The 106,998-nt window shown below is 33.6% G+C and overlaps 3 protein-coding genes across 4 annotated transcripts; 1 reads left to right on the top strand and 2 right to left on the bottom strand.

Annotated features, from left to right (window-relative positions):
• The first annotated feature begins 11,184 nt into the window (after positions 1 to 11,184).
• LOC148273872 (neurotrimin-like) lies at positions 11,185 to 58,267 on the top strand. The gene is made up of 12 exons (XM_088238027.1): positions 11,185 to 11,338; positions 20,448 to 20,636; positions 23,653 to 23,810; positions 35,073 to 35,130; positions 39,089 to 39,210; positions 43,727 to 43,868; positions 45,906 to 46,175; positions 47,285 to 47,389; positions 49,271 to 49,390; positions 50,234 to 50,315; positions 53,181 to 53,233; positions 58,010 to 58,267. The coding sequence occupies exons 2-12, from the start codon at positions 20,462 to 20,464 to the stop codon at positions 58,234 to 58,236; spliced, it is 1,512 nt and encodes a 503-aa protein (XP_088094153.1). The 5' UTR covers positions 11,185 to 11,338; positions 20,448 to 20,461; the 3' UTR covers positions 58,237 to 58,267.
• Positions 58,268 to 68,314: 10,047 nt separating this feature from the next.
• LOC148273870 (neural cell adhesion molecule 2-like) lies at positions 68,315 to 106,401 on the bottom strand. Of its 2 annotated transcripts, XM_088238029.1 has the most exons (16): positions 106,216 to 106,401; positions 104,038 to 104,179; positions 103,837 to 103,945; positions 102,706 to 102,863; positions 100,055 to 100,113; positions 98,803 to 98,970; positions 98,526 to 98,655; positions 97,526 to 97,610; positions 94,369 to 94,610; positions 92,423 to 92,505; positions 90,232 to 90,418; positions 88,086 to 88,223; positions 78,451 to 78,551; positions 75,699 to 77,570; positions 74,890 to 75,548; positions 68,315 to 69,537 (listed from the first exon to the last, which is right to left on the bottom strand). In XM_088238029.1, the coding sequence occupies exons 1-15, from the start codon at positions 106,225 to 106,227 to the stop codon at positions 74,892 to 74,894; spliced, it is 4,143 nt and encodes a 1,380-aa protein (XP_088094155.1). In that variant the 5' UTR covers positions 106,228 to 106,401; the 3' UTR covers positions 68,315 to 69,537; positions 74,890 to 74,891. The 2 variants fall into 2 exon arrangements, with proteins under 2 accessions (XP_088094155.1, XP_088094156.1); XM_088238030.1 differs by lacking the exons at positions 74,890 to 75,548; positions 75,699 to 77,570.
• On the bottom strand, positions 78,719 to 85,943 carry LOC148273871 (uncharacterized). The gene is made up of 4 exons (XM_088238023.1): positions 85,925 to 85,943; positions 80,861 to 81,909; positions 79,847 to 80,002; positions 78,719 to 78,744 (listed from the first exon to the last, which is right to left on the bottom strand). Exons 2-4 carry the CDS (start codon positions 81,822 to 81,824, stop codon positions 78,719 to 78,721), a joined length of 1,146 nt encoding a protein of 381 aa, XP_088094149.1. The 5' UTR covers positions 81,825 to 81,909; positions 85,925 to 85,943.
• Positions 106,402 to 106,998: the final 597 nt, after the last annotated feature.

Genomic DNA, 106,998 nt, shown 5'->3' with positions numbered 1-106,998 from the left:
AACCTCGTACCAGCATTCTGCTGGGATCTACTCTTGCAACCGCATGACCAAAAATGTGTCAGTGATACAGATCTCGCTTCCTCTACATTCATACACCTTCTCATGCAAGCGCGCCGATTATTCCGACTTTTGACATGTCCATCTTCAAGCATTTGTTGAATTTGACGGGCCAAGAGGATGAACTTTACACGATTGGTTATTTTTCAAATAAAAAAGGGGGCTATATTTAAAAGATTTTTGATTATTTATCAGGGGAACATTTCAAATAAATAATTTGAAATACCTCCACGTTGTTTTATTTAGATTCTTTTTTACCAGCATTCTGCTGGGATCTACTCTTGCAACCGCATGACCAAAACTGTGTCAGTGATACAGATCTCGCTTCCTCTACATTCATACACCTTCTCATGCAAGCGCGCCGATTATTCCGACTTTTGACATGTCCATCTTCAAGCATTTGTTGAATTTGACGGGCCAAGAGGATGAACTTTACACGATTGGTTATTTTTCAAATAAAAAAGGGGGCTATATTTAAAAGATTTTTGATTATTTATCAGGGGAACATTTCAAATAAATAATTTGAAATACCTCCACGTTGTTTTATTTAGATTCTTTTTTATTATTTGAATGTAAAATGTTAACTTCTGTATTAAAATCGTGATTTAAATTTATGAAATGATTGGCAATCTCCGAAAAACGATTATTATTTAAACATCTTACGTGTTCTTTAATGAACCTTATCGTACGGGTAAGTCTCGAAACCGGTAGACATAAAAAGTCGGCAAGTGGTTAAATATTAAATAATAATATTCACTCACATGAACTCAAGGATCGCACTTGGGACCTATTTTATTTTTAATCCATATAAATTATATTGTTGAAATTTTTAGCGATGTAAAATATTTACATTTTGCTGATGACCCAGAAGAATATGAAGCAAGTGAGGCTGAGCCTCACTTAGAAATCATTGCTATTCACCAGTACCTAATATGTATTTAATTCGCATTATATCAACTCATTATGGAGGTAAAAAACTAGCAACCAATATAAAAACGCCCAAAGATTTAAATTTCAACAGAGGAGAAAAGATTGTTGAAAAGGGAATATGGAAGTCTAGGCATTTACAGGGCTTATGACCTGTCATAGGCTGGTTTAAGTGGCCACTTTACAAACTGTGTAACATTCACCATTCTGCCCATGTTTAAACATCCACATTTCCTCAACTCTTCCATCTGTTGACTTTTGTGAAGTAAATCTCAATTATATGTCTTCCTGCAAAAAACACCACTTGCTTACTTTAGAAGATCGCCGTCTACTGTTGGACATGGGGGTGCTTCATGACATACTCAGTGGACGCCTTGATAGTCCGGCTCTTTTGTCGGAGTTATCATTAAATGTCCCCAGCTACCGCACCCGTCACACGTCGAGCTCTCTATTTCATCTGCTAGCAGTTCGTACGAACTATGCCCAGAACTCTTCACTTATACGTTTTGTTAGTGAATATAATTTGAACTTTCCCCTTATTGATCCATTTGATTGTAAAAAAATAACATTTAAAATGCGCGTCTTAAAACATACTTTTTTGTCTTATACTTAGTTTCAATAATAAAGTCTTATTTTATTTTATTTTATTATATTTTATCTCTAATTCTTAATATTTTAAATATATTTATATTTTCGACACTTGACACTTGTGCAATATTTACACACATGTCCACCCTCATTCCAATATAACACCCACCCTCTCACTTACTTACACTCACACAAACACACTAGTATGTATTGTACGTGTATTTAATGTATTTCTGTGGATATCTGTCATTGGTTTTATTCTCTGTATATTTTATTTGTTGTATTTTTGTTAAATGTATTACTGTTGATATCCCCAATAAATAAAAAATAAATAAAAAAAAGGAGCTGAAACCTTTATTATGTGGGTGAGATTCATCCGGCTGAACCAAATCACCTACTAGACTTCTAAAATTAAATATGAATAACTCCCTAGGGAGTCTAGCCAGTCTAGCCAGTCTGCAAGCATTTGGACATACTCAAACATTGTGCTCAAAGATGCCTACAGACATGGTCTTTACTGTGTTATTTCCTATGGGTACCTACTTAACATTTACGCATATTATAATTATCCCTAAAATCTGAGCTTCAATAGAAATTTGGTATCAAAGACGCCAAACCTCAAACCTGTGATGACCTCAAACTGTATAGAGTTGTAAATAATACTGATGATTGATATAGCCTGCAGATGAATCTCAACAGAATTTACGAGTGGTGCAATAACAATAATCTGTTTCTCAATATGGATAAATGCCAGGTTATTTTTCCTTTTCTTAAAGTAAGAAACCTTTAATTTTTAACTATTTGTTGAACCAATTGAAAGAGTTGATTTCATTAGGGATCTTGGCGTAATTTTTTATGATAAACTTACATTTATCGAACATATTGACAAGATTTCAAATGAGGCGCTAAGTATGTTGGGATTTATTTGTTAATTTGTTTACTAAAAAATTAAAAAATATCACACCAATCAAGTCACTTTATTGCTCCATGGTTAGAAGTCGTTTATAATATATTTCTCCAGTCTGGTCGCCCCATTGGGTATAGTGTACATTCTGATTCACTCGAGCGCGCCCAGAAGAAATTTCTAAAATATATAAATTTTAAATTACATCTGCTTTATTTAATTATAATCAGTTGTTATCTTCAGCAAATCTTTTAAAACTTTCCGATAGAAGAATCCTAACTGACCTAATATTGCTTTAACAAGTGATGAATTCATTCATTGACTGTCCAGATTTGCTGGAGTTGGTGTGTTTTCGTGTACCTGGTCGACGTGCCACATATTTCCTTTTTGTGCTGCAAGTTCTAGGAACAACTATCACATGCATTCGCCTATCCCTAGACTTACAGATATGGTAATCAGTATGAGGACAAGGCTGATACTGTTCTGGACTTGATAGTTATAAAACGAGTCTGATTTCTTTTTTCTCTCGCAATATAATTCTTAAACTTTTCTTTATATCTAAAAATGTTTTCCTTTTTTATAATTATGTATTTATTTCGTTAATATTTTTGGTTGTTTATGTGTATTTACTTACTTGTTACTATTGTTATAGTTATGCACTTTTACCATTTTTGTTATGAATTTATATATGTTTTTTTTTCTTCATATTTGTAACGCTCTTGTAATGCTCTCTCAGCAGAGGTGCGAAACTGTGAGAGTGAAGTGATGTTTTGGAAAAAACTTAAAACCCACTTGTTCTCTCTCTATATCATTTGAATAAATCTTAGCATGTGGTCACAAAGTACATTGTTTTTCATAAACTACAAATTAAAAAAGGTAAAATTATTTTTTTATTAAAATTTCTTACTACCATCACGCGATTTCCCCGTAGGGGTAGGCAGAGAGAATGGACCGCCACACACGTCTATCCTAGCATATATTCCTAGTTTCTTCCACATTTATACATCTTGTCATACATGCCCTTCGGTTCTGTCTACTTTTGACATGACCAGACTTTAGATTTTGGTTTATCTGATCATGCCACGTATTCCTCGGTCGTCCTCGTCTCACGTTACCGTTCATTTTCGCCATGTATACTTGTTTTACCATTCTTTCGTCGTCCATTCCTCGAGATCCTTTTTTAACCTTATCAATTTTACTTGACTCAGATTTACACTCTCGCCTGATTTCATCATTCGGAACCCTGTCATACATTGATTTCCCCCACATTCGTCTAAGAGATCGCATTTCAACCGCGTTCACTCGGCTTTTATCCTATTTTTTATTCATATTTGTGTTCAATAAAAAGGCAATTTATGCCGTTTATGTAAAAATAAATAAACAATAATACTTACGTTTCATTCAAAAACCGAATATTTTTTTTTTTTTTAATAAATTAATTTGGTCGTCCGTTGTCTGTAAGTACTTTATATTTTTTGTACATTTTGTTACAAGTTACAAGCTCTAACTACGTAACTGCTTGTACATATATACAATTATCTCATTATAAACCCATTATATGGCTGGCGTCTACAGCCAAATATTTCATAATATCAAATACAATCCCACAGCCAGTTAATTATTAGGGGGTCCTAATCGTTAACAAGTGTTTTTTAATTGATAAAACAAACATCAACTTTATGGTCAAATCGTGAGCCAGTTATTAAGCGGTAATCATAATAAATAAATATATGAGGGTGTAAGAAGAAAACTTAGAAATCTCCACCAAAAACGGAAAATTAGTTTAAAGTTTATATTTGAAGCACTAACTGTGTGGTTATTCATTATAATAAAATAAATAAATCAACTTTGTTTTTGACCACTAATTTTTATTTTCCACCGACCGGTTTCAAAGCAAACAAGCTTCTTCGTCAAGGTTTACGTAACTAATGAATTGATTCCTTTTTTTATTTTTATCATGTTCACTAAATACTACACGAAGACCCAATAAATCAAGTCGTTTTTTCCTTACACGGGTGATAATTTGATATCATTATTTTCGAAGTTAGACACGAGAGTACTAAAAGAAATATTGTTTATTTGATTATTAATTATTGTTTTCCTATTATAAATCGCTTTTTTAATTTCTAAGTTGTCTAATTTTAATATTTTATTTTCAACATGAAGTACTTTTAATCCAGTGTCTTTATTGAAGTTATGATTATTTTCTATCAGATGATTTGCGAATTCAGAAAAATGATTATTATTTAAGCATCTTAAGTGTTATTTTACTCTTATATTAAAGATTCTTTTAGTTTTTCCAATGTTGATTGAATGGCAATCATTATAATTTAATTGGTATATCCCAGATTTATTATATTTTTCATGGACTTTGTCTTTGTGAGTTTTTAACAATGTTCCTATATTATTAGTTGTGTAGAATTCCGGTTTAATGTTTGATGGTAGGGACTTTGATAATAGTTTTGAAAAAATGTCATTAATAAAAAGAATCCGCCTCCATTGTTTAGGTGGGTTTACTTTATTTACTGTGGGAGTCGAATATAAATATTTATTTATAAGTTTGCGTTTTTGTTTTAATATTTTATCAATTAAGTTCTCTTATATCCATTATTATTAGCAATCTGTTTTATTGTACTAAGTTATTTTTAAAAAAATAGAAAAATTAAAAATTAGAAAATCAGCGGAATGTTTATGGGCAATTGGATGATTTGAAGAATTATTTTATTTATTTTATTTTATTTTATTTTATTTGGGATTTTTACAGCTATTACATAAACAAAATAATTAGAAAAATCTTAACAATACTTACAAAAGCCAATTAAAAAAATCCACTGTAAATATAATGACACATACTATATAAGAAAAGAAGTTTAGTAATTGTATTTGTGTGACGTTTGTATTCATGTGTATTTGAATGTGTGTATGCGTGAATGAATGAGAGAGAGGATACATGTGCGTGTGGGAATGAATGAGGGAGAGGGTGCGTGTGTATGGGTGCGTAAATATGAAAATAATATATTTGCTTAAAACTTGTAAATTGTATTAAAAATGGTACAATAAAGAGCTAAGTAAAAAGTTAGAAACCTTTTTGTTAAAATTCAAATGACGAAATGATATAAATTGTTTTTATTTTTTTTTTTTAAGTATGTTAAATTTCAAAACCGTATTCTGAAAAAAAAAAGCATTTTATTTTTTAAATTTAACTGATACACATCGAATGAATAATGTGCGACGAGTCCTATACAATACAGTAGGTAACCACAAAATGCAGTAAATATGAAATAATGACAACAATAAAATAAGGTTTGACAATACGCGAACGTTGATTCAAAACGAACACACAAATGCATATTATATGCACCTACATAATATATAAATAAGATTAACATATAAGTTTAATAGAAATGATTCGGATTATAAAAATCAGGTGTCACAAACAGTTGGCCCGCAGTACGGGGATACATAATTATATTAAAAGATCTTCTCACTATAAAACTTATATATGTTCAGGGATAGAGAGCAACGGAGAGGAGGATGCGGACAAAGACAATTTATTACCTATGGCAGTTTTGATAAATTTAATATTTTTGGTAAATATATCTATTTCGTTAAATTTCCTGTTATACGTATCCATAATACGGTTAATCGTAGCGTTTTTTGACGAATTTGTTCTGCATTTAGGTATGTGGAAAAGTTGTGTATAACGCGTTTGTTTCTGTGGTAAATTATGAATAATTGTGTCTGTATATGTTGGTTTACGGTATTTATCGGAATCAATTTTTTTATTTTTTATTGTTAAAGACAAGTAAAGTTTAATTTATTATCTTTTTCTATTTCTAACGTAAATTTTATTTTTTTACGTATTGAATTTAGGAAATTAAGAAATGTCTGAAGTTCTCGATTCGACCCTGTAAATAAACAATAAACATCATCCACAAATTAGTTATTGGTGCCAAAATAAGCTTTGCATAAACACCTACCCACCTAAATAATAGCGTAATTTAAATCGTCTCTAAATCTTGCAAAAACAGATTTCAATTATACTTGACACCGCAGTTTTTTCCAAATATCTCAGTAACTCCTTCAATGTTCATATTCAAAATTGCCTAAGTAAAAAAGATCACGAAAGCTCAATCATCTGAGTCTGTTTTTTTCTTTCGGTAGTACCGATTGATTTTATTCTACTCTAAATGCTTGTTTAACTCTTGCGTGGCTGTGATGTCACACTTGTCGACATAGGACACAAGATTTGATATATCTCTCTTATTTTTTTAAATGATGAATTCGTATTTTTCGTAATCTTCAAATGGACGTTTTCACACCCGATTTGGAAAGTAAAATTTGTATCACTATGCTATATGTAAATAAAAAAAATATTTAACCTTGCTACGCGAAGCATGAATGTCCGCTAATTCAGCAACACATATATACAGATACCTTATACAAGACAGAGCACGAAGATAGAAGTCATAACTAGGAAGACTGAGACGCTGTTCTGCGGTGGGTGTCATCTAAAACAGATTTAGTCTTCAGTCGGTTAATGACAATGATGGGGGACGCACGCGCGTAACATGAGCGGCGTATTTGTGATTTTCAATTTATTTTGCTATAACAGGATTAAATTATATGTTTATTCCCATAAATTACCGAAAAGGAGTTATTTAACAGTAGTCTCCATGTTTTCGATTTTTTCAAATGTCTGAACTTTCGAATATTCCGTCTTTTACTAGTGGTAACACGATGTTACATCACCGCGCGCAAAGGGATTATTTACCACAGTCTTTTAAGAGTTAAGATAATACCTAAGTTTTTCACGGAAATCATGAAAGAAATTTCTGCGCCATTTATTTTTAAAAGGGGGAGTGTAGGAACATCCATTTTAGAGTACATGTTCTAACCGGACACGAAATATAATTAAATAACATAATGATGTTGCAATTTCTAGAGGAAGATTTCACTTTAGATAAATTAATTGAGAAGTTAATTTTACACTTGTGACAATTAAGAAAAGGGTGAAGGCATTTTTAAGTTCAAGTTTTAAGAATCGTATAATTATATGTCATTTTAGTGCGTGGATATGTGTACCGTAATGTACGCTTCCCCTTGTTTCATATACCTACACAAAACTTAAAGGTAGGGTGTCGGTAGTGTATCTTTGTATTCGCTCGAGAGAATTTATCTTCAGCTATAATGACGTCCTTATATTTCCATTATAATAGAGGCCCTGTAGCTCAATCATAAATAACTATCGACTTGCTAATAAGCGACGTGATAACCATTTTTCACCAATGGAACATCCGTGAACACCTAATATTAAATGTCAACATATTTGCGTTTTGCGACTATAATCCTGCTGCGCAATCACATATTTGAATTTTACCGGTGTAAATATGGAAAATATTCAAAAACTGCCATTTTTTTTATTTATCTATTATTTATCACGCTATTCATTGCATTCAGTCGGCGGTTGGCAAGCCAAATGTCAAGAAAAGCAGTCGCCATTATAATTGTAATTTAGTTTTCACTTTTTTGTATAAGATTCTCTTTGCTATTTTGCAAATGCATTATATTGTATTATTTTTTATAGTAAACGCCGATTTTTCGCCAATGAACTGTATTCATTTACGAGGAAAACAAACCGACACGAGCGTTGACTTAGAGATTACACACGCGTTGACTTATGGCTGAGATAGCTTAGGCATGTTCATTGTGATCGCTCAAATGCTTAACATGTTTTTAAGCACGTCGTTAGTTATTTGTGATTGAGCTACTGGCTTCCTTGACCGCTCGAATGCCATGCTAGAGCATGGTGCAAAATGTACGCCAACTGCCGAGCGTTTTGCCAGCGCGCACTGAATTTTTCGCATTTTTGTCGGTCGTAATTTTTACGCGAAAACGGAACCTAATCACTAATGAATCGCAGTAGAGAAATACCACGTACTACAAATTAAAATAAAAATATATGATCCACTGATTTAAAAAAATATATATTTTTTAACAATATTCAAATTTATTTTCATAGAATTAAGAATTGTCCAAAAACCGCATACGAGCATCAAACAGAAGGCGACAAAAGTACTCATTAGTTTTACGTTTTGACCCATTAGTTTCTTTGTAGACGTCGCTCAGTACGCAACTCCTGATTCGAATTTAACCATGCCGTGTTGTGTCCTTTTAAAGTGTAGAAACACTGCTAGGATCTTAAAGAAACGGGATGGGATAAGCAAATGAATGTGTAAGTAGCAAATACATTACTTAAACATTGAATAATTTTTCCATCTGTCAGATTGTCGAAGAAATCAAAATGGACATTTCTTTAGTATTGCCAGGGCAGTATTTTTTTTTACCCTACTTTGCTCATCTAATGAGAGAACTAATGAAAATTGGACCTTGGATTAAACAACGCCGTGCTAGACATTTGACCGACAGTATCTTTAAAACATTAAATATTATATAACATGATATAAAAATATCCGTTTTACGTTAAATAAAATTTGTTTTATATTTCAAGTTCAAAGTTCATTAATTAAATTACTCTTATTAAATGACGCTTTACGTATCTACTCTGCTGTGTCAATCAATGTTTCCGCGTGCACAATAAAATTTTAGAGAAATTAACAAATTGCTTTTTTTTACTTTACATCTTTTGTGTTGTGATTATATTTTTTCCCATTTGGCAACATTACGCGGCGACTTCACGAATACGCGCGGCAAAAGTGGGGACATTTTTGGACACAGTCCAATGTATTCAAATATGATTCTACGCTCCTTCTGGACTATTCTTAATTCTATGCCTATTACATCAAAATTATCTGGCCCTGCGTGTATTTTGAAAGCTAAATTATATTTTTTGTAATGGTCGATCTTAAAAGAGGCCACAAGACGCCTACAGTCTGTATTGAATGCCGCAGCGAGGCTTATTTTTGGAATCTCTAAGTTCAGTCATATCACTCCACTACTTCGGGAATTACACTGGTTACGTTTTCCGCAGAGAGTGGAATACAAACTCTGTTGGCTTATGTATAAGTCACTGCACAACTCTGCTCCAGAATATCTAAGGGAACTCTGCATTCCAGATGAACTAGCTGACATACGTCTTACGCTTAGATCAGCTACATCTACGTCAAGAGGAAAAGTTATTAAACCTCTATGCAAACAGCGCACTAAATTCGGCGAACGCGCATTTGCGGTCGCAGGCCCTACGGCATGGAATGCTCTCTCAGCAGAGGTGCGAAACTGTGAGAGTGAAGTGATGTTTTGGAAAAAAACTTAAAACCCACTTGTTCTCTCTCTATATCATTTGAATAAATCTTAGCATGTGGTCACAAAGTACATTGTTTTTCATAAACTACAAATTAAAAAAGGTAATTTTTTTTTTTATTAAAATTTCTTACTACCATCACGCAATTTCTCCGTAGGGGTAGGCAGAGAGAATGGACCGCCACACACGTCTATCCTCACTATCCTGGCATATATTCCTAGTTTCTTCCACATTCATACATCTTGTCATACATGCCCTTCGGTTATGTCTACTTTTGACATGACCAGACTTCAGATTTTGGTTTATCTGATCATGCCAAGTCTTCTTTGGTCGTCCTCGTCTCACGTTGCCGTTCATTTTCGCCATATATACTTGTTTTACCATTCTTTCGTCGTCCATTCCTCGACATCCTTTTTTAACCTTATCAATTTTACTTGACTCAGATTTACACTCTCGCCTGATTTCATCATTCGGAACCCTGTCATACATTGATTTCCCCCACATTCGTCTGAGAGATCGCATTTCAACCGCGTTCACTCGGCTTTCATCCTTCCTCTGCCAGTTTCATGTTTTACTTCCATACATAAGTGTTGGGACTAAAACTCCGCTATGCACTGCCAGTTTAGCTTTGATTGACATATTTTATTAGCAATTACTGTGCTTAGTGCTCCGTTCATTTTCCGTTCTTTATATAATTACTTTGTAAAGCGCCCTTGAGGTATTATTTTACGAAAATGGCGCTATATAAGTTATTCCTAAGAATAAGAACGGGTCTGAGTACTTTCAATTTCCATGCAAAGCGACTTAAGCATAACAGGTAAAACAGTGCCCTATGGACTACAGAGTGTAAGGGTTTAAAAATTAATACCGGCATAAATATATAAATGCGGTATAAAATTTATGTATAAAATATTAAACTATAAAGTAGATTCTAACCTCCTAAATAAAATGCAAATAAATGTGGGATTGAGAACACTCAGACATTGGAAAATATTTAAACTGCCTTTGTTTTCAAATAATGCTACACACCACACACCTATGGCCCGCATGTGTTGGGAATATAATGTATACTGCTGAAACAATAAAATTGTCATTTTTCACGATATTCTCTCAGCTTTTGCGAATAATCTCTTAGGAATAAATCTTATTTAATAAGTACACACGTACAACTTATGTTTTATTGCATTGTATCCTGTATAAAAAAAATATTCAAAAATATGTATTACATCTTAATAAATAAATCTATTTTGTGTAATTCTATTATCATGCAAAATTGAATCGACAAATGCTTTCAAATTGTATGTTTTCCAGTATGTATCTTTGTTGAATTACCTAATAAAAAAAATAAAAAAAACCTTCCCGCTTGTCTATAAACGCTTGCAAACTTTTTGAATCTGTTCTATTCCAAGTTCAAACGATAATTTAAAATTTCATTGGCTGCTTAATTCAGTCGCTCGCGATCGTCATTGGTGGACGCACGGTCATATTTCGAACGATACGTCAAAGTTACATTTTGTTCCATTGTTCAAAGTTCCCGCGATTTTCATTTAAGTGGTTTTATCTTACGAAGATATGACCGAAAGTGATTTTATATTTTAAAGGTACATTTTTTACATTTCATAAATTCAAAATGTTATTTCTAAACAATATTTTGAGTTTGTCCAAATTTTTGTAGAAAACGACTGGATGCAACTCCCTGGGGAGCTGTTTATGTGAACATATTACAACAGAGATAAATAACATTTAAGAGAAGATAATAAATAAGTCTAGGAATCTACAGGGCTTATGACCTGTCATTGGCTGGTTTAAGTGGCCACTTTACAAACTGTGTAACATTCACCATTCTGCCTATATTTGAACATCTATATTCCTTCAATTCTTTCATCTATTGATGTTTTAAGTATTACCTTCTCTTAAATGTTCTTCATCTCTGTTGTAATATGTTCATATAAACAGCTCCCCGGGGAGTTGAATCCAGTTCTTGTCTACAAAAATTTGGACAAACTCAAAATATTGTTGATAAATTACCTGGTCCACGAAGAAGTGTAGAAATTGAAAAAATTACATTTTCAGGCGTTGCCTAGTATGTAGGTGAAATAATTCAATTAGATGAATCTCACCCGCATAAATAAAAGTTTCAGTTCTTTAACTTCATAAACAGATAAAGGATTGAAGGAATATAGATGCTAAAATATGGGCAGAATGGTGAATGTTACACCGTGTGTAAAGTGGCCACTTAGACCAGCCAATTTCTAATATTTGTGCAGATTATCATCATCATCACTCTCAAGTGGTGCCTTGGGAGCTGCATCTAACACAAGAAATGTTCTTTTATGCATGTAGGTTCAAAACACGGTTATTGTTAATAAAAAAATAAATAAAATATGAAGCAGAATTTTGTAACTTCGACTTTGAATAATTTATGTAAATAGCATAATTTAGATACAGTGCGTCTATTTTCAAGGGTAAAAAATCAATTTTGTTCAGCAGATTGGCTGCAAGGCGTTTTATTGTTTTTATAATCTAGGTATTTATAAAAAATTTCGTTGAACATTTTCAACCCTTTCTATGTTCGTTATGTATTGTGGGCTCCACACGGCGGATGCAAACTCCAAATTACTGCGTACAAAAGTGTTGTATAAAGTTTTTAATGTAATTAATTATATAAATAAAACACGAGTGATACTTTAATCCACGAATTTGGAATATCCAGTGACCGGTTTCATCGCTTTCGCGACATCTTCGAGACTGGTACCTTTCCTCTATCGTTCTTGCTCTAACTATCATGTTTTTTTTCATCTATTGATATATTTTACATACCCCTTAATTTATTTAAAAATAAATTAAGACTTATTATTTCTGGCTGCGATACGATCCCACTTACTATTTAATGATGCACACTCCTGAACACTTACTCGCACACTTATACACATAAACACACATCTACACTTACTCTCATACAAATACACAAACACATCCTTTTGTTGTAACACAATTTAATAATATGTATAATTTTTATTTAGAAACTTTGCTGGTCTGTCCTTAAACTGTATTTTTTTAAAATGTTATTATATCATTGTGGACTGTTTGTTTCTTTAAAATAAATAAATAAATAAGTTTATTTATAATTTTATTATAATCATTAACTATGGAGTTTTATCAAGAAATATCAACAAAAAACTTCAATATTTCCAAATGTTTCATATGCCCTTCTCTAAAATGATCTCCATCTCTGTTAAAATACGTTAATTTTGTGATGTGCCTTTCAGATTTTATTTATTTATTAATGGTCTATTATTTTTTATTAATCTCTCATAACTTCCGGTTTGAGTTTAAATTATAAGTATCGACATACGAGTATGCATTAACAACTTTTATCCAACAATAATCCCTATAATGAATTCAAGATCACATCTCTTATAGAAATTAAACTATCCAATTCAATTTGTATTGAGAAGGTCAACTCAAGATTTTTTTTCCAACAATGGTTTGAGTATGCACAAATGTTTGTAGAAAAGGCTGGATTTCTCTCCCTAGGAATTTATTAATAGCGTATGCGGTCCAATATCGGTTTGATAAATAGGGGAAGAGGAGGCATATTAGGAACATGGAGCATAACGCGAAATCCATAAATACATAAAGCAATAGACGTTAGCTGCATGTTGGATAGCCAGTCCTTTTTTTAATATCAATAAAACATATCGTCGGGTTTCTGGAAAATTGAGGTATACAACTAGAGTAAACATAAGCCTTTAAAATATGTTGAGAGATTATAATGAGAGAACTAATGAAAATTGGACCTCGGATTAAACAACGCCGTGGTGGACATTTGACCTTTATTATCTTTAAAACATCAAATATTATTTAACATGATATAAAAATATCTGTTTTATGTAAAATAAAATTTATTTTATATTTCAAGTTCAAAGTTCATTTATTCAATTGCTCTAATTAAATGACCCTTTACTTATCTACTCCGTTGTGTCAATCAATAAAGTTTTAGAAAAATCAACAGTTTGCTTTTTTTACCTTATATTTGTGTTATGATTATATTTTTTCCCATCACAAATCACAAAATCTACGCCAAGAAATAAATTTCGGAAAATTTAAGAATAAATTAAAGAAAAGCTTTCTGACATGATTAATATTAACCGATATAATATTAACCGTATTTTGAAAATAAAATGTATGTATAATATGTGCCTGTGTGTGTCAATTTATAAATTTTGCGGTGTTTTTTTTTTTTTGTTATTAGTATTAAGTTTTCTCAATTTATACAATAGTTTAATTTTTTTTTATTTTTGTTTTGCATTTTTTTGTTTATTTTTATAATATTTTGTAAACTTGCCAAACACAAGAGCCAGACTTAATTGTTCCATTTTTTTACTGCGTGTTTTGTTTTTTTACGCTAATAAAGGTTTATATTAAAAAAAAAAAAAAAAGTAACATTACGCAGCGACTTCATTAATGCGCGCGGCGAAAGTGGGGGGATTTTTGGACGCAGTTCGATTAATTCAAATATGACTCTACGCTAATAATAATAATAATATTTGGCTGATTTATAAAGCGCCATTTTTGTGAAAAATCACCTCAAGGGCGCATTACAATTGTATACCCAAACATACATTCAAACTTGATCACGCCAGCTGGTGTAGGGTTCTCGCTTCGACGGTCTCGCCAATCTCGGGTGACATGCGAACGAGGAAAAAGACACACAGTTTCTTCAAAATATTATTTATTATCTAATTCCGCAATGTCACATAAATCTAAATTGAAAATAGTCTGAAAAAGTTGAGCGGGCACATAGTCATTAAACACACAAATCAGCTCAAATAAAACCACAGGGCAATCACACCCTCACATTCGTAAATCGTAACACTCGAGGATGCGTACAAGCCTCGCCTGTCACTTAGGACCTTCCGTCATCGTCTCTAGAGGCTCACTATTGAATGTCACAGAAATAATCATTATTGTAACTGTTCTAAAAGATAACCGCAGTTTCTTTAAATGATTACATAGGTACACATTTACCTAATACACGTAACACTCGAGGATGCGTACACTCCTCGCCTGCTACGGTCTGACTTTCCGTCAGCAATTCTACAAGCGCACTTGCAGACTTCAAAAAGAAGACTAAAGCTTGTTCCTCTCTCACAAGCTTTCCAAAACCTATTTCGATTACATTCTACAAAAAATACTGATATTTTAGTGCCAAACAAAATATATCTAAGACCTTTTCAAACAATTACGAGATTTCTCTTCCTCAATAAATTAAATTATATGTGACATCCTGGACACAAAACAATAAACTAAACTAGGATCTTAACACTTAAGTATAGGACAAATGCCCGGTTCTTTAAAATATTACATAAAAAATACAAGGGTCCAAAGTATCCACAGTCAAATAAATATCTCAACTACAGTAGACAACATTTAAAAGGGCATAACACAATAATTCACGATATACGACACTTTTGAAATAAACATGTTGCAAAGCAAAACAATAACATCCGAAATTGCTAGTCGGTATACAAAATTGACCAATAAAGCGTTCTTTGTAAAGTATTATTTTAACCCGCCAAATCTTCGGAACGTAGTTAGCAATTTAAATGCGTTCGGTAAAGAATTATTTAATTAACGAAATATTGCTCAATTTAGTTTTGGCCCCAACAAAACTTAACCAAAGTGATATATTATATTTCCAGATTTAAAATTGAGGGTATGATAGTCTAAAGAAGTGGGATTTTAGTTGGGATCTGAACTGACTGGTACTGTCGATGATTCGTAAGTTTGAAGGCAATCGGTTCCAGGCAGAGGGACCGACGGCGGCAAAAGCACGATCTCCAAATCTAGTGTTTGGGGAGCGCCGGATTTCGACAAGTTTTCCTCTTCCTGAATCAAATGCTGACCTAAGAGTAGATTTTCTTTGACATGTATTTTCCCTAATACAAAGGTCCGATAGGTATTTTGGAGCCATTTCATGAAGGGATTTGAATACTATCCAGCAAAGCTTGTATTTTATTATCTCTGGGCTTTTTAACCAGTGCAAATCTCGAAGGTGTTGTGAGATGTGAGAATATTTTTTTACTTCCGTAATAAGCCTCGCCGCTGCATTGAAAACAGATTTAAGTTTATTAGTTTGATATTTTGGGAGATTTGTGTATATTCCATTACAGTAATCTAGACGCTCCTTCTAGACTCTTCTTAATTCTACGTATGTATATTTGTATGATAAATTTAAAAATAAATAAAATAATAAAAACATCATACATCATTTCCTTGAGGATTATCTTTCAAAAGTTTTAAACCGTGCGACATTTGTAAACATTTTTCAATTAAATAAACGACATGGTATCTATAATGTAATGTAAGGCATCATTGGTTCACAAAGAGCTAACACGGCATGGGGTGAGAGGTCTTTTGTGTGACAATCAACACAAAGATGGGGGACTCCACAATATACATTGACTTATCAACGGCCAACATTTTAAACCCAATTAGGGATGCCGGTTCATGAAATTGAGAAGAGATTTATTACAAGCTATTTATTTATTATTTATTTATTTTAAAGAAACAAACAGTCGACGATGATATAAAAACATTTTTTTTTAATACTGTTTAAAGACAGACTAGCGAAGTTTCTAAATAAAAATCATACATTAACATATTACAACAGAGATGAAGAACATTTAAGAGAAGGTAATATGGAAGTCTAGGCATCTACAGGGCTTATGACCTGGCTGGTTTAAGTGGCTATTTAACACACTGTGTAACATTGACCATTCTGCCTATATTTGAACATCTATATTCCTTCAATTCTTTCATCTGTTGATGTTTGTGAAGTTAGAGAGCTGAAACCTTTATTTATGCGGGTGAGATTCATCTAATTGAATTATTTTACCTACATACTAGGCAACGCCTGAAAATATTATTTTTTCAATTTCTATACTTCTTCATGGACCAGGTAATTTATCAACAATATTTTGAGTTTGTACAAATTTTTGTAGACAAGGACTGGATTCAACTCCCTGGGGAGCTGTTTATATTAACATATTACAACATAGATAAGTGGCATTGACAGGTCATAAGCCCTGTAGATGCCTAGACTTCTATATTACCTTCTCTTAAATGATCTTCATCTCTGTTGTAATATGTTAATATAAACAGCTCCCCAGGGAGTTGAATCCAGTCCTTGTCTACAAAAATTTGGACAAACTCAAAATATTGTTGAAAAATCATACATATTATTAAATTGTGTTTTATATTTTTGCACCACAACTGGCCAGGAGGCCCAATTACAGTGGTAAATTACATCACAGAAAACCCAGGCTTGAGAAAAATCACATTTTCATTTTTGTGTTCTCACCGGGAATCGAACCCGGAACCTTCCGTGCGCGAGTCAAGCGTCTTGACCACTACACCACGGAGGCCGCTGTTACAACAAAAGGATGTGTTTATGTGTATTTTTACGAGAGTAAGTGTAGATGTGTGTTTATGTGTATTAGTGTGGGAGTAAGTGTTCATCATTAAATAGTAAGTGGGATCGTATCGCAGCCAGAAATATTAAAAAAATAAACAATATTCCAACAAAGAGGGAAAACATTTTTGAGAAGGGAATATGGAAGTCTAGGCATCTACAGGGCTTATGACTTGTCATTGGTTGGTTTATTCACAATTCGGGCCATATTTGAACATCTTTATTCTTTCATCTATTTTGTAATATGTTAATACAAACTGCTCCTCAAGGAATTGAATCCAGTCCTTGTCTACAAAAATTTGGATATACTCATAATATTGTGATAAATTCACCTGGTCTATGAAGAAGTATCATCATCATCATGGTTCCCTTTCCGCACCTAATAGTGCTTAGGGCACTGCATTGGTACAACCAATCGCAGCGTATCTTGATCATTTTTTTGTTACATGAAGGTAAGATGATCAGTTTTACGGTTTAGGTACCAGTCCACGGACTATGAAATATTTCAGTGTGAAAACACCCTTTTAAATAAATATTTCACATCAACCATGTCGGGAATCGAACCCGAGACCTCTTGCATGGCAGGCTAACGCGCTGACCATTACACCACGAGGAAGTAATATAGAAATTATAGAAAACAAAGAAAAAGTATAGAAATTGAAAAAATAAGATTTTCAGGCGTTGCCTGTTGATGTAGGTAAAATAATTCAATAAGATGAATCTCACCCGCATAAATAAAGATTTCAGCTCTTTTACTTCACAAACATCAACAGATGAAAGAATTGAAGGAATATAGATGTTCAAATATGGGCAGAATGGTAAATGTTTCATTTAGTGTTAAGTGACAAGTCATAAGCCCTGTAGATGCCTAGGCTTCTATATTACCTTCTTTTAAATGTTCTTTATCTCTGTTGTAATATTTTAATGTTAACAGCTCCCCAGGGAGTTGAATCCAGTCCTTGTATTAAAAAAAATAGACAAACTCCAAATATTATTACTTATTTATTTATTTATTATTACAAAAATGGCACAAAAAACACTCTGGCAAATTTTGCTTGTACTGGGAGTAGGCTCAGTATATGAAGGGTCGGCAAGCCAGAAATATTAGTACGCCTAATGTTGCAACGTGGAATCCAAGCTTATTGGCTAATCCAACTAACGTTAAAGCATTTTTTCATTTTGTGAGCGAATGGGTAGAAAAATGGGAGGAACTGGGTAAAGGCCTACCATGAGTACTAAATCAGTTTAAGATAAAAGGATGCATACTTGGGTACTAGCATTGGTTGTCTGAACTGAACTCTTGTCCGTCTGTGTTGTTCTTGTCCCATAGAAGGGAAATGGTAAATTACAAATCTAAATAGTAGACTAGCTCGAGAGAACCACGCGCCGACCATGCTCTAGGACCCGTTTCGTCTGCTTTAAGGTCTGAGAGATTGTTAGGACGATTAAGGTCTTTGCATAGGATTGTTTCTACTGTTGGTATTAGGAAAATGGTTTTTGCGAGGAATTCAGTACTATGACGAAAAGTAATTTCGCCTGAGTTCGATAGGGATCATGTTAGGATCTGTGTTAGGATTTTGCCGGTAGTGTCTTGATAATTTGATGTTCCACTGTGATTTGTTATAGATACGTATTGTTTTTTTTCTGTTGATTGAGTGCATGTTGTATAGGGCAAATTATTCTAATGTTTCCCATATGTATTTGGGTTTCGTGTCGTTTGATTGATTTTTTTTTCGGAACTGTTTTTTTTGTTGCTTTGATTCAGAGGGGTTTTTTAAAAAACATAGCGCATTTGACTTAAATCGAATATGAAAGTTTAATAAATCAATATTCTGGGCATTAAAAATGTGTTTGTGGGAGTTTTGCGAACGCGCCAGAACTGTACATGATTAAATTAAATTAAAAAAGTTTATATATAAACCAGTGTTTTTAATCTATAGCCAAACATTGAATATGTATTATCTACCATTAAATTTTTATTTTATTAAGCTAATTATATTTTTACTATTAAGAATCGCAGCAGAATTCCGACGAACGCAGAAACATCCTGTGTATATTGTATTACCATATAATTAGCAATTTACAAAGCAATAGTTGTCTATGTCACGCTCATAAGCGCGTCTGAGCGCGAGAGAGACAGGGATTATTTTCATAATGCGTATGCCGTGCGATGTCATATTATTCACAGATAACCGCACAGTGCGTTTGTGTAAGTTTTGCGAACGCACCAGCTTTAAATAATCCAGTGGTTTTGTATTCAGTTTTTTGTACATATGTTTCTTCATATTACTGTTCATATTATTTTTTCATACAATATGGAGAAAATTTTCCTCCATTTTTTGGGTGAAAATAACTTTATTAGCACCATAAAATTAAGAATAGTCCAGAAACCGCATACGCACATCAAACAGAAGGCGACTAAACTACTCATAAGTGAGTAGGTTTACGTTTTGACCCATTAGTTTCATTCTAGACGTCGCTCAGTACGCAACTTCTGATTTGAATTCAATTATGCCGTGTTGTGTCCTTTTTAAGTGTAGAAATACTGCTAGGATCTTAAAGAAACAAGATGGAATCACATTTCATGTGTAATTAGCAAATGAATGTGTAAGTAGCTAATGCATTACTTAAAAATTGAATTATTTTTCCATCTGTCAGATGGTCAAAAAAAAAATGGACATTTCATTAGTGTTGCCAGGGTAGTAAGTTTTTTTACCCTACTTTGCTAATCTAATGAGAGAACTAATGAAAATTGGACCTCGGATTAAACGACTCTGCAGTGGACATTTGACCGACAGTATCTTTGAAACATTAAATATTATTTAACACGATATAAAAATATCTGTTTTATGTAAAATAAAATTGGTTTTATATTTTAAGTTTAAAGTTCATGAATTCAATTACTCTTTTTAAATGACCCTTTACTTATCTACTCTGTTGTGTCAATCAATATTTCCGCGTGCATAATAACATTTTAGAGAAATTAACAGATTGCTTTTTTTACCTTTCATTTGTGTTATGGATATATTTTTTACCATCGTGCAACAATACGCGGCGACATCACGAATGCGCGCGGCAAAAGTGGGACATAGTTAGTGGATTTTTGGACACAGTCCGATGTATTTAAATATGATTCTACGCTCCTTCTGGACTATTCTTAATTCTATGATTTGTACTAAACAAACTTCCTTTACCAAGAATTTTCACTAACAAACTTGAATTTTCTGTTCTAGTTAAGTTGTTAACAATGAATAGTTACTGTGTATTAGTATTGAGTTATGCCATCATATGTATGGCGGGTGCAGTGAATTCCGAAGAAGACGCATCTAACGAAAATAGTTCCAAGTTCAAGAGCATACCGACCACAGTAAAAACATTTGAAAATGATACAGTGTTACTTCCCTGCTACTTAGATAATGCTGGTGAGTATTTAATTTGTTTTATTTTAAAGGTTTTAATCAAACTCTCAGAGTAATAATTCTCCATTATTCTCTATCTACACTCTAAACTCTACCTATTCTCATCGCATCAAAGGTAGGTCCATTTCCGTGCTCCAATCCTTTACTCCAATTTTCGAACCATACTCAAAATTAAATGATATTCATTTTTAAATTATGCAGTTCGCTTTTCGTTAACGATAGTTTTGTTTACATTGATAGCTAAACCCTTCAGCTCGAAAAAATCTTTCTGAATTTTCGGTATAGTTTTTAGTATGACAACAAACGTGTAACGGAATGTTTCGGTTTGCGCTTGCGCAATTCTAGACTCGAGTATCTACGACTCCGTTGTATTGCTGTAATCCGTAGCATACTTCGTTGTTAATAATCATAGAATTATTTTTCTCCGAGTGGGTGACTCTATTAGCCTCTATTAACTCAGGCTCGAGAAAATTCACATTTAATTTTTGTGTTCTTATTGGGAATTAAGCGCGGAACCTACCGTGTGTGAGACAAGCGTCTTAACCACACTACGTATACGTACATTATCAAACATAAAATGTATATTTTTTTCAATAATGTTTTATCAATATTTTTCTTAACTTTCGTGATACTTTTTTAAAATTAAACTAAATATAATTTTTTATCGAAATTTTTGTTAGGCTTTATAAGCTTTTTATCGAACTTTTCTCACACATTTTATAATTTCTTTTTATCTTTTTCTGTCTTCTGTCTTTTTTTCTAGCTTTTCCGAAACGTTAAAAAACTTTTTTTAAGTTTATACGTAGCCTTATATTTTCCTATGATTTGTAAAACTTTATCAAACTTTTCATAACTTTTTATAAAACTTTTCCCAAGCTTTGAACAAACTTCTTTCAATTTTTTTATTAAAATTTTGTCAAACTTTCATCAAAACTTTTTACAAATTTTCCGAAACATATCTTAAACACTTCACCCTATATATTTTTATGACACTTTAAATAAATTTCATAACTTTTAATTTTATATTTTGAATCTTTAAATAAGGTAAACCAACATAATTATTTTTATTTATATCCCCACAGAGATGAGGTAGAATTTTTTTTTTTTTTTTTCAAATTCAGGATTATGGATATTCGAGCGTTTACAGGGCTTATGACCTGTCATTGGCTGGGTTAAGTGGCCACTTTAAGTAGGTACTACAACATTCCCCATTCCGCTTATTAGCGAATATCCACACCAGGTAACATTTTTGATTTTTGTATTTATGTTACGAATCGAGAAACCATCCACAAGCGAGTTGGAGCGCCATCTATGTATTGATATTGAAGTTAAGTATTTTAATTAGCAGATTACTTTATTTTTGGGATATAAATAAAAATATATACCTACTCCCCCTTGGGAGAAAATCCAGATTTGTGTATATACAAGTACACGTACCAAAAATAATGTTGTGAAACATAATTATTATTACTGCTGTGATTATTTCTGTAAATTATTATTTTTTGTAAAAGGTTCTTTAAAACCGTTGATGTATATATAAATAAATATTTGTTCTGAAAATTTAAAATAATTAATTCAACTTTTTCTTAACTTTTAAAGAAAATTATTCCACCGTCTTGATAAATCACAGTATTTTGAGTTCGTCCAAATGTTTGAAGGCAAAATACTGGATTTCACCCTCCTGTAAATGCCTAAACTTCCATATATAATTTTCAGAAATGTTCTTCATCTCTCTTGTAATTTGTAAATCTTAGTGGCTCATCTTAATTTAAACCCTTATTGATGTGGGTGAAATTTATCAGGCTGAATTATTTTGATTGTATCTAAATGTTTGTAAACATGTACTTGATTTTACATTCTGTGGTGTTTACTATTTTAATGCCTTCTGCATATTTTTTTACATCACTGTCTATTACGTATTTTTTATTTACTGTTTTGACTGTCTTGTATACGTTTTTTACTTTATTATAAAGTACACAACTTTCACTCGACTGTCTTTTTAAAAAATTTACTTTACTTTTTTTACCTAATGTTTACTTTACTGTATAACTATACTATCATGTTCCTAATCAATGTTTTACTTTATTGTATTGTTCACGCTTTTAACTTGACTGTCTTGTACACAATTTTAACTTTATTGCCTTTTATAAAACTGTTACTTGGGTATCTTGTACCTACACAATGTTTGCTTTGACTTTACCATATTGTGCACAAATTTTACTTTATTGTCTGATAATTTTTTAACTAGGCTATCTTGTACCCACACTGTCTTGTTCACGCTATGCTGCCTTGTACACAAGTTTTACTTTATTGTATTATATAAACTTTTTACTTAACTGTCTTGTACACAATATTTATTTTATTGTATTTTACAAAATGTTAACTATGCTAACCTGTTACAACGCAATGTTTTACTTTATTGTCATGAACAAACTTTTTACTTTACTGTCTTGTACACAATCTTGACTTTATTGTCTTGTACAAATTTTTACTTTACTGTCTTGGACACAATCTTTACTTTATTGTCTTGTACAACTTTTCACTTAAATGTCTTGTACACAATCTTTACTTTATTGTCTTGTACAACTTTTTACTTTACTGTCTTGGACACAATCTTTACTTTATTGTCTTGTACAATTTTTCACTTTTCTGTTTTGTACACAATCTTTACTTTATTGTCTTGTACAACTTTTCACTTTACTGTCTTGTACACAATCTTTACTTTATTGTCTAATACAACTTTTTTTACTTTACTGCCTTGTACATTTTTTTAACTTTATTGTCTTTTACAAAATGTTAAGTATGCGATAAATACAGGATATTGTAACTACGCAATGTTTTACTTTATGTTTGTACTTACACACTTTTTACTTTATTTTCTTGTACAATAGATTTACTATACTGTATTGTGCACATTTTTCTTATCTGTATCCTACACACGTTTTTACTTTACTGTCATTTACATTTTTCATACTGTATTTTACATTAATTTCATTTTAAATGGCTTCATATGTTTTAGGATCTACTTACCACGTAAGATGGATAAAAGACAAAAAAATTATTGCTGACAGCTCCAACGAAGAACTGATACCTCCAGATAGAGTCAGGTTATATTCCAACCACAGTATCCAAGTTACAAGACTGACACCAAATGACACAGGCGAATACGTCTGCGAGGTAAGCCATAAGCTCCATATATTCCTTATCAAAATAACATTATTTTACATCAGTATCGATTATTGTTATGGTTTACTTATATAACACCGTTTCGTAATATAAAAAACAAAAAACACGGTTTACAAAGGATTCCACGCAATATTGACGTAATTTTAATTAAAATTTGGATAAAACTTTTGAGTAAAACAATTTGTTTTGTCATGTTTATTTCTAAGTAGTATCCCAAGATCCGAATTGTCTCGACGTTCATTTATACTACAAAAGTGTATAGAAATGTGCCTACTGCCGACTGCGACACGGTACAAATTACTAGTACTTAAACACACACTTTTTCTCTACAAAAACACTCAGTTTACCCTGAAGATGGCTCCTGCAATGGTAGCCGAAACGTCGGAACAAATCCAAAAAAGAATCATATCGATAACAGTGACCGTGAAAACCTTCGCACCCATTTTACAAAATATTTGTGTCGATAAGTATTTAATGTATCTAAATATTTTGTGCGGTTATGGTAGCGAGACAGATTCTTCTTTACTAATATTTTTCTATCTTTTCGAATAATAAAAAGTACATTTCTAGTGTTCGTGATTTTTTCATTTTTTTTATTTTATTGGGTATTTTTTTTAAATGAATTAATGCCACGGCCCTACGTCACTGAATTGATAAAGAACCCTATTGTAAAATATAACATGGCGTTCAATATTATTCTATTGTATTCTTTTGAAAAAACTTCTAAGTACTGAGCTCAAAATAGAGAGAATTTGTCAACTCCTTCCCAATTAAGATAATTGCCGGTTTCAATTATTTAATTGCATCTAATTCGCTCGTAAGATATAAAACCATCGCTCAGACAGATAATATACGTTGAGCAAGGATACACCATTCCATTGCTAATTACTTGTAATACTTTAATTAAGGAGTATAAGTATTTGGGTATTTTTTATTGATCATAATTTTAAATGGGATCGTCATATATTTAAACTTTGTGATCGATTGCGGACTCTTGTGAGTACTTTTTATAAGTTATCTTTTATTTTGCCTAAAATCACTTTTAAAATTATTTATTTTTCTTTAGTAGAATCAATAATAAGAAATGGTATAAAGTCGTGGGGACATTCGACTAAAACTAATATTAAACTGATCCAGGGTCTACAGTACTCTATAGTTAAGCGAATTGTACCTGCAGAGATTTACGAACAAAGAAGTAATAATGATCTCCTGTACAAAACAATCAAAACTCTGCCTGTTCGAGGACTACTCTGGCTTTGCATCATTTTGGAACAATTTCATAGTAATACATTCAAGTTTCCTCTCAAACATAACCATAATACACGCTTCACGTCTAATGATGGCTTGGTAGTACCAAAAGTATGTAATAAATATGGAAATAGAACTCTCAAATATTTAGTACCTAGAATTTTTAATTTACTACCAAAAGAACTTGAATTTAACTCACATTGTAACAAGAGCAAGATAAGAGAGTGGCTACTCGAACAAGAGTTTATATATGAATAGTAGCTTAGGTGTAAATATTTTATTTTTTCATATATTTTCTTGTATTTAAAAAATAAATTTATATATTATTATTTGTATAAACATGTTTATTCTGATCTTTCCGGCTGTTAATTTTGATATGTTATTCATTGTTTTGATAAATGTAAATAATATTATTAAGTCAGTATAAATATAATCTTCACCAACAAGCTACAAAAAGTGGCTTGGTGGGATTTTAGTTTTAGTAAAAATATAACAAGTGAAATTTTTTTAAATTGTAAAAATGTATAATTATGCTACTAAATCAAATAAAAAAATAAAAAATAAATAAAAAGAAAAAAATTTTAAAAAATGTCAGATATTAGAAACATCTCTTTACGTCATTACAACAGAAGCAATATTACTGATGATTGAACTGTTCATTCTGTACCAGTGATTCCCAAAGTGGTCTATATCGACCCCCAGGGGTCTATGACAACCTGCAAGGGGTCTACGTCAAAGAAAAAAAAAATTGGGGGTCCAAGAAATGAAAATGGGGGTCCACGATAGTGGATCTCAACATACATTGATATCCTATAATATAAAGACATGTACATTATTCATAAAAGTACCTATGAAGTAAAAAAATATTATAAACGTTTATAAAATTGTTTAAGTTGAGGATGTAGGCAATATAGCAAGGAAATTTTTAATTTCCTTTCCATCATCATAGCTAGTGCAAAGGGGGTTCAGCGCTGTTACCAATCTCCTAACGAACAAAGAAACAGACTGGACATCATTGGCCGAGGAGATTTAAGATTAAACCAGACAAAATTGACGCCAAATGTTGATAATTTATTATTAAAGCATCAGGTTCATTCTTCCCACTGAAAACATTTACTTATTGCTTAGTTTATTTTATGTTACGTTTATTTTATATAACACACACAAAATTTTATTTTGAGTAGTTTAAATTTAAATTCAATTAATAAATGTATAAAACTTAACATTTGTTTTAACTTTAAGTTTTTAACACCAAACTTCGCTACAGTCAGAAATTTATGAAAAATCAACATCAGGTGAGTAGGGGTCTACCAAAAACCGAAAGACATGGCAAGGGGTCTACGACACAAAAAAGTTTGGGAACCTCTGTTCTATACGGATAGTCAGGAAAATTTCGAAATTTATATATTGTATTTATTATAAATTATTACTTAAATAAATATAATAATATAATTACTTCCAAAAAAATATATAAACATCTATAAACACGCCCAGCGTCTAGCCTGCCTTTTACAAAAAAGGAGATAAAAACCTATTTGACTAACGAAGCGATACGCACCAGATGCGCATAAAGAAAGTGGCTGGGTAGGTTAGGAGTAGGGGTTTGTGAGAAGGATGCTAGTCCATCCTCCATTTTGAGATTATAAAATATTAAAAAATAAAGATAAAAACGGTTTTTCGAAAAAAACGCAAAGACCATTGACCAGCTGTCCTTTCATTCATAGCATAGCAAATATCGCCTTGACAGCTTTACAGTTTAGTTTTATTTTATTTAATAGTATAATTATACATTTTTACAATTAAAAAAAAAACGCTTGTTATATTTTTACTAAAACTAAAATCCCACCAAGCCACTTTTTGTAGCTTGTTGGTGAAGATTATATTTATACTTAGAAGATTAACTTAATAATATTATTACATTTATTAAAACAATGAATAACAGATAAAAATTAACAACCGGAAAGATCGGAATAAACATGTTTATACAAATAATAATATATAAATTTATTTTTTAAATACAAGAAAATATATGAAAAAAAAAAAATATTTACACCTAAGCTACTATTCATATATAAAATTTTGATCGAGTAGCCACTCTCTTATTTTGTTCTTGTTACAATGTGAGTTAAATTTAAGTTCTTTTGGTAATAAATTAAAAATTCTAGGTACTCAATATTTGAGAGTTCTATTTCCATACTTATTACATACTTTTGGTACTACCAAGCCATCATTGGACGTGAAGCGTGTATTATGGTTATATTTGAGAGGAAACTTGAATGTATTACTATGAAATTGTTCCAAAATGATGCAAAGCCACAGTAGTCCTCGAACAGGCAGAGTTTTGATTGTTTTGTACAGGAGATCATTATTACTTCTTTGTTCTTAAATCTCTGCAGGTACAACTCGCTTAATTATAGAGTACTGTAGACCCTGGATGATTTTAATATTAGTTTTAGTCGAATGTCCCCACGACTTTATACCATATCTTATTATTGATTCTACTAAAGAAAAATAAATAATTTTAAGAGTGATTTTAGGCAAAATAAAAGATGACTTAATAAAAAGTACTCACAAGAGTCCGCAATCGATCACAAAGTTTAAATATATGACGATCCCATTTAAAATTATGATCAATAAAAATACCCAAATACTTATACTCCTCCACAAATTCTATGAGTTCACAATTACATGTGTTAGAAATACCATCATGCAAGCAATTTGTGCAATGAGCAGTAATATTGGGCAAAACATATTTTTTGGCATGAGGAGATTTTATGTATAATTGTTTAGCCAATAAATTATATCTCTACACGGTTTTTCAAGGCGAGACCTCAAAACTTCAGAGGAACAATCCTCATGGTAAGCTTTAAAAAAAATCCCAATATTATGTTTAAAAAAAGTCATTTTAAAAATTAAAAAAAAAATTGTGACCTCAAAATGTAATTAATCCTTAATTTTTCGGACAAGCAATCGCAGAGGGATGCTTGTCCGAGAAATCAAAGATTTACTCCACTTTGAGATCATAATTATTTCATTTTTTTAATGACTTTTTGGAAAGATTACGCTTACCATGAGGAATGATCCTCGGAAGTTTCGCCATCTGACCCTGAAAAATTGTGTATAATACAATTCAACAATTAGTAAATTAAACCAAACAAACTAATAAATTTAAATCAACAAAGTAAAATCAATAAACACGAGTCTAATGCCAAGCTGTCTTGTCCTGCGAATATTTTTCGACTCTATAGCAGCCTGCGCTTGGCAAAATCTTTTTAAAAAATTGTCGGCAAAGTTTGAATTTCAAGAGGTACCTTATTGTAGAATCGTATGCAGTTTGAGGCAAAAGAATTATTATTTTTTTGCAGTCTTGTGGTGGGTACAACTAGCATATTTATTTATATATACGCCCGATGGGCATTTTTATGGACACATTTATACATAGAAAATTATTTTTAAAAAGTAGAAAGACTCAATATCCATATCAATAATACTCTAGTGTTGAACCTATGGAAATCTCTGTTTCTCCTAAAATCAACAATATTTTTTTGTACGTAGATCAAGTTTTCATTAATATATTTACATGTGACTGTCAATATATTGATTTCATTCAAATTATCAATTATATAAGTGATTCCTTGGGATTTAAATGAAAAAAAAATGAACTGATATATTAAACTGAATATTTTCTAGTATGTTGAGAAGGTACTTGACCTCTGAGATTATGAGACCCCACGCATCCAATTAAATCATAAAAATTAGGTGTAAGTTCACACTGTATAAAGTCCGTTTTGTACGGGCCAGAAAACCGATGAAATTTCCGAGCCCCTCAAAATTTCATTGGGAGTACCACAAGGATCGGTTCTCGGACCGGTTTTGTTTATGATATACATAAATGTATTGTCGAAACATTAAAATATTCAAAAATAAGACTCTTTGCAGACGATGCCTTAATATATATATCGGAAGAAAATTATAAAACAATTATGGACAGACTAAATCATGATCTTAATAGTGTATCACTGTGTCTAAAAATTAAAAATTAAAATCAAATGTTAGAAAACTAAATATATGAATATAGGAAACAAAAGAATAGAAATTACACCATCAATTGTAATAGAAAATGAAAAACTCAATGAAGTCACTGAAATTAAATATTTAAGTGTAATGTTGGATTCAAAACTTACATTTCACCAAAACGCTAAGATAGTAATAAATAAGATTGCAAAAAAAATATCAATTTTGGGAAGGATCAGAAGATTTATTGATAAGGACTCCTGCAAAACTATTTACAAAGCAATTATTGAACCACACGTTAACTACTGTAGTAGCATTTTATTTTTATCAAACAAAGAAAACATAGATAAACTAACTGTATTACAAAATAAAGCCTTTAGAATCATTTTGAAAAAAAACAGATATACGAGGGTAAAGTCGATGGTAAATGAAATGAAATTATTAACATATAAACAAAGAATATTTTACAATACAATGATATTTGTTCATAAAATTATAAACTCTAATAAAAAAAAAAAACAGAATTTTGGAAAAAAATTGATCGGAACCAGCATGAACACGATCACAATACTAGAGAAAAGAACAAAATTAGACTTCCATTTAGGAAAAAGGCAAAGTCACGAAATTCAATTTTATTTAAAGCAATTAAAAAGTATTACGAAATGGAAAAAAATATTTATGAAGAAAAAAACATATCAAAATTTAAAATAATGGTCAAGACATATGTGATAAACAATTTATAAATTAAATATATTTGCAATGTTATTATTAGAACACACATAACAATATGTATGATATGTGTGCCCTACTTTAAGATTTAAATAAAAAAAAATAAAAAAAAACCGAACACATGAACAATTTCTCTCTTTTTTTTAGATAATATTTTTCTACTCGTATTAATCGCATAATTCAACCTTACGACTACCATCGCGTCATATAGTCTACCACACACGTCTATACTGACATACATTCCTAGATTCTTCCACATCCATTTTTCTTTAATTTAACCTACTCTCCAAAATAAATCTTAATGTCCCGTTTCGCGTGACAAGAAATAAGTATTTATTCCATCTGCCAATCTGTAGCACTAACTATGCACAAAACTCTTTCCTCTATCGTTCTTGCTCAAACTATAATTAGTTTTTTTCATCTATTGATATATTCAACATGCCCCTTAATTTATTTAAAAATAAATTAAGGCTCATTCTTTCTGGCTGCGATGCGCTCCCACTTGCTATTTAATGATGCTCACTCTTACACACGCCTGAACACTTACTCCCACACAAACACACATCTACACTTACTCTCATACAAATACACACAAACACACCCTTTTTTTGTACCACAATTTAATATGTATGATTTTTATTTAGAAACTTGGCTGATCTGTCTTTAAACCGTATACTTCTGATGTTATTATATATTATCAAATAATTATTTATTATCATATATATTATCATAGTCAATTGTTTGTTTAAAAATAAAATAAATTTATTCATACTGGTCGATTTACTAGAGATGGCGCGTTCGCAAAACGTACACAAACGCATTTAAAATCTACAGGATGTTGATTTTTAAATAATTAAGTATGTTAAATTTTAACCAAACGTGCTACGTCGTTTTCCCGTAAGGGTAGGCAGAGAGATTTTCTTATGCACGCGCGCCGGTTATTCTGACTTTTGACATGTCCATCTTCAATCAATTGGATTTGGCCATGCCATCTCTTTCTCGGTCTTCCTTTATTTCTGAGTCCATTAACATTCGCATTGTAAATATTATTAACTGTTTTTTCGCTGTCCATTTGCTCTGCATGTCAAAACCGGCGCAGAGCTCCTTACTTGATTTTTTCGATAATGCTTATCTCAGCCTTTCATAATGTACGGATCTCAACATTTGTGCATCTATCGTACATAGTGTTACCACACATTCGCCTGAGAGATCGCATTTCGACAGCATTCCGCCTACTTTCATTCCTGTTTTTCCAAGTCCATACTTCGCTCCCATACATCAGCGACGGGACCAGGACTCCATTGTGAACTGCTTATTTTCCTCATTCCTTTCTTTAGGCTAATTTTCCTTTACTTTGTCATACTATTCTGTATTGTATTTAAATAATTTTATCATTTACGTTATTAATTTATACCCCGATATTACCTGGATTAATTTTAATTTTAATTATCAATTTTTTATTATTTTTTATTTAATTATAAATCATATAACACAAAGTATTTTACAAGTATATTACGTTGAATTACATACCCAGGAGTTACAACAACTCAATTCGGGACATAAATAATATTAAAATTTAAAAAATAACACATATTGAGAACAACAAAGAAACAAAGCAAGTTTAGCACCTTTAAAACTAAATATAGCACAACAATATGTACGCCAAAAAACCTTTTCTTACACAAGCAGAATAAATATATAAAAAACGCTTTTAAGAATAAAAAAAAATAGTGAATCTACTAAGGGAGATAAGGTCATTAACATCACATGCCATTCTGATAATGCAGCTATAGTGATAATGAGAACATATCCATCTCAGTTAAGTGACATCAGGATGCCTAATAAATGTCTGCAGGGGAGAAGCTAGGGGGGCGTGCATGTGGTTGACGGTGTATCAGACTCGCCCCTCCCCTCTTCTCGCTTCACCCTTAAAGAAGTAAGCAACCATTTGTTTTTTCAAATATTTTATTTTTGTAAATTTTATTCGTGCTAAACATTTATTTTAATGTGCCAATATGTCTTCTTGGTCTTACTGATCATCGTGGTTTCGGATGTGACAGGGTTTAAAGAACACCCTGTATACATATATGTATGTATGTATGTGTATATATACATATATGTATGTATATATGCATGTATATGTGTGTATGTACACACATATTTTTTTTTAAACTCACATACACGTGTATAAATTTATTTTTTTAAAGGATAATAAATATTTACGTTCTTGTGATATACCCAAATATTTAATTTTGAGGGCCATTTTTAACGAGTTGTAAATAACTCAGTATTAGAAAATGGGTATCAAGTTGGGGTAGAGTGGGATTCGAACCACAGACCTTTGGTCTGGTGGTCTTTGGTGTATGTATATGGAGATATAAAAATAAATATATATGTTAGTCTGCCTTAGCACTGGTCTTCTCCTAATAGGCATTGTTTTATAATATGTATATTTAAAAAAATGTACATGTTTATATATTTAATAGTTATAATAATAAATAAATAACTATATCGTCATCGTGCGAGTATGGCTTGCGTACATTCCGATTGTAATCGCCTCCAGGGATCTATTTTAACCGAGCATGGTATTGAATTTGTAGTTAGCGGTGTCAATCTGGGGTCAATTAATGCAGTATACAAATACCTCTGTCTTACAAGTGAGTTTATATTGTTTATTATTTCTAATCTCACAATTTGTCAATTGTCAATCTGGGATCAAATTACTTTAAATTCTTACAAACCTACATTGATAGGGCCTCGATTATGATGGTAAGATGAAACGTCATACCTTCACCTTGACGGTATAATTGAAGATAAATTCTCTTTAGCGATTACGAAGATACACTACCAACCCCCCTTCATGTTTTGGGTAGGTACGTCGATATGAAACAAGGAGAAGCGTACGTCACGGTACACAGATCTACGCACTAAAATGACATAGCTTCAGTATGAGGTCATAGTTAAAGATTAAATTCTCCCGACCGACTACAAAGATATACTACTGATCCCCCCATCATCAAGTTTTGATGTAAGTACATTGGTTTACACCAATGGGTCTAGAACCCGTCGATACGTTTATCTATGCATAAAAAGTGAAAAAAAATTGCTACACCGAGCAACTTTTCCTTTAATTACGATTTATCTAAATGTTTTATCGTTTCGAGGTTGGCACTTTTTTCTTAAAAGCTTTTTAAAAATATAAGAGAGAAATAGGTAAATTTTGAAGTCTAATTAAATTCCGACATAACTGTCAGTTTGGTAAAACGAACGCCTAGATACAAAAAATAATGTCGCTAGGTTCTGTCTTATTAACATATAAGAGTTAGGCGTTAGAAAGTTGTCACTGTAAAAAATAAATTTAGTTATTATATTTTTTCCATCTTTTTTACAATCTTTCTGAGTGTAGGTATCGAGAGGTTAATAGAGCTGGCTTTTTAATCAATCGGTAGAGAAATACAAACAGGAAGAAGATTCTGGGTTCGATTTCCGGTGAGAGCATAAAAATTAAATGTGATTTTTCTCAACCCTGGGTGTTCTGTGATGTAATTCACCACCGTGATTGGGCCTCCTGGCCTGCTGCGGTACAAAAATAAAATAAAATAAAAGTCGCACGTGTTTTTGGTGTCAAATAATTAAAATTACAAGAAAACCTCGTATGAGCATTCCTCTGGGATCTCCTCTACATATTGAGATGCGCTGAATTTGGTGCCTTATGCACCACTGGGTACGAAGATGATGATGGTGATGATTTTCGTAAGTCATCTTGTGAAGTCGATTCGGAATCATCTCTCGGATAAACACCCAATGTTAGAAATATTTTAGTATAAATGCTTAATATCTCTGTCAATTTTTCATTAACTCTCTTTTTCCTGCTCTATGTCAATCTTAATTGATAGTTCAATAAACAATTTGTAAATTTAAAGCGTTAACATAATTATTTACTTTATAAATTAAAATATATTTTTGAAAAACTAACTTTGTGGTTATCTTTGTATATATAATTCCTCTGTACGTGTGGTGTCACAGAACTCCTCCTAAACGGCTTAACCGATTTACGTGCGGTTTTCAACGAAATGTAGATATTTGCCCTGCGCGTGTTCGTAGAAATAAAAAATCTTCAATCCAATATGTAAAAAAAGTAAGGAGCGTTAATGTTTTATTCGTCAATTTACCAGGGTTGCATTAGAGGAGAATTCATTTACAAAAAATGGAAAGATGTTGTTTTTTTTTTTTGTATAAAAAAAGTTTGTTTTTCAATGTTTACAAACAGCATTTTTTTGTGAATCTCAATCAGATTCTTTCCTTAAATTCCTTATATCTACCCATTTTTTTTACTGGATTTTTGGTAATACTAAAATAATAATTAATTCAATATATTTTTAAAAATCGTATTACTACATAAGTACACCCCTCTGTTGATGAGAAACCGGAGTTTGACGTTTGCAAAAAGAATGCCATATTTGAAAAAATATTTATTTTATGTTTTGGAATTCAACCATAAACAAGTACCTAGGTACCTGCTTAAATTTAATATTTGAATATTAGCCGTTTTTAGTTTTGGAATTTAATCACAAGCAAGTACCTAGGTACCTACTTATCAATGAAAAGTCTTTTACCAGACTAATAGCAGGCAAGCCAACATTCAGGCAGGACGGTTGCTGTAATACAGCTTTGAGACTGGCCGGTTAATAAATAATATATTAAGTGGATGGTTAAGACAAAGTATTTTTATTTTAACCTCAAGATCAATAACTTTAGAAAAAAATAAGTAGAAAGTCAAGGAATAAATAATAGTAGCAGCAGCCTCCTATAACGAGCGTCTTGAGGATGCGGCGGTGGGCCTGGCTTGGACACGTTCTGCGTATGCCTCAGGAGAACCTAAACCCAAGTTGCCTCTTCTTTAAACCCGCGGGCTCACGCCATCCTGGAAGGTCGTCAATGACGATCTTTAGACTTCATTCGGGGGAATTAAGGGGCGCTGGATTGACATGGGAAGAAGCGAGAGTGCTGGCTGGCGATAGGATCTCCTAGAGGCAACTGGTGATGTCCACATGCTCCACTTAGGAGCGGATGAGGAAAAGAAGAGAAGAAGGAGAAATAAAATCAAGAAATGAAAAGAGAAAAAAAACATTAATAAAGAAATTTAAACAATTTTGAAGAATTAATGCTATTGATTTATTAGTGCCTCCCCATCCTATTATGCCATAAGTTATAATTGAGCTACATTGTTATTTGTATTTGTATTTTTATTTTTATTTTTAGGTAGTGAGACCTGAGCCGTGGTCTGTCATACGCCAAGTTCACGCCATTGAAGTTTTATGTGAGTATTTAATTATTATTTTTTATTTTTTTATTTCACAGTTTTAAAATGTACAGAGTTTATTTGTTTCAGGTCCCGACTAGCTAGGAAATTCCTGTGTTTAGGAAGGACCCTATTTTTTTCATGTGTTTTTTTAATATTTTTAATATCATTAAATTCAATCAATAAATTCAAAGAATAATAATAACATTAGAAAAAATCAATATAAATATAAATTAGAAAACATGCAAGTAATAATAATAAAAATTGAATCATAAAAATAAATTAGAAAATATGCCATTAATAGTAAATAAATGAGACACAATTATTATAAATTATAAAACATACCGATAATAATAAAAATTGAACCACAAATACACATTATAAAATATAAAATTAGTAATAAAGAAATTGAACAAAAATATAAATTGGAAAACATACCGGTAATAATAAAAATTGAAGCTTAAATACAAATTTGAAAATATATCGTTAGTAATTGAAAATTAAAGAACAAAAATAAATTACAGAATATAGCATTTATAATTTTAAAAAATTAAGATACGTGTAAAATACTAGTTTTCAAAATAAAAATAAAACATATGTAAATGAATAAACATAGAAAGTAAAAATGAAATATACATAAAAACAATAAGAGATTTTTTTTCAATTAAAAGCAACACAATTGATCCCTTATAGACAGAATTAAATATATATCGTACTAGTGGCTCAGACAAACATTGTTCAGCCCGAATGTTCGCTTGTCTGATATTAACTGGTTCACCAAAAGTTTTTTTGATATTCGACAACAACAACAACAACAACAACAACAACAACAACAAACCATCACGCCGTTTCCCCGTAGGGGTAGGCAGAGAGGATAGAACGCCATAACACTCTATCTTGGCATACAGACCTCACTTCCTCTACATTCATACATCTTCTTATGCACGCACGCCGATTATTCCTACTTTTGACATGTCCATCTTCAAGTATTTGACGGACTTGATCGTGCCATGTCTTTCTCGGTCTTCCTCGTTTTCTGCATCCATCAACATTTGCATCGTATATCCTTTTAGTCGTTCTTTCGCTGTCCATTCGCTCTACATGTCCAAACCAACGCAGCACCCCTTTCTTGATTCTGTCAATAATGCATGTCTCAGCCTTACACACTTCACGGATCTCGACATTTGTGCACCTATCATACATCGTTTTACCACACATTCGCCTGAGGGATCGCATTTCGACAGCATTCACCCTACTTTCATCATTATTTTTCCAATTCCATACTTCGCTCCCATACATTAGAGTTGGAACTAGAACTCCGTTGTGAACTGCTAGTTTAGCCTCCTGCGATAAACATTTGTTTGCCAAAGTAGATTTAGTGCACCGTTCACCCTGTTCCCGGCACTCACCCTCCTTTCAATATCTTTATCGGCCTTTCCGTCCCTAGTAAACATACTTCCCAGGTACACAAATTCTTCTACCTGATTCAGAATATCTCCGTTCACGCTGATCTCACATTTAGTTATATTTTCATCCCTTTCAAAAACCATCACTTTCGATTTATGAACATTCATAAGCAAATCGCTTTTCTTGCATACCTCGTAGACTTTTGTTACCAAGAATTGAAGGTCTTCTTTGCTGCTAGCAAGAAGCACGGCATCATCCGCATACAGAAGACAGTTAACAGTTATACCATTCATTTTTGCTCCCATTCTTAAATCTTTCAGTTCTTTCATACAGTTATCGATGTATATGTTGAACAACCATGGTGACATTACACATCCCTGTTTGACTCCTTTCGGAATATTAAACCACGATGTGAATGACCCATTCACCTTCACACATGCTGTGCTGTCCTTATACAGTGACGCAATAGCCCTTGTCAGGTTACCATTTACTCCATACTCCGAATAAACCTTTCACAATTTCTCTCTGTCAACTCTATCAAATGCCTTTTGCAGATCGACAAATGCGCAGAAAAGTTTCTGATGTTTAGCCAGGAACTTTTCTGTCATATTTCGCAGAGCAAATATTTGATCCATACATCCTCTTCCATTCATAAATCCACTTTGTATATCCCAAACTCTATCTTTAGTCACTTTTCTTACTCTCTCAATCAGTATTCTGCCATAAATCTTTCCAACAGCGCTCAAAAGGCTGATAGCTCTATAGTTTCCGCAGTCCACCCTAGAGCCTTTCCTTTTTTGATATTCGAATTTTGGATAAACTATATACTGAGAGACATTTGACATTGATTTCGACATTTCAATCTTTTCGTTGCGTCATTGCGTGATTTGCTGTTACCCAGAGAAAAAAAGTGCAACATCACCAGCCTACATAATTCTTCTGTAATATTCAAATATTGAATTTAAATTGGTACCTAGATTCTTTTTATGGTTGAATTCCAAAACATTGAATAAATATTTTTTAAATACAGAACTGTTTTTGCAAATGACAAACTAAGATCTTCTAACAACAGGGGTGCACTTGATTTAGGATTGCGATTTTCAAAAACGTATTGAATGTCAGTTAATATTATTTTAGTGCTGCCAAAAATCTAGTGAAAAGAAATAAATGGGTAGAAATTATAAGGAATATAAGGAAAGAATCTGATTGAGATCCACAAAAAAAGAAAGCTGTTTGTAAACTTTCAAATACAATTTTTCTTTTGCAAAAAAATAACATCTTCCCAATTTTTTAATACATGCGTTCTCGTCGAATGCAACCGTGGTAGGTCGATAAATAAAACATTGATGCTTCTAACTTTTTTAACGGATTAGATTGAAGATTTTAAGATCTACAAACATGCGCAGCGCAAAACTTTTACACGTTTAATGTGGGATAAACAATTAAATAAATATGGATTAAACGTGTAGTTTTCGCGTATTTTTATCAATCTTTTTGTTTAAAATCATCTAATCAGATAGAATTTAAACAAATCAGATCAAATCAGATTAAATCAGATCAAGTCAGACTACAAAACGTTACATATATATATATCTACTCAAATAACATCTACCCTGATTATGTTCGCTGTAATGCGATCCGAAATGCCAGAAAATAATACAAACAAAACACGGCATAATAACTCAGAAAAACTAATTGTGCATCAGAACGGCCGTGAAAATCTAAGAAAATTATATGATAAACATATTACAACAGAAATGAAGAACATTTAAGAGAAGGTAATATAGAAGTCTAGGCATCTACAGGGCTTATGACCTGTCAATGGCTGGTTTAAGTGGCCACTTTACACACTGGGTAACATTCACCATTCTGCCTATAGTTGAACATCTATATTCCTTCAATTCTTTCATCTGTTGATGTTTGTGAAGTTAAAGAGCTGAAACTTTTATTTATGCGGGTGAGATTCATCTAATTGAATTATTTCACCTAAATACTTGGCAACGCCTGAAAATACTATTTTTTCAATTTCTTTACTTCTTCATGGACCAGGTAATTTATCAACAATATTTTGAGTTTGTCCAAATATAGGCAGAATGGTGAATGTTACACAGTGTGTAAAGTGGCCACTTAAACCAGCCATTGACAGGTCATAAGCCCTGTAGATGCCTAGACTTCTATATTACCTTCTCTTAAATGTTCTTCATCTCTGTTGTAATATGTTAATATAAACAGCTCCCCAGGGAGTTGAATCCAGTCCTTGTCTACAAAAATTGGGACAAACTCAAAATATTGTTGATAAATTATATCAGTTCTAATTAAATCAGATCAAATCAAAACAAATCAAACCAAAATATTTTAAATCAAATCGAGTAGTCATAACAAATAAAATCAAAATAGATTTAATCAAATCCGAGTCCAATCTAATTGAGTCAAACATAATCAAATTAAATCAATCTAAATCGAACTGAAATAAACTAAATCAAGCAAAACCATTAAAGCGATCCCAAATCTTACCAAACCAAATCTTACCAAACCAAATCGTTTCAAAACATGAGTGTTTCGTTTTCAGATCCAGCAGAAGTAGTGGCATACCCAGAGATAGGCCTGCTGCAGGTGAAGATAGGAGAGGAAGTTGACATGTCATGCAAAGCCACTGGAGTTCCTTCGCCAATAGTCACCTGGAACTACAATGTAATGATGCCATTATATCTTACCATGTAATCATATTGATTTATTTAACTCTCAAAACACGTGCTCAAAAATCCTTCTGGGGTGGTATTTTCAATCACCCTTTAGTTGCGCCGATATTATATACTCATTATTTATAATTAAAATTTTATATGTATTCATATTACCCACATTATTTATTTATTTATTTAATCCAATATAAAATACAAATACATAGTTAACAAAAATGTTTATACAATAGGTCGGTACATTCAATATGCATATTATTTTTTTATGGATATAGCCACTCCACTGGCCCACAGGCACGTTCCGGAGTGTCAGTGTATTATTTATTTATACATAATTTCACATCAATTGTGTAAAAATTCAAAAGAAAATAAAATATTTAAGAAATTAAAACATACCTACATCAATAAAACGAAAAAGGATTTTCAAGAAACTAAAATTACATTCTTATATATGAAACATATTCCTCAGCTTCCTGTCTAGTCTTTTTAGCAATCCATTTATGTACTCTAGCTTTGAAAATATTGTTTTTCATTTTGTTCGCCAATATGTCTTTGCTTAAAAAGTTGTATAGCTTAGGGGCCAGAAAAGTATAATGCCTTTGTCCGTAATTTGTTTTTTTCTTTGGGAGCAGAAGTATTGTCTTTCGTCTTTGCCTAGTGTCGTAAATTTGTTGTCCGTCATTATGTCTGTCAGGATTTTGATGGAAATGTCTTAAAATTGTCTTTATGTATATTTGTCTTATGTCTAGTATTGGAAATTCTGTAAAAAGTCTGTCTGTAGAGTATTGGTAAGGCTTTTTGCTAGATACTCTTAGCAAGGCTTTTTGGGCTTTTATTAATGGCTCTAATGTAGTTTTATTTGTTTCTCCCTATCCTATTATTCCGTAACTAATAGTTGATTGTGCTTGAGCATAGTATGCATTAATTAAAGTTGCTTTGTTTAGGATGTTTCTAATGTTTTTAAATAAAAATATCATTTTCCTTAGTTTGGTTGCTGTCTTATCTACGTGTATGTTCCACCTTAAGTAACTATCAATGTGCATACCTAGATATTTTATATGATCGACCTTTTCTATAGTTTGGCAGTCACAGTCGCTGTTTCTTGCATTTGTACATTCATGAATTTTAAGGGTTAATTGACATTAACAACCATATTCATACCGGCACCTTTACCTGTCCTCACCGCCCAGTAGAAGTTTAGTTAAGAATTGACCACCGAGTCGTCTTGACCGCCGCCGCTTAACGCTCCGCACTGCGTAACCGCCCCGCTACCACGCACCGCAAAACCTCCACAAATTAAGTGTGAAGTGAAGTGTCCCAGAGCCATCTCCAGCCTCCAGTCAAAACACAAGATAGATCCGGAAGGTAGGAGATTCGTATAACTTTCTGCTGGGATCCAAACCCTTTTCCTTAGCCACCTCTCACGCACCGCTCCGCATGGCCACATGGTCCCTCCATTCCTTGTGACTAAAAAGTGGTTAATTTGGGGATTTTCATTGCTTCACATTTATTTATTTATATACGGCATTTCTGCCATTTACATATATGTGGAATAAACAGTCCTTAAAAATAAAAATATTTAAAAAATCGAGTATGAAATATTAATAATATAATAACAAAATACATTAATCAATCAAATTATAACTATTCCAACTCAATCTCCTGAAGTTCATATGCTCTTTTTGATAAAAATATGTTGGTCACTTTACTTTTTTAGTTAGGCAGAGATAAACTAAATATATCAAAATATGATGCATATTCATTCCCGGTATTCTGTAATCTAACAATAGGTGAGTTATATTGAGCTACCGTTCGACAATTTTGACAATAAAATATTGTAGATGTTCTGCTTAATCTAGGTGGTAAATAGAATGAAATCAACTTCAGTAGATCAGGGGCATTAAACATTGGTTTTATTATTTTATATGACGTCGTAAGATCGGTCGATGTCCTTCGTTCTTGCAATTTAGTTAATTTAAGAGAGTCTAAAATTTTGTTATAATTCAATTGATTAGTAGAAAAACCCATCTTAAAATTAATACATCTAAGAAACTTATTCTGAATTCTCTCAATAGAACCTGAGAAAGTGGTTTGATAAGGTGACCATATTGGAGAATAATAATCCAGTTGGCTTCTAACTAGAGATGTGTGAAGATATTTTAATGTGTTTATATTATCAAAATCTTTTCCGGTTCTTAGTACAAATCCTAATAATTTTACAGCTTTGTTAGATATTTTAATAATGTGCTCTTTAAATAATAATTTCGATCGGAACAAAACACCCAGATCGCTCACGGTAGAAACATCAGTAATTTTAATTTGATTTAACATATTATTAAATAGAATAGGATTTTTTATTTTATAGAATCTCAGAGCTTGACATTGGCTTATATTTAGTTGCAATTTTTTTGTTGGCACCAGATGTTTAATTTGGACAAATTATGGGACAAAATGTTACAAAAGTTAATGTTTTTTATCTCTTTGAATATTTTCATATCATCTTCAAATATAAGAACATATATATTACAATTTAATACCAGCTAAAAATCGTGAAGAAAAAAACCTTATTTCATTTTAAAAAATAGTCAAAAAATTATTAAACAGCAAGTAAAACTTAAGTGTATAAACATATTTTTTTCTTCAATTATTATTAAACTATGTACTTACTTATAAATTTAAAAAAAAATGTAATGCTAACATTAGTGGGTAGATTATTCCACAATCGAGCGGCTACTACTGTGAAAGAGGAGGCAAAAAAATTATAGCGATGACAGGGTATTAAAAGGGTTCTCTCGTTACTAGAACGAAGAGATAGTCCGTGTTGTGAAAGAGGTTGGATGAGCTCTCTCAGATAAACAGGCGAAGTGGGATTATTTAAAATATTGTCTTGTCTCTTTCACAGTAGTAGCCGCTCGATTGTGGAATAATCTACCCACTAATGTTAGAGACGCCCCTTCTTTATTTACATTAAAGTCAAGATTGAAATGTCACTATCTAAATATTTAAATTGCTCCTTTATCCTTCTTCTTTCCTTCCTATCCTCTCTTCATAGTATGGTGTTATTTTTTTTATATATAAATTTATTTTTGTTAATCTTTGCTTTTAATTTTTGTATGAAATTGGGAAGATTCAATATGTCCATGTATTTATAATTTTCTCAAACTGAAAGGTTTGGGTGGTAGGAAGAAATTACCTTAAGGCAATATGCCCGCCCTTATATGTTTATTTAGTGTATATGTATATAAAGTGTCCAATAAATAAATAAATAATAAACTCCATACAGTAGACAAAATTATGTATCATTTAGAATCTTCTTTTTGCGGTGTCCTATCAGGCGACGTTGACGATCAATACAGCAAAAATATTTGTGTCCTGCGCTACTCTGCAGATAGGACAACTGCTTATTGGATATACTCGCCATAGTGATTCCTGGAAAAAGATCACCGGAGCGGTTTCCCGTTACCTTCTCTGGTGGAATTTTCTGTCGGGGTTACCTTCCCTTAGCTGGTTGGTTTTGGTTTTGAGGCGCCAGAAACTCGCCTTTCATCCTCTCGTTATCTGCTGTGATCACACCGCTATGAGTGTGATCCCATTGCCCGGGGTTCGCGACGTGGACGCTAACAAGTAGGACTAGTCAGTAGTGTTGCCGGTGGAATGCAACTGGGCGTTCGCAGCATTTGATAGAATCACACCCTCCAGCAAGATGTGACTCACTGCGACCCTACTGACGGTTTGAACCCCATATTTTAGGATATAATATCTAATTTAGGAACCTGTTTATATATACTCGTATATAAATTAATTTAAAACGAACAAGAATTTTCACTCTATAAAAGAGGTAGAAATTATGTATGTGTAGGATTTATGTTGCTGAGAGTTGGAGCTCCTACCCTAGTTAGAGATTAACAGAAGACACGAGGTTGCTGGTTGATGCGTATTTATTACATGACAAATAAGATACAGCACTTGTTTGTGTAGCGCGAGCGTAGCGGCGATGATGGGTTGAAGACACTGCATTTGAACTAATGCTGGAATTGAGCGACTGAATGACTGAACTTTACTGGACTTGTTGGGCTGACTGGGCGTTGACTGCCCCCTGTGGTCTCTTTATATGCCACGTTCCTTTGTTTTTCATATTTCCATGGTAGGGACGATGTTAATGTACTACATGACGTTGATGTAATGAATTTAATTCGATAGAAAACGCTGACTTGCTTCTTGGAGTCATGACTCTATATTTCAGGTGAAATTATTTAGCACGTATGTGTCATCGATCATGGACTATGACCCACATATGTACAAAACCTTTGTAATTTTACACTTATTTTGTATTTATTTATTTTTTCAATAAATGTGCAGCTCAACTGTTGACTCATCTCTCATCCACTATCAAAGATCTACAGTAGCTGTGTTTAAGTCCCGGCTTTCATTTTTAGTTGTGATATCACGTTTTTCCTTATAGTTGTTGTTTCTGTATGTGCTTTTTAAGTGAGTTTATTAAAATTTTGCAGGGGAAACCAATGGAACTTTTGGTCAATAGAGCAAGGCTGAAATTTAATGCAACAAGCCGACACCTTAGTGGAACATATGAATGTATTGCCACCAATGGAGTGGGTGATCCAGCAAGAGCTACCATACAGCTGGTGGTTTTGCGTAAGTATTTTCAACAACAACAACAATCCATCACGCTGTTTCCCAGATAGGCAGAGTAGAATATAACGCCAAATCACTCTGCCTTTGCATACATATATCGCTTTCTCTACACCCGTACATCTTCTCATACACGCGCGCCGATTATTCCGACTTATGACATGTCCATGTTCAAGTGTCTGTTGGATTTGGTTATTCTCCTTTGTCATTCTCGGTCTTCCTCTATTTCTGCATCCATCAGCATTCGCATCGTAAATCTTCATAGCCGTTATTTCGCTGTTCATTCGCTCTACGTGTCCAAACCAACGCAGAACTCCTTTCTTGATGTTGTCGATAATGCTCACCTCAGCCTTACATAATGTACGAATCTCGACATTGTAAAACTATCGTACAACACAGAAATCGCATTTCAGCTGTTCTTTTGCTGTCCATTCGCTTTACAAGTCCAAACCAACACATAGCTCCTTACTTGATTTTTTAAATAATACTTATCTCAGCCTTGCATAATGTACGAATCTCAAGATTTGTGCATCTATCGTACATAGTTTTACCACACATTCACCTGAGAGATCAGCCTATTTTCATCCTTGTTACAAGTACAAGCCCATACTTTGCTCCCATACATCAGGGTCAGCACGGGACTCCATCGTGAACTGCTGATTTTGCTTCTTGCGACAGATATTTATTTGCAAGGTGCAAAGGTGGTTTAAGTGCACCGTTTACTCCTTTTCCAGCACTTACTCTCTTTGCAATATCTTTCTCGTCGTCATTCTATCATCAGTAAACATACTTCCCATGCACACATTTAAATTATTTATAACCAATGCCAACTGTCATCTGACTTACTAACGTCTTCAGGACAGTGCACAATTCAAATTCAAATATTTTTTATTGATTAACAAATTACAACAAAGTTGGAGAACATTTAAAAGAAAGGAATATGGAAGTCTAGGCATTTACAAAATACTGGTGGCATTAAATTCAGACAACACATCAGGCCAGGAACTTTTGAGCAATGTCCCGAAATTATAAAAGCATTATACTCTCCAATAGCAAGAGTATTTGCCTCTTAAACATAGTTTTACTGATATACAAGGAAATCGACTTCCAATGTTATAATGTTCAGCTGCCTGACTGCTCTTCCAATCGGCATAATCGGCAGGTTGGGTCTGGCAGCCGGGAGGTAAAAAATTCCGGGTTGACAATATCAGACACAGATAGAGATATCCATCCAGAACATAAGAACTTATGCTCTCCAAAATAGCTTTTCAAGAAGGATAATCGTGCATTTCCTGTACGCAAACAACAAAAAATTCAGAACATCAAAATACTGATTAACTAGCATGGATGTAAAATGAGGAACTTCAGCCCTACGGGAAATTGGATACAAAAAATGTTTTCTTACGCGGGGTAAAAATTAGAGCATTAAATTGTACGGCAAAGTTTCTTGAAACTGTACAGAAAAAATAATAAAAAATATTTTGATAAAAACGCACTACTTTAAATGACGTCACTGGTTCATGTGAATCAACCTATGATCTGAGAGCAATGGAAGATTTGCGGTCTGCTTGTCGCTTCTGGACCAATAGGAAGAACTGAATGAGAATAAGCGGAAATGAACCTCTGACGTCACACGCGGAGTTATTTCAGAAATACAAAACTTTAAAAAATCGTAGCGCCGATAATACGATATGTAAAAATTAAAAAAAAAAAATTTTGACTTAGTTTAACAGTCTATTAACAAATTAAAAAATGAAAAAAAAAACTGAACTTCCTCATTGCTGACAGCAACATAACAACGACGCATGTGTTTTTTTTCAGCTTTACATGAGAGAGGTTTAAATTTTCTCTTGACATGTGTCACAACCCGATAAATACAGAAGTACATATTTCGATACTTCGGTTAGTTGCTAGAAAGCTTGCTAGAATTAATCTTTCTGAAACTTCTAGACGTAGGTTCTGCAGTGCAGATGAGAAAACACCTACACACATATTGCCCTGTCCTTGCATGAACGCCTCTTAAATATGTGTGTACTCCAGACCCTCCCATCGTGTCTTCCCCCGCGCCCTGGGTGCACACCGCCACGGGCCTCAGCTCGCAGCTCGAGTGCGTCGCGTTCGCCGCGCCCGCCGCGCGCGTGCACTGGTTCCACGCGGGCCGGCCGCTGCGCGCGGGCGGCGGCGTGCCGCACGCGCGCGGCGACCGCCACCTGCTGCTGCTGCGGACTGTGAAGGACCCCGACCTGGGCGCGTACACGTGCAAGGCGGAGAACAGGCTCGGGATGGCGGAGGCGAAGATTTTCCTCTCTGGTGAGTTTACACTGCTGCCTAGTTAAGATTTATCGCTCCCCCTAAAAAATACTTTGGTATTATTTGTTTATTTGTTTAAATTTAATGTTGTGCACACAGTGCTATGTTAATATAAATCTAGACAATATTACAAACAAAAACTAAACCTAACACAGCACCAATTACACAATATATGAAATAACTATCTAACAATACAACAAGATGTAAGAAGAATTTGTGTAACTTTAAATTTTGAAGTAGGGCACACATAAGCAAATTCCCTTATGTGCTCCAATAATAACAATAATAATAATAATAATAATAACAATAATAATATTAGTGATACTAAACATTAAAGTCTATAAGACTCAGTTTCCGTTTGTAGCAGAGAGCTGAGTCGTTAAAGATGTCTAAATTGTACATCTTCTCAATTTTAGAAAAATTACAAACTGCTCTTCCTAAGAGCGAATTTTGAGCTGCTCTGGTGTTACATTTGTTGTAGCTCAGTAATACAGTATGTCGAGTGCGACGAATAGGAGTATTAAAGTTTATTTCAGACAGCAAATCGGCACAATCAATCCGATTAGTAGTTAATAATTGCGGATACTGATTCAAGGTTACCGGCATTTTAAATGTGGATCCACCGTAGAATGTTAAGAATATCTTGGACCGATATGATAACCAGCTCCGTAAAATTACATATTTTGGACATGTGTTGGGAGTAGCTTCCCTATCCTGAGAAGTGCGAAGCAGCTCCTTCACAGTTGCACAGTTCTAATCCTGGTCCATGCTCGGATGTTTCAAAACCCACGTCCCTCGATCTGCACCTTCATGACAAGCTGAAGTATGGCATATTTATCACATCTGAACACATGGCCAAAATATGTAATCTTACGGAGCTGGTTATCATATCGGTCCAAGATATTCTGAATATTCTACGGTGGATCCACATTTAAAATGCTTCAAGGTGATTCATAATATTAACTTGAGTCCACGCCTCTACACCGTACAGTAAGACAGACCACATATATAACATTTTACCAAATTTGACAAAAATGGTTTACATAACTCAATTTCGGCTAAAATTATATAAGTATGTAGTTTAATGGTTCAATCGCATGTTTTTACAGGTGTGGCTAATGTAGCTGTGTTTAAAACGGATACTTCAAAGACGGTTCCTACTCAAACAACATTCACACTTATCTGGGAAGTTGACAGCTATTCTCCCATTATTGGTAAGTTATTCCAATAACAATAATTTTATCAAATGACATAATATAACCATTTTAAGAGATGCGCTAAGTGAACTAACAAACGGCATTAGCATAAATGGACAAATTAAACAATATCCGATACATGGATGATACTGTCCTTCTAGCAGATAGTGTGGAAAGCCTGCAGCTATTTTTGGATAAAGTTCACATGGCTAGTTTGAATAAAGGGCTAGAGATGAATATTTTAATGACTAAATGTATGGTTATTCGGAAAAAGCCACAACTTTCCCAATTACTTTAAAACTTGGAGTGCAGATTATTGAGCAATTCTATCAATATAAATATTTTGGATGCTGGCTGAATGATAAATGGGATCACTCGCAAGAGATCAATGTCAGAATAGAGGTGGCGCGAGACTGCTTTTTCAGGATGCGTGACCTTCTTTGCAGAAGAGACTTTGATTTAGACCTCCGAATGTGCATTGCTCGATGTTACGTCTTCTCAGTACTTTTTTAGGGCGTCGGAACGTGAACACTCACCCAAAACACTTCAAAAAAGATCAAAGCCTTTGAAATGTGGTGCTACAGGAGGATATCAAAAATCTCTTGGGTGGATAGAGTCCAAAACAATGATGTTCTCCGACGAATGGAAAAAAATAAAGAGGTACTGAAGACCATAAAGAAAAAATCTCGAGTACTTTGGGCATGTGATGAGAGGTGAAAAATAAAAATATTACAAGTCGTTCTACAGGGAAGGATTGAAGAAAGACGCAGTGCAGGTAGAAGGCGCATCTCTTGGCTTAAAAACTTGCGCGACTGGTTTCGTTGCAGCACTCAGTCCTTGTTCAGGGCAGCTGCAAACAATGTAAGAATCGCAACGATGATTTCCAACGTCCATCGGGGAGAGGAACCATAAAAAGAAGAATAAGACATAATAGATTGACATATATTGCACTGAACTGCTGAGTTTTATAAATTTTCATATCTCAAATAGACCAATCAGACTGAACATTTTGTTTCAGTCATCATTAATAATCACGGTCATTTTCTGTACAAAATATTAAATAATCTGGTCGATTGTCCAAAGCCTCTCACTAATTTTAGAGTTCCAGTAGATCATAACAAATCTTTATTTCAATTTCTAAATGTTCTGCAAAACTTATCAAAATAGGAAAATATCACATACCTACTACGAATACCGATAAAAATATATGAAATCATTTAAGAATAACTATTTTTTTTAATCTATGTGGATATTGCGGAGAAATGTTTTCATATATAAATTTAAAAAGGAAATTTTAAAATATACGTCTCTAGAAAAACGCGACATGTTTGGCCTTGATAGTTGTGACGTCAAGATTTGTGACAATGTTCTAAACAAATTTGAATGGTCAGGAACAAATATACGTGAATCGTGACGTATTAACACAGAACATCTTCCTTGATTTTATTAATGCTTATTTTAGAGCCTTTCTTATAATCAACATATTACAACAGAGATGAAGAACATTTAAGAAAAGGTAATATAGAAGTCTAGGCATCTACAGGGCTTATGACCTGTCAATGGCTGGTTTAACCTGGTATAAAGTTACGCCTAGACATGGAGATAGAATTAGGATGGGAATACCATTTTTATTCAACTACTAAAATAAGGATGGTGTTCCCATTCGAATTTTACCACTATTCCAAGGCATAACTTTATACCAAGTTTATGAGTACGGCCCTCAGCCTTATATAATGCACGCATCTCGATATTTGTATTCCTTAGATTTAATTACTGCGTCAATTCTTCTATTTAGATGGACTTACCATTAAATGCTGGGAATTTTCGGATACAATAACCGGTGGAATATATGTCAATCTAAATACATTTACACTGATTAAGTTGAATTTTTAATTCCAGAGTACAATTTGTGGTTCAGGCCGTATAAGCCAAGACCACCACAGAAGGACGGGGTGGTAATGATCAAGGAAAAGGACGATACTTGGACAAAGATGACAATTCCTGGAGAAAACAATGAAGGTATCAACGTATTGAAGGCGAAAAGACCTAAGGCGCAATATTATAATTTTGGGAAAAATTACTTTTAAGTTAACAATTTCTGTGCCATAACCGTGTCTCTCTATCAGGGGTGGTATCCTGGATCTTCTCTACCCCCTAGGGAGTGATTAATTAGAACATTTTTTTTAATTTACTTCATATAATGGCCACACTGACGATTCAAACAAATACGAACACGTGTAACTAAATATGAAAATTTTCATTTAAACCATTATTGGGACCTTAAGGCTGTAGTCTGGTAAAACGAACGCAAAATGAGGGAATCACACGATTTTGCCATTTTAAAACGAATGTTTTTTTTAATCGGTAGGAATACGATTTTTAAAAACGCGTTGAATTTAATATTAATTTAGTATTATCAAAAATCCAGTAAAAATAAATAAACGAGTGGAAATTATAAGCAATACAAGGAAATAATCTGATTAAAATCCACAAAAAATAAATGCTTTTTTTATACATTCAAAAACAAACTTTTTTTATACTTAAAAAAACAACATCTTTCCATATTTTTGCAAATGCATTCTCCTCGAATGCAACCCTGATAGATTAGATTGAAGATTTTAATATCTACGAACACGCACAGCGCAAAGATCTATATTCCTCTGAAAACCGCACGTAAATCGGTTAAGCCGTTTAGGAGAAGTTCGGTGACATCACGCGTACAGAGGAATTATATATATAAACATATGTTCTGTTTATTCAAAATATTTATCAATAATTATTCCCAAATATTTTATATGGTGTACTGATTCAAGTATTTCAGAGCATATTTTTAATTAAAGGTGTAATATAATTATATTCTAGGTCCAGTTCACACGGCGTTTTACGTCCTGAAAGGATTAACTCCCGCCACAGCATACGAGGCACAAGTGATTTCTAGAAATAGGCAAGTTTTAACTTTAAAAAAACTTGTACTTTTTAACGTATAATTTAAGAATCTCTATTTTGTAATGTACGTAATATAAATAAATAAAATTGAAATGAGCACCGGTTAAATACACATAAAATTTACCCCGTGCCCGGCCCATTTTTGTTAAAATTTGTTTTGTGAAGGGTTTCTTAAAAGTGTCATAATTATGAAAATACTGGGTTAAATCAATTTAAACTTCTCGTATTTATTTAAAACTATTTAATACGTCATTTTTATATGATAGTTTTGCCAACATTGGCCTTTATGGAGAGCCACATTGCAATGTTTGCACATATACCGGGTCTCACTCCTTTTTTTGTGCTTTGCACACACCTTGCAGGTTCGACAGGGTTTGTCTTTTTTTTCTGTGGCAGATATAGCTATTTAAACATGCTTGGACATATCCCCTGACAACCTGTTCGGTGGATTGTAAAAAAACATGTGATTTCAATCGATAAAAGAGATCCTTTCATACCGATATTGCAAATCAGATGACACCTTTGGAATGGTTTGAGTATTTACTATTCATTAAACCACGAAAAAGTACTAATAAAAGTCACTAGATGTGAATAAAATGCGCATTTTTAGATAGCTGGTACACCACGTGAAAACACGGGACCGGGACACAACGCTCGGATACACAATCACGTGTTTACACGGCCCCGGGATACAACGTGTTAAGGTTTAGACAGGGATGCAGCCGGCATTATTCGGCATTATTAGACGGGCATTTTTTAATTTTAAACTAAAATGACAAGGGAGTTGGGAGGGGGTCGGGAGGGAGGGGGGGGGTAGAGTCTGATACGCCAACAACCGCGTGACTGCAGCCCCTCACTTCTCCCCTGCAGAAATGAACAAGCATTTAATTTTTAATAATTTTCATTTGTTGTATTTTATTTAATGATGATGAAAGTAGGTTAAATGCTGTCGAATTGCGATCTCTCAGGCGAATGTGTGGTAAAACGATGTATGATAGGTGCACAAATGTCGAGATCCGAGAACTGTGTAAGGCTGAGACATGCATTATCGACAGAATCAAGAAGGGGTGTTGCGTTAGTTTGGACATGTAGAGCGAAAGAACGGCTAAAAGGATCTACGATGCGAATGTTGATGGGTGGAGAAAACGAGGAAGACCGAGAAAGACATGGCACGATCAAGTGCATCAAATACTTGAAGATGGACATGTCAAAAGTGGGAATAATCGGCGTGCGTGCATGAGAAGATGTTTGAATGTGAGGTCTGTATGCAAAGATAGAGTGATATGACGTTCTATCGTCTCTGCGTAACCCTACGGGGAAACGGCGTGATGGTTTGTTGTTGTTGTATTTTTGTTGATAAGTACCTGTATTTATTATAAGAAATTGTATATACCTTTGTTAGAATGGACTGTATAAGTCCGTCAATAAATAAATAAATAAATTAGTGGGTTGATTATTCCACAATCAAGCAGCTACTACTGTGAAAGAGGAGGCAAAAAAAATAGAGCGGTGAATGTTATATTGTATTTATTATTTTCAATTACAATTTCAGTTACAAGTTATAAAATTCAGACGCAATATGTTGCATAATTTTTCCGTATTTTCCATTTTCCATTCTCCATTTTATTTAATTTTTTGAGCAACTTTAAAAGCATCATCTCCCTGTTTCTGAAGTTCACACAAGGGTTGTTGTATTGCTTAGTTTTCTTTAATATTATTTTTTTAGTAGACATAATAGTATCGGTGATCACGCCACTTGCCGGTTGGCAGATGAACGCTCAAAATAGTCTGGTTCGCGGGTTTGAGTTTTTTTTATCAACTTTGCCACCGAACCCTAATACAATGAATGCAATTACCTACCTTGTACTGGGGCTCTGGCATTTATATGTTAGGAACTTCTCTCGCGGCAGTCAAGATCAAATCAGATGTTGTTAATAAACTAAGATATTTAACCTATGTGTTCAAACGACTAAGTATTTACGCCCAGCTAAATACGATTAAAATGGTATATTATGCACTTGTACAATCATCGCTTTCCTATGGAATAATTGGATGGGGGGGAACTTACAACAACCATATGAAACCGTTAGAAACTGTTCCAAAATTTATATAAAAAATAATGCTTCACAAAAATTGCACTTTTCCCTCTTTCCAATTGTTAATTGAAGCTAAACTTTTAGACATAAGACAAATATATTGTTTTCAATGTTTAAAATATATATTTGAGAACCAATATCAATTGACAAGTAACTCAAACAGATCAAGTCAAAGAAGGAATCGTGTGTTAGAAATACCACATTGTAAAACGAGGCTTGCACAGAGACATACATATTTTATAGGCCAAAAAATTTTTAATTATTTTTTTACTGATAATATTTTATTGATTCTAAACTTTCAAAATTTTCCTTCTGTCAAAAAACACGCACTATCCTGGATTCAAACTAAAGATATGAACTCTTTTTTTCTATGATATATTTTGTTGCCTTTTAATAATAAGGAATATTTTAAAGTTTTTTTTTTAAATATTTTTTATTTCCTTTTTTAATTACTATAAAAAAAACATATAATTTTATTTTCTCTTTCTTATGTTACACAGAAATATTATAACTGTCCATTATTTATTATGGAAGCAAGAATTCATTAACATTTTATTGTATACCCACACCTTTGTGGTATTTTTTTGTTTACTTTTTTTACTATTAATATGTATTTCATTGCGTTTTTTTTAATACTCTGTTTTACCTCTTATGTATATCGTAAAAAAAACAAAAAAAAAAAAAAAAAAAGATCCCGTGGTCAGGAAGGAGGGGGGGCATTTGACTGTTCATAGCCAAAAAAATAATAGTAAATTCTTTATTTTTAGATATGGTTGGAGTAAACCGTCTTCCATATTTCATTTCTTCACAAGAGAAAATGGTAAGTTGATTTTCTGTTAATTCGTTCTAAAATAAATTATAAGTTAAATTCGTACTAAATAACAAACTTTAAAAATATCAACCTTGTGCAAATTTAAAAAAAAGTAATTAATTATAAGTAAAAACACAGTATGTCAATTGCTTCTAAAGCATAAAAACCTGGATGTGTCATATCTAAACTAAGTTTTTGCTTATTGTCATAATTTTGATACTCGATCACATATCAAAATTGCCAAACGCAAAAATTCCCTCTTATACTTAATAAGGAAAACATTCGCTCACATCACCCAAGATTTGTTCCTCAAAATTAATAAAACATATGTTCGTCCACTCCTGGAGTATGCCTACCAAATCTGGAGTCCCTATTTTAAAAAAGACATAGAGTTGTTGGAGAAAGTCCAGAGAAAAGCAACTAAAATGATAGTTTCTCTAAAAAAAATATCATACAAGGACCGCTTAAGGCAGCTCGGGTTAAGTTCACTGGAAGAGCAGAGGCAGCGTGGTGACTTAACTGAGCAATATAATGTACCCAAGTTGAAATCAATGTTCTCTTTGAATGGAAACCGCCATCTCAGAGGTCATTCATTGAAACTCAACACTACCTCCTTCTCGTCCAACCCCGGGAAGAACTTCCCGACAAACCGAGTCGTGGAGAAATGGAATGGCCTTCCCGAGAAAGTGATTGGTGCTAGTTCAGTTAATGTTAACTGGATGCACACATCAATTTAAAATGTTTAATAATCATGTACACTTGAAATACATAAAATAAATTCCTACGTTTTTGTTCAACTTTGCAATTTTTACCGCGTGTAAGAAAACATTTTTTGCGTCAAATTTCCCGTAGCAATGAACTTCCTCATTGTACGTCATTTATTATGACGATGTTAATGTGCACATCCTATTCTGAAAACGCGTCACACTCAAGTAGCACTCTGAAGACACATTTCAGAGGAATATCCATCTCCTCCTTTCGAAAACTCTGCGACCTAGAGTATGCCGATGATGCGGTTATAATTGCCGATTCAGTCAGGGGTCTTCAGGCCGCTGTAGATAGCCTAATTAGCAGTGGCGAACGGTAATTTTTTTTATAGGTAAGCTTTAATTTTTTTCATAATTTGTACCTGCATGTACATACATACATATAAGTAATCTCGCAAATGAGTGGAGGCGTATAAAAAAAAGTATATACAGGTACACGGATTCTTTTTCTATGGTTTTGTGTAAAAACAATTACATCTCTCCAGCTCCAGTTTCACCTGCTAGCAACAGAAGACGCAATACCTACATATTTTTAATCAAAATAATTTTAACCAATAACCCAACAAACAAACAACAATTAATAACTTTGCGTAATATGTAGGTATATTCTCCATTATTTTAAGACAGTACATGTATGAAAAGTTTAAAAAAAAAAAAAATGTTAAAAAATAAGGAAAATAAAATAAGTACATTCATAATTCCTTTTTGTTTGGCACTGATTAAAAACACCGTATATTTGTTTGTAATTTACATTTTATACTGCAAATATTTAGGTACTACATATAAAAGAAAGTAAACATTTTATTGTAAGACGTAACTCCCATTATGCACACAAAAAAAATTTCTTTTACGATATATATTTTTTTTCTGAAAAATTAAAAAAAAAAAATCTTTATGCCAAAATACATAATTTTAACTTTACATATTACATTACCTAACATAACATAACAATAACATTCATTAGAAATATGCAACAAAAATGTCACGTGACCGTCGTGACCGCCGCGCTGCGCCGCGCCCGGCCGTCAGCTTCGTTTACTTCTAAAATGAGAATGAATAATGCAAGAAATTGACGACACCGAGCGAGGCGCTGAAAAAACTGGCGTCATGTCAACAGAATACTATCAAACGAAAATGGTCTTTGGGAAATAACGCTCGAAATGCTTTTCTCCAAATAGAGAAGCTTGAAATAATATCTGTAATCTGCGAGTTAAACTAGCCAGGAAAACATACGCACTGGGTTTTTGAATGTTAAATACAGTTACATTTTGTATTGAAAAATAAGCTGCAATAATCGGAACCGGGCAATGCGCTGGGTGCGCATTTAGCAGCTTATATTTATTTTTTGAGGAAGATATAAACAGTGACGTTAATTTATATTAAATGAAGATTATTTATTTATTCTCCTATAATTAAAATTACTATAAAATATATTATTGGTAGTGAAATATAATGGTAAGCTGCGAATAATCGATTATATGGACGGTTCGCCCCTGCTAATTAGGTACTCTGCATGCATGGGTTTTAAAATCAATATTGCAAAAATCCATGTACTGTGTAACTTTCATGCCTTGATGCCCAAAACCCCCGGACTCCGTCAAACCAAATCATCGAAAGGGTCGAGAGTTTCAAATACCTGGGGTGTATGTTTGGGAAAATGCAGCTTTCAAAAAGAACTGGAGTGCGGCTAGAAATAGCAGGCGCCACATTCAACAGTTTGAAGGCTGTCTGGAGATCGGATATTTACTCAGTGAAATCCAAGCCGCTGATATAACGCCTGCATAACACGTTCTCCTCTACGGATGCGAATCGTGGGCATCTCACTAGGGCCCAAAGCAGCAAAATTCTGAGTTTAGAGAATAGGTGTCTCAGCAGAATCATGGGTGTGCGGTGGTTTGACTTTGTGAGGAATGAAGTAATAAGAGAACGGACGCAACAAACCCCGGTGGCAACTGTCATGAAGGTTGGCTTGGCCCAGGTGCTGCGGATGCCTCCTGAAAGCCTTAACCACGCTTGCCTACTTTACGAGGCATCGGGTTCTCGACGACGTGGACACCTACTGCTGACTGTTCGTCGGCAGTTCATGCCAGAACTACGGGACGTGAACCTGACTTGGGAGGATTCAATTTAATTTCAATTTTCAATTTATTTATTTTAAAAACGTTTATGTACATAACAAAAAAATTCAATGCGTATATAAAACGAAAAAATGAACACTAAAATTTAAATTTACAAAAATGGTAAAATAAAAATACCCAGCAATTATAGAGAAGAATGCTATCCTCTCTGAACTCTTTTCACTAATATGAAAGATGTCAATATCCGAAGAGATACGGTTGAGTAAAGACATTGCTCTTCCTACTGGATTACCATCGGCAGGTCGGTTCTGCAAGCAGGAAGATACAACAGCTTAAGCTGTCTATGTCTAAGGTAGTCATTAGGAACATAAAGAAAAATACTCTCCGTTATACCTATTGTTGATTGTAATACCACGGATCAATCGAAAAAATACATAAGCAAGTATGCATTTCTTCTTTTCTCCAAACTATGTAGCCAAGCATTCCCAGTATGAAGTCAGACGGTGCACAGAAGCTGGCAGCCGACAGAGATGCTTGGAGGATCTTTGTGGACACCATATGCTCCAAATACGGAGCGGACATGGAATGATGAAAATGAAACTTCTTTAAAAATTGAAGACCTTGTTTTAAAAACCTCAAATGTCTCTGTTTAAACAGAATCACGGTTTTCTTTTTATTTTAACGTAAAATGAAATAAAATTGATATATGTAATTTAAGTGCACTGCATAGAAATTAAAAATTTATCAATATTGTGTCTACATTTAAATATTAAATAAAAATGTTTTTAGGCAGTTTTCTGACCTCTGGTTTTTAGTGCAAACTTAATAAAAATTAATACTTTTTTTTTTGCTAATTATTAGAAGCATAAAAAATACTTATAAATTTGTAATTTTGAATTCACGCAAAAACGGTCATTCCATTGGCCACGCCCCTAATACGTCACGATTCATATTTATTTGGATGCCCAATTCAAAAAATGGCCAAGTCTATTTTTGTAGCTCTGAGAAGTTTAAAGTTTAAGTGTTTATTTTGTTCCTGAAATGTTAATTGACAGAATTTCGAAAAATTGAAAATACGTCTTGTAAAGTTTTTCTTCTTCTTTATTTTAAGAAAAAAAATACAAAATTGTTATTTATTTATTTATTTGACACTTTATATACATATACAATAAATATACATATAAGGGCGGGCATATTGCCTTAAGGCAATTTCTTCCTACCTACCCAAACCGTTCAGTTTGAGGAAATTATAAATACATGGACATATTGAATCTTACAATTTTATACAAAAATTAAAAGCAAAGATTAACAAAAATAAATATACGTATAAAAAAAAATAACACTTTACTATGAAGAGAGGAGAGGGGATGGGAAGGAAAGAAGAAGGATAAAGGAACAATTTAAATATTTAGATGGTGACATTTCAATCTTGACTTAAATGTAAATAAAGAAGGGGCGTCTCTAACATTAGTGTTTAGATTATTCCACAATCGAGCGGCTACTACTGTGAAAGAGGCAAAAAAATTTTGAAAAAAAAAAAATGTTATACGTTTAGTTACAAAATTACTGCTTGTAAAAAGTGGATTTAAGCCTAAGGTCAGGACTTAGGGATTTCAACAAGCATTTATAGGACTAAGGGATTTTTTCTGATGGGAAAAAACTCTTGGAGTAAGAGATTTTTAGGACTTATGCATTTTTTTAATTGGGCATCCATTTGTTCCTAACCATTGATTTCTTTTAGACAGAGATGCTTGAAGGATCTTTGTGGACACCATATGCTTAAACTAGGGAGCGGACATGGAATAATAATAAATGAATGTGTACAATAAAAAGCGGTTAGCCGTGTAAAATACACACCAAAATTATCTGGTTATAAAAAAAAAAAGATAATAAGATAAATAAGTATATTTCAATGAATAATAACAATATTTTATTTCCAGACAACAGATCTTCCGAGCAGTCAATGTTTTCTCCCTCAATTGAAGATGGCTTCTTCGAGAGTGTAATTCTAAAATCAAACGCATCAGATTTCTACGCCACTGCGGGATCTATGGAAGTTGACAGAATAATATCATCGTCGTCTCCTGATCTTGCAAACTCCGCTAGGAACAACATCCTTCATATCAGTTACTTGCTGTTAACGCTTACTTGTTTAAGATTATTTTAGTTTAATAAATAAAATTAAATTAAAATGAGTATTTGAAGATTTATTTATTTACAACATCAGTGTAGCAGTGGCGAGCCGTGATTTATTTTATAGGTAATCTATTAAAAATGTTCATTAATTTGTACCTTATATAAGTACTTACATAACATGTAAGTAATGTAATTATAAATTACTACTTTTTCTGTGGTTCTGTGAAAATCAACTCAAACAACAATTATTACTAACCACGCGATATACGTAGCTTTTATCAACACTATTTTATTAGAATACTAAACTTGTATAAAAGTTTATTAACACATACCACAATGACATTTCGCAGATATTTTCATTATGATCTGTCATTGACAGTACTGTCAAGACTTGAGCACTGGCCTATTTCTTTTAAAATGAATAATGCCTAAAACGGCCACTGCGAACGCCACCTGTCCTATGTGATACATAATATTTCAACGGTATCCCATCAAAGAAAAATAGTCCTTCGGAAATAATGTTCGAAATACTAGTATCCAAATAGAGAATCTTCTAAAAATATTTGTAATCTGCAAGTTTGTTTTAGTACTAAAAAAGCCGACTTGGGTTAAAGACGAAAAATACAGTGTACTTTTTTGTATGGAAGAATAAGCTGAGGTAATCGGCTAGTTTTATCGTTCAGTAAGAATGAGCTGGGCGCACTTCATAGATATTTTTTTGTAGAAAGATATAAACGGTGATTTATAATAAATAACAATTACTTTATATATTTTCCCATTAACATGGTTACTATAAATTGTTATAATTTAAAGCCAAATATAATGGTAAGCTGTGCATAATCGCTTACTTTGACGATTCGCCCCTGCAGTGTAGTATCCATTATTTTATGTTATTTAACTATATGAGGTTATGAGGCAAACGTAAAAATCTCCATTGAAGGAGTTATAGTTTCTCTCTGCAACTTTAGTTTAAAATACACAAATATGTGCTAAATTGTTATAAACATTGAGTTAAGTCGCTAAGGTGTAGACATGCTTTAAACAAAGAGTGAGATAATTAATTTAAAGCATTGTTTTATAAACGTTATTATATTCAACGCTTTGTTCTTACCTAACCTAACCAAAATATATTCAAACGCCAAAAACTCTCGTGATTTTATAACTGTGCTTCAGTTAAAACTGTATAAAAAAGTGTTTTTTGTGAAGATCAAGTGCCGAAATTTAACTATTTATTATAAAACAATTTCTGTATGATATAGTGCTACCTATCTATGTTCATTTAAAAATACAAATGATACCTTTTTTCCTGTATCACGTAAAATTATTCGAATATCAAAAGTAATAAACAAGTTTATTTGGCATCTTAATCAAAGTAAAATAATAATAATCAGAAATTTTAGGCGGGAAATATGCGTTTAGTAATAACAAACAAAATTAAAAAGAAGCGGATATATTTCTTGGTACCTACACTCTACACTACGCACACAGATGCGTTTCTAATATCATCTCCCAGGGAACAGCCAAATGTGAACCAAGTGTTTTTACAGTTATTTACTAGCAAAAAGACAATAGATCCTGTTTACTACACACCAAAATAAAACAGGGACGAGTTTGAGAATATCGTCTTTTGTCTTGTAAACCTTAATTATAAGTTAAGGAATGCTATCTTTGTTTAGTTTTTTATATTTACTCTTTGTGCTGTTACATGTTCACTTAATTGCCATACTAACTAGTTCTTTGCTCAATGTATTATTATTGCGTTTTTTAAAATTATTTTTATTATTAACGTTTTAAAATCATTCTTATGTTGTTGAAATTCCATTTGTCGATGCGTTTTGAAGCTGCAAGACTTTTTGTGATGTTAGCTATCATATTATTTTTATCACATTATGTAAATGTTATCAACTATCAAATATCTAAATTTAGTAAATGGGGTCTAGAATTTCAACCGTCCATGCACTCAGTAGCTGCAAGACTTTTTGTTATCTAAATTCTAATTTTATAAATTTGCTTTTTATTTCGTTTTTAAAATATCACTTAAACTCTAAACTTCATTGTCAATTAAAAAATTGAAAATAAAAATGTAAATAGGGGCTAGATTTCTTATTGTCCATGCGCTCTGTAGCTGCAAGACGTTCTGTTATCTAGCTCATATACATCATAATTGTAATATATCATAATTGGAGACGGGGAACTAGAATCCCAACCATCCATGCGCTCTGTAGCAGCAAGACGTGTTGGGATAATTATTTACTGTACAGCGCCCTTGAGGTGATTTTCACAAAAATGGCGCTATATAAATTATCCAAACATTATTATTATTATTATTATAAGCTCAATCACAAATAACTACAAACGTTCTAATAAACGACGTGATAAAAATGTCTTATTACGGTTGTTTATCGTAATCGTGATCACAATGGAACATCCGTGAACACCTAATATCGTACCTCAGAGGCAGACGGATGCAAATCCAAACGTCAAATGTTCAACAATTTCCTAAAGAATCTACTTTTTTCTAAAAATTCAGAGCATTAATTTGTATTTTCAGTAACATAAGACATTGGTTCTTTCAATCTAAGGCTTAAATTTCTTCAAAATCACAGGACTTAATCATAAACTGGATACGAAAATCGAAATGCCATTTCATCAAATACTGGATTTGCATTCGCCTGCTTGAGGTACAGATATTAAATGTCCAAATATCTACGTTTCGCGACGTATAATCCTGCTGCGCAATCACATATTTGAATTTTACCGGTGGAAATATGGAAAATATTCTAAAATTGCTATTTTTATTTATTTATTTATTAACAGCATGATTAAATTCAGCCAGCGGTTGAAAAGCCAAATGTCAAGAAAAGCCGCCGCTATAGTAATTATAATTTAATTTTCACTTTTTTGTATTAGATACTACTTATTTTTTGCAAATTAATAAGTAGTATTTTTTTTTACAGTAAACGCCGATTTTTCGCCAGTAAACTGTATTTGTTTACGAAGAAAACAAAAAACAAACCGACGCGAGCGTTGACTTAGAGATTACACACGCGTTGACTTATGACTGTTATAACTTCAGCATGTTCATTATTGTTCGTTGTAATCGCTCAAATGCTTGGCATATTTTTAAGCATGTCGATAGAAGAAAAACTTTGTAAAAAGAATTGTGAGATTTCTAAATTATTATGAAAATAGTGTTAGCAATATTTTGAGTTTGTCCAAATTTTTGTAGACAAGGACTGGATTCAACTCTCTGGGGAGCTGTTTATATTAACATATATTATATTAACTTCTCTTAAATATTCTTCATCTTTCATTATATGTTAATATAAACAGCTTCCCGGGGAGTTGAATCCAGTCCTTGCCTACAAAAATTTGGACAAACTCAAAATATTGTTCATAAATCCACCTGGTCCATGAAGAAGTATATATTTTGACAAAACGACATTTTCAGGCGTTGCCTAGTATGTAGGTGAAATAATTCAATTAGATGAATCTCACCCGCATAAATAAAGGTTTCAGCTCTTGTAACTTTACAAACATTAATGGTGAATGGTACACAGTGTGTAAAGTGGCCACTTGAACCAGCCATTGACAGGTCATAAGCCCTGTAGATGCCTAGACTTCTATATATTTTTTTAATAAATGTATATTTGGACCCCTGTATTTAGTAGCCTTACGTGTCACGTACAAGGCTAAGGTACTCGGAAAAAATAGTTTTTGTTTGTCTTGGAAATGGGATGTTCGATCACTGATTTTGGTTTATTACCTTTATGAGTCCAATCACCATTGTTGCAAAGTTCAAGAACAATGGCGAGTGATAACTACTTTTAAATACAGTGTGGATATCTGTTAAGGATATTCCATCTTTCCTGCATTCTGCTTCAAGATTATGGCGTTGCAAACTGAAAAATGGGCACTGAAAAAACAGATGTTCGATACTCTGTGAAGAAATATCATCGCATGGACAATAGTGATCATTCCTTAATTTAAACCTATGTAGGTAACTTCTCATAGCTCCGTGTCCGGTAAAAATTTGGGTCGTTTCGAAGGTACTTTGGTGATGATTTACTTTGGTGATGAGAGTTAAATTAAATAATAATGATTTCGTTCTCAAAGCGTTAGGAAGGATGAAAAGGATAAGAAAAGATTAGGATAAAATAGGAAAAAGGGGGCATTTCGTTGAGGAGATTACCCCTAAAATGCCTATAAAAAATAGAGACAGGAGAATAACGTGACAGTAAAGTAGTTCTAATAATTGTTTTTCAAAATAAGAAAGTTTTGAATCAAATATATTTAACTTTTTGTACATAATGTTATTTGTACATTTACGGGCTTATTGCCAAATGGCAATTTCGTCCAACCAAGCAATAAAATAATAGTTTTATTTTTATAATTCAAGTTTCAAAACATATTCACTAGAAAATGAAGATTAAAAAGCTAAAGATATATAAGAATATAAATAAACGCATATGTTTATAAGTTACTTTAAATCAAAACTATTACTCAATGGGAAAAAGAATAATAAGGAAAGGAGAAGAGATTAAGGAGGAGAAAGGAGATGTTTCTTCAGACGTGATTTAAACAGAGATAATGTAGTAATATCTTTGATGGAAGATGATTCCACAGTCGAGCCGCATGGACACTTTATGAGTTAGAGAAGAAAGAGGAATTGTGGAGGGGTATTAAGAGAGTGCTTTGAGAATTAGAACGAAGAGGTAAACCATGAACTGGTAGGCGTTGAATTTTTTCACGCAAGTATATGGGAGCGTTAGGACTATGAAGTACATTGAACAGAAGTGAGAGAGAGTGATAGTATCTCCGCTGTCTAATTTTGAGCCATTTCAGTTGCCTACGATAATCAGAATTGTGATCATATACAGGGTCTTCTTTAAACCCTGTCACAGATATGATGTGATGATTTCAGATGAAACCACGATGATCAGTATGGGCAAGAAGACATATTGGCGTATATAAAAAAATATTTAGAACGAAGAAAATTTGTAAATATTAAATATTAAAAAGAACAAATGGTTGCTTACTTCTGAAGGGGAGAAGCAAGGGGGCGCGGCCGCGTGGTTAACGGTGTGTAAGACTCCCTCTTCCCCCCTCCTCATTTCTCTCCTGCAGAAGTAGCAACCATTTGTTTTTTTTAAATATTTAATTTTTAAATTTTTATTTGTTTTAAAAATTTATTTTAATGTGCCAATATGTCTTCTTGCTCATACTGATCATCGTGGTTTCGGATGTGACAGGGCTTAAAGAACACCCTGTATATCAAGGGAGGAACAAATGTTGTTATTTTCTGTGCAGCTTCGGTTAATGAAGGAATTTCGAGCGAAGTGGTTCGATGGGACAGGATTGTAAAAGAGTCTAACTTGTCTGATAAATCTGGTACGGCCGTTTAGATTGATGTTTTCCAAGAGATAAGTACTTTCAATTATATTAGTCAAGGTCTTGAATAAGAAGCTCATGTCAGAAACGGTTCTTCGTTTGGTGAGAGAAGGCAGATTATGGATAGAGGAAGAGTCATCATACGAATCGAATGTTACACGTGCTTTACAGTTGAGAACTTTCAAGAATTTATTTTGGATTCGATCTAATTGATTTAGGTAGGTAAGATATTGGGGATTCCAGTTGACAGGATCAAATTCACGACGGCTTCGAATGTAGGAGTCATACAAAGTTTTAAGGAAAGCTATGGTAGTATGCTAACTATTGTTGAAAAACGCAACACGTACCAATACAGAAAATTCAATTCTGATACTTTTGTTTAAAAAACAACAAAATCGGTTCAGTTTTTAAGTGCGGAAAACGGAGCAACAAAATATCGATTTTGTCTATTTTTGTTAGGCATAAAAGTTCCGACATCCAGTTGTCTTTTTCGCACAGTATCGCGGAGGCGTCTGCAAAACAGTGACAGAAAAACAATATTCAAATATCTAACTATCGAAATTCCCCGTCACCGCATATCTTCACAATTTATGTAATCTGAAACACAAAAATAATAATATAAATGTGCATATCTAAATTGAACTAAATACAATAATTTATATCAAACTTTCGATCTAGCAATAGCAAAGCAAGGCCGGGTTCAACTCTTAAGTAATAAAACAAATGTGTATCATTTTATAAATATTTTTATTTAAGTGTTGTTATAAAAAAATAATAAATTCATTATAATATTTGGTTAATAATGTACAAAAATAAACGAAATCAAAATAAATCTCTTTAAAGTAAAAGTACCATAATGAAAATATACAATATTTGTCACAGACAAAAATAATTAAAAAGTATAATTTACAGATTAAACATTGAAATTCATAATAAATAAATTACCATCTAGTTAATTTACAAGTTATAATAAATTAAAGATCTTTTTTTACATTACAATTAAGTTAAAATTCTATTTAAATTTAACAAAGATATTTTATTAAAATTCTGTTAATTGGAAGAAATACCTTTCATATTTTTATCAAATTTTTTTTTTCAACCATAAAATTTTTCCTAAATTAATTTTCTCTCTCGTCTGAAATATTATTTTGTCTTGAAGGAAACTATTATTTCAGTTAAGTACAATATAATTTAATGCAGATTTTATATGAATACATTTAACTTCGCGAAAGCGATGAAATCTTTTGGATTTAAGCATCACGCGTATTTATTAATTATATCTGTAATAAATTGCAATGAACGTACACCAAGAGTTTTCACATACAAACTGTTTAATATAATTTTCTATCAATTTTGAGCAAATGGCCTAAAATTTATCAAAAGTCATGTCTTACGTATTTTGTTTAAAAATTAAAAATAATATGTATAACTATTAATTAAAATGTTTTTGTTGAAATAAATCACTAATTTACTTGATATTATAATTTGGTTCCTATAACATTGTTATTTGGTTCATATTAAATTGTTAAAAACAAGAAACATTTCAACTGATGTTAGCATATAGGGGGGGGGGGGTTAAAAATAAAAAACGCCACTTTCCACAAGCACTGTTTTTGGGAAGACCAACAAAACCAGTAGCGAAGACTATTTCTTTGGAGTCAAGCGTGCACAGTGAATTTTGTTATTTATTAACAGACTTATACAGTCCATTTAACACTCAAGAAGAAATCTGTTTACTGTTTACGGTAAACAGATTTCTTATTTTAAAAATAATATACAGGGTGTTCTTTAAACCCTGTCACATCCGAAACCACAATGATCAGTTTGAGCAAGAAGACATATTGGCACATTACAATATTTTTTTAGAACAAATATAAAAAACAAAAAAAAAACAAAAAAAGCAAATGGTTGCTTACTTCTGCAGGGGTGAAACGAGGAGGGGGAGGGGGGGGGGTCTGACGCTGCGCCGCACTCCCCTCACTTCTCCCCTGCACAAGTAAGCAAACATTTGCTTTTTTGATATTCATTTTTTTAAATTTTATTTGTTTTAAAAAAATATTTTAATGTGCCAATATGTCTTCTTGCTCCTACTGATCATCGTGGTTTTAGATGTGACAGGGTTTAATGAACACCCTGTGTACACATAAGGGCGGGCATATTGGCTTAAGGCAATTTCTTCCTACCTACCCAAACCGTTCAGTTTGAGAAAATTACAAATACATGACATATTGAATCTTACAATTTTATACAAAAATTAAAAACAAAGATAAAAAAAATAAAAAAATAACACTATACTATGAAGAGAGGAGAGGGGGTGGGGAGGAATAAAGAAGGATAAAGGAACATTTGAAATATTTAGATGGTGACATTTCAATCTTGACTTAAATTTAAATAAAGAAGGGGCGTCTCTAACATTTGTAGGTAGATTATTCCACAATCGAGCGTCTACTACTGTGAAAGAGGAGGCAAGAAATTAGAGCGATGACAGAGTATTAAAGGGGTTCTCTCGTTACTAGAACGAAGAGATAGTCCGTGTTGTGATAGAGGTTGGAAAAGCTCTCTCAGATAAACAAAGTGGGATTTTTAAAAAATAATTGTGAAGAAGTGATAGAATGTGAATGTTTCTTCTATGCCTGATACTGAGCCAGTGTAGTTGCGTGCGATACTCGGTTATGTGGTCAAATTTGCGAAGATCAAAGATATAACGTATACAAATATTCTGCAATCGGTCTAACTTATCAAGTAATTCAGAGTTAGCATCTGGATAACATACATCCGCGCAGTCAAGGAGTGGAAGAAGTAAGCTCTGGACTAATGTTTGCTTGGCAAGAAATTCAGTAATATTTTAAGTGAGTGCAAACTGCTATAAAGTTTACGACTAACTTCGTTAACCTGATCGTGCCACCCTGAATGCTTATGAATGATAATACCTAAGTTTTTGACTGAAGTCATGAATGGAATTTCTGTACCATCTATTTTGAAAAGAGGAAGCGTGGAAAAATTCACTTTTAAATACATTTGTTTACGACCAACAAGTACAATTTGGGTTTTTGTTGGATTTATGAGAAGTCCATGTTTTTTACTTACACGGGGTTACTAGAAAAAAAGGTACACATTGAACACAATGATCATTTTGCAACCGGCAGATTGAAAACTTAAATGCCACTTGTTTCATTTACGAAGGTACATCAATTAAGCCATTTAATACATTAAAAATAAATATGGAGTCAATGTTTTTTCTACGTCGTAAAACGACTAATCTTTTCACTGCTTCTTATGGCCACGCAAAAGTTGCAAATTCAACATAAAAGATACAGTCTTTTCGTTGGTCTTCTCAAAAACAGTGATCACAGAGAGTGGCGTTTTTGCTTTTAACCCCCTCATATATTAGCATACACGTAATCACTTACCGACTTTACAATGTCTACTGGTTTCGAGACGTACCCATTTCGTCATCAGTAGCTCAATCACAAATAACTATCGACGTGATAACAATTTCTCACCATGGTCGTTTATCGTATTCCCGATCAAAATATTAACGTTTCGCGACGTATAATCCTGCTGTGCAACCACATATTTGAATTTCGATAATAAAAAAAATATTTCCAAAACTGCTATTTTTATTTATTATTTATCACGCTATTTGTAATTGTAATTGTAATTTAATTTTCACTTTTTTGTATTAGATACTTCTTACTATTTTGCAAATGCAATATATTGTATTATTTTTTATAGTAAACGCCGATTTTTCGCCAGTGAACTGTATTTATTTACGAGGAAAATAAAAACAAACCGACACGAGCGTTGACTCAGAGATTACAGACGCGTTGACATATGACTGCGATAACTTAAGCATGTTCATTATGATCGCTCAAATGCTTAGCATGTTTTTAAGCCCATCGATAGTTATTTGTGATTGAGCTACTGGGTTACTATTGCAATGCGTCGTTTACACTGGGAAAAACTGTGATCGACACACTGCATAGTAACCCGTTGAAACAGCACTGAATAAGATCACTCAATTCAACTTATACATTATTTATTACTTGTTAAAATACAATAATATTCTAGAAATACATTTGGCATAGTTTGACTTAATTTATTATAACTAAAATACATAAAAATATTGTTTAAAAAATTGATTTAAGAGTCCTCACAAGGATTACCTGTTCTAAAGAGGCCTGGGGCCTTATGCTGGACTCATTCGTCTTTAGAATCGTATGCGACTTCCGTAATTTGACGAGTGACAGCATTCTCGAACCACCCATACGAATGCAGTCGATCGAAAACCAATCGACTTTATCTCGAGTGCACCAAAGCACTCGACATTGACAATCCAATGCGTCATAATAACGTCAGCTGTCAAACTTCTTTCTTGGAAAACGCTCGGCATTCATGTTTGAATGACGAGTAGGTATTTTTGTTGTATTTTAACTTAAAATTTACAACACTGATCATTGTTTTGATGACGTATCAACAAATGTGCAACAAATATAACTGTACTTATTTTTAATCCATTCTCAAATGAAGTTTCACTAGAAACATGATTTTAAAATTATTTTATCGCTTGTCAATGTCAAAATACGTATTTGAGATATGTATTGTACAATGTTTTTAAAATCCATTAAATAAATATGAAATATTTCTAATAACATGTCGATGTGTGTTATGTCAAAGGCAAATAATAATTATCAATGTTGCAGTGTCTCAGCAAAACATTTTCTTTTATTTTTTTCATTATATTCCATACACAAAATATTAAACGGAAGAAATCTGACAACAAACAATAAATGTTTAAGTATGGCAGGAGAGCCATAGATAAATACGGATTTGTTAGTGTTGCTAATTTCTCATTCATCTTTGTAATTAAATTGTCGGGGGGTTTTTCAGAATAGCATTATGACAAAACAATCGAGATGCCCAATCGACTATTGTCGAGTGGGTGACAAAGTGTCACATCTTTCCAGCAATAGGCTCCTGTGCAGTATTCAATTGTTTTTCTCCATTCACAGTCAGTAATATTTTTTAATCTCTTTGTCAAACAAATTTCTTACCAACAATATTTTTAGTATATTTAAATGTTTGCAGACCGGGTGGATTTTCTTCCTAGGAAGTTGTTTAGATCTAAATTTGTTGCAACAGAGAAGGAAAATATTTTTGAGAACGGAATTTGAAATTTTTATGACCAGTAATTGGCTGGTTTAAGCCGTTATAAATACATGGTGTTAAAGCTATTGCAACACATTAAGATCTAAATAACTCCCTAGGGAAGAAATCTAATCTGTCTGCAAACATTTGGTCATACTTAAAACACTGTTGAATTAACTAAGTGGTAAAACAAGAAGCATAAAAATCGGAAAATTGTTTTCTGGCGTTGCCTAGTAGGTGAATTGATTCAGCTGGATGAATCTCACCCGCATGATAAATATTTCAGCTTTTTTACTTCACAAAAGTCAACAGATGGAAGAGTAGAGGAAATTTGTATGCTTAAACATAGACAAAATGGTAAATGTAACACAGTGTGTAAAGTGGCTACTTAAACCAGCCAATGACAGGTCGTAAGCCCTGTAAACGCCTAGACTTCCATATTTCCTTCTCAAAAATGTTTTCCCTCTCTGTTGCAACAAATTTAGAATTTCATATCATTTTTTTAAAGTCTTGTTTTACCAGTCAACTAATTTATTATAATTTATCTTACCTGCAGCTAGGAGAAAAACATGTCTATTTGTTATACGTCATCGTTAGAGCCAATTTAATATTAAATCTAAGTTATTACGATTAAGTTTAATTAGTCATCCTTCCGTGTAAACTCCATCTTTTGTTGATCTTTGATCTTCTTCATCTTTGCGTAGATGGACGCTTGTTTATAATTAATTGGCCCGTAGTCTTTTAGATCAGCATCAGCGTATATCAACTGGTCGTTTATGTCCGGTTTGTATGGCTGTCAAAGAAAAAAATATATTATTTACAAGATCATATCAGTTCAGTTCAATGTAGTGACATTTATTAGTGGTTATTAATAAAACTAATTTTCAAAATCATTGTTAGATTGTGAAACGACACAGATTGCCGATTAAGAAGCCGCATATCATGGGGTTATTACTTTAACTAGGTGACATCAAAATCAGCATTTTTGAGTTACTTAATAACTACTGTAGTCGTGCCTAGTTATAAAATAATTTGGTGTTCTCCTAACTATTATAGTAGAGATTTTAGACAATTTAAGATTTAATAATTGAGACTTATGCACCTAATTTAAGAGATAGTCTCAATTTCCCTTTAAAAAAAATGCTTTCATTTCTGGGAATTTTAGTTTCCCTCAACCAACCTACGCCGAAAGTGTCAAACATAGCGTTGACTTGTTTACGGACAGGTGCATTTTGATCACTACAGTTTTTTTTTGCTAATAATAGAGTTTTGAGGCATATGTAATTCAGAAATATATTTGAATTAAAATCTATGCCGATTTCTCAATAAATACTAATTACTTTGTCTAAATTATCTATTGACAGCAATTAAGAATTCCAGCCCAACCCGGAATTAAATTCTAAAAATGTTTTCGTGTACACGTGAATATTTAAAAATTTTGGAGTAGTATGAAATATCTCAAAAACGCACGCAAAAATAAATAAAAAATGTTAAAAATAGTATTCATTTTTAAATCGTAAATAATGACGTCACTCTTTATATCTACGTGTAGTATTTCCGGTTCCCGCTTTAAGCCCCCGCAACGTTTTGACAATAGAAAAAAAAAAGAGTATAATTTGTTTAATTTGACATTTCAACCAGAGATTATGTCAACTTTCTAGGTTTTTCTAAATCGAAACTTTCGTAAAAACAACCATAACATAGAAATGAGCAAATTACGATCAACTAAATGAAGTACATTCCATAGATTCTTGTCAGGTCAGTAAAAGTAAGAACGCCAACCGTTTCATGACGTCACTACAAAAAAGTGACACACTGATTACAGTCATTTGGCGCGGTATTTGATAAAAGTAACTTTAAAAAATCATATCTTTGCAAATAACTCACAAAAAAAAATATATATTTATTTTTGCTTAGTTAAATAGTACGCTAATAGAAAAAAAATAGGAAACAGTGGAATTCCTCATTATACGTTCACAAGAAAAAACTTTGGAAGGACACTGCCAGTTCTGGCTGAGTAGCAATGATACCACATGTAATATTATGTGCCGCGGAAGTTTTGTCTCAAATTACATTCAAGCATAGAACTAAGAATAGTCCAGAAGGAGCATAGAATCACATTTGAATACATCGGACTGTGTCTAATAATTCCCCCACTATGCCTCACTTTCGCCGCGCGCATCCGTGATGTCACCGCGTAATGTTTCACGATGGGAAAAAAATAATCATAACACAAATGTAAGGTAAAAAAAATCAATCTATTGAATTCTCTAAAATTTTATTGTGCACGCGGAAATATTGATTGACACAACAGAGTAGGGTCATTTAATAAGAGTAATTGAATTAATGAACTTTAAACTTAAAATATAAAACAAATTTTATTTGACATAAAACGGATATTTTTATATCATGTTAAATAATATTTTATGTTTTAAAGATAATGTCGGTAAAATGTCCACTACAGAGTTGTTTAATCCGAGGTCCAATTTTCATTAGATGAGCGAAATAGGGTAAAAAAAATTACTACCCTGACATCACTAACGAAAGGTCCATTTTGTTTCTTCGACAATCTGACAGATTGAAAAATAATTCAATTTTTAAGTAATGCATTTGCTACTTAAACATTCGTTTGCTAATTACCCATGAAATGTGATACCATCCTGTTTCTTTAAGATCCTAGCAGTATTTCTACATTTTAAAAGGACACAACACGGCATAGTGGAATTCAAATCAGGAGTTGCGTACTGAGCGACGTCTACAAAGAAACTAATGGCTCAAAACGTAAACCTTCTCATTTATGGGTAGTTGAGTCGCCTTTTGTTTGATGTGCGTATGCGGTTTCTGGACTATTCTTAACACTATGGTATTTATACAAAACAGATGTAAAGATAGAGAATTTAAAATTATACGAATGTAAATTAATAAAATTATTTTTATGAGCAAATTTTTTTCGGGTTAACTAATGAGTTGATATACTGAAATTGAACATGTTAAATACTTAGGACTAACAATGGACAGACAATTGACATGACAATTCATATCAACAATTTAATTAGCAAAGTGGCGACATTATCGAGTCTTTTAAAAAAAATCAAAAACGTTGTTCCAAAAACGGAAAAAATCTAATGTATGAAGTCTATGTTAAAACTAAAATATGTTATACGCAACTACTATGGGGAGCAGGATATCAAAATGACATAAACAGACTACAAAGACAACAAAATAAAATATGAAAGTTAGTATATGACCTTCCCTATCTAACTGCAACTAGAGAACTTTTTAAACAAACTAAGCAATTCAATATAACTGAACTCTTTCAACTAGAATCATTAAAATGTATCCATAAATTAGCCACTAATGTAATTGTAGACGAAGAACTAAAACTTGTAAAAAATTGTAGTCAACGTGGACATAATACGAGAATATCAGACAAATACCATATACAACTTTCTAAAACAAGACAAGGACAATCGAGACTAATGAACCGGGGACTGAAATTATACAATAAACTACCAGAAAAAACTAAACAAAAGACTCTAAGGGTTTATAAATAAATTTTTAAATAAAAAAATAATAAAAATGAAAAATAACGCTACATATTTTAATGAGTTATTATGTTTTGCGAACATTTATTGCCACCATTCTCGTATTTTTGACAAGTCAAGAGTCTGGAGTTAGACTCTTATCAATATACCGACTTGTTGGTTGGAAAAAATTTAAATCCCCACTGAAAACTGACAGCTCAAGAGTCTAAAGTTCGTCTATCATTATATCAACTTGTTACTACATAGTAACCCAAAAAAACTGGCATTATTTTTTTATTTTTTTTTATTTATTTCTTAAGTTAGCTTATATTAAAACTAATATAAACTATTATGTACATTTACATCATCTATATATATTTACATTTCCTTACAGTAACTTATACATTTATTTTTAAATTCTTTCAGACACTTTTCATTCTTCATACATTCAGGCATCTCATCATACATTTTTAAACCCTTATACATCAAACAATTTTGCGACTCAGTTCTTTTCAATAATGGTAGTCTTATTTTATCCTTTTGTCTAGTAGCATATTCATGACAATTTTTGTTTAAGACAACTTTATCCTTAAAATATTTTGGTAATTTATCGTGAAAAAATTTATGTATAAATATCAACATATTAAATTTAAGTCTCCTTCTTACGGATAACCATTTTAGTTCATCTCTCATTTTTTTACATTGCTATATTTATTTTTCTTAAGAACTATTCTCATCGCTTTATTTTGTAAAATTTCTAGTTTATTTAAATTTCCTTCGTTTGCTAAAAATAATATTGTTGAGCAGTAATCTATATATGGAAGAATGATTGTTTTGTAAATTAGTTCTGCAGTATCTTTATTTAATTTATTTCTCAATCTACTAAGGAAAAATATTTTATTATATATTCGGAGACTAATCTCAAGGTGACGAACTTACATTTTACATTCCTTCAAGTTATTCTCTGCATAAGATATTAGAATGTACGTTCCTTAAATTGACTTTAGTCTCTGATTTCGGGCATAGTAAAAATATTTTATTTTATCATCGCATGCTAAAGCTAGGAACAAAAAACATCAACAATAAAAATAAAACTAAACACAAAAAAGCAAGTTATTTTCAAAATGCAATTTGGTTATTTCAAAACTTTTAGTCCATAAAAAATCCAGTAGCTCAATCATAAATAACTATTGACGTGCCAATAAGCGACGTGATAACAATTTCTCACCACGGTTGTTTATCGTATTCGCGATCACAGTGCAACATCCGTGAACACCTAATATTAAATGTCAAAATATTTACATTTCGCGACGTATAATCCTGCTGCACAATCACATATTTGAATTTCATCGGTGCAAATATGGAAAATATTTCAAAACTTATATTTTTATTTACTCGGGAATTATTTATCACGCTATTTATTGCATTAAGCCGGCGGTCAGCAAGCTAAATGTCAAGAAAAGCAGTCGCCATAGTAATTTTTTGTAATTTAATTTTCAATTTTTTGTATTGGATAGACCAAGGAAGACATGGCATGATCAGATAAACCGAAATCTTAAGTCTGGTCATGTCAAAAGCAAGCAGAACCGAAGGCCATGTAAGACAATATGTATGAATGTGGAAGAAGCTAGAAATGTGTGCCAGGATAGATGTGTAAACATCTGTACACATTATATGTGAATGTGATGCTTTACATCATTAAATGAGCCTCATCCTCGGGGGACCACTGGCTAAACCTGACGATGTTAAAGAGCTCGCTCCTTAATAGCCCGATACTTTACGGATCTGGGCTTGGAGGGGGAGATTTAGCAAAACGTAAACTCTCGCCTTCCACACAGCAGCCAGGCTCTTTATAGGACCCGTCACAATAGATATTCACAGGTCGCTGTGACGTCAGGAGTTTGAATAGCACTAATCCCCACCTCTAAGAATTAGAATAAGATAGACTGTGTGTGGCTGTCCATTCTCTCTGCTTACCCCTACGGGGAAATTGCGTGATAGTAGTAGGAGTAGTAGTAGTAATCACTCTCTAGGGTGTGGAGGAGATTCAAAATACCACCCCTGGCGTGGCAACTGTAGCGAAAAGCTGCTCACCTTACCTTCATGCACATGAAGTACCACGTGTAAGAATCATGATATCCTTGCTCAGGTAAACCTTAATGTACCTCGCCGTAACTTGCGTACCAATCCTGTCTTTGCTGTGGGAAATTATAAAACTAACATCGGATTCTTTTCCTCTCTGCCAAGGATCCTTAGAACAGTGCACGAAATCTCACTAAACGGTACTGTCGATGTGTTCCTACAGAAAGGGCAGGCAAATGAGAATAAGAAATAAGAAGCAAGCAGTGTTGTCTCTCCTGACTCGCGATGTCACACTTGCCATTTCCGCCTAGATTATGCTATATACATACCTTTTGTTCATTATACACTTTGTTAATTTAAGTAGATTTTAAGAATGTTTAGATTTAGTATTACTCATTAATGCCAATCTATTAGGGCCCTCTTAAGCCTGTTGATTGGCTTTAAAAAAAAAACATTTTTTTATATCTAATGTTTGGTATAAAATTTGAGACAACCGAATTGCATTTTCTTTGAAAGAGTTAGAACACGGCATTACTTACCTTCATATGTCCACATCGTCAAATTTAAGCGTGGCATACGGAGTCCTTTGCCTATCTGCATTTGTTAGTCTGTTAGGGTCCTTTGAAAACAACTGTCTATTTGTGAACACCTTTTCATTATATTTTTTATTGTGGTCTTCAAGATCCAATTCTGCGTAGACCAATCGCTTCTGCGCCACTGGCTCCGGCGTCGCTTCATCTGTTTTAGGAGTATATTTATGCTTGCTTAGAGACGCCAGAGTATAAGTTTGCGACGGTTGCTTTTTAGGCAGTTGGTTATTCTTATTGTTTGGTGAATCTCGCGTTAACAAGTCGTGGAGCCGATTCATATTTTCGCGATGCGCTGGGTCCGCATCTTGGAACGAATTCTTCCTCTTCGATTCGCTGACTTCGAATTCGTGATTCAATCTATTGCTAATTGCTTCCGAAGTGCTCTTGCGCGGCCTATAAATTAAGGGTCCTATGTCGGCGTCATTACTTTCAATCATAATATTGCCTTGCAACGTTTTTTGTTCTATCTCATCGGCGGAGTGTATCGGTTGGAAGTAGCAAAAACTGTGGTGCTTTTGCAACGGTTGAAATGTCGCCCGAGTCGAACTTGGGTGGGTTTTGTTAAGGTTGAGGTTCGAATCGCGCCGGTATCCTAGCGTGTTAGTTTTCTGAAAATATTTACAATTTTAACCGAGGCTTATTTACAAATAGGAGAGTGATTTTGTGCGATTTATAAAAAAAATATCACAGTGATTCAACATGACATTGACAAAACTACCAGATTTTTAAAAAGTTTATTATATTTATCAAACAAATACCTGTCTGAAATTTAGCTCTCGTATCTTTGCTTGAATCAAAGATTCATTCGTTTCGCTACTTTGGCTAAATTGTTGCCTGTACTGCGAAACTCTTTTTGAACTTAAGCTACTGTGACTTCTTCTAATGGGAACATTTGCCGAGTTCTTTGGAACGGGCTTCGGCAGCAAATTGGGAATTTGCAAAGGCGTTTTGTCTGGTTTGATTGCCATCTGAGGCTTCGGTACAGCTTTACCGACAGTTTTAAGTTCATCACTTGCATCCAATCGCTCTAAGAACCGTTTAGTATGCGAGTTACTTTTCATTTTTAATTCTGTTTTTTTATCAAGAGTTTCGAACATTTTCTGAGGATCGGAACCAAATTTCAAATCCATCTTTTTGACAGGCGTGTCTAATGGTTTCGAGGCTCTGTTAGTTTGACTTTGGTGTTTGACACTTTGAACTGTTGGCCCGAACTTGAAAGGTTTATGATCGTCCTTTTTAGATTCGGTAAAAGTTTTGATTTTCGGCGTTGTGTCTACAATACTGGGAGAAACTTTAGACACAACCTTCTTTTCCATTTTATGCATCTTTTGTAGCTCGTATTGGAAAACAGTCTTGATCTCTTTATTGGTTTCTTTCGCTTGACTCGTGACATTAAATGAATGATGTCGCGACATTTTACTACTTTTTAACTTTCCTTCTTTAAATGATTCAGTCTTTTTAACTTCAACGTGAGTTTCGTCTACGGCGTCTAACAAAATACCACTCTTTGTTGTCCTCTTTGGGAATGTTAGCGAAATAAACTGAGGATGTGTTGGTTTTTCAACACAACTAAATTCTATCTTACTATCTTTATCAGTCTTTATTTTTCTTGGAATTGTTTTCGGAGTGTCTTCGATTGGTAGGAAGTCAGTTTTAAATCGCCCGTCAGTAACATCTGAGGAACTTTTGAAACTATGAGCTGCTTCGACATTACTGTTGTTCCTCTTGACAGGTATACCCAACGTCTGCGCATGCAGAAGACCGATTTGCGATGAAAGATTAGCGTAAACGTGTTCTCTCGGAGACTTTCTCGTCGGTTTTTCTAATATATCCGGGGATTTATGTGTCCTGGGTGCTGGAGTCGGAGTTTTGCTGTCGCTTCTAGCCGAACGATTCCTTTTGGAACTATCCAACGGACTGTTTTCGTAGATTTGAATCGAATCCGTCAAATTTTGGAAGGAAGCATTCATAGTATCAATCGTAAAATTATTTCTCGCTGAACCGATTTCCGGGGACGAAACAGAGGTGTAAAAGAGGTTTGGAAAGTTGGCGTAGATTACACTATCTTTACGCACGATATCTTTGTAGATTTTATCATTTTTACTTATAAGAACATAGTCAATGTTTTGCGCGTTATTTGAATCAGGGTAAAACCGGTCTAATTTCCGTTTTCTAACCATTTTCATAGAGCTAAACTGTTGTTCGTTTCTTTGGTCTTTTTTAACGTTGAGAGAGTTAAACTTTTGATCCGAATCCTCTTCGGACGTATCTCCATTCCCTTCACCGATTTTATTGAGCTGGCTATTGTACATTGTTGAATTGGCGCACTGCGGTATAAATTGCAAGGAAGACTTGACATCGAGGCCTTGAAAGTATTGAGAATCGATGTGGCTCTGTGTGAGAGTCTGGGTGGAAACAGACGGTACGAGAGTGTTGACAGAAGTGTTTGATTTTGAGAAGTTGGAAAAGGTTAGAAGGGTGGAGTTGTGCGAGTAGGGAGGACAAGATATGATTCTCGGAGTGAAGGAAGGATTGCATTCCAATTGTTTTTCCAACATATCTTCGGGGGTTTTGGCAGATTTTTGCATAGCAATCGCGCGTACGACTCGCGGCTGTATCACTTGCACCGGCTAATCCATCACGATTCATCCGTATATTTAGTCCAGCGTAAGTTTTAGAATCCATTTTTGTTATATTAGTGCAACAACACACAAAAACAGCATCAAAGACATGCAGAGCGTGAAAAAAGAAAAAAAACAATAAATTAGATGTGGTACAACACAAAGTAACTAAACAACTATCATATAAACAATAAAATAAAACACAAATATCTCTACTAAATTAGTAAAATGAATAAGAAAATAAGTAGCTTTGAATGCTTGTGTGCATTATACATGAAATAACATGTGTTACAAAGTGAATCAATTAATTAAATAAATGCTTCAGCTGCCGCCAAACTCTGCATATTATTTAAGCGGTTTTAAATAAAAATCTAATAGGCCTTTTTTAAAACTAGGCAATCTCTGCCTGGATTCAGAATACAGTGGAAAGTTAACAGAGTTATTTTCAATTGTTAACAAGTAAAACTGAATTTTCTATACGAAAACATGTATGCTTGTATGATAATTTGAAGTATTATCGTCGAAAATCTATAATTGATGATGTCCAAAATATCCTTTATATAAAGCTTCAATTTTTCATACAGAAAACTCAATTTTACTTCATAGACAATTGAAGATATCTCTGTTAACTTTCTTATAAAATATGGGCCCGAGTGAGACAAATTACTGAGAGGTAAAACTCTCTAGCTTTTCCGCTTCGTTGGGCGCCATTATAACAAGAAAAGAAGGTGAGTAGCTCAGATGACAAATTTCTTCTCTGAGTCGCTCACCATACATTTCAGCATGGTTAGGCGCCATTGTGAAAAGAAAAAAAAGATGAATAGCTCTGAGGACAAATTCCTCCTCTGAGAAAATCAATCAAGAGAATCAAATCAAGAGAAAATCAAACCTTATTAGGTGCTTGTTGTAATCCGTGGAAGGGAAGATTTTCATACACTCCCGGATTGTCTATGCCAGCTGCTTCATTGTCCCCAGCACCATTCACAGGAGCTTTATGAAAACATCAAACAATGTGAGGTATAAGGTAAATTTGAAAGAGAATTTAAATTAAGTTACTAGGGAATATTATAGTCAAGGCACTCACAGAGGTTATTACCAGACAATGACGGATTAAAGTGATCACTTACATCATCATTACATATGTACCAGTGCGAGTCCTAGATCACTTGAGGCTGGTAATACCCTGCCACCAAAAGGATACATATAACACGATTTATATCACCACAGTGTCAGGGTATTTTACGTTGTTCAATAGAGAAATACCACAAACTACGAAATCCGATAAAAATATGTGAAATGAATTTAGAAAAATTAATTATATTTTCAAAATCAATATGGATTTTTTTTACATAACTTTTAAAATTAAATTCTTGGAAAATATGTCGCTACAAAAACGCGACATGACGCCCAATTACAGTGGTGAATTACATTACGGAACACCCGGGCTTGGTAAAATGCACAATCTAATTTTTGTGTTCTCACCGGGAATCACCGTCTAGCGTCTTGACCATTACGCCACAGAGGCCGAATCACGAATTAGGACGTCAAGATTCAAGACGGTGTTATTTTTAATTTAAAAGTCACAAAGTTCAAAATTATCACAAGTCCAAAATTGTTTAATGCATTTCATTGAGACAATATGATAGAAATTCATTATTTGAATTTGTTTCAATTTAAATTTTTGGTGAAATCATGGATAAAAAAACAGACTTAAATAGCTTCTTTTTTAATAAATAGAATATACTTTTATTGAAATTTTCTCATTTTTAGTGACAAAAAAATGTGTTCTATTATTAGCACTTTTTCAAAACTTTTTTTTATATCTATCGTATTCGTCCAGTAGACTTTATTTCAATTTTAAATAAAATGTATACCCACACACAGGCCGTAGCTTTGTAAGCTTATTTTTTTAGTGTTTATATTATGTAATATTTTTTTTGTATTTGTAACTGTATACGTAATGTAAAATGCAATGAAAAAATTATAATAAATTTAGAAAAATCATTAAAAAAAACATTTAACCGAATCGTGACGTATTGGGGGTGTGGTCAATGCAATGAACCGTTTACGCGGGAATTTAAAATGATAAATTTTTTAATATTTTTTTGGCCCATAATAAGTACGAGTACATTTGTTTTTTTGGGTTTTTGGGAAAAGGGGTTTTCGATTTGTGGACCTTTTGAATTTAAGCAGCAAAATATTTGCGTCGACATCTAATATTAGTAAAATAATAATACCATGTATTGGTTTTTTAGTTAAGTTTTGCATCAAATCTGAATCCTTACCGTCTCCTGGTTTTTTTCGCTTCCTTGAGTTAGAACTACTTCTCGACTGGTTCGAGTTGTCTAAGCCCGAGTTAGTACTTGACGCTTGGTTAAGAGTTTCACTCGCATTGTCAGTTCGAGTATCAACTGTTTTAGGGGGTCTTCTAAAGGTTACAACTAAAATTAAACAGGTAAACACAACATAAACAAATGACAAACAAAACAGCGTAACGAAGCCATGCAAAGCAACAAAAAATGATAATTTTCCTCCAACGTTCTCTTACATTATTCAGATTTTGACGAATAAGTAGCAGGAAAAAATGAAAACAGGGATTCAAAAAATCTAAACCTTAATATTTTAGATCAAACTTAATTCTACAATTTGAGAAACGTACTAAATATACAAAGCTTAAGAACAGTATACTTTGCGCTATGTCAAAGTTTAATCGAGTATGGGATCATAAGTTGGAGATCAGCATTTAAAACCCCCACTTGATCCTCCAAAAGAAGCTAAACAAACAATCCTTAAGACAACGTTAAAGATGCCAATTGTCACCAGTTCAATATGTGTTCCGAACAGAGGCTTTTGTGGATGTTCTCCAAATATTTAATCGGGTTTTTACTATGATATTGGTACAAACAAAATGCCAAAACCAAAACTCGAAACATAGGAACCCAGGAAGTCATTAAAGAATTGACGCCGGTCCGAGAATGAAAACATCATATGATCAATGTTGCCACTTATATCTTGGACCTAAATCCTTTAACAGTCTGCCAAAAAATGATCGGGGCATATCAAAATACTCCAAATTCAAGCATGAAATAAAAAACATTATTGGTATAAATGCAATTATCCCCGGAGACTTAAATCGCTCAATAATCCAAGCTACTTTCGCTCAGTTGAAATTTGTGACAATATATTTATGTTTAAAATCAATATTGTTGGTTTGTGAAAGTTCTTGGTATAAGGTTTTGGTGGAAATTCCTCAATAATAAACAGTATTACATAAAAAAATGTTAGTATTAATTTATTACCTCCTTCCGATGGGACAATCACAGGTGGATTAGTTTGAAAAATTGATCGTAGCTTATTCCTAGCTCCGCTTTTTTTATCAACTCTACCGTCTTTAAGGGAAAATCCCACGAGACTTAATGCCCTTTTATTAGACTTAGTTCTCTTCACTTTTCTGCAGCTGTCCCTAGCTCCGTCACTGTCGCTGATACACTCATCTTCGTCACTTTTTAAATTCCTCCCAGTCCTGAGAATATCCATTCGGCTAAACAATTTGAATATTTTAGATTTTTTCCTCTTTGTCCGTTCGGGCTTCATCAGATTCCTACATTTTTCCTTGTCGAATTTGATGGGTTGATTTGCGTCTTTATGTTCCGCTTCGACGACAATCGAGTCCGTTTCGCGCTCTAAAATTCCAATTTTACCGAAATCTTTTTGAGCGTTATTTTCATCTACAGCGCTTATTTCTTCAGAATCTGCTTCTAATTTGTTTTTGTTAGATTTAGAAGTATTTCGGCCGAGTTTTTTAGGACTCAGAGAATGATTTGAATTGACATGGACTAAAACTCCAGGTTTCAATGGCCACTTATTTCCCGTTTTCCCCACATTTCTACCAATTGTTTTCGTGTCTTCATCTTTTGTCTTTAAAACTTCGTTATCGTTGGCTGAAACATCGTTGTTGTTTTCGCTTTGTATAAAGGAATTGATATCTTTTGAGCCAACGCTCGCCTTTTGTTTTATTTCATTACATATACTAATGGTGTCTGTTATGAGATTTAAACTTTTGTTTGATCTGGCATTTTGTTTAGCTTGAAGGCCAGCTTGGTAACTTGCTTCTAGCTGGCTCAAATCAGCTTGAAGCCTTCCAGAGTGAGCGGAATTAGCTAGCGGGTTCAAATTCCCCGTGTTTTTCCCTTGCGGTATGATGAACTGTCCCTGCATCGGAACCAACCTCGACTTTTCGTTGTACACCGGCGTCGTCGGCATGCAGATTCTGGGAGATATCCCAGGAATGCTCTGGGATACGATCGCTTGAACTATGGATGATTCGTTTTGGGCTTCGTAAGCGGTACTAATTGCACAATCATGCCAAACAAAAGCGCAAGCGAGGGAAATAAACATGAAAAAAAACAACAAAACACAAAATAATTAATAAAACAATAATAATGAGAAAAGGCCGTAATTAGCGATACATTTTAAAGGATGAAATGTGGAAGTATAGGCAATGTTACACAGTTATGCAATGTGGCCACTAAAACCAGCCAATGACAGGTCATAAGCCCTGAAAATGTCTTGACTTCTATATTTACTTCTCTAAAATGTGTCCCATCTCCGTTGCAATATATTAGGCATATTTTGATTTACTCTGTCTTTCAGTCAGTTACAAGCAAGATGGTGTCTTATGCTTCAAGTGTGCTAGTGAAAAAACACAATTAAATCGATATATTTTATGCCTACTTGTCAGGAATCGAACCCAAAGAACCTTGTGCGTGGTAGACAAACATGAAGCAATAGATTTCAATAGTAAAAATATATTAATTATTTATTTTTATTAATATTAATACAATCTTTTAGATTCTCAAATTTTGAAGCATCTGAAGGATATAAATCACAAAACATATGGGTCTTGCCTAGTGAGATACAGTAGAACTTTGTTAATTCTAACCAGTTGGAACCAAAGGTGATTCCGGTTCTCAATATCATCAACATGATTCTGTTAAATCGTAAATAGCTGTAATATGTGTGCTTAAATGTAAATAAAATAAAATACATTTACGTATACATACAAATATTTTTTATTTTTTTATTTTATTTATTTCGAATACAAACAAATGTACAGATTAAATTATTTTTTTATTTTTTTTAAACTATGTAAAATGTATGCATAGTAGGGCCTGCCATTTAATTATATATATTCACTAAATAATACTGTAATAAAGCGACGACGGCTTTAAGTTTAAACTATATAAATAATAAATATACTAGAGATAGTGGAAAGGAAAAGAAGAAAATTGATAAGGAGTGGTAAAGGAAGATTGAAGGAAAGTAAGAGTGGAAAATTGCATTTGATTTAATGATTAAATGAATTATGAAAGAAGAGCATGAATCAAGCCTATTAATTCTCTTCTGTACATATTGTATGGAGTGTTAAATATATCAAGACTATTAATTTTTTTGTTAAATGTTTCACATATACGAGGGATCGTAGAATGTTTCCGATGATTAGTTTTAATTTTACGAATATAGAAAATATCAGAGAGTCTAGTTGGCCTGAAGGGGACACGGTAAGCAAGTCGATTAATGAGTTCCGGGGAATCGAATTTATTATTTACAATTTTGTAAAGCAGGATCTGATCAAACATATCTCTTTTGTGTGCTAATGAATCGAGGTTATAAAATTTTAATGAAGCTAAATAATTTGGAAAATGCAAATGAAATTTGTCTTCTATTTTTTTCAGGAATTTTTTTTTTTGAACACTCTCGATTCTATTAATATTTAATAGAAAAATAAATAAATAATATAATGTAAAAAAACAAACTCCCTCTCTAAACACGAGTTTTTCACTTTATTAGAGAGGTAGAAACGTAATAATTAACTATGTATACACAAAACATTTACAACTTTTTAATTACTTTGTCGAAAAATCTTTTTCAATAAATAAAAAATAAAAAACGGATAAACATTAGGAAATGAATTGCATGCTATTTTGTGTTGAATTTACTGTATCTCATTGGCGTTCCAAATTCAAAGGTTTGAATAGATGATGGTATTAAAAGCAAACTCAGAAATCTCCACCAAAAACGGAAAATTAGTTTTTGACGCCAAAAAAAGCGATACATGAAAACCTACCTACATAAACAATAGCGTAATTCAAAACCGTCTCTAAATCTTGCAAAAACAGATTTAAATTTACTAATTGACACCGCAAACTTAGCATTCTCCATTGAGTTGGTGAGGCATAATTACAAATCTCACAATTCTTTTTTCAAAGTTTTCGCAAATATCTTAGTGACTCCTTCAATGGAGATAAGTTTGCTTCTAATACCCTCATAAACTCAGTAAAAAAAATGAAAATGATGCTTGCATAGGGTGGGGCGGAGCCGACTGAGTAGTTTCGAGGGGTGACTGCTCGGGCTGGGAAAAATGCGAGTAGTTTCATTGTACTTTCAATATCTTCATGTTTTTAGTTGTTACTATGATTTAGATTGGAGTGCATTGAGCTTTCGTCGTGCGTGCGCTTTATGAAATTAACCGTTCAATGAACACCACGCAAAGGGCTTGTTTTCGACACTTGAGCATGTCGCGCGCCTTTTCCGTCCCTTCTGCTAACACTATCAAATTTTGGATTCGACAACTGGAAGAAACTGGAGGTACCCTAAGAGAATGTGGACATTTAACTTCCAGATCATGTCCCTCACCTGTTGATGCATTGCTCCTTTTTCAGCTTTCAAAGACAACAGCTGGAGGCGCGATGCAGAAGCCTGTGTGAAGATCTATGCGACATCCCATCGATGATAGGTAATAAAGAACTCACACGAGAAGTAGTATCATACATGGTCAAAATAGTCAGGCAATTGGTAATATAAACGAAAGTAGGGAACAAAATGCTGAACTCTCTAGTGAAACGGAAGGCCTGTTGACTATTGCCAACAGGCCGGCTTCTCCTAAAGAGTTTTAAGTGGTTTCCTCTCGCACGTGAGCAAATGCTGAGAAGTTTCTGATTTGTCCACATTAGTATATCCCTCCTGATCCCAATAGTTTAGATAAATTTAAAGATATTTAATTGCATAAAAATCCATTTTTTGAAATATGAACTTTGTTCATTATAAGCAAGGTAAATAATAAAGCAACCCCCATAATTAAAAAAAAAAAAAAACACTCAGATCAGTTAAAACCCCCAAAAATGTGCAGTTGGTTGGAGCAACATTTAATCAGACACAAAAATGATCTGTTCGAAAGCACGCGGTTGCTTTGGGGATGTCATGCCGCTCTTTGAGGAAAATGATTCATGAAAATTTGTCTTTTCATACTTACAAACTAATGTCTGTTGAAAATTGAGAGTTATTGACTACGCGAACCGCTTAAATCTCTGACGGGAAATGCTTCAGCAAATCTCTCCAAGAACAATGTTTTTTTATAGCGACGAGACTCATATTCATATCTTAAGAACTGTTCATTAGTGTCAATAGTCAACAATTTTTTTGATGTGGGGCTGAAAACTCAGAGTAATAACGCTTAAGAGTGACTCGTGCGTACAATAAACATTCTAGGATTATCAAGCTATAGTTTACAGCCAAACAATGGGTCGTAGGTACTCAGGTCAGAAACGCAAGCAGTGTCAAATACCTCCATTACAAGTCTGTTGTGAAACCAAAAACTTGCAACATTTTTTTTCTATGCAATACAAGAAAATTACATATCTACAGCTCTAGCGCTCTCTTTTTCCTTCCTTTTCTGTCTTGGGCACTCTGTTTCCATCCATGGCCCACGAGTTCGACGACTTTGTAAGTCCATCTCCTCTGTGGTCTCCCTACTTTCGTGGGGTCTCCAGTTTATGGAAAGACAAATGTTGGGTGTCTCCTTAAAATACCGAATAAGGAATGAGGAGATAAGACGCCGTACTGAGGTGACCGATATCGCAAAAAGAATGGGAAGACAAAAATAGCGGTGGGCGGATCATGTGGCGAGACAAGAAGTCGATCGGTGGACCCCCAGAATATTAGCGCGAAAATAACTTACGATAACTCCAAAAATGACCACTCTATGGAAATCGCGGCCATACTCATCAAGATGTGCAGAAAGTCAAGCGAAAAGTTCAGAGATCGAATTCATGAATGTATTACTGCTGATGGCCACCATCTTGTTGATATAATTTTCAAAATATGATGCGAAAAATTGAATTACCTACAAATTTGAATAAAGTAAACTGCTTTTCTCTAAATAGTAGTTTCTTATTTATAGCCCTTCAAAACTGTTCAGTCTGCTGCACTCCACCCCGTATTGTGAGAATTACATTTGAAATAACATTGTACATGTAAGGATCCATGCAACATTTTTAGAGGTTATGTTATTCACGTGTTCTTACCTTTCTTCTGGAACGGGGCTATTGTCTGTTTGTCCAAATGAATGTAAGCATGTTAGAGGGAGGTAGATTCACATTATTCATTGTTAGAGCATGCGCAAGATAGAGATGCACGGTGTTATCATGAAAAAAATGAATACAAAAATATTAAAGACATTTTATGTTATTTATGATTAAATTTTTCAACGTATCCTAAGTCCAGAGCCGACCGACCATAGGTTCAGTTGGCACAAACAACCAGACACTTGCGTAAAAGGGAGGGGGGAATAATATGCTCCTATTTATTTACAAATGTGTATATTGGAGTCCCTTTTTAGTAAGTGACAGGGCGCCAGATCCCGTTGGATACAGCGATGTTCAAATCAATATTTATTTATTCATTTATTTTCACATCATAAACAATGATTAATCATAAAAATAATGTGACCTCACTGGGGTTACCCGTGTCGAGGACACTTAACAATACATTTTTACATGTGAAAATATACAAGAGACTTAATATACCAAAGTACTTTTGAAACGAGCCAAAAATTTTACCGGACACGGAGCTATGAGAAGTTACATATATTGGTTTAAATGAAGGAATGATGACTATTGTCCATGCGATGATATTTCTTCACAGAGTATCGAACATCTGTTACTTCAGTGCCCATTTTTCAGTTTACAACGCCATAATATCGAAGCAGAATGCAGAAAAGATGTGATATCCTTAACAGATATCCACACCGTCGTTAAAGTTATCACGTGCCATTGTTCTTGGACTTTGCAACAATGGTGATTGGACTCATAAAGTTAATAAACCAAAATCAGTGTTCGAACATCCCATTTCCAAGACAAACAAAAACGATTTTTTCCGAGTACCTTAGCCTTGTACATGACACGTAAGGCTACTAAATACAGGGGTCTAAAAATATAAATATACACATTTTTTTAAAACATTGTTAAATGAAATTTTTGCCCATTAGCCGCCACAGACAAGATTAACAATGAATACAGCTGAACAATTTAGCATACTTTAGGGGCATGTATACCAACATAAAAAAAAATTGACAGACGAAATCTTTAAACCCGCGAAATTTAAAAATTCCTGTTATTTTCTGAACAGACCTCGTATATTCGTTCACATGCATTAGGGTCGCACTGGAATTCCATTATGAACTACTGGTTTTGCCTCCTGAGAAAAATATTTATTTGACAAAAGAATTTGTGTGCCTGGGAAGTATGTTTTCAAGAGATGGAAGAGTAGAAAAAGATGTTGAAAGGAGAGTGAATGCAGGCAACAAAATGAACGGAGCACTAAGCACAGTAATTGCTAATAAGTATATGTCAATCGAAGCTAAACTGGCAATGCACAGCGGAGATTTAGTCCCAACACTTATGTTTGGAAGTGAAACATGAAACTGGCAGAGGACGGATGAAAACTGAGTGAATGTGTGAGAAATCAATGTATGACAGGGTTACGAATGATGAAATCAGGCGAGAGTGTAAATCTGAGTCAGGTATAATTGATGAGATTAAGAAAGGGTCTCTGAGATGGTTTGGTCACGTAGAACGAATGGACGACGCGAGAATGGCAAAACAAGTACATATGGCGAAAATGAACGGTAACGTGAGACGAGGACGACCAAGGAAGACGTGCCATAATCAGATAAACCAAAATCTTAAGTCTGGTCATGTCAAAAGCAGACAGAACCGAAGGGCATGTATGCCAAGATGTATGAATGTGGAAGAAGCTAGGAATGTATGCCAGGATAGACGTGTGTGGCGGTCCATTCTCTCTGCCTACCTCTACGGGAAATGGCGTGATGGTAGTAGTAGTAGTAGTAGATTATAGTGCATATTCCCGGCGCTCACCCTCCTTTCAATATCGTTCTCAGTCTTTTCATCCCTAGTAAACATACTTCCTAGATACACAAATTCCTCTACCTGTTTCAGCATAGAAAATGTATTACTTGTATACTTTATGTCAGTTGTCACAGGAGTCTGCTGGGTCTGTTCTCCTATTTCTTCGTTCCTTACAAAGTTGAGCCACCGCAAATCCAAGCACTATTTCTCATTGCTAATTTTCATTTAGTGGTTGAATGTTGAAATTAGTGATGAAATCACAAAATTCAGTGCTTCAAATATTGATTAAAATTTGTGTAATGCTGCTTGTGATACTTACACTTGGAAGCCTTCCTCTTCCTTCTGCAGACGCAGAGTATGATGATGCAGAGAAGCAACACGAGGAGTAGAAGTATTCCGATTCCAGCGGCCACCAGGAGGGCTGTCCTGCTCCACCATCGCCACCATGGAAGAATTCCTGGAATTCAATAGAAATTTTTACCTATTATACCATCATGCCACATGAGAAGGGCAAGAACTATTCGCGGGGACCCGTCACAATAGATCTTCACAGCTTGCCGTGACGTCAGGAGCTTGTATAGCACTGACCAACAAAAAAAGTCATTCAATTATCCTAATTGATTAAAAAAACCATCTCATATACAACACCGAATATGCTACTTAAAATATACAAATTCTTTTTCATTATGAGCTTGGACTTTCAGTAGCGAGCTGATTTCCCGACAAATAGAACTTCTGAAGCACATAAACAATACTCCTACATTGGACAAAAACTACATAATACGATGCCAAAACCGTGGAAATGTAAGAGCCACAAGCTAAAGCAGTTACTGACTGCTTTCTGAGAGGTCAATTATAGCTGTTAGATGACCAACACATGTTCTTGTTTGAATCGTTATTTTCTTTGTTAATTGAATCTTGTAATATTTTACTATGTAACCACCTTTTTTTAAGAATACTGTTCTTTAATTTGATTTTTTTCTATTGTTTTGATTATTTATATAATTTAACTGTCTTAGAACGAGGTTATTTTTTCTAAATCTGCAAGTGATGAGCTACTCTGTTCTATAAGACTTAACAGTTGGAAATTCAGTAGAACTGGTAGAGAGCTAATCATAGTCTGGATCCCATCGCATCTTGGTATTAAAGGTAATGAGATGGTAGATGAACTGGCGAAAGCGGCTGCAATAGACGGCTCGCGTCCTCTTGAGTATTGTGTGTGTGTTTCCGACATGTCCCCTCGAATTCAGAACGAGGCAAAACGACAATGGAAGACCCAGTAGGAGTTTACCTCCAAATGTAAGGGAACTCTCTATAAAGATATCCAAGAGAGCATACCAAGCTCTCCTTGGTTCCACACAAAAAAATTGTCTAAGAGATTAATCTCAAACATTAGTAGACTACGAATCGGCCACTATTGCACTAATAGCCACCTTTTCAAAATTAATATTGTAGGAAGTCCATGGTGTGAATGTGGTTTGGACCATGAGACTCCAGACCATATATTCTTTGGCTGTCCAATAAGGGACAAACATAATATGTACTCCTCCTTAAAAAAATATCCTTACCCTATTAACATAGCATTACTCCTCTCCATCCTTGATCCTGAAATTATCCACCATATAGGAAGCTTCCTCTCAAAAAATATGATAAATTTTTAGTTTTTTTTAAAAAATGTTTTTTGATTTTTATTACTTTGAATAAATTTTACTCTTGGCAGAAATCATCCTTCTTAGGATGGATTGCCTTAATATAAAAAAATAAAAAACGAGGTTATTTACCCTAGTTATACAGTCAAACTAACTTAATATTAACCTACTCCTACCGGAGATGGGTCCGATTAGAGCCATTGAAAATAATCTATTAAGTGAAAAGATTATATTTACAGTTTTTTTTTTTAATTGACTCCAGTATTGTCAATATATTTCTACTCATTTTTTATGTCATAGCTATAAAAATCCCAAGTAAAAAAAAATTTAAAAAAAAAAAATTTAAAAAAAAATAATAAATAAAATAAAATAAAATAAAATAAAATAAAATAAAATAAAATAAAATAAAATAAAATAAAATAAAATAAAATAAAATAAAATAAAATAAAATAAAATAAAATAAAATAAAATAAAATAAAATAAAATAAAATAAAATAAAATAAAATAAAATAAAATAAAATAAAATGAAACTATTTTTTGTACATCATTTTCCTTAGCTTAATCGTGTAAAATTGTACACAAAACTTTACTACACTTCTTTTCATGATTAAGAGCATATTGTGATAAAAAAAATATTTTTTTAAAACCCACAAAAATGCCTAAAAGACGACATTAAAAAATAGGTCTAATTCGACCCATCACCGCCACACATATTTTTTTGAGCCAGCAGGCTTAAGAGTGGATCTTTAATTTATGTGCATGATATGGCAAATAAACAAATAAATTTAACTCTGAAATAAACGGTCTAATTCTTACCTTGTACAACGAGCGTGCAAGGCTCAGATATGCCCACCGTATTATTGGCCGTGCACACAAATGTTCTAGGTCCGTCGATTTCTGTATTGAGACGATCCAACCTCAGGGTGCTCTGCGACCCGCGAATGTAATAAGCGCTTTCGTCAATGGTTTCGTTTTCGTCCTTGATTGACCATTCGAACAGTACCTAGAATAAATCAACTCTTCAAAGCACAGTTTTTACAAAATTGCATAGTCCATGTTCAGGGTTGACTATGTGTTGTGTAGAAAAATTACTTGTTTATGTAATCTAATAAAGATATTTTTTGAACCCGAATAAAAACAACATTCTATTTTACTTAGTTTTCCTGTATTAATATTTTCTGTTTTTCTTTTTATTTTGAAAGTTTTTTTATTTTTTTCTCATGTACGAGGGTTGTGTAAAAAATAAGGTTCTCAATTTTTTTTTTAGGTTTAAGGCATTTTTTATTTGAACTGAAAAATACATCATTGGAAAGCTTAACTTCTTAACTATTTTTCAACATAATCACCAGACTTTTCAACGCATTTTTTTTGACGACTAATCCACTTTTGGAATCCCGCTTCAAAGAAGTCCGCCGCCAGTCCTTGGAGGAATTTAGTGACCGCTTCTTGCACGCTTTAATCAGTCTCGAAACGTTGTCCACCCAAGTGTTGCTTTAATTTTTGAACAAGTGGAAGTCACTCGGTGCAAGATCAGGTCTGTCGGGAGCCTGTTCAACGAGATCCCAGCCAAAATTTTCGATTAAATCCTCGGTTTGGAGAGAGACGCGCGGGCGCCCATTGTCGTGGTGCAGTCCAACGCAGTCTAACGCGTCAGTCTTCCTCTCCGGCGATTTCGGATGGCTCTTCTGAGTTTTCTCCAGGTCTCGAGTCATAAACTCAACAAGCGGGACGGTCACCAAATTCCTCCACGGACTGGCGGCGGACTTCTTTGAAGCTTGATTCACAAAGTGGATTAATCGTCAACAAAAATGCGTTGAAAAATCTGGTGATTATATTGAAAAATAGTTAAGAAATTAAGCTTTCCAATTATGTATTTTTCAGTTCAAATAAAAAATGCCTTTAACCTGAAAAAAAATTGAGAACCTTATTTTTTTACACAACCCTCGTATATTCAAAATTATGTAACTTCAAATTACTAAATAGCAAGTCTCTCTCCAAGCACAAGAGCCAGTATCTTTTTGGACTGTTACAGTTATAACATTGACTAAATATATCAAAGTAGATTGTAATGTAGATATAAAAAACATGCAGCTTTATATTAATTTATAAAAAATAAAAATTTACTAGTAATTTGTATTTTCTGAGTTTAATTTAAGCCCGTCGTGTTATATGGGTGTCTGTGAATTTCAATTGCCTCTTTTATTATTCGTGCACTGTAATTCTGCCCCGAGGCTAAATGTAAACAACGAATGTCTCGAACAAGTAGAAGAATTTGTGTTTCTGGGAAGCATGCTTTCAAGAGATGGAAGAGTAGAAGAAGATGTTGAAAGGAGAGTGAATGCGGGCAACAAAATGAACGGAGCACTAAGCACAGTAATTGCTAATAAGAATATGTCAATCGAAGCCAAACTGGCAGTGCACAGCGGAGTTGCAGTCTCAACACTTATGTTTGGAAGTGAAACATGGAACTGGCAGAGGACGGATGAAAGCTGATTGAACGCGGTTGAAATGCGATCTCTTAGAGTCGATGTGTGGGAAATCAATGTATGACAGGGTTACGAATGATGAAATCAGGCGAGAGTGTAAATCTGAGTAAATTATAATTGATAAGATTAAGAATGGGTCTCTGAGATGGGTTGGTCACGTAGAATAAATGGACGACGAAAGAATGGTAAAACAAGTATATATGGCGAAAATGAACGGTAACGCGAGACGAGGACGACCAAGGAAGACGTGGCATGATCAGACAAACCAAAATCTTAAGTCTGGTCATGTCAAAAGCAGACATAACCGAAGGGCATGTATGACAAGATGTACGAATGTGGAAGAGGCTAGGAATGTATGCCAGGATAGACGCGTGTGGCGGTCCATTCTCTCTGCCTACCCCTACGGAGAAATGGCGTGATGGTAGTAGTAGTAGTAGCAGTCGTAAACTAAGGGGTTAACACTTTAAAAAATTATATTAATTATAATTTACACGAATATTGCAGAATTCCGTTTTACTTACATCTGTGGGATTTGCATTGGCCGTGCAAATGAGGACTTTGGAGTCTTCTGCCTCGGCGAGAGATATGACACATTGGGGTTTATCTAAAAAAAAAAATCAATGATAAGCATATTGGCGGCCTCCGTGGTGTGGTGGTCAAGAGGCTTGACTCACAGACGGAAGGTTCCGGGTTCGATTCCCGGTGAGAACACAAAAACTTAAATGTGAGTTTTCTCAAGCCTGGGTGTTCTGTGATGTAATTCACTACTGTAATTGGGCCTCCTGGCCTGCTGTGGTGCAGAAATAAATAAATATTGAATATGGTATGTTTTAATGTCAACCAATGCTGTGCTTCAACAAACCCTAGATCAGCTGCTTTAACGTCTCGATACATACACTAAGGAAGGTAGTAAAACATGTGGAAAAAATATATTATCTAAATATGTTTTTTATAGTGGCAACATTTTACGTCTAGATGCTCTTATTTGTTAATAGGGCAGAATTTAGCCACATTATCTGTGCATCTAGGCGTTCGTTTTTTAAACTGACAGTTATGTCAGAATTCAATTCGACTTAAATTTTATTATTATTACTAAGAAAAATTTGCCAGCCGCAGGACGATTAAAAACATAAATAAATAGTAATTAAAGGAACAATTTTTTCGTCACTTTCAATGCGTAGATATGCATATCGAGGGGTACTAAACCCGTCGGTACAAACCGATGTACTTTCATCAAAACTTGATGGTGGGGAGATCGGTAATGTATCTTCGTAATCGCTCTTATGCAGAAAGCAGCCAGTCCACAATTTAAAAAAAATTTTTGATAATGATGTTATCGGGTGCAGTAAGGTCAATTATATGTCCTGCTGAAAACAGCAAGACCGCTTTCGTACAAAAAATTGTTTTAATCACTTTTTGAAAATTGTGTCCATCACAAAAACGGCATTTCTCAATTTGCAGAAAATATCCACAGCACTTGAAAAATTTAAACGAATTTTAAAAATTGTTAAAACTGGTCAAACAAATAATTGGATTCTTGTTTGTAATCTAAAAATAACTAATATGTTCATTGTTTATCATTTGTTAAAGTCAAAAACATTCTAACTGTTGGGTAGATTTGTTTATTCACTCATTTCACAAAGGTGCTATTATCTCAGTTTCACTTTTCTATGGCTGGCTGCTTTCTGCATAACTACGTTCAATTTATCTTCGACTAAACCGTCATGGTGAAGGTATGGCGTCCTTAGCTTCCCATCATAATCGCGACCCCGAGCTTGGGGGGCGAGAACTAATTTACAGGGACCCGTCACAACAAACCCCGATTTCTCAGAATGAGGAATTCCAGCCCAACCCGGAATTAAATTTTAAAAATATTTTCGTGTACACGTGAATATTTTGGAGTAGGATGAAATATCTCAAAAACGCACGCAAAAATAAATAAAAAATGTTAAAAATAGTATTCATTTCAAAACCGTAAATAATGACGTCACTCCTTATATCTACGTGTAGTGTTTCCAGTTTCCGCTTTAAAGCCCCCGTACCTTGTAAGGAACATTTTGACCATATAAAAAAAGAGTATAATTTGACATTTCAACCGGAGATTATGGCAACTTTCTAGGTTTTTCTAAATCAAAACGTTCGTAAAAATAACCATAACATAGAAATGAGGAAATTACGATCAACTAAATGAAGTAATTGAAGCAATATTCCATAGATTCTTGTCAGGTCAGTGAAAGTAAGAACGCCAACCGTTTCATGACGTCACTACTGAAAAGTGACACACTGATTACAGTCATTTGGTGCGTTATTTGATAAATGTAACTTTAAAAAATCATATCTTTGTAAATAACGCACAAAAAAATGCTTGGTTAAATAGTACGCTAATAGAAAATAAATAAATTAGAAAACAGTGGAATTCTTCATTCTGGTAATTATGTAAAAAAATAAAGTATGAACAACTACTCACACATAACATTGAGATACGTAGTGATTTGGACAGTCCCGTGTTCGTTTGTAGCTTCACAAACTAAATCTCCACTCTCCGTTCTATGTACGCCTCTTTTTAATACCAGGGCATAACCATTGCTGAGGACCTCTCTGGTTCGCTCCTCAACTTCTGGGCCTTCCACTTTCTTTCCAGAATCATCGCTGGTCTTGCTTTTAGTAGTATTGTATCTGACCCAAACGTATGCGGGATCAGGCTTCCCTCTGAAAGAAAGATATTTTTATAATTACATACAAATCAATATTTATTTATCACAAGCTGAACCTGACAATGCCTTGCGACTGCTAGATTTGAGGATATGGTCTTATATGTCATTAATGAACACAATCGATCAATTATTTATTTATTTATTTAAATCTTAAAGTAGGGCGGGCACTCATATCATACATATTGTTATGTGTGTTCTAATAATAACATTGCAAATATATTTAATTTATAAATTGTTTATCACATATGTCTTGACCATTATTTTAAATTTTGATATGTTTTTTTCTTCATAAATATTTTTTTCCATTTCGTAATACTTTTTAATTGCTTTAAATAAAATTGAATTTTGTGACTTTGCCTTTTTCCTAAATGGAAGTCTAATTTTGTTCTTTTCTCTAGTATTGTGATCGTGTTCATGCTGGTTCCGATCAATTTTTTTCCAAAATTCTGTTTTTTTTTTAGAGTTTATAATTTTATGAACAAATATCATTGTATTGTAAAATATTCTTTGTTTATATGTTAATAATTTCATTTCATTTACCATCGACTTTACCCTCGTATATCTGTTTTTTTTCAAAATGATTCTAAAGGCTTTATTTTGTAATACAGTTAGTTTATCTTTTTTTTTTTTTTATAAAAGAAATATTTGCGTTCTTATGATTTACCCAAATATTTAATTTTGAGGGGCCATTTTCAACGAGTTGTAAATAACTCACTATTAGAAAATGGAATCAAGTTGGGGTAGAGTGGGATTCGAACGACGGACCTTTAGTCCGTGAGTCCGAGACACTAGCCACGGGACCACAACCCGATTTGAACCCGATCTATGTTTTTCTTTGTTTGATAAAAATAAAATGCTACTACAGTAGTTAACGTGTGGTTCAATAATTGCTTTGTAAATAGTTTTGCAGGAGTTCTTATCAATAAATCTTCTGATCCTTCCCAAAATTGATATTTTTTTGCAATCTTATTTATTACCATCTTAGCGTTTTGGTGAAATGTAAATTTTGAATCCAACATTACACCTAAATATTTAATTTCAGTGACTTCATTAAGTTTTTCATTTTCTATTACAATTGATGGTGTAATTTCTATTCTTTTGTTTCCTATATTCATATATTTAGTTTTGTTAACATTTAATTTTAATTAATTAATTTTTAGCCACAGTGATACACTATTAAGATCATGATTTAGTCTGTCCATAATTGTTTTATAATTTTCTCCCGATATATATATTAAGGCATCGTCTGCAAAGAGTCTTATTATTGTATTCAGTTAAAAGTATATATGCATATAAACATTATTAGAGGCAAAATTAGCAGTTCACAACTGAGTCCTGATCCGAACCGCTGATGTATGGAAGCGAAGTATGGACTTGGAAAAACAGGGATGAAAGTAGGCTGAATGCTGTCGAAATGCGATCTCTTAGGAAAGTGTGAGGTAAAACTATGCGCAAATGTTGAGATCAGTACATTATGTAAAGCTGAGACAAGCATCATCGACATCAAAACAAGCAAAATCAAGAAAGGAGCTCTGCGCTGGTTTTGGACATGTAGAACGAATGGACAGCGAAAGAATGGCTAAGAATATTTACAATGCGAATGTTGATGGATGCAGAAATAGAGGAAGACCAAGAAAGACATGGCATGACCAAATCCAACAAATACTTGAAGATGGACATGTTAAAAACCGGCGAGGAATAATCGGCGTGCGTGCATGAGAAGATGTATGAATGTAGAGGAAGCGAGATCCGTATGCAAAGGTAGAGTGATGTGGCGTTCTATCCTCTATGCCTCTACGGGGGAAACGGCGCGATGGTTTGTTGCTGTTGTTGTTATAAACATTATTATTTTTGTGTTTCTTATTTTTTTTAGACAGAACATCGGAATAAAATTTTCTGAATTGGTACATTTTGCGTTTTTCAAAAATAGTCATTCTATTTGGATACTGTGCGCCCGAAAACAGCGGATAAATTTAGGCATTTTTATCAAATATCAAACAGATTAAAGATTTTAAGACCTATCAAAATGCCCATGGCAAAGCGCATCATTTTGCAAAAAAAACACGCGAAAATCGGTTCTGTGGTTATTTAGTATATCGAGTACACACTTACGAACAAACATTGACTTTTATACATATACATATGCGAGCTAAACCCAGCAATGCTTTGCCATTGCTAGATTTGAGTACATACTCGTGTATACAGTGTGTTCTTTAAACCCCGCCACATCCAAAACCACGATGATCAGTATGGGCAAGAAGACATATTAGCATATTTAAAAAAATATTTAGAATTAAGATTTTTTTAAAATTAAATAATAAAAAAAACAAATGGTTGCTGACTTCTGCAGGGGAGAAGTGAGGAGGGCGTGGCCACGCGGTTGACAGTGTATCCGACTCCCCCTTCCCCCCTCGTTTCTCCCCTGCAGAAGTAAGCAACCAGTTGTTTTATTTGATATTTTATTTTTGTAAATTTTATTCGTTCTAAAAAAATATTTTAATGTGCCAATATGTCTTCTTGCTAATACTGATCATCGTGGTTTCGGATGTGACAGGGTTTAAAGAACACCCTGTATCTAATTAATGGTCACAATCGAAAGTTTGATATCAGCTATTGTATTTAGTTAAAATTAGATATTTACATGTACATTAATTCATTATGTGTCTCGGTTTACATAAATTGTGAGGATATGCGGGACAGGGAGTTTTGATAAATACTGTACAAAAGAGACAACTGCATGTCGGACCTTTTATGCCTAACTAAAATATACAAAATCGGCGATTCGTTCTCACGTTTTTCGCATCTCAAAACTGAGCTGATTTGATATTTTTTTCAAACAGAGTATCGAAATAAAATTTCAAATGGTTTTTTAGAAAAAGATAAGTATGGTGTGAGTTATTTTTAACTTACTTGGCAGAGCAGAGAACCTTTTCTGGAACGTGTTCTTCATTGACGGACACAACCTTGTTGGACACAGTCATATTTTGTGGAGGATCTGAATGAAAAACAAAGAATTTGTTAGCAATTAAAATATTTTGGTACATTTTTTATCAGAAATACCTTAAAAAAAATAAAGTTTTCAAATATCGTAATTTTTTATTATTTTTAATAATGCTAATTTAAAAAACGACGTTCTAAAGTGACAAAATGCTCTAACTATCTTCATCGTCATTCCCTCTCCGCATCACATTGGCAAATCGCAGCGTATATTGATAATTTTTGTTACATAAAGGTAAGATGATCAGTCTTACGTTTTAGGTCTAGGGACTATGAAATATTCTAGTGTAAAAACACCTTTTTAAATACATATTTTATGTCAACCATGTCGGGAATCGAACCCGAGACCTCTTACATGGTAGGAAAATGCGCTGACTCCTACACCAAGAGGCTCCACAAACTTTTCGATGTTCAGCCGACTTCCACAATAAATACATGACATTCTCGGTGCGGTTTTTGTTATTTTTTTGCACCACAACAGGCAAGGAGGCTCGATTACTTGTTTTGTCAAGAATTCAATCAATAAGTGACGCTAAAACTTTACTCCACGTTCAATGCTAAATTAAAAATTAAAGTTTTTCTCTTTCGTATTTTGAATAGGCTTCTGTATCACAGGTTTCGCTTTTTATCCAAAATGTTCACTTTAAAACGATTAAAAATTCAAATAAATCGCAATTCAAGCAAAATATGCTCGTTTGAACATGATTTTTGTATGAAGTTTTTCACAAAATACTCAGGCCCAGAATCGCGTTTAATTGTTATCTTCGGGAATCGTACCCGGAACCTTCCATCTGTGAGTCAAGCGTCTTGACAACTACACCCTGAAGGCCGCGATAAAAGAGAGATGATTTAGAGCGAAAGTTGTGCAACAAAGTAGAACTATGGTCACAAACTGACAAATTTCTCTACTCACATTCTACTCCAAAGATGGTTGAAGAATTAATAGCTGGTCCTATACCGTTCCCATGAGCGATACACGTATAGTTGGCATTGTCTAACAATCGGTCTAAAATTTGGTCTAGCCAGTTAGTCATATTAAATACCTGGAACAAAAGCAAAAACATGGTTTATTTCATTTAGACGTCCTGCCGGTAAAACAACTCTGTGACTTCAAATAAATTACAGATTACTAAAGCTTTGGTTTCATAAGAGAGCGGTGCCATTGTGAAGCAAATTTTGAAAAAACTTACCAATTCAGACAGAAGAGATTCAAAATAGTTGTTGCTGGAGTCTGGGTCCATCGGAGTATTTACCACACTATAGAGGGATGATGTGCTGGTGTCTATAATCTTCCCGTTTTTCAACCAAGTCACTCCGCATAACGGCGAACACTCCGCCCGGCACGACAGAGATATTTCCTGTAATTGATGAAGATAGCGTTAAAAATTTGCTTCAGCTACTTTTACGTTCAATTTATTATCTTCAAATTATTACAACAAATTTTGGTTCAATACTTAGTCTTTATATGAGAACCCAGATACCTTAGTTTAGTCTAAATTTGAAATGGCGTAATCTGCCGGTCTAAAGGTAATTATATTTTAGTTTAATAAACTTTGAAGTATATTTTTTAACAGAAATACCGTTAAAAATTATTGTTTTTATCTAATTTATTTATTTTTTATTATTGCGCGATTAAAAAAAAGATTACTTTTAAAATGGCAAAATCGTATGATTTCCTCGTTCTGCGTGCGTTTTACCAGACTACAGCCTTAATAACGGTGACCGTCACGAATGGCAACCCTACATACAGATTGAACAATCACCTTGCTAGAATGAACCTTTCCCAAACTTCTAGATGTAGGTTCTGCAGTGCAGATGAGGAAACACCTATACGTGTTTTATGTGAATGTGAGCCTCATCTTCGGCGGACCACTGGTTAAACCTGAGGATGTGAAAGAGCTCGGCCCCTACCTAAGCCCGATACTTTACGGATCTGGGCTTGGAGGGGGAGATTTAGCAAAATGTAAACTCTCGCCTCCCACACAGTAGCCAGGCTCTTTATAGACCTGGGCTTGGAGGGGCGAGAACTATTCACGGGGAGCCGTCACAGTAGATCTTCACAGGTCGCAGTGACAACGTCAGGACAGTGGCGTCTTTGATACCAAATTTCTAGTGAAGCTCAGATTTTAAGGATAAGTATAATATGCGTAAATGTTAAGTAGGTACCTACAGTAAATAACACAGTACGGACGATGTTTGTAGGCATCTTTGAGCATTTTTATATTGGTTACAAGTTTTTTATCTTCATAATCTGTTGATATAATGCGAATTAAAATACATATTAGGTACTGGTGAATAGCAACGATTTCTTAATGAGGCTCAGCCTCACTTGCTTCATATCCTCCTTCGTCCCTGTGTCAGGAGCTTAAAGCCTAGCACTGACCCCCCCCCTCTAAGAATAAAATGTGTGAAAAAGAAATATAGACAATAAAATAAACTTACAGATTTATTATAGACAACTCCCGTGTATGGGGTGAGGCTTTTGATGAATGTTGGGGGAGCTAAAAAAAAACAAAACACAAAATATAACTAATTTTAATGATAACGTTTCATTCACTTTTTCTGTCCGGATGTTCATTCAAATTAGAGGTGGGTAAGACCCTGTCACCGAAAAGATACGAGTCACTTGATCTGTATCTTTAAAGTGACCGTATCTTTTAAGTAGTTAAATTGAACGAATGTATCTTTCGCTCATTCGGCTCATTATATCTCATCTTTCGCATCTTTGTATCATTTGTTTCTTCGTTTCTTTCAGGTCTCTAGTTCGTTTGGTTATTTTGTTCACTTGAGCGGAGTGTGTGCAAACACGAGATAAAGCTAGATTTTTACATGTCTTGAAGCTACAAAACGAATGAATGTTTGAAATTCTGGCATCTTTATAGGGCTTGAAATAATTTTACATATTTTTCAATTATTTAAAAAAAGGTAACGTAAATTCTTTTTTAATTAAGTAAATAATATAAAGTCAGCCTCACGGTGCAGTAATCAGCGCGTTTGCCTACCATGCAAGAGGTCTCGGATTCGATTCTCGATATGGTTGACATGATTTATTTTATTTAAAAAGACGTTTTACACTAAAATATTTAAAGTCCCGGACTAACGAAGTGAAGCGTTAGACTGATATTACCTTCATGTAAAAAAAAAAACGAGATTTGCTGCGATTGGTGCACCATTGCAGTGTCTTATGCACTATTAGATGCGGAAAGAGAATTATGATGAAACAATATATATTTTGAATTTTTTTAAATGATTGCTGGTTTTGTATGGAAAAATTTTAATTTTTTCAATATTTTTAGTAGGGTTTATTTACAAAGATAATATTTGTTCACATGTATAAATATTAAGCTTTGTACTTTGTTTTTTTCTTTTAAGTATTTTTGGATGATAGAGGAGAAGTGTTTACAAGATTAGCCCCTGATTTTTAAAAAAAATAATACAAAATAGTACAATAAATGTCAATCCGCCCTAGTTTTACCGTGCCGTTTGGATTTGGACGATTCATGTTAAAGGGGCCTACTGTGTTCAATAAACACACACTTGTACACTTCGGAAATGTTTATAGATAGAGCAAATGGCTATGTATGCGTGGCCTCAACTTAAATAATTTACATTTATTTAACCTATCTACTATGGTGACTCGTAACACGGACACAATCGTTAAGAACGAATAAACTAAATGAGCTAGAGATACAAAAGATACGAAGATCCGAATGACACGAAGATCCATTTAGTTCGGCGCTCTTTTCGTTCGCGAACTAACTGACCGAGATGGGAGAAAAATATCTTTAGTTCAATGTTTCCAACCTTGTCAGTATGACCGGGTCGTTCACGAACTACATATGTCTAATTCAAATATACACAAATTTTGAGATATTTTTACTCTCATATTTACCAAAATTCAAAACACCTCTAAGTGCGTCTCTTTTTTTCAAATCAGCATTAGAAGTAAAAGTTGGTTTTTAGCTTAGACAGCTGGCTTCTGGCTGGTTTGTTTGTTTTCAAGCGAATTCTTGTCGTCATTGTTATTATGGATAACTTATATAGCGCCATTTTCGTAATAAAATACCTCAAGGGCGCTTTACATAGTGATTCTATTGTTAAATTAATTTAATTGAAGCTTTTAAATTTGTAATTTAATTAAAACAATGTATTTTGTTGTCACGTGCTACGGATTTATTCCAATGCTTATAAATAATATCATCGTGACCGACGGATGTGTAAAAAATGTGACTTTTACTTAAGGCTTTTTATTCCAGCTTTGGAAAAAAATAAAAACTAACAATGTTTTGAGTATTTTGAAATGTTTGTAAACAGGCTGGATTTCGATCCAAATTTGTTGCAACAGAGAGTAAAACATTTTGTTATGTTATTCAGTCAAACAAACATATACAGTAGAGTGGGTTGATGATGTATGAAGTTTTTTATTTTTTAAGACATCGAAGTGAAAGGGGTGTAAAAAGTTGCATTTTGGATCACATTGAAGGTAAAAATTATTTGAAAAAATATTCCATACTACTTTTGGCCCTCAATCGAGGTTCGAAGTTTATCACTGTCTGAACATTTTGTTAATTATCTATATGGATAAAAAAAATGTTAGTAAAGATATAACTTTAAAGATATCACATTACAAATTCGAACACGTTTTAAAACTACCGAAATGCAAAAAGTTTGCACTCCGCGGAACTGATTCCGTTGAGCGCCGGGCTAATATTGACGAAAACAATGGCTCATTGAAACAAAACTATCCATTTATTACAAAACAATGTGCAACTCACGCCCTTAAACCTTATTAAATAAGCAAGGTGCTTATTTAATAAGGTTTCTTTTATGAAAACTTTAATTGGTCTTTTTATGTTAAAAAATTGTTGTTTTTAATACTTATTTTGTGTGACTGTATGTTTTCTGAATAAAATAAAATAAAAAAAATAAAAATACAAATGAATGTTCTGAATTGATATAAATCACTTAGAGAAAGTAAATTCTTTAAGCTATTGTTGAACATTTGACGTTTGGATTTGCATCCGTCTGCCTCTGGGGTACAGATATAAATGGACCTAAATAAAATAAAATATATGAGCAAATATCTGTCTTACCCATGACGTCGACATAAACGATGGCCGGTTTGCCCAGTCCCGCTTCATTGACCCCCTGACAAGTGAAGTTTGTTTCCGTCTCTAATGTCACGGGATCTATTTCCCACTGAGGAGTTATCACGTCCGATATCAGCTGGGATCCGCGGTACCATTGAAATCTGAAAATTAATTGAAAATCAGCCATATGTTACTTATTTGTGATTTAGTGAAATGATATGTATATTGATGAAATCAGGGCGAGAGTGTAAATCTGAGACAAGTATAATTGATAAGATTAAGAAAGGGTCTCTGAGATGGTTTGGACACGTAGAACGAATGGACGACGAGAGAATGGTAAAACAAGTATATATGGCAAAAATGAACGGCAACGTTAGACGAGGACGACCAAGGAAGACGTGGCATGATCAGATAAACCAAAATCTTAAGTCTGGTCATGTCAAAAGCAGACAGAACCGAAGGGCATGTATTTATTTATTTATTTATTTAAATCTTAAAGTACGGCACACATATCATACATATTGTTATGTGTGTTCTAATAATAACATTACAAATATATTTAATTTATAAATTGTTTATCACATATGTCTTGACCATTATTTTAAATTTTGATATGTTTTTTTCTTCATAAATATTTTTTTCCATTTCGTAATACTTTTTAATTGCTTTAAATAAAATTGAATTTGTGACTTTGCCTTTTTCCTAAATGGAAGTCTAATTTTGTTCTTTTCTCTAGTATTGTGATTGTGTTCATGCTGGTTCCGATCAATTTTTTTCCAAAATTCTGTTTTTTTATTAGAGTTTATAATTTTATGAACAAATATCATTGTATTGTAAAATATTCTTTGTTTATATGTTAATAATTTCATTTCATTTACCATCGACTTTACCCTCGTATATCTGTTTTTTTTCAAAATGATTCTAAAGGCTTTATTTTGTAATACAGTTAGTTTATTTATGTTTTCTTTGTTTGTTTGTATGACAAGATGTATGAATGTGGAAGAGGCTAGGATTGTATGCCAGGATAGACGTGTGTGGCGGTCCATTCTCTCTGCCTACCCTGCGGGAAATGGCGTGATGGTAGTAGTAGTAGTAGTAATATGTATATTGTACATTGTAACGAAATTGTTTTACCTTGTGGCCAGCGGTCGGCCAAGATCAACAACTGAACACAGTAAAACAACGCGTTGGCCTTTAACGACGCTGGAGGGAGAATATTGGAGCTGAGCAATTCCAGGTTCATCTGAAAATTAAAGCGATAGCGAATAAGAAACCGCTTCAAAATATGGGACTATTAAAAGTGCGTATAGATAAAAAATAGTCGATATAACTTACAATACACAACCAACTCCGTGTCATTACTCCTGGGTCCCCACCCCGCTTGAGTTCTTCCTTGACACGAGTAATTCCCGTGGAACGCTCGAGCGACTTCCTGCAGGAGAAGCTTTTGACGGCTCGATGTCGGAACACATGTCTTCTGCAATAACAATTCAACATACCGAATTAACAACTTTGGTTACGCCACATTAAATGTATTTGCACACTTTGATATATACCACATTTGCTAGGATGAGGCGTTCGGATTTGTTTACTACCTACGGGACCCTGGTTAAGATGTTTCATTTTTCCTACCGTGGGTACCTATATTGTTCCGGCGTTAGAACAACAACTGAACTGACCGTGTGTACATGTGATTTCCCATCAATAACGATTAAATCCACTGCGTTGTGTAATTCGTCAAGTGCCCCTCCTTTCTGACAACAAGTTCGGATTTGATCCAGACTGCCACGCGACAAAAGTACCAGCAATAAAGGTGTCAGAACCCAGAATAAGGTAGGAATTGCAATCATTGTATTTAGGGTTTTGTAGTCAAAGTAAATAAAGGGTAACGCATCCCGCGAACCAGCAATTTCAAGCGTGCATCTGCTAACGGGCAAGTGGCGCGATCAAACTTAAATAAATCTGCCATTATATCAATAAAATAAATATAATAAATTTCCATTGGGGGAGATCCTAAGGCCAATATCCACCCGCAACTGGGGGACTCTCTATCAGCTGCGCATAGAGGGAAGTTAATATAAATATTCCTAAGGAATACAGACTCTATGCAGATTTAGAAGGGGGATGAGGATCTATGAACAGAGGCCAACACGTCGTCCCCGCCTCTCGGGATCTCCCCTCAATGCCTCTGATTTTTTTATTCAAAAATATGTATTTATATAAACAATTTACATAAATAAACGTATACAAATACACAAAAACAATGACTTAAAACAATAGTAGCACAGCAAAACATAAATAACACAACATGAACATATTTGAAAACACGAATATTTACAATGGAAGAACGGCTTTGAATAAAGAAGGACTCCCTGGGTGGTCAGAGGCAGAGAATTTGAATATCACCCCGTAAGGGGAGAACAAAACAAAAGAACGTGTGCGTTCCACTCGAAAGAAAGCACAGTCCCAATTGAATCAGCATCCCACAGAAACAGTTGCTTGTCTCACCATATTTTATCCAGCTAGGCGTCCGCGCATCTGAGGAGCCTCCAACATGATACCCAAGTCCAGACAAACCGACGGAAGAGTGAGGGAGGACAAAATAAAGACCAAAAAATTCGTACTGTTGGCCATCAGATCCACATTCCACGCTGGTCGCATGACCCCTGTCAGACATTCAACATCTCATCTCTGTCATCATCTAATAGCAAACAGTGCCACAGGATGTGTTCGGCCGATTGATGGTCATCTCCGCAAGTACAGCTCGAGACAGGGGCAAGTCCAAGCTTATGAATGTCCCTATGTCCAGAATGCGTACATTAGTCAATTCGCCACAAAACTTGGAATTATTTGGAATAAATCTTTCGGCTTTTTGTAAATGTCTTCGCTACTTTGATAGTGTGGGATAAAGACGGATTGGCATGGTTTAGCTCGAAGTCTTATATGTTTATCGTGTTTTTGAATGTATTGTGTACCATTATTGCCCTTGTGTGTCTTCGCTACATATTTTATGTTCTTTTTGATCAGTTTTTTGTACGTATGTTCCTTCGTGTAACTTTTGTAATTGGCTTAGGCCGTATATATAATAAGTCCAAAAAAGTTTTAAACCACTTTTTTTATTCTGTCGACCGGTTTCAAAGCTACACAAGCTTCTTTATCAAGGTATCCCACCACACACGTCTATCCTGGCACACATTCCTAGCTTCTTCCACATTCATACCCATCGGTTCTGCCTGCTTTTGACATGACAAGACTAAAGATTTTGGATTATCTGACCATGTCGCGTCTGTCTTGGTCGTCCTCGTCCCACGCCGCCGTTCATTCTTGCTATAAATACCTGTTTTACCATTCTTTTGTCATCCATTCGTTCTACATTTAATTATTTATTTAGTTTAAGTATACCTTGATAAAAAAGTTATTATTTCCTTCATAGATCAAAGTATTTCCACTTCAAAAATAGGACCGCTGGATTAGGTAAGGTTGAGTGAAGTACGTTTAGTTAGACTGAGTTACCTGAAGAGTCATCCGTCTTGTTACAGTGTGGGAGTTCCTGCAACAATTCTCCGTCCATGAACCAGTATACAGACAGAAGAAGCGCTGGATTTCCCCTCACCACATTGCACTCCAGAGTAATATTTTGGGCAGCAGACTCCACCACGTGATCTTCAATGTCCATAATCAGCTGAACTTCGGGCTTAACTGGAAATCCAAGAAAAGAAAAAGTTCAAAACATAAATTGAAAATTTATGTACGTAGTACAACGTCCATAGATCGATAACATACGCCAAATGATTTTACAAGAAATCCAGAGCGTCGACCGAAGAAGCAACTCAGCGTTTTCTATTTAAAACAATACATTATATCTTGCAAGACTAACATTATAGCACACAGGATACTACTTGTGATGACTTAAGGTGGCCGAGTAATAAAATGTATTATTGAGCAATACAGAGAAGTTTATTTATAGTAAATCCTATGGGCTAGCTGAGCTAAGGCTGAAAAAAGAGAGCCCGTGAGGTGGTGTCTGTCTCCTTGGGTTTTCAGGTTTCTTAACTCATGGATTCCATATTCCAACAGAGTCCCATATTCTGTGGGACTGCCCACTCCTGGACACGGAGAGGGACTGGTGGTTGTAGTCTGAGCAATGTGCCGAGACCTGTTTGGTGTACCGATCTAGTGGCAAATAGAAGCAACTTGAGGGCATTTTCTGCGCTTGTGGAGGGGTGGGTTCAATGGTGGGACTTGTTGGGGGCCCCTCGATCTCGACCGAGATAGCCCACTGGCCTTACTGCACCA

The sequence above is a fragment of the Micrasema longulum genome, unplaced genomic scaffold, assembly GCF_059751315.1.
Source record: "Micrasema longulum isolate JH-2025_06_02 unplaced genomic scaffold, ASM5975131v1 h1tg001820l, whole genome shotgun sequence".
Lineage (NCBI taxonomy): Eukaryota > Metazoa > Arthropoda > Insecta > Trichoptera > Brachycentridae > Micrasema > Micrasema longulum.
Note: the sequence above shows the minus strand (reverse complement) of the source record. Positions and strands in the feature narration are given on the sequence as shown.

What these genes read in the sequence shown, in the direction of transcription:
- LOC148273872 (XM_088238027.1), top strand. Translation starts at nt 20,462, where the DNA reads ATGAATAGTTACTGTGTATTAGTATTGAGTTATGCCATCATATGTATG. An exon ending in CAGGCGAATACGTCTGCGAG is followed by an intron (nt 23,811 to 35,072) that starts GTAAGCCATAAG and finishes TTTTATTTTTAG; the next exon opens with GTAGTGAGACCTGAGCCGTG. An exon ending in TAGTCACCTGGAACTACAAT is followed by an intron (nt 39,211 to 43,726) that starts GTAATGATGCCA and finishes AAAATTTTGCAG; the next exon opens with GGGAAACCAATGGAACTTTT.
- LOC148273871 (XM_088238023.1), bottom strand. Translation starts at nt 81,824, where the DNA reads ATGCCGACGACGCCGGTGTACAACGAAAAGTCGAGGTTGGTTCCGATG. An exon ending in GATTGTCCCATCGGAAGGAG is followed by an intron (nt 80,003 to 80,860) that starts GTAATAAATTAA and finishes GTTTAATTTTAG; the next exon opens with TTGTAACCTTTAGAAGACCC. An exon ending in GCGAAAAAAACCAGGAGACG is followed by an intron (nt 78,745 to 79,846) that starts GTAAGGATTCAG and finishes TTTTGGTGGCAG; the next exon opens with GGTATTACCAGCCTCAAGTG.
- LOC148273870 (XM_088238029.1), bottom strand. An exon ending in AACCATCTTTGGAGTAGAAT is followed by an intron (nt 97,611 to 98,525) that starts GTGAGTAGAGAA and finishes TTTTTCATTCAG; the next exon opens with ATCCTCCACAAAATATGACT. An exon ending in TACGTATCTCAATGTTATGT is followed by an intron (nt 92,506 to 94,368) that starts GTGAGTAGTTGT and finishes TTTTTTTTTTAG; the next exon opens with ATAAACCCCAATGTGTCATA.